Raw genomic sequence first — 131,694 nt, forward strand, 5'->3', positions numbered from 1 at the left:
ATAAAAAGTAAATCTACAACCAATTAATATAACTTGCCAAATAATTTACATAATAATACAAATGATGATTTATGGTAACTAATTGCTGAAATTATAGAAAGTGAAATAAATTGATCATTTTATATTTAAAAATACATAAAATAATAAACGACAAACCGTTTATATAAATCAATATAATGATTTTATATTTTTATTTAAAAGCATTATATTTTATATAAATTATCATATAACTATTAACATCTTTTAAAGTTCATATTATATGCTTTATAACATCTATAAAAACATTTATCAAATTATTTATCTTGGCTTATTGTATATTTTAAATTATTATAAGAGTTTGTAAGTCATCTATAAGAGATTAAAATCAAAGCTATATATCCTACTACGTATTAATTAAGAAGTCATTTAAGATATTTTTGGTTATGTGTTGATCATTTATGAAATCTTAAAAAACTGTTATAAATTGATTGTCGATAATTTTTAATTTCGATTTATTTTTATTTATTTTAATTTGATTTAAAAGAAAAAAATAAGTCTATAAACAGTTAATATCACTTGCCAAACAATCTACATAATATTACAAATAATTATTTATGGTAACTAATTGTTGAAACTATACAAAGAGTAATAATGTTTGACCAATTTTTATATATTGATAAACTACATACAATAGTAAACAAAAAGTCTATTAAAATCGATATAAAGATTTTATATTTGTATATGGCCTTATATTTGTATGTAAAGTATTATAATAACTATTAATATCTAATAAAATTCATACATGCTTTATAAATCATTTATAAAAATTATTAATACATTTATAAAATTATTTATCTTGGCTTATCATTTGTTTTAAATTATGATAACAAGTTTTAATTTATTTATACAAGCTTATAAATTAATTTATAAAATATATTTTAAAATTTTATTTTGTATTAAATGATAAATCACTTAGTTGTTTTTTTCTTAGGTGTCGATCATATATAGAGTTCTAGAAATAGTTTTATCAATATCTAAACGACCTAAATATATTGTACAAAATAATATATTGTAATTAAATATGTTATTTATATATAATACATATAATGCTTCATAAAATCATTTTTAGCAATCAAGTATTGCTAAACTATATAAAATATTTCAAAAGTTTCAGTATTATATACCTTCAAAACTTAAGTAATTTTATTAAAACTGAATCATGAATATTATACATAACTAATTTTAGTACAATATCAATACAAAATATCAAAAAATATTTAAAATAGTTATATTTATCTTTTTTTAAACAATTATTCTTAGAATAAATATTTAACAAAAACACATAATGATAAAAACATATTTTAATTTGAAAAATTATAATAAATATATTGTTACAAAATATTCAAACCTGCGAAACCGCGGACATCCACCTAATAAGTAATATAACTACGCGATACATTTTATTATTTTCAGCAAACTCATCTTGAAACTTAAAAACCCGAATATTCTTCTTGTCACTGAAAACATTTATTATAACAAGATAAAATTATAGTGATAACCCTAAAAAATGGACGAGTCTTCTTCAACAGTACCCCTAAATCTGCAACTTAATTTAATTTATTTTTTAACCCCACAAACCTAATAATAAGTATAATCGTCTACAATAATGATTTCATCATCCACAATAAACATACCAATTTAAAAATAAAATACACATGACCATCATATATAGCTGCTTTCATATTAGTTTTTGTTTAGAAATCTCCTAAGAACTTGAAATTTTCATCTACAATATATAGAACTGTTAGCAAAAAATAAAGATACTATACCACTCATATATCCAAACTATTAATAGATTCACTTTAGATTCGGGAGTTGCCACCTCCGATACTCCAATATTCATTTCACGAAAAACCTGATTACCAAAAAAGCATACTTGTACATTGTACAATATGATTTTGTTAAGTCCATAGCCGACATTTCATAAGGGCATATTAATTTTCGAAGTTGAACTCCAGATATCAATATTGTACCATCTGTTTCCGGTGGATATACGCTGCTGTGATTAATTAGTGCTTCGAGTCGAATAATTTAGCCGTTCATGTCCTAAACACCATCCATACACGTTGCAGTTAACACAGAAGCTCCTTGTAAACCCTGGGCCTTATTTTTTTGGTAAACTTAAACCCTGGGCCTTACTTGTTCGAAATATCTTATCAGCATCAGCATCAGCATCAGCATCAGCATCAGCATCATCGAAACTTTGACTCACAGTTTCCAAGTCTCTGGCTATCTTCTATCTCTACGCCACGCGTTTGCTATATGTTACACTCATCGCATGTCCATTAATTTGTTTTGTGTCTTTTCACATTTTCACATGCCATAATAGATTTTCAAGAAAATGTTAGGGTCATAATTAATAACTGGTCATGCCATCATCTTACATTAATGTACTTACATGTCCTCTGACATATTAAACCTTATTTGGTTCGTTTGTTGTTATAGCATATCTATCTAGTTCTTGTGGTCAACAACAATAAAATTTATACACAAAAAAAATCCCTTACTGGTGGTCGGCAGAAGCTATGCTCCAAAGTTTAATAAATTGTTCTTTTTACAAAATGAGCACATAGAAGATAAGCAAATCGAATACCGAATTATTTACTTTCTATTATATATCCTTGACTAACAAATATCTTTTATCTTATCCAAAGACATCATCAGCGACATATCCACCTCCACCGAGGAACAATACCATCAATTACGTAGAGATACAATAGATCACATGTGATAGATTATTTACCATCGGATCTTACACGTGTCATAATTGTGCAACGAAAGGGTATAGATGTAATATAAGTTTTATGTTTGGCTTTTTACTTGCCAAAGATTTCCTCCGGCGTCATAAAATCTTTCAACTTTTTATTAATCAATCAGTGCCTCCACAAAACTCGTTTTACTGATACGTATCGAGTGAGTGCAATATATTGGTCTAAAGATAGCTATTTAAATACTTTTATACTATATTTTATTTGCTTATGATATTATCCCATACTGGCTAATCCTTAGATCACGGTATTCTTTTTTTTGGGATAAATAAGAATGTCACCGTTAATGATTCACAGTAGGTGGTGATACTGTTTAATCGCTAGGTTTCTAACTTTTCATTCTATATAGGTTTTTAGTTTTTGAGTTTCAAGAGATTAATAGTCGCCAAAATAAACCGAATATAATATAACCTGGTCTAGCACATTTCTGATTGACTATACTTCATTTCTAGTTTTCCATCCAGCTTATTTTTCAATTTCAAACAAATGACTCCTATTTTTAATCGTTTCTTCTATTTTTTATTTCTATTTTAACATTATACTGAAAAGACAATTTAGCTTAATTAAATTTTGGTTTCTGATTTTACGTCTGGCTTACACCATACCGCCCAGCTAGGTATATCCAAATTAAACAGCCAAAATAAGGTAACTTTTGGGAGGCGTATATAATGTTCAGTCTCAGCCGAACGATTCGGACATAAATCTTAGTTTTTGCATACCGTATGAAACTCATATAAAACAAGTAAAACTACTAATATTAAACAAACCAAAATTAGTTTATATATATTGGAGAAAATAGCGAGCTAGATAGTCGTCGTTAAATAACACATATAGCAGTCGACTATGAGTTTTAACCAAAAAACAAGTAGTTTACTATAAGTTGCTTTGCTTCTTATTATATAGAACACCAAGAAGATTACAATACAAACTTTATAAAAATAGAAAAAACGTTGCTAATTATAATTATGTAAAGCACTAAACTCATTCACATGACGATGCAGGCGTTAGGGTTCTCGTCGCTGAAAAGGGACATGAGCTTATCGTCTGTACCTCCCGGCTGCGCCTGAGCCTGCTCCGACTTCCTCACAAAACCCGCTGGTGCCCTCTTGTCGTAAGCTCCAGCTGCGTACGGATAAGCCACCATCGTGTAAGGAACGTACGGCCATAACTCAGCTTTCTTCTTCCCAGTGCTTTGCACTCTCTTCAATACTTTCTTGGGATCCACGTAGCCACTCACTGTCACTTTGTGCATCTTTCTATTCACTTCCACCGATTTGGCCCCTTCAGAAAAAAAAACGAGTGGTCTATATATTAGTTAGGCTAGCTGCGTTTGGCTGATATAATTTGGAAAGTAATTACGTTTTTGAAATATGAAATGTCAAATTACGTAATCTTAGCTATTAGTACGGTAGAGTCAATGTTTTAGAGCTTTATTATACGTGTAGATATCTTATGTGATTTAAGGGTCGTATTTTTACTAGGGGAGCTTTGAGGAATGAACCTTTCATGGAGGAAACAGCGTTCTTGATTTTGCGTTCGCATCCGTCACAGTCTATCTTCACCTTTATGTTCACTGTCTGCTCACATCAAATTGAAAAAGGTTAAGACAATCAATTATAAAACAAATAAACCAAAGGGTTTATGGATATTAATTACCTGCCACACTTTATGCTTCTTCCGTTTTCTTATCGAAACATCGAAATTATTAGAGAAATAGTCGGAGAGAAAGTCGAGAGCTCCCATGTTTACTGTCACACGCGAAGAGAGTAATGCTTTGAATGAGAGTGGTCTCTCTAGCTATATATGTATATAGGGAAGTTTGGTATGGTTAATATTATGTTCCAAAACAAACAGACATTAGTTTATTTGTTGATGGAATTGAACATTAATTCTATGTCATTAGGTGTAACGATATAATTGTTTAAAGTTGGAGGTGTGTCCCTCTAGTGTATAGATAAATTGATGTGCTCATCCAAGATATTTCCTGGCGGACAATGAGGCAGTTTCTGATGTTCCTTTCATTCATCGGGTCGCTTTCTTGTTTTCTTAATTGCTAGTTAATTCTTTGTGTTGTATAAAATTATATAGTTTATAGAAGAAAATGACTCCTAGGTTTATTATCACGTCAAGTGTTACCTTTGTAAACATGTAATGCAATGAGCTAAATCTACTAAGATTTTTTTTAAAAAAAATTAAAGTACCTAATAATTACTTAATTAGTGCACTTTGACTTTATTTTTTTCTTAGGATCGATATTATTTTGGTGTACCACGCAAGATGCATTTGCGACCAACACGAATACAAAATAATTGAAACATTACATATTTATAATAAAATGGAGCCCACCTCCAGAGATTGGATGTTAAAATACATATCAATGAAACTTATCAACCGATGCAGGAGATGCATGCATCTTACATTTTTTTCCCTATTGTATCACGATTGCTTTCGTCACATAGTAATTCATCCAAACATCTTTGCATTTAAATATATATTTTTGTAACACGGTGTAATTTTATGTTTTTCATTTTGACTTGTCATTTCATGGTTTCAGTTTATGCATACGAGCGAAAACCTTTTTCTTTGTTTTCCAAATAAGTTTATTGGACTCTCCAAAACAAAATACATAGGCCCTCAAAAGATCGTCGAATAAGTGAACATGTACGAGTCTCTATACACATTTACTCACGTACAACGCTGTTGGCTTTAAGTAGAACTCCTTGCCCAATACAGCCTTTGATGTATAGCAAAACTACTCGTGTTGCTACCTCTCAATGTGCATATACGCATATACTTAACTTGAGACAACATGTACGTCTTAAGACTCTTAACACATTTCAGGCAGTGTAATTAATTGTCAAATATTAGTCGGCATACCTTTTCTCGTATTTATATTTCTGACTATCATCCATAGTATACTACCTTGTAATTAGGCTCCATATGAAGTGAAAGCGGTGCTTTTGATTTATTCATGTCCACATAGTTGATTAGTGTTTATACCAACAAAAATAATCAGTGGTCACATAATATTTTAATATGATAGAGTTGATTGCGCTTAATAATAAACTTCTTTGGAAAAGTTGGTTTGGGGCAGATTAGGTTGAAATTGTGTTAAACGTCCCTTTTATCTGTTTGGTAATATCTTCTCTATATATTTTAGTGGTGCGAGGCAAGGCTTGTGGATTCAATCATACAAAATATTATTGGTCCAGTAACTTGTGGAGACGAATAATTAATAATTCAATCTTATCGTATCAGGCATATAATATATTCAAAATACTTACTAAAATAATATGATATCAGTGCAGGTAATTAATTTGAGATATATTAATGCACGATCACTAGATGACAAAGGTCTTATTGAGACTTGTCACAAAACCACTCTTCCACATCTTATAAACATGAGTACATGACCTCATGAAGGCCTAACCTCATGTGTTTTGCGTTAATTGGTTAATGATTTAACGTTCTTAGAACATGATTAATGGTGGGTTTTTAGGGTGGGATTATTAGCTGAAAATAAAAAACCGTTTCTTAATTTTTAAGAACCGGTTCTTAATTTTTTTAATTAAAAATTAAGAGACGATTTCTTATTTTTCGCTAATAATCCCACCATAAGAACTCCCGTTAATCATGCTCTTATACTCAGTTTATCAAGAAATCACTTTGTCAAAAACTCAAGGTTTAGTGTTTGCAAAACGTGTACGTGTTACGTTTTCTTGTTGGCCATATTCATAAAATACGTACACAAATAGGTTTTGAATCTTTTAATTCAGTCCATGAAAAGGTCACTAGAGCTCTATGCATAAAAGTTTGATCAATAAGAGCATGATCAGAGCATCAACAAATTAACAGGGAGTATGTTGCCAAGGGTTTCTAACCACTTTAATAATAATAACTTTTATGTATTTTAGTTAAAAGTTAAATTTTAAATCACAAAATTTAATGTAATCCAATAAAAAAGTAACATGTGTGAAGAGGATATCATACTTTTTTGTTGAAGTTCTCTACACCCAATCGCTTGTTTATTTGACACAACATTTTCTAATATTTTCTATTTTTAATAGGTAGAATATGTTCTACATACCTCCAATGGGATTGTCCTCTGCATCTTTTAGTTTCTCTATCACAATTTTATGATTTTATATTACTCTCTCCGTTTCAATATAGATATGTTTTAGAATGAATATTTTGTTTCAGTTTAGACGAAGTTTTGAGATTTTAAAGTTAACTTTGACTTTATTGAAAAATGTTCAACCAATTAAATTTTATTGTTTTTTTTTTATAATTGGTTAACTGATTTTAAAATTATATCATTAAAATAATTTTTTAGAAAAATATAATTTTTTTAATCTTTGTGCACTATTACAAAATATCAAATATTATGAAACAGAGAGAGAAAAATATTTTAAATAGTATCTTTATTTGATCAACTTTTAATAACTAAAAAATAGTTACATGAAGAGAAAAATGACACCTATAGGTTAGATCTCTTTGGTTGTGTGCAATGTTCTCTTACAAAGATCGTTTCTCAACTTTTCCTTATTCTCTTTCCTACTTTTTGATATTTTGTTATTATTTTGTTAAGAGATATTGTCACTAAAGATTAACGCTAAAACCATCTCCTATTTCTATTTCTATATTTTCCCTTAAAATAGAGAAAACTCTATTATAGAAGTGAAAATGCTCCAATGTATGCCTCTATAATAGAATTCTTCTATTTATAGGGAAAAATATAGAGATATGATATTTCTACCTCTAAATATAGAGGCAAAAAGTAACTTTCCTCTATATTTTCTTCTAAAATAGAGGAACTCTATTATAGAGGCATACATTGGAGCATTTTCAGCTCTATAATAGAGATCTCTATTTTAGAGGAAAATATAGAGGTGTACATTGAAGATGCTCTAAGGGCATCTCCAACCCCACTCTATTTTCCCTTCTAAAATAGAGTTTAGAGTAAAAATACTCCAATGGTACTCTATTTTCTACTCTATAATAGTGTAAACCTATTTTTTACTCTATATATAGAGTAATTTTTTTATTTTTTGTTTATCACTCTATTTTTCACTCTAAAATAGAGTACCATTGGAGCAACATCCAACTCTATTATAGAGTTACTCTATTTTAGAGGAAAAAATAGAGTAAACCATTGGAGATAGTCTAAGGGCATCTCCAACCCCACTCTATTTTCGACTCTAAAATAGAGTTTAGAGTAAAAATACTCCAATGGTACTCTATTTTCTATTCTATAATAGTGTAAACCTATTTTTTACTCCATATATAGAGTAACTTGTTTATTTTTTGTTCATCACTCTAATTTTCACTCTAAAATAGAATACCATTGAATTAACATCCAACTCTATTATAGAGTTACTTTATTTTAGAGAAAAAAATAGAGTAAACCATCGAAAATGGTCTAATGGTGCTCTGATATCCTGTTTCTTATCAGGGGTTCAGAAGAATTAGCGGTCCATGTGCATCTTTTTTATTTGGCATTATCAGAGAAAACATTACGAACTTATATACTAATATCGAGTTTTGGAACAATATAGCTTGTAGTCTTGTAGAAAAATTTGGACAACAAGTGATCAAATCATACACGCTCTAGTTTTGTGGATGACTGGAGCCTATAAAGTTGTAACTTGTAAGCCCACAAGGCCAATAAAACTCCACAAGGATGAGGTTTTTATATTGAGCCAAACCCAATTCAAAAATCCAATTTGGATATAGTAAATCGAATCAAACCAAAATTTTATTTTTTTAAACGACAATCAAGCCAAAAATTTAATGATCAAATAAAATCTAAAACTGAACTGCAAATGTTTTTAGATTTACAGACAAAAGCCTACAAAAGAAAAAGATATATAGACAAAAAGTTTACCGTTACAATTTGAAAAAAAAAAAAAAAATTCAAGTCAATAAATAAAAATATTTTCATATCAACAAAAATCAATCATGCAATAAATTTCAATAACCGACTTAATAAAACTTGTTCAGAAAGCGAGTGAAGTATCGCGCCCAAGCCACATGATGATGAGGTTCTGACGTAATAATAAGAACAAATCATTTGTTTTAAAATTTTCAACGACCGAAAACCCCATAGCTCCGTCACATCCCCAATTTTCCGATGAAGCGAATTGTGAGGATATCATTCACCGACGTGGAGGCCACCGATTCTTCCAGCAGCGAAGACGATCAGACGAATACCGAATCACCGTCGCGAAGAAAAGGGAAGAGGTTCGTCAAGGAGATCGTCATCGACCCATCCGATTCCGCCGAGGTGAGAAAGACGCGGTTTAAGATCAGGATTCCGGCGAGGCTTAAGAAGAAGTTCAGAGGAGTGAGGCAGAGGCCGTGGGGGAAATGGGCGGCTGAGATCAGGTGCGGTAAAGCTCACGGTGGAATTCGCAACGGAGGACCTGTTAGTCTTTGGCTTGGGACATTCGAAACCGCCGAGGAAGCTGCTTTGGCTTACGACAAGGCCGCGATTCAGCTTATTGGGCCTCACGCGCCGACCAATTTCGGCCCTGAATCTCCGGCTGTGAAGCAAGATTCCGATGCTGGCGCCTCCGCCTCTTTCTTTTGTAAAAAGTGATCATTTTTTTACCTTTTAACAGCAAGTTCTCTCTTTGTACATGCAATATTTGAAGTTACTAATTTCTCATTCCAGATTCTTGGTTTAATTATCATATAATTGTACATTTGTGATCTTATTTTTGTGTTCCGACTGTATTGACTTATGTGAGACCCTTTAGCTGCTGTTTCACCTTTTCCAAGTTTACCATCTCTGGTACTGACTTCATTTTGATGTTTATGAGCGTTTTCTCTGCTCGGTCTTACTGGATACTCTCACCAACTATAGTAAGGATTGATGCGTTTTAGACATGGAAAACGCATAAGAACATTTTTCTCTTCTGTTTCTTCCCAACTTGAATAACTAGAACTTCATTTTGGAAACTAGATATTGAGGATAGATTTCGAACATTCTGTTTACAGGCAATTTAGACACATGATCATGTGTTCTAGCTAATTGCGCGAGACTTTGATGGTAAACACAAGTAGGTAAATATCACATGGTAATGTTCTTCAAAACCGGTCGTGATTAAACCGTTCGGAACCTTGGTTTTCTAATTGCAACTACTCTATAATAAATGGGAAAAATACTGTTTCAATATAAAATAATACTAGATCAGTAGATCATGATCTGTGCGTCAACAAATTTTTTTTATTTAAATTAATTAAGCAAATTTCATAAATTAATTGCATGTTGTTTAGAGTTAAAGAGAGATTTTAGCTGTATAGTATTTATTTTATGTGACTTAATTAATATTACTCTAATTTATTGTGCAATTTATCTTGCTAATAATTTGGTTCATCTTATAATCAGTTTACTTTTTTTATTTATAATTAGTGTTAAGCATTTATTTTTAAATAATATATATTTTGAACATTTTCATATTTTTTGTTATTATATTTATTTTACATTGTAGTTATTGTCATTTAATAATGTTTATACATATATATATATATATTCTTATGTAATGGATATTATTGAATTACTATGTTAGTTAAACAAATTATATAATTTTTTATTAGTATTTTTTGATTTTTCGTAAATTGTTCAAATTTTTAGTCAAATATAATGGTTTATATTGTTTGAACGCAAGATTAATATTGTTTTTTTTGGAAGCATAGATAATAGTATAATGTTGTTTCCATAACTACCTTATAGTAGTATAATAAAAGGATATATTTATTTTAAAAACTTTGAAAAATGCAAGGTCCAAAGTAGGATTCTCTTTTAATAAGAGAGATTTTTTTTTACAAATTTTCTTTTAAAACAACATATTTTTAAAAAGTTAATAACTACAAAGATAATAATTTAGTGAATAAAAATATTATAAAACTTACATAAAGATATAAATATTATAATATATAATTTTATATATATAAATATTATAAAACTATTTGTGTTTCGCTCTGTCTTTGAGGAGTATTGAATATTAGTAGTTTGTTCTGATTTGTAATGTTTCTAATATCCGATTTTTTTTTGTCGAATCGAAACGAATAACGATCAAGTTTACGGATATTTTATCCATCCCTAGATATTATGTAACTAAAGTTGTAAATAATATTTTTTTATTCAACATATTAGCTTCTAATGTCAGAGTGATGAAATGATCAAATCAACATTTAATTAAATGTATTATGGGAAAATTTTATGTTTACTACTTTTATCGTATTAATTTTCATCTCTACCACCACTAAAAAAGGACTTTTTCAAAAATACATTCTTTATTATGTAGCAAAAGACTCTTATACCTTTGTTCTATATATAAACTAGGAGTTAAGCCGCGCTACGCGCGGAGCTATTTTGATTTTTAAATGTTAACTATATAGCTATTCATTTGGACGTTGTATTCTGAATAACAACAAAATTCTAAATTGTATGTTTGTGTAAATACTTATTTCTTTAGAAAAAAACAGAAAACTATATATTTTTCATATAGATGTTTCATATAGTTTTCCATTTTATATTATATATTTATTTATTATTTAATTTTACTTAATTTGTAGGGCAATTCTTTTAAATAGTTGTTTTTAACTTTTTCTCACAAAATAGTCATCAATAAGGAAATGAAAAAGTAACCCATTTTATTTTGAAAATTTTAACATTTCTTTTTTATTTTTCAAAATTTGAAATCATATCCACAAAATTCCACCCCGTAACTCTAAACCCTAAGTCTAGTTTATTTAACATTATAGCATAGATATAATTTTACTCTTTAATAAATGTTTAATTCAGATAAATGTTTAATTTAGTTTTTTTATTTTTTATATCGTATATTTACTTACTATTTATCTTCTTTTATTTTGTATATTTATTTATTCTAAATTTCTTGCTTTTATATCTATCATAATATTACGATATATATTTAATATACTATTTTATTTCTTATATACTATATTTACTTATTATTTATTTTTTCTTATATTTTATATTTACTTATTATAATATATAACCTTTCTATATGATTAATATTACTAACAATGATATTAAAATATTACATAATATTAAATTATAAATGTATTATAATATTAGAATAAGAATAAAATATCATAATAATATTACTTATTATTTATTTTTATACTAATATTTTTATGTCTTTTTTTTTACATCAATCATCTACAGACTCATGCTGACTCTATAAACCAAACCGGTAACTCTGTCCATGTGAACGACGAAAGACGGTTGTTTCCTAGCACTGCTTGCTAAATTATCTGCCTTTTGATTTTCCGTCTGAGGTATATGAACGATCTCTGAGTTTAGAAAGCTTCTTTTTAGCAGCTTAATGTCTTCCTGATAATTTTCAAACGCTAGCGATTCTTCTGGTTCCGAAACCATCTTTACCAGTTGAGAACAATCTGTCGCAAATGTGACATAAAATTGCCGTAAATTTCTCATGTATTCCATTGCCCATATTAGCGCTTCTACCTCCGAATGAAGAGGTGAAAGACTTGCCCGGACATTCCGTGCCCCTAGAAATCCATCAAAACCCGCTAAAGTGATGTACCAACCTTGTCCTGAGAACTGTTCCTTATCTTTTCATGAACAATCTATGAAACACCATCTTTCTGGTATTATTGGTACAATTATTTCATGTAATTGATTTGCAACCCTCTAATTATTTGTTACATGTGCCTCCACCCAAAATGTTGATTCTAATTCTGCTAGTTTAAGCGTATATCTTGGATCAACATCCAAATTGATAAAAACTTTGTTGTTTCGACATTTCCAAATATACCATAATATCTACGCAAATTGGTTATCCTCCATTTTTGGATTAACTCTCCAAAAAAAGATGATCCATATTTTTATGTCTTATAGTCTATATTTACTAATTATTTATTTTACTATACATTTTTTCAGATAGATATTTAATTTAGTTTTTCCAGTTTTGATATTGCATATTTATTTATTGTGTATTTTTTTATACTGTGTATTTACTTATTCTAATATTACGGTAGATGTTTAATATATTACTTGTATTTCTTATATTGTATATTTACTTATTATATATTTTACTATACATTTTTCAGCGATATGTTTAATTTAGTATTTTCATTTCTTAATTGTATTTTACCTTCTTTTTTTTTTATACTATAGATTTACTTATTCTAATTTTCTTGTTTTTATATCAAATAATAATATTATGATAGATGTTTAATGTGATTAAAAATATTATCTTATATTATATGCTTATTTTTCTTATATTGTATATTTACTTACAAAAATATTTGAAAATAATAAAATGTTAAACTATACATATTCAGATAGAAGTTTAATGTAGCTTTTTATTTCTTATATTGTATATTTATTTATCTAGTTGTTTTGTTTTATATCAAATTATAATATTACGATAGATGTTTAATGTAATATTTCTAGTTCTTATATTATATATTTACTTATTATTTACATTATTATATATTTTAAGATAGAGGTTTAATGTATTTTTTTGTATTTTTTATATTATATATTTACTTATAATTTATTTTTCTTATATTTTATATCTACTTATTCTAATATTATAATTGATGTTTAGTGTAATATTTTTATAACGTAAATTTACTTTTATTTATTTATTTAACTATACATTTTTCAGATATATTTTTAATTTAGTTTTTCCATTTTTTATATTGTGTATTTACTTACTATTTATCTTTTCTTATTTTTATATTTATTTATTCTCTTTTTTTTTGTTTTTATATCAATGATAATATTACGATATATATTTAATGTAATATTTTTGTTTTTTATATACTATATTTACTTATTATTTATTTTTCTTATATTTTATATTTACTTATTCTAATAGTAAGATAATGTTTAGTATAATATTCATATTTCTTATATTTTGTATTTAGTTATTATTTTATAGATGTTAAAATTATTTTTTTCAATTCTTAATTGTATATTTACTTATTCTAATTTTTTTCTTTTTATATCATATAACAATATTATGATAGATGTTTGATGTAATATTTATATTTCTTATATTGTATATTTACTTAATATTTATTTTTTCTTATATTATATATTTACATATTATTGTTTAATGTAATATTTTTATTTCTTATATTGTATATTTATTTATTATTATTTTTTATATTGTATATTTACTTATTGTTTATTTTTTATTTTTTAATAACCGAAATATTTTTTGTTTTGCTTATTTATTTATTTTATTATACTTTTTCACATAAATGTTTAATGTAAATTTTCTATTTCTTATAATATGTATTTACTTATTATTTATTTTTCTTTATATCTATATTTACTTATTAGTTATTTTTTATTTTTTGCTAATAATACCACGTGTCATCTTCGGAGAGAAGTTTTTTTTGATGACGTGGACGCTTATGGAACCTCAAAAGGCTTATGTTATGTATTTACTTATTGTTTATCTTTTCTTATTTTTATATTTATTTATTCTAATTTTTTTGTTTTTATATAAATGAGAATTTTACGATATATATTTAATGTAATATTTTTATTTCTTATATACAATATTTACTTATTATTTATTTTTCTTATATTTTATATATAGTTATTCTAATAATAAGATAATGTTTAGTATAATATTTATATTTCTTATATTTTGTATTTAGTTATTGTTTTATAGATGTTTAATTTAGTTTTTTCAATTCTTAATTGTATATTTATTTATTCTAATTTTCTTCTTTTTATATCAAATAACAATATTATGATAGATGTTTAATGTAATATTTATATTTCTTATATTTTATATTTAGTTATTATTTATTTTTTTATATTGTATATTTACATATTATTGTTTAATGTAATGTTACTATTTCTTACATTGTATATTTACTTAATATTATTTTTTTATATTGTATATTCACTTATTTATTTATTTTTTATTTTTTAATAATTGAAATATTTTCTGTTTTACTTATTTATTTATTTATTTTATTATACTTTTTCACATAAATGTTTAATGTAAATTTTCTATTTCTTATAATGTGTATTTACTTATTATTTATTTTTCTTTATATGTATATTTACTTATTAGGTATTTTTTATTTTTTGGTAATATTGCCACGTGTCATCTTTGGAGATAATTTTTTCGCTGATGTGGACGCTCTATGGAGCCTCAAAAGAACCCTTTTATTAGTATAGATTAAAAAAAATTATGTTTTCGAATTATACTTTTTCAAATTCGAACTTTTTTATAAAAAAAAATTTTGAAATTTTTTGTTTCGAATTTTTTTTTTCAAAATATCTTTTTGAAAATCGGAAATTATGTTTAAAACAATTTTTACTTTTTTTTTAATTTGTTTTTAAGTATTTGTTTTTATATTTTTTAGAATCTTAAATTTCACATTCCAAAAACCCTACTCCACCCTTCAACTCTAAACCATAAGTCTAGATTAGTTAATCCGTATAAGTGTCTTTTATCCTAAAAGTAGGACTAAAAGTGGTTAGTGTAAACATGAAAAGTGGTATTATGAATATGGTATTTATCGCAATTTTTCATGTATTATTAGGTTAATATCAAAGCTTTAAAATGAAATACGGATAAAAAGTCTATGCGGGATAAAAAATCGTGGGTTGGTTTCACAGTGTTGGTGTGTGGTCATCGTGAACGGGTGGTTCAGATGAGGGTTCCTGCTCTTCACAAAGTGCTTCTATGGTTCATGCTCTTTTGCTGTGTGGTAAAATTTCCGGCTTATCGTAAGACAATTAAGTTTAGTTTCTATCAACTTTTGATAGGTTATGGTTTAGATGAAGGAATTTAGTTTGTATCTTGCTGTTCCAGTTGGTCTTTAGTTGCCTGTTTTTTGGGTTATCGTCTCCCTCATTTGGGCTTGGTTTCCGGGAAAGTTCATATGTTCCTCCGGCTCTAGTATTTCACCCATGTATTTTAACAAGTTATCAATGAAAAATCAGTTGAGAAAAAAAAAAATCGTGGGTTGATTGATGTCATTTTCTTAAGGGGAAATTATTGTCGGTTACACGAAAAATACATCACTATATGACTAAACATCTAGACGAACTATATGATTCACATGATAATATTCTTAAACTATTTGTATATGTTCTTAACATTTTACCAAAAAAAAAAAACTATTTATATATGTGTTATATTGTTAATACCATAAACATAATTTCAATTGCTAAAAAGTGTGTCAGAACTGGAAGCCAACGACTTTTAACTTTTGACATATTTTAACATGTTCTCAGTTGTAAATATTGCGTTTGAATACTCGATCCATATATTTATTTTATTTACTGATCTTTTGTACGTGTATTATGGTTCGGCTGTAAGAGTTTGGTTGTTGATGAATTTCAAATCCGACAACACATTTCAGCTATCAGAATTATGTTGATGGTAACATAACACATAATAATTCAAAATACTAATTTTAAAAATAACAAACTTTTTATAATGAATAATAAAGTATATAATGTTTTGGATATATATAAAATTTACTATTTATAAAAGATTACATGTATCTAGTCAAACATTTAACTTGACTAGGTAATATAATTTCTTAATTACCTTAAAAACTAGTCAAGGTTCTCGAAAATGTAAGTGACTCCCTATTTGCTTCTTTGGGGAATGTTCTATATAAATGCGAAGCCCTAACTCTCCAAACAATCATCATCTCTTTCATGCATCAAACATAAACCTTAAAAGACCATCGCTTTTCTAACCTAAACCTACATTCGTACATTAAACCTAAGTCGGCTTAGATCCTATGTCTCTTGATCAACAGCAACCGCAAGCCTCGCTTGACACTGATGATCAAATCCGGGTAACACTTTCCTTCCGGTTTAGATCTTCCTGTTAGCTCGAGCTTTCGTTTCTTGAAACTGAGTTTGAGTTTGTACCTCATTTCTTCGTGGGAACAGATTCAGATGCATAGAGAGTACAAGCAGAGAATCTTGTCTTCTTACCAGGTGAGGTTTTGTTTCTTTCTACTGTATATATAATTAGGCAAACGCGTCTTATCTCGGTTGTTTCGTTGAATCTTTATTGGTTTTTGTTCATCTGATTTTTCAGCGTCTGCATGGAGAGATCTATTCTCTTGACCCAGCTAGTGTCTTCGTGCCTTCGTTTCTTAAAGCTGTCACTCCGAAGTCGGAGGAGAACTTTAAAAGCATAATGGTTCAAGCCGCTCCTGGGATTTACACTTTTGAAATGCTCCAGCCAAAGTTTTGTGAAATGTTACTAGAAGAGGTATGAATTGAGTTAAAGTTATTTGGTTTTGTGTGTTTTGGGTATATATAGGCTATTCTTGTCTGTCGGATTCTAACGCTTGCTCAGGTTTTACATATGGAGAAATGGGCCCACGATTCAAATTTTGTTTATAAGGAGACCCAGTACGTTGAACATTTTTGGTGTTGCTCTTGATGATTTTGGCTTTGAAAGCATGCTCCAGAAGTTGCTTGAGGACTTCATAAGTCCTATATCTTAAGGTTTATCATTCTACTTGTGATTGTACATTTTGGGTATTGTTGTGAAATATGCATGTGTGCTCAAGGGTTTTGTTTATATCTTCTGTCAGTTCTGTTCCCGGAAGTCTGTGGATCCGGTTTAGATTCTCACCATGGCTATGTTGTTGAGTATGGAGAATATATAGAAACTGATGCTGGTAAGTACTGGGAAGCTCCTCACTAGCCTCTTCATTAGTTATTTAGGTCTGGACTGGTGAGTACATCTAATATATGCTTTGTGAATTTTCTGGTGGAGAGCTGTACTTTAGAGGTGTGAGATGTGCTAACCATATGAAGTCACCTGGTGAAGAGGTAATATATAGTGAAACCTACCATCAAAGCAATCATTGTGTCATTTATTACAATAGTCCGTTTAGTGATGTCGTCTCAACCACAAGGATATTTTCACCATGATTATAGTGAGTTTAGAACTGATCAGCGGAGTACTCACATAATTCTTCATTTCCATGTGGATGACTCAGAGGTTACTTTGAATGTTTGCTTGGGTAAACAATTTTCTGGTGGAGAGCTGTACTTTAGAGGTGTGAGATGTGCTAACTATATGAAGTCACCTGGTGAAGAGGTAATATATAATGAAACCTACCATCAAAGCAATCATTGTGTCATTTATTACAATAGTCCGTTTAGTGATGTCGTCTCAACCATAAGGATATTTTTCACCATGATTATAGTGAGTTTAAAACTGATCAGCGGAGTACTCACATAATTCTTCATTAATTCTTTCGTAGTTAGTTCGCTGTTATTTTACTACTTATCAGAAAAAAATCTTCCGTAGGAACATTATGATTACCCTCACGTACTTGGTCAAGCCGTTCTTCATCGTGGAAGTCACCGCCATGGTGCTAAGGCTATAACTAATGGAATACGAGCCAACTTGCTTATGTGGTGTAGAAGGTAAAGCCTTTCACACTGATGTTCATGGTCTAACTAAGCTACATCAGTGTTTAGATATTTTCATCAGCAAATGCATATATATTTCATGAACCGTCTCATTAGTTGTAAGTTTTGTTTGTGTGGATTTCATTTATTCGTTGTCTTTCTCATGTAGCTCAACTTTTCGAGCAACTAATAGTTCTCGAAAAGATTTCCCAACTTTTGTTGAACTTTCATGAAAAGTTTGATTGGTAAAATTTAAACTTTAAAGACTTTAAAAACTTTTCACAACAATGGTCCTTAGTCACTTTAGGTTTTTCTCTCATCTTTCATGTTGTATTCTCTAAAGCCAACTAAGATGCCGAATGGTGAAAACAGTTCAAGCGGTGCAGATCAAGCATAACAAATGTAGATCAAGCGGATCATGCATGAGAGATGCAGATCAAGCGGATCATGTAGGGAGAGATGCTAATCAAGCGGATTATGCAGGTAGATCAAACAAATCAAACAATTATTATAATTTTGAAAGATAAAAACAATTCAAATAAAATAAATTATATGTTTCAATAATAAAAATTACAATAAAATATATCAAAACATATAATATAGAAATATAATACATAAACAACATAAAATGTTGCACTAAAACGATGTTACGACAATTATAAAATCAAAATATAAAAACATTAAAAATTTAATGAAATATATATATATATATATATCTTTCACTAGTATACATATTTAAATTATATTACGATATTTTGCATAATAAATATTATAATTTAACACACATTATAAATATATAATAACTTAAATAAATGTAAAATTATATGACAAAAATAGAAAGAGAAATATATAGTCAATGATAGTTTTATATTGTCAAAATTGTAAGCAAAATAGAATGAAAATATTGTACTTGTAAAAAATAATTAAATATATTTCAAAATTAAATATTTGCAGATCTCCCGCAAACAAAACCAAATGTATAGCAGGTGAGATCTGCATGCAGATCTCCTGCTTTTTCCACAAAAAGACAAAAAAAATTGAACTGCATGCAGATCTCCCGCTATCTACAATGCAAAACCATAAATTATTGAATGGTGAATGCGTGCAAGAGAGCTGCTTGTGCGGAACAACTGCATTTGTCTCACCCTTCCATTCAAACACTAAATCGTGATTTTTACAACAAAAATTTATTTTTCTTTTTCTTTGATAAACTTTTAATTATTTTTATCCTTTGATAAGTATATAACTTTTATACAAATATATATTAATTTTATCATAAATATTTTAAGTGAGTAAATTTTATTTTTTTATTCTTGTTCTTTTAAGATCCATATTGCATTATCTTCGATGTCATATATATTTCTTTCATTACTAATATAATTTAACATCATTAAAAGAAATACTAAAGTAATATCCACATATTCTATATTTCAAACAATTAATATTCTTTATATATATACACATTTAATCTAACAGCCAAAATTTGTAAAGCCAAAATCTCTACATCCATAATTCTAAGGGAGAATTGCTAAAACCAATCCAAAAATTCAAGTCAAACCTAAAAGTGTACCCCACTTTCAGTCAAATGCAAAATCAACCTAACAATGTGGTAAAAATACTATTTAACCCTTATGACCAAACAAAAAAAAGAATTATATTTTACGTTTATGTCCTTCGTAAGTCTACACATAACAGAAAGAAGTCTACATATATGTAGACCTCATACGAAGTCTACCATGTAAACTTATTATATAGTCTACATTTTAATTTGATCTAATAATTTAATTTCAAAAATGTATAAAAATATTTTTTGTGAAATTTTTAGTTAATCTTCAATAAAAGGGTTAATATGAGGTTTATAAATTAAAAATTTATATAATTTAACAATTTAAAAGAATATATATTGATTTGGTAACCATGTGTTAGAACCTTGGTCATGGTATAACAACAAAATGTTCTACTATGTTATGTCTATAAAGATAAGATTTTAGATTGATTTTTTTTTATTAATTTAAATTTGTATATTAGTGTGGAGTAGTTTATATTTTGTAAATTTCAGATATTTGATACAATTGTTAGGATTTTTTTGATTATCAAGCAAATGTTTAGAGTTTGAGATTTGTGATTTAGGGTTTAGTAGACTTAATTGTAAGTCTACTTCACTTTAGACGATTTTTTCAGTCTGCTTTAATTGGTTTTTACAAAAAAAAAACATTATTTTTAAATTAAATGTAGTTCTATTAAAAAGAAATTTAGTAAATCATTTATTAAAATTATTAAAAAAATAAATTATTAAAAGAATTAAGAACAAAAGAAATTTAATTTATATATTATATTAAAAAAAGAAGAAGATAAAGAACAAAAAGATCATAGAAAGACTTATTTATAAGTCTACCAAACCGAAAAATAATTAAGCTAACCAGATTTTAACCAAAATAGTTTAACTTAACCAAACTTAAACCAGAAATTTTTTAACCTAATCGGATCAAGTACCCCACATATAAATACACTTTCTTTTGTGAAATTAGGTAAAAAGCACAAAACCTAGCGTCGTCGCTCTTTCTCTCCGACAAGGCGATTTCCAGCACGATTTCCGGCGGTCTTCAAGTAGTTTCCATCACCGTCCCGTCATCGCTGCAACATCTTCCCTCCGATAAGGTCTGTTTCATGTCTATTTTCAGAACTTCGTCGGAGTCATGTCGTTGGAGTCGTTTCGTTGTTATCGATTTCGTCGTTGTTAGTTTGTTAAGTAACCTTTTAATTTTCTTTTGTTTCAGATCTTGTTGGAGAGGAACTTAACATTCCCCGCAAGGCCCATAAAACAATGATATTTGGCATGTTAATGTCGACAATCCGGTCAAGACCGGTTTAGCTGACGGATCGATCGGCCAGAACATTCGATCGATCGGTTCGATCCATTAATCGATTAAGTCATTCATTCGACGTCAGCCCGACGAGCCTTCGCTTTATTCGAAAGCCCACTTCGCTTAGACTTGGGCCATGCTTCTAGGGCGAACCACTACAAGAAAACAGCGGTATTCTGACGGACATTCCGACGAAAAATGAATTCCTCAGAATATCCCGAGGAATTTCCGAGGATATTCCGAGGAAACACGAAATTTGGTCTCCTCGGAATTTCCTCGGAATATACCGATGTAATTCCGAGGAAATATTAATCCGTCGGAATATTCTTATGGAATACCGAGGAAAAACGTATTCCTCGGAAAAAACCGATGAATTCCGAGGATATATTATAGCCGTTAGAGAGCCGTTGGGGGATTTTAAAAATTTCGAGGAAATTCCGACGAACTAGCCGAGGAAATTCCGACGAAGTAGGGTTTTTAAACCGAAAACAACGTTTTGCGGTTTGAATAACACTTATATAACCCTTATTAAGTGTCTTAGACTGATTATGAAATCAAAAATTTGTTCCTTACCCTATAATAAACACTTTTCCGATTGTATGAACGAAATCCCCACAACATAAGAGAAACACTTATACACTTTATAAAAGGTAAAGGGAATACTTACAATTCGTTTTGAAATTTTGTTATTTCATGGTTTATGATCCTCTATACAAAGAATCCTCAATGGTATGCATTACAATTGTATAAGAAATGAAATACGGCAAAAAAAATCGATGTTTTGAAACCCCAAACACTAGTTCCTTGGTATTTACTCTGAAAATCGATGTGAAGATTAATATTTTCATAACAAACTTTACTCTCGATCTTCATCTCTCTCAACTTCACATTCAAGATTCTTGATATGGTATCAGAGCTCAACGATTCATTGGCATGAGTATCTCATCTTCTGATCATTTTCTCATTCAGCTGGTGGTGACGATTCTTCAATTTGTTCATCTCGTCACCATCACCGTCTTCCGCGTTCTACTTTCGTACTTTCTTTGACCTAACTGCTACTGATTTCTTTGATTTCGTCGGCACAATCTTTCTTTTCTTTTGGATTCTTCATCTGATTGTTGTGAATTTTTTCGCAATCGATGGATCCTCGTTCGAATCAATCGATTCCCGGTCGGTTGTGTCTTCACCCTTGGATCATTACGATAATCCATATTATCTTCTTCATAATGATCATGCGGGATTGCAGTCGGTGACTGATAACCTTTCTTCTGGAGCTGAGTTTCATTCTTGAAGACGTTTAGTTCGTATGGCGCTTAATGTGCGTAACAAGCTTGGCTTCATCGATGGTACGATTCGCAAACCCCCTTCTACTGATCGTAACTCAGGATCTTGGTCTAGGTGCAATAATCTTGTTGCGACTTGGTTGATGAATTCAGTATCGAAACAAATAGCCAGAGCTTATTGTATATGTCTACGACTGAGAGCATATGGAACAATCTCATGTCTAGGTTTATGCAGGATGATGCGCCAAGGGTATATGAGATTGAACTACGGATAGTACAATAAAACAGGGTTCTAAAGATGTTAGTGCGTACTATACCGAGTTGATTACTTTGTGGGAGGAGTACAAGAACTACATTGAACTTCCTGTTTGTACTTGTGGCAAGTGTGAGTGTAATGCTGCTATGCTCTGGGAGAAGTTGCAACAATGTAGCTGTGTGACTAAATTCCTCATGCGATTGAATGAAGTCTATGACCAGACGAGAAGACACATCTTGATGCTCAAGCCTATTCCGTGTATTGAAGAAGTTTACAACATGGTTGCTCAGGATGAAAGGCAGCGTCTTGTTCGTCCTGTTATCAAGACTGATAATGTAGTTTTTCAAGCATCAGAAGCGTCTTAACAATCTCAGTTCATGGAATGTTTTGAGTATGCAGCTGCGTATAATGCCTATAAACCCAAGTCAGCTCGTCCTATCTGTACTCACTGTGGCAAGTCGGGTCATGTTGTTCAGAAGTGCTATCGTCTTATTGGCTTTCCTCCTGGATACAAGAACACTGGATCTTCTGGTTTTCAGAACAAACCATCTTATCGTGGTACTTCTGGTCTGTCTACTGAACAACAAAAGGCTAGTACGAATGCAGTTTCTAGATGTTATGGGGGGTGTAATCTCTCAATCTTCCTCGGCGAATACGCTGGAGTTGCCACAGTTTACTTTAGGACAGTTGCAGGCTCTTTTACAGCAGTTGCAGACTCACTTTCAGCCTTCAGAAACGATAGCTTCATGTTCTAAAGCCTCTATCTCGGACAAATGTGTCATGGCTAGTCAGTTATCATCTAGTAACTCTGTCTCTCTTTCCATAAACCTTCGTTTTGAGAATCACACTCACTTTTAACCATCAATGTCTTTCTACTCTTTCATCATCTTTATCTTCTTCATCTTGGATCATTGATAGAGGTGGTTCTAGTCATGTATGTAATGACCTTAGTATGTTCCGAGAAACCTTTTCAACATCTGACATAATAATCTCTTTGCCTAATGGGATAAAGGCTCCTATTCAGTTCACTGGTACAGTTTGTTTGCCTGATTTACTGATTCTGAAAGATGTCTTACATGTACCTTCTTTTCATTTTAACTTGATCAGTGTTAGTACTTTGTTACGTGATAATGATTGTTCCGCTCATTTCTTTTCTGATAATTGTTTTCTTCAGGCATGTTCTCGGGACTTGATGATTGGGAAGAGTGATTTACATTGTAATCTCTACATTCTTGATATGCATTCTCTTGTTTCTTCACCATTGGAGTCTTTGTGTGGATTCTTGTCGGTAGATGGCACTCTCTGGCATCAATGCCTTGGACACCCGTCTGCTGTCAAGTTACAGCAATTATCAGATTCTCTTTGTATACCTCGTTCTGTTGTCCATTTGGTTTCTCATTGCCAGGTATGTCCATTAGCTAAGCAGAAAAAAGTTGTCGTTTCCTTTTAAAAACGAATTATCATATCATGCATTTGATTTACTTCATTTGGATGTTTGGGGACCGTTTTCAACTGAATCAATGGAAGGTTTCAAATATTTTCTGACTATTGTTGATGATTGCACGCGTGTTACTTGGGTTAAAATGCTTAGAAATAAACATGAGGTTGTTGATGTGTTTCATGTATTCTTGAAGTATATCTCTACTCAGTACAATGCGGTTGTTAAGGCTATTCGTAGTGACAATGCTCTTGAATTGAAGTTTGCTTAACTGATTAAAGATTTAGGAATGAAACATTATTTCTCTTGTCATTATAAACCACAACAAAACTCCGTTGTTGAACGAAAACATCAACACTTACTCAATGTTGCTCGTGCATTGCTTTTTCAATCTAATGTTCCTTTAATATACTGGCCATATTGTGTTTTGACTGATGCTTTTCTCATAAATCACATTCCTTCTCATTTACTAAGAAATAAAAGTCCATTTGAGAAAATGCTTCATAAATCTCCTGATTACTCTATGTTGTGTTCCTTTGGATCTCTATGTTATGTGTCTACTTTTCCTGTTCATAGAGATAAATTTTCAGGTAGAGCTCGCCCTTGTGCTTTTCTAGGCTATCCTAGTGGCTACCAAGGTTACAAAGTCTTAGACTTAGAAACACAATCTATCTCCATCTATAGGAATGTTGTTTTTCATGAGACTGTGTTTCCTTATAAAATGTCTAATTCTTTGATTCCTGATTTCTTTTCGCAAACAATTCTTCATGTGCATGTTCCGTATGCATTAGATCATTCTGATTCTGAATGACAACATCCCCCTGCATTCATTCCACCTACACCAACTGATAATGATCTTGCATCCTCACCTTTGCAAAATGAGTCTGTTGTGTCTGATGATGCTCTGGGGTTTCTCGCAACATAGGAAGACCAAAACGTCAAACTAAAGCAACATCTTATCTTTATGAATATCATTGTGCTCTTTTGACTACACATTCTTCTCTTTTACCTCCTATTCATACTACTATCTATCCTATCTCCTATGTTCTCTCCTATCATCGATCTCCTTCATATTATATGTGCCAATTGGCTTATTCTATATAGACAGAGCCACGTAATTTCACGGAGGCCATGGCATCTGACGTTTGGAAAGGGGCGGTGAATGTGGAGTTAGACGCTATGGAGTTGAATCGTACTTGGGATATTGTCTCTCTACCTCCAGGGAAGTATCTGGTGGGTTGTCGATGAGCTTTTACCATAAAATACAATTCTGATGGTACCATTGAGAGGTTTGAGGGACGTTTGGTGGCGAAGGGTTACACTCAGCAAGAAGGTGTTGATTTTACTGAGACATTTTCACCTGTTGCCAAGCTGAATAGTGTCAAGTTGATGTTGGCTCTTGCTGCGGTCAAAGGATGGGAGCACACTCAGATAGACGTCTCGAATGCCTTTTTGCACATCAAATTAGATGAAGAAATATATATGAGTTTACTTCAGGGATATACACCAGCTCCAGGTACTATCCTTCCTCATAATGCTGTCTGCAAACTCCGTAAATGTATCTATGGGGTGAAACATGCTTCTCGGAAGTGGAATGAGATGTTCACCAATGTTCTTTTGGCAGATGGATTTACTCAATCTCAGTCTGATACGACTCTATTCACCAAGAAGACTGCTACTAGCTTCATTGTTTTGCTAGTCTATGTAGATGATATTGATATTGCAAGTAATAACTCTGAAGATCTTGTTGCTTTCAAGACACTTCTCTCTAAGGAATTCAAGATCAAAGATTTGGGGCCGATGGGCTTCTTCCTTGGGTTATAAATTTCTCGTTCTACCAAAGGAATATCTGTTTGTCAGCGCAAATATGCTCTGAATCTTCTCAAGGATGCATGTCGTCTTGCGTGCAAGCCAAAGTTCTGTCCCGATGGATCCGTATGTGAAGTTGAGTAAAGAGACTGGTTTTCTTTTGCCTTCTGCTACTCCCTATCAAGAGCTTATAGGGCGTCTTCTTTACTTAACTATCACACGTCTGGACATAACATTTACTGTGCACAAGCTTAGTCAATTATTACAAGCTCCGACGGATGTACACCTTCAAGTTGCTCATCGTATTCTTCGATATCTCAAAGGCAACCCGGGTCTTGGATTGTTTTACTCCGTCGACGCTGATCTTTCCTTAAACGCCTTTGCTGATTATGACTGGGCTTCCTGTCCAGATTCTCGTCGTTCTGTTTCAGGCTTCAGTGTGTACTTAGGTACGTCTTTGGTGGCTTGGAAGTCTTGGAAACAGAACGTAGTTAGTTGTAGCAGCACGGAGGCAGAATATAGAAGCATGGCTGATGTTACTCGAGAGATTATTTGGTTTCGTCAGCTTCTTCTTGACTTTCGAATAGAGGTCACTGCTACAGCTAAGCTCTTCTGTGATATCAAGTCCGCCATCTACATCGCTTCTAATCCAGTTTTTCACGAACACACCAAACACAACGAGATCGATTGTCGCATTGTTTGTGATCAACTAAAGCTTGGTACTCTGTGTGCTCTTCATGTTGCGTGTGGTAATCAGCTGGCTGATATCCTAACCAAACCACTTCATCCGGGTCCATTCCATTCTCTTCTTGTTAGGATGTCAATGTCAAGCATCTACACTCCTTCTCCAATTCCGGATTGACGGCTTGTGGGGGTGTATCACGTGTTAATAACTCACCGTGTATGTTAGCATACTAAGTTGTTAGTTAAGCTTATGTTAGCTGAGGTTAACACTTGTATATAAACAACTATAATGTACATAAACAGATTAATGTGAAGATTAATATTTTCATAACAAACTTTAATCTCGATCTTCATCTCTCTCAACTTCACATTCAAGATTCTTGATAAACATGCTATTTTTACATTATGTGTAATCAGATATATACAAAAGCTATAAGGTTATTCACTGGTGGTTAATGTTGCATGATATGAGCAACCACGGACCATGAAGTCCGAACGAGACACAAGCCACAACCCTAAGAACTCGAGCTATCTCTAAAATATCCACACAAAAATAAACTAATATTAGTCACTCATTCAATTCATACATATTTATATTATAGTAATTTACAAAATCTATATAATATAAAAACATAACAACAAAACAAAAACAAAATTAATGAATTTAAAAATTGGCTCTCAACTTCTCTAAAATAGAATACCAAAACTTTTATAAAACTGAATATAAAAATATACAATGTATTTGGATATATGGAGAAACTTACTATTTAGAAAAAAAAACATTAATGTGTAGTCAATTCTTTGAATTGACCACAAGAAAAATAGAATACCAAAAGAACATTCATGTAGTCAATTCTTTGAATTGACCATAATAATTTTGCTTAGATACCAAAAAAGTAGTCAATATTTCTGAAAATGTATATGACCATATAATAATTTTGCTTAGTTACCAGAAAAATAGTCAATATTTCTGAAAATGTATGTGGTCCCTTTGTCCTTTGAATATGTTCTATATAAATGTTAAAGCCTTAACTCTCTAAACCATCGTCATTCTTTTATGCATCAAACGTAAACCCCTGAATACAATCGGTTCTCTAACCAGAAACCAGGGGTAATTAGTTCGGTGTTCTTGGGCGGGAGGAAAGATGGCACATAAGTTAGTGGGAATGGCTCAAGAGATTTTTCTGCTTTCTGTCAAAGAAGAAAAACATTTGAAATCTCTTGACTTATTCAACCTTTTGTGGCTTGCGTTAGGGATTTTTCCTCCTACCCATAAATATGTGAATTATCATCAATGATGATGTCTGATTAAACGTAATGTAATAATAAGATGCCTGCTTTATGATTTGTTGATGATGGTGGTGATATAACGTAATAATGATGATGATGAATTATTCATCATCATTACAGTATATCATCATCATCATCATCATATCATAAAGCTATTAGAGCATCCAAGACTCAAGCCCATTAGTGTTCCAAAGGTCAATAGAAAGCCCAAAATATTTAGGGTTTCCAAGCAAGTAGATTTGTATAAGTATAGCTCTTATGTGAACAAGAATGTAACTTTGGGAGTTGCCTCTTATGCAACTTTCTTCTTAATATCATTTATGAAAACTATCGATCTTTACTCTTCTTGGTGACAATCTAATCTTATCTCCTCTCTTTAAATTCTGCTGCATAATAAAACTATAAGAGCTATCTATTTTATCAATCTAAGTTTCATTTCAATAAGTTCTTTTGAGCTCAAATCCACTTGCTTTGGATTATCTCACAAAAGCTGGCATATTATTATTACATTACGTTTAATCAGATATATACAAAAGCTATACAAGTTTTGCATTTGTTTCATGAATTGTTTTTTTTTTTGAAAAATTGGGCTATATAGCCATCAAAAAAATTATAATTCAATCTATAGCTGAAAACCCTATCTTTTAACTGTTTTCTATGTCTTTTATATAATATTTCCATAATACCCTTTATTATAACCAGCAAACCTGCAAGAAAAAAAAATAAATTAATAACTATTAGATTACAAAAATAATTGTGTCCATTGCAGAGTTACACACCCTCTCCTAATAATTTGTTTTTCTTCTTCTTCTTCTCTGTTTCTTCATCTTCCTCTTAATATCTGTTTTTTTAATACGACGAACACATCGCTGCCACCATTTCCTCTCCACCACCATCTCCATTCTTGTCTCCTCACTTCCTCTCACTGTCTCTTCTTCTCCTCCATCTTCCGTGGTCGTTTCTTCTCCTCCTTCATCAACTCGAGCACCAGCTTTTCTACTATTCATATCATCTCCTTCGTCTCGTCATTCTTCTCTTTCATTACTCCATTAACTCCACATCCGGACATTCAGTTGCAATATACTATTTGCATTGTTTTATTCTATTTGGTAAAAGTGGTGTTGATGTACAATAAATAAATATTTGTTATGTTTGTAAGCTTATGTACTATTTGTATGTGCGCTTTATTTCATTTAATGATGTACGTTCATTGTATTCTAAATTTGATAATTCTCTTCTCTAAAATTTTGAATGATTACTTTTGCTATTAAATTCATTTTATTCGAATGTTGGACAAAGTAAGAAGTTTAGTTCCATGGATGTTTCTTCATCAACCATGACTCTAATTTTCACATACTATTTAACAGAGTTGCTTAAATAATGTAAATGGAATAGTCTACCCCTTCTATACTATTTATACAGGTTTCCAACTATGTCGTGTACATTAAAAAAATTGGCAGCTTATTATATAGATCATGTTTGGTTTATAATTCAGTGTCTAGGGTTTAGATTTAGTAATGAGGGTTTTGTCTTGGGTTTTAGTATTTAAGCGGGTGGATTGAGTTTAATATTTCATTCCATACAATGGTTAATAAATTAAAAAAATAAAGTAAAAACATTTATAGATTATATCTGGGTTTATAGTTTACCGATTATGGTTTAGATTCACTAATTAGGGGTTTGGTATAGCATTTAGCGGTTGTAGGAAGGTTTAACATGTAGAGGTTAGAGTTCAGGTTGGGGTTCTATACTACTTCGACGATATGAAATAGAACACACGTAAACTTTCTCTAAAATATATAGTAAAAAAATTTGTAGATTATATTTGGGTTTATAGTTTACTGATTAGGGTTTAGATTTACTAATTAGGAGTTTGGGTATAGTATTTAGCGGTTGTGAATGGGTTTAATATGTAGGGATTAGAGGTCAGGTTGGGATCCTATACTACTTCGGCGATATGAAATCAAGGTTAGAGGTCAGGTTGAGTTTATATTTGGGTTTAGGGTTCAAAAATTAGGATTTAGGGTTTAATATTTAGAGGGAAGGGTAGTATAATGATATGTTTGTGGTTATATTTGGGTTTAGGGTTTATATTTGAGTTTAGGGTTCAGGGTTCAGTAATTAGGATTTAGGGTTTAATTTTTAGAGGAAAGGGTAGTATAATAAATATGTATGTGGTTATATTTAAGTTTATGGTTTATATTTGGGTTTAGAGTTCAGTAATTATGATCTAGGGTTTAGTATATAGGGGTTGGGTTGGGATATGTTTAGTATTTAGGGGTTGTAGATGGAGTTAGAATCCTATACTACTTCGCCATATGGAATAGAACAACCAATGCATATATATGTGGTCAGTAAACTTATACGTGGATGTTTTTTTTATTTTTTATGTGCAATAGTTTTCAAATGCTTTTGACCTTATGTTTTATCAACCATGTTACTCACTCTCTTTCATTTACTTGCTACCTATAAAGAGAAATGATAGAACAGGATATTTTGTGGCACAAATGTTAGAAATTACATTATGTCAAAATCAATGACATCCACCTAATTTTCACTCCAAATTTGGTTATTCGGCAAATTTTCCCTTTTTTTTTGAACTGAATGTTTCATGAATTGTTTCAAAAGTGGTTAAGTTTTATTTGTGTGGATTTCACATTTCTTTCTCATGTAGCTCGACTTTTCGAGTGATGGAAAGTTATCAAAGAGATTTCTCAAGTTGGTGAGGAAAATGCAAGCGAAATGGACATAAAAGGCAACAAGCGACTATTTTCTTTGTTATTGAAGATTTTTGTAATCATGGCTGAGGACGTAATACCCTTTATATGAGGATGGATATAGGTGCTGACTACTAGCCATAGTTGGCACATTCTTAAACCACTTGCAGTTGTAAGCAGAAAACCAGATGGATCTAGTTCTGTATTCTTGGGCTCGATCACTGATGGAGAAGGCATGTAAGTCAGCCTTACATGCCTTCTGCATTTGGGATTTTCCCTCCTCCCCAAAAATACCGAGCTAACTTCATCATGTTTCTGGTCACAACTGTCAGTGGCTGGGAATAAACCAACTACGACTAACCCACCCATCTCGATCCTTACATTGAAGACTTCATAAGTCCTATAAATTAAGATTGAGTATTTCAATATTTATGTTACATTTCACCGTGTAAAATTTGTTTATAAAAAAAAAAAAAAAATTTGTTTATATATATTCGTTAAATATACAGTCAAATTTGAAAGCAGTCTTTACGTAATTGATATTCTATTTGAATTTCATTATAAAATGAGGGTACTTGTAAGTTGTAAATCTACACAAAAGAAACGCATGTGGCCTTTACGCTTGATTATTGCATCACATCATCATCATCATCATCATCATCATCATCATCATCTATACAATTACACACTGTAGAGTAAAAACAACAAGAAGACCAATGCCGTTGTTATTGACGGATCTCAAAATCCATTCAGAAATTAGAGTTAAAGTTTATACTAATGTATTGAAAAGTAATTTGTAAAAAGATTGTTTTTGATGATTTTCGTACGAAAATGTGTATGTTATTGATTTTATAAAAATGTCAGAAGACTTGGATGTCCTTCTCCCTCTCCTTTACAGTTTCTTTATATCTCTTAGGGGAATCATAACGGTGGTACGATATTTGGCGGGTATTGTGTGCCTTCAAAATCGTCTTTATTGCTCTGATCTCTTTTACGTTTTGGTTGCCGAGTTAGATCAGCTTTGATCTTTATCTGAGTTTGGGATAGATTTCTATTCTTTCTGGGCCTATCGTCTTCTTGTGGAACCTTTGAGTTTCTGGATAAGATCTTTGGACCAGGTTTAGAACAAGGTGAAATCCACCTTCAACAATAATCCCACTAAGTTCAGCTTGTCTCAGATTGGCAGCTAGATCGGGTATTAGTTCTGATATATTTGTGATCGGTAGTTTACGAGTTTCGAATATTTTTTTAAGAAGATAGCGATCTCTATTCTTACGTGTCGCATCAGATTAACTAACACGAAATTTATTCACAACAAATATTTTTTATAAAAAATATAATTAAATAACAAACCAAAAATGTCAATTAATCTATATACTTTTGGAATAAATTCCCATAATATACTTTATAAGAAACAAATCTAAATGATATAATATATTTACTATATTTTAAAATAGAAAATTAGTGTCTAAAAAAAGGAAAGAATGTTATTGGATTGAGCCGAAGCATATAAGCTTTGCTGATACAACAAAGCCTCAGAAAAGCCTTTCTTCATAGAATCTCTTTAATCTTCTTCTGCCTCTTGATTTCTCTAAACAATGGAGTCTTCGTCTACCATCGCAAGGAAGACATGGGAACTCGAGAACAACATCCTCACCGTGAAACTACCTGCGGATTCATCCTCCGACAACATATTCCACTACGACGGAGCTGCTCACGCCAAGGTCCTGAAGGAGAAGACATGGGCCACCAATCCTAACTACTTCAAGCGCGTCCAAATCTCAGCGCTCGCTCTTCTCAAGATGGTTGTACACGCTCGCTCTGGTGGCACTATCGAGATATGGGTCTTATGCAGGGGAAAACAGATGGCGATACGATCATTGTTATGGACGCTTTTGCTTTGCCTGTTGAAGGAACTGAGACTAGGGTTAATGCTCAGACCGATGCGTATGAGTACATGGTTGAATATTCACCAGACAAATAAGCTGGTATCTTTTCTCTCTTAATTATATTGAGCTGCTTGTTTGCTTGGTGCTTAAGTTAGGTTTATGGTATTCTAGGGTTTTAGAGATGCCCACATAATTATTCTCGTTTAGTTATCCTTGAAGCTTCTTTATTTTATCCTTTTCTATTCTCAGGGCCGGAGATTATTTATGTTATATAGAAGTAGTAAGAATTTTAATATGATTTTGTTTTTAACAATTTAGGGACCTATGTATATTAACTCTTTAAATATTTGGTAGTCCTATGTCAATGTTTTCACTTGCGTATGTCAGGACAGGCTCAGTCTACAATTCATCTTGTTTTGTTGATTATTGTTGTAACTTGAATCATAGGCTGGGAGATTGGAGAATGTTGTTGGGTGGTATCACTTGCATCCTGGGTATGGATGCTGGCTCTCGGGTATTGATGTTTCAACACAGATGCTTAACCAACAGTATCAGGAGCCTTTTTTGGCTGTTGTTATTGATCCCACAAGGACTGTTTCGGCTGGTAAGGTTGAGATTGGGGCGTTCAGAACGTATCCAGAGGGTCATAAGATCTCAGATGATCATGTTTCTGAGTATCAGACTATCCCTTTAAACAAGATCGAGGACTTTGGTGTTCATTGCAAACAGGTACTTGTCATATCCTCATTTAATCTTGGAGGTTTTCATCATCCCTCTGAATCTTATATGTGATTCTTATTGTAATGTGGCAGTACTATTCATTGGACATCACTTATTTCAAGTCATCTCTTGATAGCCACCTTCTTGAACTCCTTTGGAACAAGTACTGGGTGAACACACTATCTTCCTCCCCACTGCTGGGCAATGGAGACTATATTGCTGGACAAATATCAGACTTGGGTAAATAATTCTTGGATATGCAATAGAAAGTTTATTATTTACTTTTTCTTCAAAACATTTAGTTTAATAATTACTCTTTTCTTATCATTTTAATACTTTACCTATGAAGCTGGGAAGCTTGACCAAGCTGAGAGTCAGCTGGTTCAATCCTGGTTTGGAGGAAAAAAGGCCAGTCTTCACAAGAAAAAAAAGGTTTGTCTAAATGGTTACTTTAAGTTCTCAATGTTTCTCGACTGTCTGAGATTTTGGACCATGAACTTGAACTCTTCCACATGCCATTTGTTAAACTTTTTTCTTATCTACGAATTTTGTTGGAATGGAAAACTTTATAAAGATGGAGAAAGTGTTTAGTATTTAAAGAGAAAGAAGCTTGGTGAAGAAGAAAGCTTTTATAACTTAGAAGAAGATTCTTATTACTTAGATGATTCTTACAAACTTGGATACTTCTTGATGATTCAAAATGAGAAGAGATGGGAGGTATTTATAGCCTCCAAAGTACAAAATATCTTACATATTTTAATCCTAAATCTAGATAATTCTACTTAAATATCTAAGATTATTTTTCCTTAATTATCTAGAATTTTCTATGAAAATATCTAGATTTTTAACTTAAGGAGGTGGAAGATTATTCTAGAATTTGGGTTAAGGTTGGGCTAAACAAGATTAGTGGTTGTTAGCCCAATAATGTGACCCAAAATCAAGTTTACTTTTCAACACCCTATCTTAAACTTGATTTGGTTATTCCAAGCAAGCTCCTCATCTTGATAAAATCTTTCCGCTTGAGTGGCTTGGTGAAGATATCAGCTACTTGATCATTTGTCTTCACATACTCCAATTGCACATCCATCTTGCTAACACATTCTCTAATGTAGTGATAACGAGTATCGATGTGCTTACTCCGATCATGGAAGACTGGATTCTTCGCCAATGCTATTGCCGACTTGTTATCCACAAGAGGAGCCAACGAAGATCTTCGTTGGCTCCTTTAGCAAGTTTCTTAACCAAATAGCATGGCAAACACATGAAGTAGCTGCCACATACTCCGCTTCACAAGTAGAAAGGGTGACAATCGGTTGCTTCTTTGACATCCATGTGAAGGCGGTTTCTCCAATGAAAAACACGAAGCCACATGTGCTTTTCCGGTCATCTACGTCTCCACCCCAATCGCTATCGCTATATCCGACAAGCCTGTAATCTTCAGAGATAGAGTAGTACAAGCCAAAGTTGATAGTACCTTTGATATAGCGTAGGATCCTCTTAGCTGCCTTGAAATGAGTTGTTGTTGGATGCTCCATGTATCGACTAACAACTCCAACTGCGTGTAGGATGTCGGTCCTTGTCACTACAAGAAAACAGCGATATTCTGACGGACATTCCGACGGAAAATAAAATCCTCGGAATATACCGAGGAATTTCCGAGGAAATTCCGAGGAAACACAAAATTGGGTTTCCTCGGAATTTCCTCGGAATATACCGACGGAATTCCGAGGAAACTACAGTCCGTCGGAATATTCCGAGGAAATTCCGAGGAAAACTCTGTTCCTCGGAAAAAACCGATGAATTCCGAGGAAATATTATAGCCGTTGGAGAGCTGTTGGGGGATTTTACAAAATTCCGAGGAAATTCCGACGAACTAGTTTTGTCCGTCGGAATTCCGTCGGAATTTCCTCGGTATGTCGGCAGGATTTAAACTATAAATACAAGCACTCCTCTTCCTCTTCATTCACTTCATATCTTCATCCTCCCTCTTACTCTATTTACACACGAATTTGATTCATAAAAAATATGTCTTCTTCAAATTATTTTCGTTCTTGGATCGATCGACCTCATTTGGATCCGAACACGAGATTGCTTACGGAAGAATACCAACGAGGTATAACTGAATTCATGGGGTTAGTTCACCGACAACCGGAAGCAAAAACAGGTATGTTAAGATGTCCTTGCTCTAATTGTAAAAATAGAAAGGTTATTAAAGAGTGGGATGTTTGGACTCATCTATATTTGAGTGGGTTTACACGAAGTTACAAAATTTGGTATCATCATGGGGAAACTGATTATGAACATGGTAGTACTAGTGAACCTCAGCCAGCGGTTAGATTAGAAGAACCAATTAGAACGGATGTAGATTATGGTGTAGGTACTGAGCAGATGGTAAATGATCATTTTAGAGGGGAAGATTTACCCAATGCAGAAGCTAGGAGATTTTATGATATGTTGGATGCTGGAAAGCAACCATTGTACGAAGGTTGCAGAGATGGTCATTCAGCTTTATCATCTGCTACAAGATTGATGGGCATTAAAACAGATTATAATTTGGCTGAAGACTGTGTGGATGCGATTGCTGATTTTGTAAAAGGTATTCTACCCGAGGATAATGTAGCTCCTGGTTCATACTACGAGGTTCAGAAACTCGTAGCTGGTCTTGGTTTATCGTATCAGGTAATAGATGTATGCAGCGACAACTGCATGATTTATTGGAGGGTGGATGAACAGCGGGTTACATGCAAATTTTGTGGAAAGCCTCGTTATAAAGATACAATTGGAAGAGTTCCAGTGCCATATAAAAGGATGTGGTATTTACCTTTGACGGAAAGGTTGCAGAGGTTGTATCTGTCTGAACGCACAGCGCAACCAATGAGATGGCATGCGGAGCACTCAACAGATGGTGAGATCAGACATCCTTCAGATGCAAAAGCGTGGAAGCATTTCCAATCAAAGTATCCCGACTTTGCGTATGAGAGAAGAAATGTCTACCTTGGATTATGTACTGATGGTTTCAGTCCGTTTGGCAAGAGTGGAAGACAGTATTCTCTATGGCCCGTCATTCTTACACCATACAACCTCCCCCCAAACTTGTGCTTGCGACGAGAGTTTTTGTTTCTCTCGATTCTCGTTCCCGGACCAGAGCATCCTAAGAGATCACTTGATGTGTTTCTTCAGCCACTAATATATGAGTTGCAACAACTATGGGCTCAAGGTGCTGAAACATACGATGTTTCGTGTAAAGAAAACTTTCAAATGCGGGCAGTACTAATGTGGACAATAAGTGATTTTCCAGCATATGGTATGTTGTCTGGATGGACAACGCATGGAAGGCTATCATGTCCATATTGTCAAGATAACACTGATGCTTTCCAACTAAAGCACGGAAGGAAAACGTGTTGGTTTGACTGTCACAGGAGATTCCTACCACCTGATCATCCATATCGTAGGAGTAGGAATTTGTTTACGAAGAACAAGAGGGTGTTTGACAGTCCACCTCCGGAAATTTGTGGGAAAGATTTGAAGATACAACTAAGAGATTTTGGTGCAGAAAGGACGCCAGAAGTCGGTGGACATGAGCGTTTTCCGGTAGATGCTGTTGGAGAACTACATAACTGGCACAAAAAAAGTATTTTCTGGGATCTGCCATACTGGGAGGATCATCTGCTAAGGCATAATTTAGATGTCATGCATATTGAGAAGAACTTTTTTGACAATCTCATGAACACGATCCTTAATGTTCAAGGTAAAACAAAGGATAATTTGAAGTCAAGACTGGATTTAGTCGATATATGTGCTCGTTCAGAACTTCATGTTGATGAGAATGGTAGGGCTCCTTTTCCCATATACCGACTTGATGCAGCGGGAAAAGATGCGTTCTTTGATTGGATTTCAAACGATGTGGAATTTCCAGACGGTTACGCATCAAATTTGCGTAACTGTATCGACAGAAAGGAAGGAAAGTTTACTGGCTTGAAAAGCCACGATTGCCATGTAATGATGCAGCGCCTCCTTCCGTTCGCCTTCAAGGAAATATTACCACGAAATGTTCATGAAGCAATTGCAGGGATAAGTGGTTTCTTCCGCGATTTATGCACGAGATCAGTGACTCTTGAAGGTATTGAAAATTTGAAGACTAACATAGCCGTGATTCAGTGCAACCTTGAGAAGATATTTCCTCCCTCATTTTTTGATGTTATGGAGCATCTTGTTATTCACCTGGCAAGAGAATTGGAACTTGGTGGTCCTGTGCAGTATAGATGGATGTATCTGTATGAGCGGTATATGTTCCATTTGAAGAAGATGGTGAAAAATTTAAGTAGGGTGGAAGGTTCTATAGTCGCACAGATGATCAATGAAGAAACTTCAAACTTTGCCGAGTACTACTTTCCAGCAGAAGTTCAGACCAAAAACAGAAGACCTGCTCGGCATGATGATAGAGGCGAACGGGCAACATATCATGTTACGGTTCCAGACATTTTCACAGACGTTGGACGACTTAGCGGAAAACCAAAGGACCGTCGACTTACTGAGCAGGAGCGCAGTCATTTGCAAACATATTTGCTCACCAACTGCGAAGACGTTCTTCAATATGAGAGGTAAATAAATGAGCTTACAAATTTTTATTTTAACAAGTTGAAATTTAAATCTTAATTAATTACATTATTGTCATCATATACAGGATTTTCATGGCAGAAAAGCGGTTCGAGTATAGATACGCCACAGAGGACGAACTAGAAGAAATGAAGCAGAGAGAATTTACTGGATGGATGTTTACTTATGTGAGTGCTTTAAACAAATTAAAATATATTTTATCACATATTTATACTAATTCACATTTATTGATATAATATATATATATGTGCTATTAATAGGTGTCTGCTGGTTTGGCCAGAGGTGAAACATTTGACGATTGGATACGTGAGATGGTCGTTGGACCAAACTTTGTTGTGAAGTCATATCCGAGATTTTGTACTCGAGGATATGCATTCACAACTCAGAAGAGGAGACGTTCGAGTACGACTTATGATGCTGGCGTTTGTTCTGCATCAGGAGATGATGTATACTACGGACACATACATGAGATTTTGGAAATCAAGTATTTGGGCATGGTTGGATTGCGCTGTACTGTTTTCTATTGTGATTGGCACGACAACACCCCAGATCGAGGTGTGAGAACAGATGCATTTGGTGTTATATCAGTAAATTCGAGGCGAAAGCTGCAATATTATGATCCTTTCATTCTTGCTTCCCAGGCCGATCAGGTAATTAAATGTTAATTATTCAGAATGATTCATCATCATGTGTATTAATTTATAATTTTTCTAAATGTTACAGGTTTGTTATATCAAGTACCCCCGGGTAAGGAACAGAGATGATCCATGGGTTACTGTTACAAGACTCAACCCGAGAGGCCGAGTTCAGGGAAGTTCTGAGCTGGAAGACCCACTACAACCAAGCACATCCGGCAACTGTAGTGCAGCAGAAGATTTAGCTGGAGTTGGCCTTGTAGTCGATTTAACCGACTTTGGAGAGGAAGCCGTCGTTCACGTAGAGGATGAACCAGTAATTGGAGAGTTTCACCAAGATCCAGATTCAGATTCATCTGGTGATGATGACTCGGAAACAGACTACCATTGAACTTATTTTTTTTTTTTTAAGAAATACCGAGGAAATTCCGAGGAACACTTGATATAACCTCTTTCCTTGGATAATAGTTATTTGGTTTATCTAGCAAGGCAAAGCTGAATACGAATTAAAAGCTACACAAAACACAACCAAATAAAACAAAGAAACCATGTAAAAGAAATACGAACTCATAATTAAGAAACCTAAAAAAAAACTCAGTTCAAAATTAACAGAAAATAAGACCATAAAACGTTAGAATAGAAAAGAAAATAAAATAGCCGGTGATAGCTCCTACTCCTCGTCTCCTGCTCCAGATGTTCCTGCATCGTTGGGTCTCTTGGACCTCTTTCTTACCCTGTGTGTACCACTCGAACCCGAACCAGAGCTGGATGGAGAGTTGTCCCGATGAACTACATCATCCTTTTGGCAACGACACGGCCTGATACGTGAAATGGCAGCCCAGATCTTGTGTAGCATGTCGTTGTTTGTCTTTATGCTCTGATCTCTCCAATGTTGTTGCTGGCGCGAAGTGGCGTTCGGTGGAAGCTCTTGCAGCTTGTACTGGCTGGAGTCTGATGGGAGTAGCTGATGGGGTTGTGAATCATCTGGAATGGCTTGTGCAGCCTCATCTTGTCCTTCTTCATCAACCACGCCCTTGCCTTTGGTCTGATATTTTGGCGTGAAGAAGGATGGCTTGTCTACTAGTGCGGTAGCAGGGGGTAGAAACTCAACTGCAGCCTCTGAAAGTAGAGCAGTCAGGCCGATCTGAGGCAGGTGGCAGTAGAGTGTTTTCTTCGCTCGGTCCTGGAATACGTAGACGTAAGGACCATCCCGATCGATCCTCGAGTGGGGACCAGCTATGAACTCCTTACTTACTAGAGAAATGACATCCAGGTAGTTCCAAGCAATGTTGTTCGATCTGTCCAGTGCTACCTGGTGGTTCTCACAGTCTACACCCACATGTCTAAGGATCCGAGTAATCACTGCACCAAATCCACATGCATTGCTCTTGGATTTGGTTACTTTCCCCTTGTATCCTGCTAAGTTTGCGGCCAGCACCGCTCCCATGTTGAAGGCAGTAGCAGGTGGGAATGTAGAGTTTCCAAATGCCGGTAGCAAATGCCTCACACCTTGGTACAGGAGGCACAACTCCCATTGCGTGACTGATGCGGCTGTGGTTGTCCCGTATAGCAATGAGCCAATGAGGCGTGTCGCATATCTCAGTACTGGGCTCCGGATAAGTGACTCCTTTGCCTGAGAAGATCTATAAACCCCTGTGCCAATCGTTTCCCAGAAGTTCAACAGCTCTGAAGTCCAATAAAGACCATATGTCCTCTCCCCCGCACTCAATCCAAATAGTCCGCAGAGGTCTGTGAAAGATACCTCATAGTATACTTTCTGCACTACGAATGCCAGAAAACCTTCCTGATGGCTATCATCGGGACGGGTGACGTATGCGGATGCTATGAACTGGCGTACCAACTCCGGATAAGTGGGTTCCTTGAGGTTGCATAGTTGGCCTAGACCCATGTTCTGGAACAGTCCTTCAATGTCTGCTTTGATTCCCAATATTGTCATCGTCTCAGGACATGCTAGTTGTGTAGCCGGAACGGCTACCTTCTTCATGTTGTTGTAGTGGGTGGTATCAGACTTATCCCACTTCTTTGGCCTTTGCTTCTCCAGCTGTGACGAACCCGCTTCTTGTGTGTTTTTCTTTGCTGATGTTTTCGTGCGCTTCATTCTCTACAAAATAGAATCATTGCTCTCAACATGGTTATAATCAATTAAGAAGGCAAAGCTGAACATGAAAATGAAAAGCAAAATCGAGTTGTGATAAAAAAAAACGAAATTGAAAAAAATTCTCTATCCCTAAATCATCTCAAATCATGTTCCAAACTCGTTGATCACAGACAATTGTGTTCTATTCCATGTTTAAACATCTGTTTCATGCATATTTGATCAAGGAATCAACACGGAAATAAGAAATTCACAAAACCCAAAAAATTGCTCAAGAACACGATTTCAGAATGTGGAGATTCGCGGAGTATACCTGTCTTAGGGTGAAGACGAGTGTAGGAATCAGGTAGAGCTCGAAAAATCAAGTGGAATAGAGCCCAAAATTGTTCAAATCGGATGATTATAGAGAGAGAAAGGGGGGGGCGAATTATAGGGGAAATCGGAGGGGATGAGAGTTCTAAGGTTTAGATCCAAAAAAGGTCGGGTTTTGCCTTATAATTCTGTTTTCCGAACACGCATCGATCGATGCGTTTTGTTTCTATAACGCATCGATCGATCACATTCTTACGGCCCGGGCCATCTTGGTAATCGATCGATGCGTTTTTGTTCTATAACGCATCGATCGATGCGTTTTTAAAAAAACATACAAGATTTTCCGAGGAAATTCCGAGGAACAATTCAGATTGTCGATCGATCGATGGGATACTCTCATCGATCGATCACAATCTTACGGCCCGGTCCATCCTAGTAATCGATCGATGCGTTTGTGTTCTATAACGCATCGATCGATGCATTTTTAAAAAAACATACAAGATTTTCCGACGAAATTCCGAGGAACAATTCAGATTGTCGATAGATCGATGGGTTACTCTCATCGATCGATCACAATCTTACGGCCCCGTAAATCCTAGTAATCGATCGATGCGTTTTTGTTCTATAACGCATCGATCGATGCATTTTTAAAAAAACATACAAGATTTTCCGATGAAATTCCGAGGAACAATTCAGATTGTCGATAGATCGATGGGTTAATCTCATCGATCGATCACAATCTTACGGCCCGGTCCATCCTAGTAATCGATCGATGCGTTTTTGTTCTATAACGCATCGATCGATGCATTTTAAAAAAAACATACAAGATTTTCCGAGGAAATTCCGAGGAACAATTCAGATTGTCGATAGATCGATGGGATACTCTCATCGATCGATCACAATCTTACGGCCCGGGCCATCTTAGTAATCGATCGATTTGTTTTTGTTCAAAAACGCATCGATCGATGCGTTTTTTAAAAAAAATTACGTTTTGAAACCCCAAACACTAGTTCGTCGGAATTTCCTCGGAATATTCCGAGGAAATTTCGAGGAAGAAGAGGGTTTCGTCGGAGTTCCCTCGGAATAATCCGAGGAAATTCCGAGGAAATAGGGTTTTTAAACCGAAAACAACGTTTTGCCGTTTGAATAACACCTATATAACCCTTATTAAGTGTCTTACGTTCATTATGAAGTCAAAAATTTGTTCCTTACCGTATAATTAACACTTTTCCGATTGTATGAACGAAATCTCGCAACATAAGAGAAACACTTATACCTTTTAACGAACGGTAAAGGGAATACTTTCAATTAGTTTTGAAATTTGTTATTTCATGGTTTATGCTCATGTATACAAAGAATCCTCAATGGTATGCATTACAATTGTATAAGAAATGAAATACGGCAAAAAAAATTGATGTTTTGAAACCCCAAACACTAGTTCCTCGGTATTTCCTCGGAATATTCCGAGGAAATTCCGACGGATATTTTACTATCTGTCGGAATTTCCTCGGAATATTTTCATTTTACCGGGCAAATATTTCGCGAAAATTGAAATTAGAATTCCGACGGAATTCCGACGGATAATGTCCGTCGGACCCTAGGTTTTATAACCACGAGCCCCTTCTTCTTCCCCATTTCTCTCTTCTTCCTCTGCGCGACTCCTCTCTTTCTCTCCGGCGATTTCCCCCTGAAATCCGACGATATCTCCGGCGATCTCCCTCTTCTCTTACACAAATCATGTAAGGACCCTATCCCACTCTCTTAGGTTCTATTTGTTAGGTTTTTGTGTAGTTTTGATAGATTTTTGTTAGGGTGATTGGTTAGGATTGTGATTTGGTTGTATAATAGGTTTAGAATTGTGATTTGGTTGAATAATTTGTTTTGTTGAATTGATTTAGAATTTTTTTATAATTTTTTTATTTTTTGTATTTATAAAATCGATTTTTGTATATAAAATCGATTTTTGTATTTTACAAAACGATTTTTCTATATAAATTCGATTTTTTGGATTTTACAAAAAAAAATTTCTATATAAATTCGATTTTTTGGATTTTACAAAACATTTTAATTATTAAACAATTTTTATTTATTAAAACTATTTTTGTTTATTAGAACTATTTTTATATATTTATTAAAAAAATTTAATATATATAAATCTTTTTCTGTGATTAAATTATTTGGGATTTTTTTTTAATAAAAAAAATTAATTTATATATTTCTGTATTTATTAAATATATTTTTTTAATTTACAGGTCTCATGATGATCAGACCCGGCCTCGACAGCGTCGTGGTCGTGGTGGTACGGGGAGCCAGTCTCGGGATTCCAGCCATTTTCAGGATTCCCCTTCGCCCCACAGCTCCAACCATACATCTCCCTCTGCTGCACCCGCTCATGCTCCTCTCGCTCCCGCTGCTGCATCCGCTCCTGTTCCTCCGGGTCCTCCGGGAGTGATGAGGGTTGCGGAGTTGGTTCAACAGCCCGGTCGTGACCATCTTCCGTATCTCACTCCGTATCCACATGGACGGGGTCAAACATGGTAATTAAACATTTTTTTTTCTTTAAATTTGGATTCATTATTAACCGTTTGTTCTTTTAATAAGGTTCAACCGATCCGGGAACGGGATCAGCGCATGGATCAACCGTATGATGTACTCGGCCCTCGACAGTGGACATCCGACTTTCACTCACTTCCCAACCGACAAGCAGGTTCTGTGGTTTCGTCAGTTTGCGGTAAGTATTCTAATTTTTTACTTATATTTTTAATCTTTAATATAAATTTTCTACTAATTGTGTTTTTTTTTCAGCAAGAGTTCAACTGGAATTCCGATGAGACGCTCTTTATCTATCACCACTTCGTCCATAAAGTAATGGACAACTATGGGAAGCAGATCCACGAGTGGAAGAAGAAGTGGGAAATCAATAAGGTTCGATTTAATTTATTAAACAATTTTTTAATTTATTAAACTATTTTTTAATTTATTAAACTTTTTCTTTTTTTTTAATTAAAAGGTCCCAAAGTCGATGAACGATACGGTCTGGAAGGAGTTGTGTGCGCATTGGGATAAGGAGGAGACGAAAGAAACTTCTTCCACCAACTCCACCAACCGCAGGAGCGACCGTAAAGGGAAGGGCATCTACAAGCATAACTTGGGTGCTCAATCTATTGCCACTCTCGGAGATCGCATGGTAAGTTCAACCGCTTTTTCTTCAATTATTTGAGTTTCAGAATTTAAATTTATTGTGCATTTCTTCTAATTTCTAATGTTTCTTTAATTTTATGTTTTTTTTCAAGGCGGAAGAAAATGATGGCGAGCCGGTCGATGATCTCGCCCTAATGAGGAGGGCGTATACCAACAAGAAGACCGGCCAGATTGATGACGGTCTTGTGAGGGACGTGGTCGACCTGGTCCAAACTCAGGTGGTAGACGAAGTGTCTCAGCTTCAAACCGAGGATGACGCTTCGACGGCTTCGACCAACTTGTCCCGGTTTCGAATCAACGAAATCGTTGAATCCGTAAGTTCTTTTTTTTTAAGTTCAATTCATTTATTTCTTGGTTTAAATTTCTAAATTTGGCTTTTTTCTATTCAGTCGGTTCCAAAGAAGAAGGGACGTTTGTTCGGTTTGGGTCGTCGCACCCGGTCGGTTCCTCCTTCTTCTGCACCACCGCCCTTTGTTGATCCAGAAGTACTTACGGCTCAGTTGAAGGACAAAGATGATCGAATATCTTTGTTGGAGACCCAGATGGCGGCTCAACAGGCGGGCTATGAGGCACAGAGGAGGCTGAACCAGCAAATGATGGAGATGATGCAGAGGATGTACCCGAACGAGGTGTTCCCGGACGTGCCAGACCCGTAGTTTTTTTTTCCCCAATCTCGGAATGTTTTATTTTTATTTGTGAAACTTTGAATATTAATTAGTATGATTTCAATTTTACTTTTAATTTCATATTTTCGAATTTAAATTTCAGAAATTTTATTTTTTCAAAAAAATTAATATTTTTTACATTTCGAGGAAATTAATTATATTTTTCACTACATCGATCGATGCGTTTTTGAACAAAAACGCATCGATCGATCCGTTTTTTTTTTAAAATATAGCGAGGGACATTTCCCTCGGAATTTTCCGAGGGACAACTCCCTCGGAAAATTCCGAGGAACGGATCCCTCGGAATATACCGAGGGAACAGTTCCTCGGAATAAACCGAGGAAAAAGTCCGTCGGTATACTCCTATCGATCGATGTATATATGTCCAAACACGCATCGATCGATGAACTTCCGAGGAATTATCCCGACGAAGTTCTACCTCGGTATATTCCGAGGACTTTTCCGACAAACAAGGGATCCTCGGAATTTCCTCGGAATTCCGTCGGAAAATTCCGAGGGATTTCAGAGGAAAAAAGAAATTCCGAGGAATTATTTCCGACGACGTATTTCGTCGGAATTGCGTCGGAATAACGATATTCCGACGAAATTCCGACGATTTTTTCCCTCAGAATCCTTGATGTTTTCTTGTAGTGTGTGCACGTTAGATAGCGTAAGCTTCCAACTAGACTCTTAAAGAGTGTTGAATCCACACTCTCTCCTTTTTCTTCCTTTGATAACTTGAGTCCACATTCCATTGGCGTGCAAACTGGATTTGAGTCATCCATCTTGAACTTCTTAAGCACATCTTTAGCATAGCCTTCTTGAGTAATGAAGATTCCATTTTCTTCTTGTTTTACTTCAATGCCAAGGTAGTATGACATCAATCCAATGTCGGTCATCTCGAACTCCTTTGTCATCTTCATCTTGAAATCTTCAAACATAATCGGATTGTTTCCAGTGAATATCAAGTCATCAACATATAAGCATGCAATCAATATATCATTGTTTTGAGATTTGATATAAAGTGCATACTCATATGGACACTTGATGAAGCCTTTCTCCTTGAAGTATTTATCAATCCGAGTGTTCCATGCTCTTGGTGCTTGCTTTAATCCATAAAGCGCCTTCTTCAGCCTTAAGACTTTGTCTTCTTTTCTTTTGACTATGTAGCCTTGTGGTTTCTCAATGTAGACTTCTTCCTCAAGGTCTCCATTTAAGAAGGCTGATTTTACATCCTTTTGATGTATCATCCAACTCTTTTGGGCTGCCAATGAAATGATTAGTCTAACCGTTTCTAAGCGAGCAACTGGAGCAAATACCTCATCATAGTCGATCCCGGCTCTTTGACTATAGCCTTTGGCCACCAATCTTTCCTTGTACCTTTCAACTTCTCCTTTATAATTCTTCTTTGCCTTGTACACCCACTTCACACCAATTGCCTTGTGTCCATTTGGAAGTGAAGCTAACTCCCATTTATCATTCTTTTGAATCTACTTGATTTCTTCATCCATTGCACTTCTCCATGACTTCTTTTCTTTAGCTTCTTCAAAGTTCATAGGCTCGCAATCCGTAAATAGACAAAATAGAGTAAGATTGTCTTGATTTTCAGTTACCTCGTAGATGTCTTGTAGACTTCTAAAACGTGGAGTCCTTTCACTTGAGCTTTCATCTCCTTGAGAACTTGTTGTTGGTGAAGCTGGTGGTGTAGCTGGCTCTTCTCTCGGTTGCTCCACATTCTCTTCTTCAAAGGATGGAAAGAAGTTGTAGTCTTCATTTTTTTATCTCCAATCTCATTCTCCTTCTTCATCAAAGATGACATTCCTACTAATGATTGTCTTCTTTGTTTCAGGATTGTAGAGCTTGTAGCCTTTGGAGTTAGCATCATACCCAATGAAGATATACTTCTCACTTTTATCATCTAGTTTGCTCCGCTTCTCGTCTGGAACATGAGCATGAGCAATGCTTCCAAATACTCTTAGGTGTGAGACTTCGGGCTTCCTTGCGCTCCAAGCTTCTTGTGGTGTATTATCTAAAACACTCTTTGTTGGAGAACGGTTTGATATATAAACCGCACAAGCAACTGCTTCTGCCCAAAACTTCTTTGGTAGCTTCTTACTTTTGAGCATCCTTCTCGCCATCTCAAGTATTGTCCTATTCTTTCTTTCCGCTACTCCATTTTGTTGAGGGGTTCTTGGCACCGTCAACTGTGTTCGGATGCCATTATCTTCACAATACTTCAGAAACTCCTTGGACATGAATTCTCCTCCTCGATCCGATCTCACAGACTTGATCTTAAGACCACTTTCCTTCTCAACATGGGCTTTGAACTTTTTGAAATTTTCAAACACTTCTGATTTTTGTTTCAAAAAGTAAACCCATGTTTTTCTTGAAAAGTCATCAATAAAGAGAATGAAGTAGTTACTCTTACCAACTGAACTTGGTTTGATCGGACCACATACATCTGTATGTATGAGTTCTAGTGGCTTTCTTGCTCTTGTCTCTGACTCCTTTGGAAAACTCATATTGAATTGCTTTCTAAGTAAGCAACCTTCACACACTTGATTTGGATGATTGATGCAAGGTAATCCTTTCACCATTTCTTTCTTGGAAAGTGTCTCTAAGCTTCCAAAGTTGAGATGTCTGAATCGAAGATGCCAAAGCCAAGACTCTTCCTTGTAGCACATCTTGAGACATCGTGCAATGTCATTTTGAATGTTTAGGACAAACATTCTATTGCTTGACATTGGCACCTTTGTGATGAAATTATTTGCATTATCTCTTAAAGAAAGACTATTATCTTTTAGTCGAATGTCATAACCTTTCTCTAAGAGTTGTCCTAGGCTCAAGATGTTGGTCTTCATGCTTGGAATGTAGTAAACGTTGGAAATGAATTGATGATCTCCATTTTTCAAGCGGATGAAAATATTTCCTTTACCTTTCACATCCATCTTCGATTCATCTCCCAAAGCCACATTGGTTTTCACTGATTCATCGAGCTCCACGAACATGCTTTTATTCCCACACATGTGGTTGCTTGCACCACTATCAAGGTACCACTTGTGAACCTCATTTGGTTCATCCTTCTTGTAAGCCATCAATAAAATATCTTCTTCTTTACTCATTTCTTCAACATAGTTGGACTTCTCTTCAACTCTATTGTTGTTTGGAGTTTTGCACTCAGAAGCATAATGTCCTAATTTCCCGCAACTATAGCATTTGATGTATGATTTATTGTACCTTGATTTTGAATTTCTTCTTCCACGACCTCTTGATGAGTTCTCTCCTCTTTGGTTGAAGTTTACTTCATATGGTCTCCAACCTCGTCCATTTACACCACGACCTCGTCCTCGGAAATGACCACCACCACGTCTCGGATGATTTCGGCCAGCTTCTTCCTTTTGATCAATTCTCATCTTCAGAACTTGCTCCACAATATATTCTTTCTTCTTCTTCTTTTCTTCATAAGCTTGTAGTGATCCAAGAAGTTGCTCCATCATCATAGTCTCCAAGTCCTGTGTCTCTTAAATCACGGTGACAATATGCTCGAATTTTGAATCCAATGATCTAAGAACTTTCTCCATGATTCTCACATCATCTAACTTCTCACCATTTCTTTTTAGGTTATTAGTAACCGCCAAGACTCTTGAGAAGTAATCTGAGATGAGTTCTCCTTCCTTCATTTGTAATGCTTCAAATTCTCCTCTTAGAGTTTGAAGTCGTACCTTCTTCACTTGTTCCGCTCCCTTGTAAGATGTCTAAAGCTTCTCCCATGCTTCTTTGGACGTCCTTGCATCAGCAACCTTCTCAAATGCATCTTCATCTAACCCTTGATAGATAAGACAGAGAGCCTTCTTGTCTCTCTTCCTTGAATCTCTCAAACCATCCTTTTGTGTTTGCGATAAACCACCATCATTCTCCGGTTCAACGAAGCCTTTCTCGACTATCTCCCACACATCATGTGCTCCTAGGATAGCCATCATCCTAAGACTCCAATTGTCATAGTTGCTCTTTGTGAGCAATGGAACTTGGAAGGGAACACCACTATTTGCCATCTTCAAAAAGAACTTTTAGCTCTGATACCACATTGTTGGAATGGAAAACTTTATAAAGATGGAGAAAGTGTTTAGTGTTTAAAGAGAAAGAAGCTTGGTGAAGAAGAAAGTTTTTTATAACTTAGAAGAGGATTCTTATTACTTAGATGATTCTTACAAACTTGGATACTTCTTGATGATTCAAAATGAGAAGAGATAGGAGATATTTATAGCCTCCAAAGTACAAAATATCTTACATATTTTAATCCTAAATCTAGATAATTCTACTTGAATATCTAAGATTATTTTTCCTTAATTATCTAGAATTTTCTATGAAAATATCTAGATTTTTAACTTAAGGAGGTGGAAGATTATTCTAGAATTTGGGTTAAGGTTGGGCTAAACATGATTAGTGTTTGTTAGCCCAATAATGTGACCCAAAATCAAGTTTACTTTTCAACAAATTTGACATTTAGCTAAATCAAGTGCTACTGCTTTATGTATCAACATCTAACTACTTGGATTGATAGTATGTAGAAAAATCTTATCAGCCTATCAAGATTTGACTGTATATATGTTGCGTAGATATAACCAGCACATCATTAGAGTTCACCGTCTCTGGTTGTATGGTTCCACAATTGCGTGTTTATTTAGTCAAAATATGCAGACTTGGAAGTTTGAACAAGTATACAATCTGGTAGAATTTTGATGTCTCAATTCGTCAACTACTTGTCGCCAATAGTCTGCGTTTGCTTCCTAGAGTTTTGTGGTCGTTTTTAATCTTGTTTACACCATCTGTTTGTGGAGATTTCAAAGCCCAATTATGTATGTGTGTTATGGATCACTTTCAGGACGAGCTTCCACTCGCTAAGATAACTCGGGATAGTGCAAAGATAACTGTTGAGCAGGTTCATGGATTAATGTCACAGGTGAGTAAACACAATCTTGACGTACCCTTTTTGGTTCATGAGTCCATGAGATTTACTCAAGACTTTTTATTTATCAATGTGCAGGTTATTAAAGACATATTGTTCAGTTCCGCACGTCAGTCTGACAAAACTCCCAGCGACCAGACTGATCCAGAGCCGATGATTACATCGTGAAGTTGGTGTTCTTTTGTTTTTTCTTCCGCAAAAGACTTTGCTTCAAACCCGGTTTTTGAGAGAATGCACATTGTTTTCTGTATTATGTCTCAGAGCTTCAGTTATTAATTTTTTTTCTTTTTTCCTTGAGAACTATCTTGAAATTGGTATGAAAGGATTTGACCATGTGAAAAGTTGCTGGAATATGCTAATTCTAGAAACATAGCATATATATCATGGAAAATGTGTTATCCCTGGACAAGGATCTCATCTCCATCCCATCTAGCATGCTTGAGAGGTGGAACATGGATGGGCTACAATACTTTTTCTCAAGATGGCACACAACCATAGATGAGAAAACATCTACTCTTAAAAATTGTTCAGCCCTCTATTATCTTTGACGTTCATCCAGACAACACTAGAAGTTATGAAACTGATCGAACAAGAATAATTGTGAGCTAGTGCGGTGGTCACTGGAGAATGAATCTTTTGTTGATTTCATGTTCAAACCGAAATGTGGATACGAGAACAGACATGAAAACAAGGTGATACAACCGAATTAGATAAGAATGTGTTGTCGAGATAAATAGGTATTGTTTAGGTTTAAGCAAATTACATCCTTGGACTTATATTTCCAGTGTTATTTATGAACAGAGACTAGAAAGCATGACACTGTCATTTGAGGTTGTAGAAACTAACGAATACTTTAAATAATGCATTTTATATAAGAATGATATCTTAAGATATTTCTCCCCTCCAAGGGGAAGAAGATCACTTGATGACCTAAATACTAAAAAGACTAACATGTTCATTATATAACAAAAAGGGTAGCTGATGTTTTCCTTAAACATGGGATCATTGATTCAGTTTTTCAAACAGCACATGGTTGTAGTGCTTGATTTTTATACATTAATCCTAACAGACATTTTTCTTTGCCTTGTTGATTAGCCATCCCTAGGCTAAACAACATGGCAAACAAGCCGATACATGCATCAGCTTTGAGTTTGGCACATGATGAGCGATTGACGATTCTGCTCCATTAGCATTATCACTGTATCGAGAGAGAACCCTTTTCCTCTCAAGAAGATGCAATGCAAGAAAGTGAGAGATGTCAATACGACATGATCACCATCTGAAACTGGAGATCCCATTGGGGATCTGCTCATAATAGCCACCTCAAATTCCATAAAATGGGTGGCTTTTAGGGCAGAGGGAGAGAGAAAAAGTTGTGATAGCCAGAGAGCACCTATTAAAACATAGATGACTCTTGACTTGAGAAGAAGAAGATGAAGATTATGATGACGATGTGAAGCTTGATGGCTACCAAAGACTCTAAGCTTCTTTCAACGGTAAGGAATGAGAGGTGGCTGAAGTGGAAATCCGGTTACACCTGTGGCACAGCAAAACACACTGTCAACAATATTAGTGTACAATGTATCTCTTTTTTGGCTTTGGTGTGTATATATAATCATACACGAGGTAAGACCTCAGCATGACAAAGTTGTTAATAACACATCAAAATAAGGTTACTCCTTAAAAATGCTTTGGGGATGTGTACCTTGTTGAACAGAAATGGTGGCAGGAGAGTATTGGTGCGGGTTGTTATAAGAAGAGAAGTGGTGATAAAACGGTTGCGGTTGAGTGAACTGAACCCCACCGCTACCACAAGGATAAAATGGAGCAGCTGATGCGGCTGCTGCGGTTAGTCCACCGCTTCCACCGTTTCCATTGCTATATAGTCCATATTGTCCCCTTGAATAGCAGTCGTACACGCCGTATAAGCTCTGTATGTAACACATTAGATTAATGTTAGATATTATGTGAGCATGAATAACTAAGTTAACTGATAGACTCGTTGACAGAAAAGATTCTTCGATTCGTTATACAACTACTCTCAATGTCAGAGAGATAAAAAGTTACGGACCGTAGGGAATGGAGAGTAATCTGACGAGTATGGAGAGTACCTGCGAGTATCAAATCAATGTTTTTTCTTACATAACAGAATTACACTTTAAGAGTGATAACATGTATGAATGCACGTGGCACGTGGTCATGGCACAAGGAAAGTGGAGATAGAGAGAGAGAGTAAAAATGATTGGTGAAAGAGGGAATCAATCAGTTAGTTTTACAAGCTGTCGTTGACCACTTTGTCAGTCATTTTAGTCTATAGACACTATTATTAAGCCAGTTAAAATTAGAAAGAGATATAATTACAAAAAATAATAATAATAGTGTCGGTCCACAATCAAAGTGGGAAACAGTGAAAGACAGCCAGCTATGTTATGCAAACTGTTTTGTTCGATTTAATTGAGATATATGAGCTGTATGGTATCATGTTATGTCTATGCATGCATGTACTATCTCATCATCATGATCATTACATGTAAGAAAGAGAGAAAAAGAAGAAGAGTATACCCAAAGAGATTGAGAGGGAGCTGGGGATAGTGAGGGAAAGTGGGTGGTGGATGAGGTGGTCCAAAACCAGTTTGCATTGTGTTCATCATCACTCTCATATTGTTAATTCTACCTCCCCCTAACACATTCATTAAACATCAACATCACTTTTAAAATCAACACAAAAGCTATATCTATGGTCAATTAACATCAGTTACCAGCTATATATATAATGTAATTCCAATACTTAATTAGCCACACAAATTTCTAACCAATTTAAATAACTTTTTATAGACAGTTAGACACTCTAACCATATATTAACTTATAGTTATCATTTTTCTTGATCTAACTTGCGTAACATATTATAAGGGTTACGCAAGGTTAGGAGAGAGAGAAATGATTTATATATGTATTAACCATGGTTAGGAGTGGAGGGTTTGGATCTTTGAAGACCAAGAGAGGCAAGGTTGCAATTTGCTCTTCTTCCGTCGATCACAGGAGTAGCGTCCACACAAGCCTTGCTCGCCGCATCTGCCTCCTTGAACGTCACCTGATCACAGCACTTTACTAATTAGTTCCCCTTTGAGGTATATATGTATAACCCTAAATATACCACTCTATATATATCTAGAAACAATGAGTTATTGTATATACGAATCCGTAGCCCTTAGATCTGCCTGAAGCCTTGTCGGTGATGACTACAGCTTCCAAAATCTCCCCAAACTGCTCGAAGTGCTTCTTCAACGTATCCTTGTGCGTCTCCCAAGCTAATCCTCCGACAAACACCTTTGTGTACGTCGTGTCTCCCAACCCTATTCCTCCCGTCATATCTTTTCTCCGATCAGATATCTATCTTTACGTTTCACTTGTGAGATTGTGAGGGACACAAATATTCATAGAAGTAAGGCTATATAGATAGTTGGAAAGAGATTAGAGATCTACTTAATAGATTCAGGAGATAAGTTTTCTTTAGGGTTGTTTGATATGTAATGAGGATGAGAAGAAAAGCGAAAATAAAAATTATGATAAAGTGCCACTGGGAAAAAGATATCGGACTTGAATTATGTATAGATACAGTCTCTATTGTTGAAAAAAAAAAAAGTATAGATACAGTCTCTATCCTTTTATCCACGACTCTATTGATCGTGTCTCTCACGCAGCCTCTACTCAAAGGTTATGTGGTGTTGACGCGCGTAGATGGGCGTGATGATATAGGCATGGATTGTTCTTACTTATTGCATTTTATGAAGTACGTTCAATTATTTAAAGAGAGAGAGAGTAAAGGAACGAAAACAGAATTTAAATTTTAAAATGTTTTAGTTCCTTATTTTCTCATTGTATATCTGATAATCTGAACAACACATATTATATAGTTGGTCAAATTTAAGCTACGGTTGTAGTTGAATCTGCACTGTGATTCACACTCAATCACTTGCAAGGGCTGACCAAAGACAAGAAAAGGTGTGTCATATGCCCACCCTAATTTGTTATGCTAATTTTCATTAATAATTAGTGTTAAAACTTGTTGATGTATCTCTAGGTTGAAAATTAGTTATAAGAATGCCCCATACTAGAAACAATTAAAGATCGCATAGTCGTGTCTAGATTTCTAGAGGTTTTGGGTAAATATGTGTGGCTCCTTTTAGATTTGAGGATTTTGCAGGTTAATTCTTTCTTTTTTTTTGCTCTTTCTTTTATTTATGCAAACATATATTTTTCTTCTTCTATTTTTGACAATCAGATAAAACTACAGTTGTCTTTTTGGATGCATTATTCATTTTTACATTATATGACTTAAAAACATAAGAAGATATTTTTTTCACAAAATTTAAACTTCATAGCATCCTTTGAGTGAATCAATAGTGATAAAAGTTGATTTCTATGCTGCGTGCATGTTAATTCAGTTTATATATTTTACCTTTAGTTTAATGTTTTAAGAAATACTTTTTAATTTAAGAAAATGAAGAAACTGAAAAAGCCAACCATTCAATCTCAATATAGTTGTTAGATTAAAGTAAAACACTAAATATTTAACTAACCAGACCAAACTATCTAATATAAATATGGTGTTTCTTATTATACAATTTAATTTTGGTAGCCTAGAGCGAATACCTATAATCAATTAATTTAGAGTCATATATTTTATATACTGTTGACAAGTTATAGTAGAACCATTTAATTAACTACTTAATGCGAAATATTTTATTATATACGTTAAATTTTAATAATAAATACATAAATCAATAATATATCAATTTTAATTATAAATTTTATTTTTATTTTTAGTTACAACAAAATCTGTTGAGAAAAATCTAACAAAATCCTACCAAAAAAATTAATACTTTTTTTATAAAATAATACATTATAATTTCTTAATTAGTAACGTAATCTTGTTGTAAATTAATGATTATTAGAATTTTATCATAAAACAAAACAAAATAAAAATTCTATGTTATTTTATAAATTTTATAATTATATTATATGTTATATTAAAATAGACGTTCTCTATAAATTAAATATAAAAAAACTTATATTAAATTGCTAGATTAACAGATTTTTTTTAATAAATTAGTTCATTTAAATAAATAATCATTAATCGTCAAAACGGGTTAAAATTTGTAAACTTTTTAATACAAAAACAAAATTATTAACATATGTTAAACTGTTATATCTACAACTATATATTATCATTTATTTATTTTGAAACACCCAGTATTATATTTATAAAAAAATTTATATAAAAATATAACAGTATATAACTAACCTTTTAGTTCATGTATTATTATAAAAACTATGTTACTAGAAAATTTTGAATTTTTCATAATTAGTTAAAAATATTAATGACAAATCAGCTTTACTTATAAATTTAATGCTTATTTTAATTATAACAAAATCTGTTAAGAAAATATAAAAAACCTTACCAAAAACTCAAACATATTTTTTAAAAATATTGAAATAATTTTGTAACAAAAAAATCAAAAAATATAACTTTCCTATCTAAAAATAATAATTGTGTAATTTTTCAAATTTATTTTAACCAAGTATAAAAATTTTAAAATAAATATTAAGAACTCAAAATGGTAATATTCCAAATGCTAAAATATAAATTTTTGAAATGTAACACAAAAATAAATTATGTTGTAAAAATAAAAAATAATATAATATTTTGAATTCTTAATTTAAAAATACAAATTCAGAAAAACTAATACCATAACATCCACAAATATATTAATAAGTAATAACAATCAACAAGAATATAAAATGCATAAAACAAAGCATTATATATTAATAATGACAAATAAAAAGCTTAAACAATAAGATTATAGAGTTATAAAATATATAACACTGAACGTAAATCATATATTTAAGACTTTTATGATAATATCAAAGCTATATAATTATAAAATGATAAATATCCGCACAAACGTGCGGATCGAACTCTGGTTTCAATTATGAAAGGGTGATATTGTGGAGTTTTTCTGCTTACACCGTGTATTCGGCCACCTTAGGATCATTTAATATTAGGTTCATTCATAATTGAGATCCAATTAACATTCTAGATCCAAGAAGAGTTTGTTGCATTTGTGTATCTTTGGAGCTTGAATCAGATAAATGGAGGGCAAAAATATGAACTTGGGGGCTTGGTGTGAAGCTGGTAGGAACTTGGAGAGCACCAAGGAGGAATCAAGAGAAGCCAAAATATGTATAGAGAAAAAGAGACTGGCATTTAGGTCGATGGGAAAATATCGATAAAGAACTCACAAAGAAATAGAAGAATCACTCGGGCATGCATGCAACATATATTTTACATGATAAGATTTTTTGGTGAAATAATATCAACATTAATAATCTTTTGGTCAAAGCACATGATTAAATATATTTTACGTTTAAATTGAATAAATCCCAAAAAATAATTTTCTAATTTGTTAGTATGATCTGGTTTTCGGTTTTATCCCTTAACAGGACATAATCATCCCCCTGCTAACTCATTCTTGATCTTTTGATATGATGATGATCATTATATCAAACGAATATTTAATATGTTTACGCAGTCAACCTAAAATTAGATATTCGGGAATTATTGGAATCTGATGGTAGAATTTTTCAAGGCTCTTAAGACAAATGTTGTAGTACAAACACTACAAGAAAACACAGTTTTAGCAAGGAAATTTAACGAGAAAAACTATTCCTCGTGAAATTACGATGACTTAACGATGAAATTACGAGGAAATAAAGTTTCCTCGTAATGGCCTTGTAAAATACCGAGTAAAGCTTTTCCTCGTAAAATCGTCGTAAGTTGACGTGGTTTTTCCGAGAAAAATGTGTTTCGTCGCAAATTCGTCGTAATTTTAGCATGAGTTTTACGAGGAAATAACTTACGAGGAAAGAACGAGAAATCCACCAACTTAACACGTTTTTTTTGCCACCAACCTAATTTTTCGTCGTAAATTCCTAGCAAAATTCAACTACCAGATTCGAAAATTTTCTATATATATGGAGGTTTGAACATAATTTTAAGCACACCAACAAGAAAAAAAAACGTGAAAAAAATGTCGGGCTTGGGAAATATTTTCGAGTTGCGGAGGTGGATGTATATGCATAGAGATGCTAACGGGAGAGTGACGAAAGAATATCTTGCTGGGTTGGAGCGTTTTATGCATCAAGCAGATTCTACACCGCTCGCCCAAGAAAGCGGTAAAATATTCTGTCCTTGTAGGAAATGTAACAATTCAAAGTTGGCAAATCGTGAAAATGTTTGGAAGCATTTAGTAAATAGAGGTTTCACGCCAAATTATTATATCTGGTTTCAACATGGAGAAGGTTATAGTTATGATCAGAATGAAGCTAGTAGTAGTAATAACAACTTTCAAGAAGAACCGGTTGATCATCAATTGCATAATGCACATAGTTACCATCAGGAGGATCAGCCGATGGTAGATTATGATAGGGTTCATGATATGGTAACTGATGCATTCGTAGCTCATGATGATGAAGATGAAGAACCTAACATAGATTCAAAAAAGTTTTATGAAATGTTAGATGCGGCAAATCAACCACTTTACAGTGGTTGTAGAGAAGGTCTCTCTAAATTGTCATTGGCTGCTAGAATGATGAATATTAAAACTGATCACAATCTACCTGAAAGTTGCATGAACGAATGGGCAGATTTATTTAAAGAGTATTTGCCGGAAGACAATGAGTCTGCTGATTCTTATTATGAGATTCAGAAACTGGTTTATAGTCTTGGGTTGCCTTCGGAGATGATAGATGTTTGCATCGACAACTGCATGATCTACTGGGGAGATGATGAGAAGTTGGAAGAATGTCGATTCTGCAAGAAACCACGATTCAAGCCGCAAGGAAGGGGACGTAATAGGGTACCGTACCAAAGGATGTGGTACCTACCAATTACAGATAGATTGAAAAGATTGTACCAATCGGAGCAGACTGCTGGAAAGATGAGGTGGCATGCCGAGCATACTCAGACGGATGGTGAGATGACTCATCCATCAGATGCAAGAGCCTGGAAACATTTTAACAAAGTACATCCGAATTTCGCTAGCAATAGCCGGAATGTGTACCTCGGATTATGCACAGATGGATTTAGTCCATTTGGAATGTCAGGGAGACAATATTCATTGTGGCCTGTCTTTCTTACGCCATACAACCTGCCACCGGAGATGTGCATGCAACGGGAGTTTTTATTCTTGACCATATTAATACCCGGTCCGAAGCATCCAAAAAGGTCACTTGATGTTTTCCTACAACCACTGATAAAAGAGTTGAAGGATTTGTGGTCAACAGGGATGAGGACGTATGACTGCTCAACGAAGAAGAATTTTACGATGCGAGCTATGCTTTTGTGGACCATAAGTGACTTTCCTGCCTATGGGATGTTGTCTGGATGGACTACACATGGGAGATTAGCTTGTCCATATTGTAATGGAACGACAGATGCATTTCAACTGAAGAATGGTAGAAAGACAAGTTGGTTCGATTGTCACCGTCGATTTCTTCCAGTTGGCCATCCGTACCGAAGAAACAAGAATTTGTTTAGGCACAAAAAGGTTGTGAGAGACACTCCTCCTCCATATCTAACTGGAGAACAAATTGAAGCGCAAATCGACTACTACGGAGCTAACGAAACAGTTCGCTGGGGTGGTAATTGGCATGTCCCTCGTAATATGCCTGATTCTTACGGTGTTCATCACAACTGGCACAAGAAGAGTATATTTTGGGAGTTACCATATTGGAAGGATCTTCTTCTGCGCCACAACCTTGATGTGATGCATATAGAGAAGAATTTCTTTGAGAACATCATGAATACAATATTGAATGTCCCAGGGAAGACAAAAGACAACATAAAATCGAGGTTGGACTTGCCGGATATTTGCTCAAGAAGTGAGTTACATATAAAAAGCAATGGCCAAGTTCCCGTTCCAATTTTTAGATTGTCTTCAGAAAAAAAGTCGGTTTTGTTCAATTGGGTGGCATCAGAAGTGAAGTTCCCTGATGGGTATGTTTCAAATCTTTCAAGATGTGTTGAAAAGGGTCAAAAGTTCTCCGGGATGAAGAGTCATGATTGTCATGTCTTTATGCAACGACTTCTGCCATTTGCATTTGCGGAGCTACTTCCAACAAACGTACATGAAGCACTTGCAGGTAGTTTACAATAGGACAATAATATTAAATTGGTTTAGTTTACAATAATAGTATTTGACTAACAATGTGTTTAATTGTTTTTGGAATAGGCATTGGAGCATTTTTCAGGGATTTGAGCACACGCACTCTTAAAGAAGAAGTCGTAGAACAGCTTCAGGAGAACATTCCTATCTTATTGTGCAACTTGGAGAAGATATTTCCTCCAGGCTTTTTTGACGTGATGGAGCATCTAGCTATCCACCTCCCATATGAGGCATTGCTTCGTGGACCGGTACATTACGGATGGATGTATCAGTACGAGCGAGCCATGAAATATTTGAAGGGAAAAGCAAAGAACCTCGCCAAAGTTGAAGGTTCTATAATTGCTGGAAGTTTGACAGAAGAAGTTTCTCACTTCACATCGTACTACTTTGCGTCAAAAGTACGTACCCGAAGAAGAGCTCCAAGAAGATATGATGATGGTGGCGTTGCGCCCACATATGCAGTTGTTGGTGTTCCAGAAATCTTTAGCCAGATTGGACGACTTGGTGGGAAATCAAAACAGGTTTGGTGGTCGAGTGAAGAAGACGCTCATAGTGCACACACCTATATTCTACTCAATTGCGAGGATCCATTGATGCGTTATTTTGAAAGGTAACTTAAATTGAGTATACATTATATAATTGAGAGAGATTAATTCATGTAAAATGTGAATTTACAGCATGTTTGTTTCACAAGTCGAAGAAACATTTCCTGGTATATCCACAAGTGACGTAGACAAAAGAAAAGATCAACACTTTGTTAAGTGGTTGAAGAATCAGGTATTAATCAAATACTTTTAAAATTTTCATACATGAATGATTTGTATTTCAACGTTCTTTTTATTTTTAAATAGGTTGATTATGACGACGATGCAGATTATCCTAAGTGGTTACACGAAGTAATTCAATCTCCACTTGTAAAGGTCACCACATCACAGATGTATTTCACACGAGGCTATACTTTTCACACATATGAGTATGGTAAACAGCGGGCTACCAGTAACTATGGAATTTGTGTGAAAGGAGAAACAGATTTCTACGGAATCTTGACGGAGATTATTGAAGTCGAATTCCCAGGGATATTGAAGCTAAAATGCGTCCTCTTCAAGTGTGAATGGTTCGACCCCGTCGTCAATAGAGGTGTTCGGTTGAACAAATTCGGTGTAGTAGATGTCAACGGTGGCCGGAGGTACAACAAATTCGAGCCCTTCATCTTAGCTTCACAAGCAGACCAAGTTAGCTTCCTTCCATACCCACGGATGAGAGAGTCGGGTATAAATTGGTTGGCCGTGATCAAAGTTACACCTCGAGGACGAATCATCGTAGGAGAAGAACCACCATTGCAAGAAGAACAAATAAATGAAGTTCATGAACCTGAACAAGAAATTGATGACATCCTTCTCATTGATCCGCATAATCACGAGTATGAAGATCTTACCGAAGATCCCACGGAGGAAGCTGTTGAAGACGAGTTTCATGTAAATGATGATGTTTCAAGTGATGACGAGAATGTCGATGAATCCGATTAATGTATTTCATATTTGTATGAGTTTGAATTATTATATATAATTAAAGATAATGGGAGTTTATTTATAAATAAGATATCGATATTAATTATAAGTAAAGGAATTGTGTTTTTATAGTTTTCGGTTTGGATTAGAATGAATTGCTTGAGGTTAAAGGATAGAAGTGTTTGATATATGAAGTATAAGATAAAGAAGATGTGGTTTGGGATTTGGGGTTTCGTTTTAGGGGTTTAGAGACATTCGTCGTACTTTCCACGTTACCTCACGGGAACGACTTATAATTCAGTCGTCTCTGGGAAAGTTAAAATTTCACGGTAACAGTAAACGTCGTAAGAGCCTCGTTAACTTACGTGGAATTAGAGACGATTTATAATTAAAAAAGCGGACATCACTTTTTCCACGTAAGACCAAAACGTCGTAAGAGCCTCGTTAAATTACGTGGAAAGAGCGAGGTTCGCTCCAGAAGACTTAATTTAAAGTCGTCCGGGGAAAGCAAAGTCGTCCAGAAGACTTAATTTAAAGTCGTCTCTGGGAAAGTTAAAATTTCACGGTAACAGTAAACGTCGTAAGAGCCTCGTTAACTTACGTGGAATTAGAGACGATTTATAATTAAAAAAGCGGAATTAGAAGTCGTCCAGAAGACTTAATTTAAAGTCGTCCGGGGAAAGCAAAGTCGTCCGGGGAAAGCAAACGCCGTAAGAGCCTCGTTAACTTACGTGGAATTAGAGATGATTTATAAGTCGTCTGAAGTTTTTTTTTTAACAAACAAAGCCGGACGACTTATAATTAAGTCGTCCCTTTTAATTTTCAATTGCAAAAGTGACCTCTTTAGACGACTTACCTCTTCTGGACGACTTAATGCTAAGTCGTCTGCGGCAATGTTTATTGAACTTCTTCATTTTCTCTATGTTTATTGAACTTCTTCAGTTGGGAAACCTTCCAGACGACTTATAATAAGTCGTCCAAACCTTCTAGACGACTTATTTGTAAGTCGTCCAGTTGGAAAACCTTCCAGACGACTTATTTCTTCCAGACAACTTATATATTTACAAATCTATACAAAGACAAGTTGAAATACAAATACTTCGCTCGTTATCCCTCATTTTCTTCGCGTTGCACCTAGCAAAGTCTTTAGGGTCAAAGGAGACCCCAAGAGCATGACATTCAATGTACTTTACAGCGTACACGGGTTTGAGGTTTGGAGATAAGAAAGATAGGGTTTGAGGTTTGGGGTTTAAGATTTTAGGGGTTAGCAAAAAAAGCCTCGCTATTCACACGTAAAATCGATGATAAAAACAAGAATCGTCGCAAGAACGACGTTAAATAAAAGACGGGCCTCTGTATATCCTCGTTAATTTACGTGGCCCTTACGACGAAACGAAAGACGGGCCTCTGTCTTTCCTCGTGATTTTGCGACGAATTTTCGACGAACACTAATTCTATATATAGGCGAAACCGCAGCCCTCTTCATTTCCTCTCTAATTCCACTCTACAGCCTCTCCATTTCCTCTGAAAATGGTAAGTCTCTCATTCCTCTCTAAGTAGTTTAGGGAATTTAGATTAGGTGGTTAGTTTAGGGAATTTAGTTTACGAAATTAGTTTACAAAATTTAGGTTTCCTCATTTTATTAATTACGTAGTTAATACTATTCATAATTTTTTTTACTCTTGACTTTAATTTATAAATTTAAATTTTGCAGACTATTCGTAGGCACCAGCGTAGTGCTCACTACTCGCAGATGTTCGGTCCACCGGGTAGTCGGTTAGACCTGCCTTCACTTCCCGGTTCTTCTTCAGCTCCCGGTTCTTCGGGTCAGCAGGAGACCGTCCCCGAGACTCAATCTTCTCAGAGAGTCTCGCCTACTTCTACGGCATCGCCATCAGTTCCTCATGTGCCTCCTCCGGTACCTCCTCCTCCGATGCCAGCTCCTCATGTGCCTCCTCAGATGCCCGCCCATCAGGTTCATGCTGATTTGATGGTGCCAGCGAGTTGTCCTTACTCTCAGTACACTGTTGAGGACATTCTCGGTTTCCCAGGCAGAGAAGGCTTACCGATCATAGACCCCGACCGACCTGAAGGAACTCTTTGGTATGTATGTTACATTTATTTTTTAAAATTCATTTGTGATTTTAATAAATATTTAAAACTTTGAATTTGTTTTTTTTTTCCAGGTTTGGGGTTGATAACTGCCTTGCAACAGAAGTAACCGAGACGATTAAAGGTTACTTCTCCATGGCACATCCCAACTGGAAATCCACTCCGATCTACATCAGAAGGACGTGGTTCAAGATTTACGCTGTAAGTTTTTACAATTTATTCCTGATTTATATTTTTTTAAATTTTATTTTTCTAAACTAATTATTAATAATTTTTTTTTTTGCAGCAAAAATTTAATTGGTCCATCGGGGTCACTGAGAAGGTGCGGAAAGAGTTTATCGACAAGGCGAAGAAACGTTTGTTGGACACGGTCTCCAACTGGAAGGGTGACTGGATCGTGAAGGGCTATGAGCGGGGCAAACCTTCAACCATCACCACGGACGTGTGGGATGGCCTCATCCGTTACTGGAGGGATCCTGATGCCATGAGAGTCGCCCAGTCTTGCTCCGCCTCCCGTAACTCGGTAGATGAGCACGGCCACAGGGCGATGCAACATAGTACGGGCCAAAAACCACACGCCCGCGTCCGTTTGGAAATGGTACGTAATTTAAATATTTAACTTTTTGATTTTTAATATATATATATATATATATATATATATAATAAAAACTTTCTTAACTGTTTTTAGGCCAAGGAGTTGGGACGTTTACCGACTCTTATGGAACTTTTCGATCGGACCCACAAGAACAAGGCGGGCGCATTTGTAGATGAGAGGTCTGAGAAGATCTACAATGATGTGGCAGCTCGTATTGACGAGCGTGAGACCTAGCTGGCGCAGGAGTCCGCCGACGGATCACCCGTCGTCTTATCCACAATAGAAGTGGATAGAATTTACGAGGAGGTAAATTTTATATAAATTTTTTATTAATTCATTTTACTTTAAAATTTAAATTTTAATATATATTTTATTGTTTTTTAAGGTCGCTCCTAAGAAAAAAGGACGTGTGTTGGGGATTGGTTCCGTCAACGATGTTCCGAGAGCGACTTCCTCTTATGGCCAGAGACGGGATGATGAAGTCTCTCAGCTGCGCGACGTGTTGGAGACGACACAACATCAGCTGTCGTCGACACAAAACGAGTTGGCCTCGACAAAATCATCGTTCACAGCTCGTATGACTGGTCTCGAGAACTTCTTGGACGTCATAGCGGCCACAAATCCGGAATGGGAGGCCATGTTCAGGACCATGAGACAACAAAACCCCATTCCAGGCGAGACATCCGTGCAAGTCAACGAGGAAGATCTCTCGAGAAGGAGCGAGGAATTCTACGACGCGGCAATGCAGCATTAGTTTTTTTTTTTGTTATTGTATTTTAAAATTCAAAACTTATTTATATATTATATAATTTCATTTTGATTCGGCCAAAAAAAAATTTTCTATTCGATTTAATTTCAATTAAAATTTTATTAATAAATTAAATAAATATAATTTTTATTTATAAATTCAGTAAATAGAAAACAAAGTAATTTTGTCGCTAATTCCCGATGTATTAACGAGGAAAATTAACGACGAAATATCGAGGATTAGTTAACGAGGATTTTACGTGGATTCCGTTACGATTCTATTACGACGAATTCTTTTCGTGTTCCTTACGTTTTTATTACGACGAATTTGTTTAGAGGTTTTTTCGAGTCTTTTACGACGAATCCTTTACGAGTTTTTTACGAGGAAAAACAACGACCACGTTACGTGGAAACCCAACGTGGTCTTTACGACGAAATCTTAATTCTTCTTTACGAGGAAAATTTAACCTCGCTAATTAACGACGAAATGGCGACGAATCTTCTCTTACGACAATCATATAACGACGAAACGCCTTTCATCGCCATTTCCTCGTAACTCTTCTTTTCCGAGGAAATAACGACGATTTTGGCCGTCGTTAAATTTGTGTTTTCTTGTAGTGAAATGATTGTCGAACCAATTCTAAGGGATTTCAAGCACTAAGAATGCAAGTACTTACTTAATCTAAGTGCAACCGATGATTTAAAGGGTTTTCTAAACTAATGATTAATACCAATGTAGTTTCAGAATAATAAAAACGGTAAATGAGTTGATTTTCTTAACTAAGGAAAATGAGAACTCATGGGCATAGGAATTAGACCTTGGGTGATCAAGTTTCGAACTAAAGATGGCAGACGAACAATCAAACCATCAATCTTAAGCTTAGACACGATCCTAAACAAACTCTATGTCTAGATGAATGTTCATTTACTAACACATTTCAAACAACAAATGTCTTTGGTTGAATAATATGGAAGCAATCATTACTAACGGGTCTAAGGCTATCTTAGCACTTCTAACAACAAATGTCTTTGGCAAAATATGCTAAAAGCTTAGAAGAGTTGTTTCCGGCATTTCATCGAACACCTTTTGGGTGGGAAATGCCTAAAGATCAACTTTTGAGAAGCTAACTCAGAAGATGCATTATGATTACTTTACTAGCAAGGTTTTGGAATGATCTACTCTAAAACATCATAGCTCTAACCTAATCACCCTTAATCTTCCTAACCCATGAATTCAAATGTTGATTACTCACTACTCTTCATGTTCCTCTTAAACCCATTTTGGATTTCAGATTAATCATACAGAGGGATACAACAACGAATTGGAAACACAGAATTGCAATAACTAGATGAACAAAGATGATTCAAGAGATGAACTTTCCAAAAGTTTTTCTTTAGAACAAAAGATAATCTGTCTGGTGGCTGCTAAAGGTACTTAAAACATAGGTTTTCAAAAATAAAAACGTGCATAATGAAATGACCAAAAGGCCCTTAGAAAACATAAATTTGGCCAAACAAATAGACGCGGAGCGACCTCGGCACGTCGCTCCGACAAGTTGCTCCGGGCTTCGGGAGCGACCTCAGTGGGTCGCTCTGAGAGGTCGCTCCGGCTCCATTGTGTTGTCGTCACGCGATAGACATGCGAGCGACCTCGGGGTGTCACTCTGTCCAAGTCGCTCTGGGTCGGGAGCGACCTGGAGTGGTCGCTCTGATAGGTCGCTCCGGGTCAGTTCTCGGCTTCCACCGGGTTGAGATGGCGAGCGACTTCTCGGGGTCGCTCCAGCGAGGTCGCTCTGAGAGGTAGTTTGGAGCGACCTCATGGCGTCGCTCCGTGATGTCGCTCTCATGCTCTGCTCGTCCAATGATCACCTAGAACACTTCTTTTGAGCTCAAAATGCACCCAAATGCCTCCAAGAACTCCATGTGGTACTCCAACACCTGATAAAGACTCATGTATGCAAAATGCAACCTAAACGTGGCTAAATCCTAGTCTATATGATCAAAATACACATGGGTGAATGGATAAGACAATGAAAATATGCAAGATATCAGAATCCTGAAGAAGATTAATTTACCACATAAATAAAACTCGTTTACTTCTGAGTAGAGATGTCAAAATGAGTTATAGCTCATGACCTGGCTCAGCTCAGCTCAGCTCGATTTTTTATAAGCATGAGCTCTGTTTTTAGGCTCATTTAATGAGTTTATTGATCGAGTTTAAATTAGATCATGAGTTATATGAACAATATTTAATGAACATGAGCTAATTCATGATCTTTGTCGTTTTTATACTTTATATATATGTGCGTATGTGTGTAAATGACTTCTATTTTTCTTATGTAAGAAAAGATAGTTTTTATACTAATCATATTTATCTTCTAAAATTAAAATGTAAAATCAAAAAGTTTTAAATATATATAAGAATGTGAAAGAATATTAATATCAATCCTCATACCATATATCTTTAGAAATAAAATGTAAAGCAAGGTATTCCTAAGACTCTCATGCGGAATATATATATATATATGATTTGAATAGCTGAAGACTTTGAAGATGAATCATCTTAAGACTTGTATGTTGAATAGACTTTTGGATCACTAATTTAATTTTTATTTAATTTATTATTAGGTTTTGATTTTATTGAATATTTAATATTATTTTTTATTTTAAATATTTAAATTTTAAATTATGTTATAAAATTTATTTTATTTTATAATTTATTTTATTTTATAATTTATTTTATAGTTTTTTATTTTTTATATTTAATCGCGAATTACCTCATTTAACTCTTGATCAGATAATCTGAGTTCGAGTTTACATATGGAACTCCTAAAATAATTTGAAGTCACCCTGAACTAAACTAACTTGAGTGAGCGCTTAGCTCATTTTGACACTTAAGTTATAATCTGACCAATTTAGCGAAGAGCCAAAGATGGGCTTTCTAAATAGTCCGATTAGCCATGGAACTAAAAGCCCATTACAGTTTACATTCGAATAGCCAAACCCGTTTACTTCTTTTCGCGCGTGGGATTTAAACTAACCGATCTCTAACGACCTTTCAAATTGTAAAAAAGAAATGAAAAAGGCAATGAACTAAGAGTGAGTGGCTATTCAAACCAAAGAGACCAGACACCGTCTATTCAATGAGACTTTCCGACAAAATATGCCAAGGGTCCGACAAATGCCGCATTTATGTAAGTGGCTGGTTCAGACCGGCTGTAATCATCTCTCTGGTCTGGATACTGGTCATTTCGATCCGGTCCTCCCACGATAGCTCCGGTTAATATGTTAGGGTTAGGGTTTGGGGTGCGGAAAGACTGGAATCCGCCACTGCATCCCAGAGAAATCGAACGAACTGCTCGGCTCGGGAGAGAGGATCCTCTATGGTGGATTCGCTTGGGGAAACTCGACCCGAACCCAACCATGTAAGACATTTTCATCGGATTCACACCGAGGATGTAATCCACCTGACGCTTCGAAAGGTTTATCAGAACGTTGGGAGCAATGAGAGAGTTTCCGCAGTTGAATGTGTGTTTCGAGGACTTCATGTATTTAGCGTAGGTCGTTAGCAAGAACGTTATTGATGTCACGTATTGTAGATTGCTCTGAGGTAACTTGTACATCAAGCCACCTGAAAATCAGTTTTAGGGTTAAAATATTTTAGTAATAAAGAGTTATTGATTCTCATGTATGTTTAAGTTACCTTGAGTGTACTTTGTGGACGAGGAAGGAGAGTTTGGAAGGATCTTGCACATGAAATTCTCAGCTGCTTGCTTGTAGACCTCAAAGTTGTTGTCATTGTTTAGTACTGCTCGCTGCGAAAGAAGATATGTTTGTGAATCACTGAACCAAGTTATGTAAAATATTTCTAAGCATTGAGAGACATACTCGTGAGAGAAGAACATAAGCACCAGCATACTTATTGTCCCAACTGAATATGTCATGCTGGTCTCCACCTCCCAAGGATTTAATAAAGTTTAAGTAATACTGATTGTTGGTTGCTCTATGCAGCCATGCCGCTCCCCACAGAAGCTCGTCCTTATAGCCAGAGTAGGAGCAGTAGAAAGGACAAACAGCAGAGGAAAGGGAATCACTGTAAGCACCACGGTACTGAATAGCAAACTGCATTACCTTCTTGGCTGTGGCCAGGAGCAAGCGAGAGTACTTGGGATCAACTTTCCTGAAAACCATTGAGCTAGCCGCAAGGGCAGCAGCGGTTTCAGCTGCTACATCAGAGCCAGGGTTTGAAGCTGAGACAGAGTAGACTGTGCGAGGAGTGTCCATATCTTCTGGACGTTCCCAGCACTTGTGATCGCCGTTTGGGTCTCCTACTCCAACGTAGAGCTTCCCGGGTGTAGCCCTGGCACATTTAAGCAGATAGTCCGTGGCCCAACGGATGGCCACACGGGCGTTCTGAAGTTCTGGTCCCATCTTCTTACCGTATTCCAAAGAGCTCCAGGAGAGCATGGTGGTGGTGAAGGCCATAGGGAAATTGAACTTCACGTTGTCACCAGCATCATAGTACCCTCCACTCAAATCCACCTGTAACTCATGGCTATTAATGTTATGCCCTTTTACTTCTAGTGACTATGGAAATATATATATATAGTTTTTGAGGGTCTTACATGAGCAGAGGAGCCATCAGAGAGGCCAGAGTTGAACCTCCATGAGAGTTTTTGGTCATCAGGGAGGCGACCAGACCGCTGACCTTGGAAAAAGAGCAATGACTTTGAGAGTGCTTCTCTGTAATTGGGACCAGCATAGGTGTTTCCTAGTAAAAGACCAGAGAGAAGGAAAACAAAGAAGAAAGGGGAAGCCATTTCTTGTAAAAGAGTGGCTTTGGCTAAAGCAAAGCTCTCAGAGCACTTTTGAGGTATGGTTTGATGCTTCATATGAATATAAGCATGCATGTATATATAGCCAAAGAATGCAAATGGCGTTGATGAGATTGAGAGCGAGGATTATGGCTTTTTGGAAGTCAGCTTAACTGCTAGAGAAACTACTCTTAAGTTCCTTCCCTTTTTTCTAATTTTTATATTATTTTATAGAACTGACGTTTGGAATTAATTACATTTATAGTATCTAACTCATGACTTGATAATGTGTTATATTTTTGTCATTGTAAGATTTAGTCCTTGTTCATATGAGTTTTGATGTCTCTTTTTTGTCTATATGATCTTTGATGTTTGCCTTGAGAACATACAAGTTTTGATGTTATATACCCAGAACCGTTCTTTAAAGTAAACATAACCCGATAAAAAAAAGTAAACATAACCCGATAAAACATTGTTATTGGTATCAATATTTTTTTAAAAATAAGTATATATAAATTTTATACTTTTTAAATTATATTTTTAAAATTTTAAATTTTGCACTAAATAATTTAATTTTTAAAATTTCAGGATCGGTTATATAGATACTTATCTTTTACCACAGTAAAGGATTATATATATGTGCGTGTGTGTATGTTAGATTTTGGCGTTACATGTACGGTTAGAGATGGATAAATGTCTTGAATCTTGGATCTTGATTTGGGTGGTTAGTTAGGTAATTTTTAGTTTAGTTAGGTTAGGGTTTTGAGGATTACGATTTAGAAGGAAAAAAAACGAGATAAAAGAAGAGGGGGTGACGCAGATGGTGCCAAGATAACGGCGCCGAGTCTACGGGACTTGCATCTTAGAATATTGTCTCATGTGTAACTAATACGTAAATGTCTAAGTGTAATCTCTTGGTTATTGTCTTGCTAGTTTTTATATTATTATTATTATACGTGAAATAAAAATATTCGTCTCTCTTGCGTAAAAGACGGCTTAAAATCTTGATAGAGCTGAGGAGATTGGAGGTTAAGCAAACAAAACCACCTTTTTTTCTTAACCGACGACGAATCCCTACATAATATTTCTTGATAATGGTAGCAAAATCTCAATCAGGGAGATTCGCGGCTGAATCTATTGCACGTGTAACATAGTGATCCATATGAGAGATCCCCATAACATTGATGATTGTTTTTTTTTTGATAATCCAGGGGTTCCCCACTTACGTGGGTCATTCCCCTGGGCCCGGTTAGGCAGCGGTCCACTTCACCCGGGAGGGCTTTACCTGGGCTGGGGACAAGGCCCAACACCCAGTACCGCATTTGATGACAGAATGGGTAGTTCGCCTCCGCTTGGCGTCGAACCCGTGAGCATGACAATTGGCCCACAAGGTCCTTACCAAGTGAGCTACCACATCCCGTCAACATTGATGATTGTTTATCGATAACAAATGAAGAAAATGCTCAAAGAGCTTTATTTAAACAGAAATGGAGATAGCTTATTAAGGCTTTATTGAACAAGAAGGTAAAGAAAGGAGAAGAGATTTAAGTTGTCACCAATATCAAAATGATTCTGAAATGATATTCATAAAGATAAGGTTTTGGCTGCACAAACCGCAGCCTTAGTTCCCAAGATAGAAAGATAGCATTCATATATATATATGCACTAGAAAGAACCCTAAACATTTGGGCTATGACATATTATTGGACTACTTAACATTGGGTTGGGCTTGTCTTTAATAGTATCAACCTACATGTAATTTCTCCACCTCGTACGAAAAAAAAGTTTAACGACGTTGGAAGAGAAACACAGTATGTTTGCATTAATCGGTTAGTCATTAAGGACATAACCTTTTGAAGACTTATGTTGTCCAGGACCACCATATATAGTACATTAATTGAATTGATTTGTAACATAATAAGAAGATTACAATCATATAAATCTCTTGCAAAGAAATGTGATAAAAAAAACTTAATAAAGTTAGGAGACTTTTTTTGTTTGACGAAAGTTAGGAGATATTATTATTACATAGAAGTATTAACAAATTATATATATCAAGTTGAAGAGAAAATATTATTAGAATCTCTCTCCACAAGCCTAAAGATGAACTTCATGACGCTATGCTAACCGAATTCACACTCCTTGTGTTCTTTAATATACACTGTACAGGCTTCTCTGTGTTTAAATGTGAGAGGTTAGATTTGTTGCCACAACAAGAGTGCTTCTGCTACCCTATTTACTAACCAACCGGGTTTGATCAGGGCATCTCCCTTGAAGTCATGGCCCATTACTGACTTTGATTCACCCAAGCGTCGGTAACACTGTAACAAGAAGAAAGAACAGTAGCCTCAGAGGAATAGTCGGGCCCAGGAGGATAAACCAACCACCCAAACCGTTGATTGTGGCATCCGATTTAAGAAGACATATATTAACTTCATTTTCTTATTAATAGTTATACATAAATAAAATTAATAAAAAATTTTAGTTAAAATAATATTTGATCTATATCTTTAGTTATGACACTTTAAAAGCATCATGTTTGAATATGAATTTTTTTTTAAAATATGATATGCATTCAGACATAATATTAATCACTACAAGAAAACATTGGCTTTACAACGAAGTTTTACAACGAACATAATTCCTCGTAAATTTACAAGTAGATTACGTCGACGTTATGACGAAAAGCAGTTTCGTCGTAAAGCGGATGTAATATTACAACGAAACTGTTTCGTCGTAAAGTCGTTGTAAAGTTACAACGCTTTTACGTGGAAAGTTAAATTCCACGTAAACGCTTTGTAATGTAACAAGGACTTTACGACGAATCCTGTTTCCTTATCTTTCCTCGTAAAGACGTTGTAATGTTACAAGGACTTTACGAGGAATCTTATTTCCTTATGTTTCCTCATAATGGCATTGTAATTTAACAAGTATTTTACAACGAATCGGGTTACCGTTATACTTGGTCGAAACGTGTATTAAGTGTGCTTTATACCTAACTAAATTCCTTCTAAAGTGGATGTAAAATCCTTGTAAAAAAGTTGTAAATCCGTAGTAATACATTGCGTTGTAAAATACTTGTTAAACCTTTACCTACCAATGCTAAAAACACACCAACAAATCTAAGAAAAAAGAAAAACTGAAAAACACAACTAAAAAAAATGGCTGATGGATGCAATATCTACGAGATACGGAGTTGGATGTATTCACATAAAGATTCCGCCGGTAGAGTGATGTATACCTTTCTGAGCGGACTAGAGACATTCATGCAGCAGGCAGGCTCTACACCGCTCACACAGGAAAGCGGTAAGATGTTTTGCCCTTGTCGGAAATGCAAGAATTCAAAATTTGCACTTAGTGAAACTGTTTGTAAGCATTTAGTAAATAGAGGATTCACACCGCATTACTATATTTGGTATCAACATGGAGAGAATTATGGTGGAAATGAAGCTAGTAGTAGTAATAATCATTTTGAGAATCCTGGTAATAATGAAGAACCGAATCAGAATGAGCAGATGGTAGATCATGATAGGATTCAAGACATGATTACTGATGCATTTTTAGAAACAACTACAACAATAGCTCATGAAACTGGGAATGTAGAAGAACCTAATTTGGATGCAAAAAAGTTTTATGAAATGCTAGATGCTGCAAATCAACCAATCTACACTGGTTGTAGAGAAGGTATCTCTAAATTGTCTCTAGCAGCTAGGATGATGAATATTAAAACGGATCATAATCTATCTGAGAATTGCATGGATGCTTGGGCGGAGTTGTTGAAAGAGTACTTGCCAGAAGACAATTTGTCGGCTGAATCTTATTATGAGATTCAAAAATTGGTTTATAATATATTACATATGTTTATAAAATGTTATTAATTGGGTTATATTCGCAACATACAACAATTGAAGCATTCTTCAGAGAATACTCGTATGTGGGATACCTTTCACACATACGAGTATGGAAGACATCGGGCAACAAGTAACTACGGAATATGTGTGAAAAGCGAAACATAATTCTACGGGATCTTGCAGAAAATTATTGAAGTGGAATTTCCAGGGTTATTGAAGCTAAAATGTGTCCTCTTCAAATGTGAATGGTTCGATCCCGTTGAGAATCGAGGTGTTCGATTTAACAAATTTGGTGTTGTGGATGTCAACTCTGGGAGAAGATACAACAAATTCGAGTCTTTCATCCTAGCTTCCCAGGCTGAACAAGTTAGCTTTCTTCCATACCCTCGCCTTCGAAGTTCTGGGATTAATTGGTTGGCTACTATCAAAATTACACCTCGTGGACGAATTGTTGCTGGAGAAGAACCACCATTGCAAGAAGAAGATGCTATTAATGAAGTTGAGGTTCCTGATCAACAACTTGATGAAAATCTTCTGATCGACCCAAATAACCATCAATATGAAGATCTTCCCGAAGATGCGACAGATGAAGCACGTGAAGACGAGTTCGATTGTAGTGACGACGATGACTATTCAGATGTTGATGAGAACTCAAACGATTCAGAATGATGTAATATATGTAACAAATGTTGTTTTTATCTTTACAAAATATTGTACCCAATGTTGTTTTTTATTGCTTAAGTGAGATACTTAATGTATGTGTACTATAAGTTGTCTTGTATAATATCTATTTCTTAAGGTAAAAAATTTTATTTTGTTGAAGTTAAGGGTTTTAGTTGGATAAAGAGGATGAAAGTATGAATGAGTGATAATGGTTAAGATGATAACTTTGGGGTTTAGGGATTTGATTTTCGGGGTTTCATACTTTCCTCGTAAATTCGTTGTAAATAAAAACACGGGCCTGGTAACTTCGTCGTAACATAAAATATTATTTCCATGTAAATTCGTCGTAACATAAAATACTATTTCCTAATTCCTTGAAGTTAAGGGTTTTAGTTGGATAAAGAGGATGAAAGTATGAATGAGTGATAGTGGTTAAGATGATAACTTTGGGGTTTAGGGATTTGATTTTCGGGGTTTCATACTTTCCTCGTAAATTCGTTGTAAATAAAAACACGGGCCTGGTAACTTCGTCGTAACATAAAATATTATTTCCATGTAAATTCGTGGTAACATAAAATACTATTTCCTAGTAACTTCGTCGTAAATGAAAAAACACGGGCCTGGTAACTTTGTCGTAAATGAAAAAACACGGGCCTGGTAACTTCGTCGTAAACCAAAACACGGGCCTGGTAACTTCGTCGTAAACGAAAACACGGGTCTGGTAACTTCCTCGTAACATTACGACGAAATTACGAGGAAACCGTTTTTATATATATGGGAGAAGTCTTTCAGACGAGCACTGCTCGTATCTTCCTCCCTAACTCCTCTCCCCCTCTAAGGTAACTTTCTCTCTCTATCTTTTTTTTTTTTTTATAGTTTAGGTGGTTAGTTTAGGTGATTAGTTTAGGGAATTAGTTTAGGTGATTAGTTAACGGAATTAGTTTAGATGATTAGTTTAGAAAATTATTTTAAACAATTCGTTTAGGATATATATTAATTTAATTTTTTTAAATTTTCTAGATGGCTCCTAGACCGAGACCAGCAGCTCCTGCACCTACGTATGCGGATTTGTTTGGCGATGGATCTTCCTCTAGCGGTCCATCGTCTTCTTCCGGGACAGTTCCGGACTCTCACACATCTCAGAGAGTTTCTTCGACCCCTCCTCCTCTTCCATCTCAGATGCCTCCCCCACCAGCTCCACCTGTCGCCCCGGATCAGCCTGCCCCACCGGCTGCAGTTCATCCCGATTTGCGGGTGCCAGCTCATGCACCATTTGCAAGATACACTGTCGAGGATTTGCTTGCCCAGCCCGGACGAGAGGGTTTACACGTTCTGGACCCCGATAGACCCCCGGGTACTTATTGGTAAGTACATAAAATTATTAATTTTAAATTTAAAATCTTTGATCAATTTTTTTAACAAATTTGTTATATTTGCAGGTTTGGGGCTAACAACCGTGTTAGCCGGAGCGTTTTAGAGACGATGAAGGGATATTATGACGGCCCTTATCCCAACTGGACCATGACTCCCGATCACGTCAAGACGACGTGGTTTAAATGTTTTGCGGTAATTATATTTACCTATTATTAATATTTATATTGTTAATTAAATAATTATTTTTTTTTTCTAATCTTTTAAAATGTTTGTTTTTTCAGCAAAGGTGGAACTGGTCCGTAGGAATCACCGAGAGGGTGAAGAGCGAATTTATTGCAAAGGTGAAAACTCGTCTTTGCAACACCGTCTCCGATTGGAAGGACAAGTGGGAGATTTACGGCTATGAGGGGAAGCCGAGCGGGGTCACAAAGGAAGCATGGGATGGCCTCATCACCTATTGGAACGAACCCAGCTCCATCCGCAAAGCCAACTCCTGCTCCGCTTCCCGAAGAACGAGGGATAAAGATGACCATTTGCCCATGGTTCATAGAACCGGCCAAAAACCCCATGCCGGAATTCGTCTCGAAGCTGTAAGTTTCATTTAAATTTATAATTTTCATTATTTTAAACTTGTATTTATTAATTATATTTAATTTATTTATTATTGTTGTTTATTAGTTGGAGAAGACGAGAGTTTTGCCATCTCTCTCGGACTTATTCAAGATGACTCACGCCTCACCAGATGGGGTTTTTGTGGATCCTGCATCCGAGAAACTCTTCAACGCTGTGGCGTCTCGGGTTGAAGAGCAAGAGACGCAACTTACCCAACAGTCTGCAGATGGATTACCCGTCAAGTTGTCAACCGAAGAGGTCGACCGGATCTTCGAGGAGCTAAAATTTAATAATTTTAATTTTTTTTCTTTATTTTATTATTAACTCTAAATACGTTTTTATATATATACATATAGGTGGCTCCTAGAAAGAAGGAAAGGACGGTCGGAATAGGTTCCGTTAACGAAGTTGCAAGGGCGACTTCGTCATACTATTCGAGACGGGACCAGGACAACGACCGGATGCAGGCTCGCATGGATACCCAGCAGCAGCGTTTGGACTCTCTCGAGGGTTTGCTGGATGTGATGGCGGTGGGAAATCCAACTTTGCAGAGAGCTTTGGCGGAGAGACGAGCAGCTCTCGGGATGAGCCAGCCGGATCCCGAAGCAGGAACGTCTACAGACCCGAACCCCTCAGCCAACTACTTCGTTGACGATGATGTTGGCCTTTAGTTTCCTTTTTTAATTTCTTTTGTTTTGTATAAAAAATTTAAATTCTATTTAATTAATGAATTTATAGTTTTTATAAAAAAAATATTTGGTTTCATATTTAATTTTATTTCAAATATTTTAAATTTTAAAATTATTGTTTTATAAAATTTATATAATTATTATAATTAATTAATATTTTAAATATGGAGATGTAAATTCGTTGTAAAATTCCACGTTAAGTCCTCGTAACGTTTACGAGGAATTTACATGGAGTCGTTGTAAAGTCCTCGTAAAGTTTACATCGACTTTACGTGGAAGCCTTACGTGGCTTTTACAACGAACTATTACGAGGTATTTACATCGTCATTTACGAGGGCATTACGACGAATAGTTTCCTTCCGCTTTACGAGGAATTGACTTCCTCGTAAACGTAACTAGGACTTTACGACGAAACCTCCATTACGACGAGCGTTTAACAACGAAACGCGTATCGATGTTAATTCGTCGTAAAGCCTCTATTACGACGAATTTACAACGAATACCGCCCTCGTAAAAAATATGTTTTCTTGTAGTGAATTGATGATGATCTATATATACAATTATAGATTTTACGAAAACTAATACCAGAAAAAGTTATAAATATCTATTAAAATACTTTTTGAAAGGTGGAGAACTATTATCAAAACACATTAACCGTGTATCGCATATTATTGACTACTAGTGTTTGCCCTGTGCGGAAATACTTTTTTTCTTACTAAAATAAAGGTTTAGTTATATATAGACATACTTTTCATGTGTAAAACTTAGTTGAAAATAAACACACTAAATATCTACACATTTATCATTAATTAACAGTAAACACAAAAATTAAAATATTAGTTTAAAGGTTTCTTAATTATTTTGTTTGTGTTTTGAACATTTTATATATGTGCTTTTCCAGTAATTCATCCATCATGTAATTAATCTAGTGATTCATTGAGATTTTAAAATAAAATTTTGTGCTAATTTTGAATTAGGGTTTTAAATGGAGGGAGTAGAGTACACTCATACCCAGTTTTCGATTTAGAATTTCTTGTTTTTTTTTTCTTTTTTTTCTGACATCAGATTATGAGTTTCTTTGTTATTTGTTGTCAAAATTATAAAATATAGGATAAGAGTAAGAGAAGAAAAGATCGTGGATGAATAAAAAATAGTGGGTAGTTATATTTTTTCCTTTTTCTAATCATTATTTTGCCTTTAAGAACTATTTTGTTTTAATTATTTTTAAAAAAATAAAAATTTAATCGAAACTCTTTTAAATAATAATGTATACACCAAAATATAAAATATAGATAAACTTTATCTCATCCACTAACTTTATTCAATGATTTCATACAGAATAAAAATTACTTATTTTAACATAATATAAATTTGGATGTAATGAATCTAGTTACAATTTTATTGACTGTTTTAATTTTATCTATAGTTTTAAATAACAATTTTGTTGACATCTTGTTTAATTACCTTCTTTATTTTAAAAGTTCACACTAAAACAAAATAAACCTACATTAGTTCTTTCGATAGTTTGTTGAATTTTCAAGATTTTGCAAATTTAGTTTGCTTTATTTAATGTTTTAGATAATTGTTAATATTATAAAAATAATAATTTAAAAGTAATTTTTTTTTTGAAATAACACATGATTTTGACTAACCAACATTCACCACTTAAATTGTCGAAATTAATTTTCAGCATCAAAGATCAAGGTTCTAATTTTATGGTGTAGATGTTAAATGGCTTCGTTGTCAAAAATATGTTAAATGGCCTAAATTTTTTAAGGACTATAAAGTAAATAATTATTTTACTTTCTAGTTGTCAAACGTTTTGAATCACCTTTGTAATCCAGCGTCTTCAACCTTCTCAAAGTTTACTGTAGAGCAGATCTGTCCAATTTTTTTTCTTATCCCTCATATATGGTTTTCTTGAATCAGCTTTTATTTCTTATACCAGTCTGCACTGCAGTAAGCAAAAATAATTTCTAAACTGAACAATTTTTTTTTTTTGTAACTGAAATTTTTGGTATGTTGTTACCTGCAAATTCTAGAAGCCTGCAACAAAACTAATCTCTCCCTGTCGTGATTTAAACTCAACCACCAACCAACTGTTGCTTTAAGAAAGGTTCAAAGACGAATGTTTTCCACTGTCTGATCTGAAAAATGTGATGATCATGAACTTTTAAGTAGTAATCCAGGTGATGAATAAAAAAATTGAATTGGTATAGACATAAGAAAAGATATGAAAAAGCAGGTCGAGAACTTGAGATCAAAATTGAAAATTTAGAAGAGTTGAAAGGATCTTCGATTTTGCATGTTTGATAATAGAGACAATAGAAAAGGCGGAAAAAATAAATAGAAAGTAAATTTGTTGATAAGAATTTATATAGGGGAAGAAAACAGTTTTTAATCGTGGTCAGTTAACTTTGAACGTGAATGCAATATTATGATAGAAATTATAAATGAATTGCTGAAAATTAAGGATCGAAATGTTGATTTTTTAGTTGATTATTTTTTATTATTTGTAAAGCATTTTCCACTTGTCAAAATTTGATTTGCCAAGTGACTTCTGCTTTAGTATATAAAAGATTATATTATCTGACGCCACAACTGAAAGAAGTTAATTAAGGTTGAAACAGATAAATAATAATTTATGGTCTAACATGTCAAAATATATTAAATAGGCTAATTTTGTTTTCAGATGATACAACTATGATTAAAATATTTGAATGTATAAATTTAGTGAATGTTTCCAACAAGAAAATCTATATTTTAAATTTTAAATTTACTATTTTATGATGTGCACGATTCTATTGTTTAATGAAAAATTTAGTCATTTTTATATTATTGCTTTGTAATTTTAGATAAAAATTATTTAAAATATAATTTTAAATTGGCTTCGAGAAAATATAAAATGTTAAACCAGCACATGAAACGAAGAATGCAAACAAATAATATAACAGATTTTTTTTGGTAAAATTAATATAACAGATTTACGGCATGCATGATTGCTTTGTTGCAAAAGATATACGGACTAACCTTGTACAAACAATGGTTTACCAGGTTCATGGCAAATAACTTTGAGGATCATTATTGGGGTTTTTAGAGTAGAGTTCTTAGCTGAATATAAGAACCCGTCTCTTAACTTTTAACTAAAAAGGTTAAGAAATGACTCTTAAAACTCTTATTTAAGAATCGGTTCTTAGCTTTTTTAGTTAAAAGCTAAGAGACGGGTTCTTATATTCCGCTAAGAATCCCATCTTAAGAACCCCCAATAGTCATGCTCTAATTAGGCTCCAAACGATAAGGAATATTTTTTCCCAGATATTCCTTCTCATTCTTTTTTATTTAAGGAATTATAAAGCAAAACTATTTTTTATCAAATCCGACAAGAAACAATATAAGGAATAAGTATTTCTATTATTTTGTTTATTTTTTTTATTTCTTCTTTGTTCTCATTATTTTTTTTTGGGGTCACTAATTAGAGTCTTAGTGACGTGATCTTTCATTTTTTTGTAAGGAATAAGTATTTCTATTATTTTGTTCTTTCTCTTTTTTTTTTAATTCCTTATCATATCGGTAAGGAGCAATAAAGAACATGTATTCCAATTATTTTGTTCCTCTTCATTTATTTCATCTTTGTTCCTATTATTACTTTTGGGATTTTTAACATTAAAACCGCTCAGGTAAGTTTTATTTGGGTAAAAACCCTTCGATTATGTATTTAATGTAAAAACCCCTCAAGTTAAGTATGTTAGTGTATAAGCCCATCCGTCTACAGTAACATTTAATTAATTTTTTAAGAAAAACAACAAGCATGCTGAAAAACGACACTACAATGGCACAATGTGTCTTTTCATGTTCTTCAATCATCATTTCGAGAAAATAAAAATCCCCAATTCATCTAACCCTAATTTTGGAGATGAAGAACACTACCTTCGCGAGGGAGAGGACTGAAGATTACTAGTCCGCCATTAGAGTCCTTGACAAGGTCTGATATGATCTGTTGATGAAGCTTCAGCGCTATTGAAGAAGAAAAATGGCGTAAATTGGAGATAACGAGTCTTGACAATGATAGAAATATTTCTACAGACCTCAAAACTTTGTGGTTTCTGAGATACAGGCTGGGGTTTGTGAGATTTTGAGTGTCGGACAGATTGGTGAAGAAAGAGACGAGTCAGAAACACGAGATAGATTTACTGTGAAAGGAGCTGGTAACATGACAAGGTAAATGTCTGCTTTTCTTACTTTCTATTTATGTAGGTTCAACTGAGAGATTTGGTTTCATCATATGTTAGCAAAAATTGTTTCTTCATTCTTCTCAGGACACTTTATGTCCGGTTGATGTTGGAGGGTATTGGGCAGCTGATGGATCATATAATGGTGGTGAGACAAGATGCTGCAGAGTTGATTTTGAAAACCAATGTTTTAAGATGCTCTTAGTATGCTGAGCAATTTACAAGGATGTATGCACATTATAAGACAATGGATGGACTAGGCTAGACAATAGATGCACTCGGCTATATCTTATTTTGTTGCTAACTCTGTTTCTTATTTGATTTTTCATTTTAACTCGGTTAAGGTTTTACTAGAGCCATATTATTTAGAAAATTTTCAGGTCTTCGTAAAACCATCACTATTGTGGAATTTCATGTAAACTGGTTTCAAGTCTTAGTAAAACAATCTTTATTTTGATGTTATCATGTTTTTGTGTTTTCTATCTTTAAATCACCAACAATATGTATCTCTTCAAATGACAATGTAAAAAATTAAGCAACAAATAACGTGAGCACTGAGCACCAACATAAACAGATGGTCTTCACCTGAAATCGCTCCACATCATAATATAAAACCAAAAATTCCTTGTGGCGTAGTGGTATAAAAGTTTTCTTAGCAAAAACAATCATAATATAAAATCAGAAATAGAAAATCCCCTCGAAATTCAAAACAAAAGATCAGAAATCATAATATAGAGCTATCCTAACTTACCTAAACGAAGAATAAATAAAGAAGATTGGAGATCCAAAGGAACTCAGATGAAGAAGAAGAAGATTGGGGATATTTGGTCTGAGAAGAAAAAGAATAATGGAAACACCGTGACGTTTTTAAAATCTCCGAAACGCAGCGTTGGAACTTAACGACCAATACTCAACAGTTAACGTCACTGTAGAGGGAGGAGCTAATAAATTAAAAAACACGACTTGAGGGGTTTTTACGTTGCATACATAATTGAGGGGGTTTTATCCTAATGAAACTTACTTGAGGGGTTTTAGTGTTAAAAATCCTTACTTTTGTGATCACCGGTTAAGTCTTTAGATTTTTTATAAAAATACATAGAAAGTGCAATAAACAGCTAAACATATCATTTAGACAACATATAAACTTAAAGCAACATGTTCACAAAAGGATCAGACGTTAGCTGAGCAGTGAAAATCTAAAAAGAAATATGAATAAATTGAACACCCAACTGTAGCAAGTGGTAAAGAGAAGGGTTTGGGATGTCCCTACATTTCAGGTTCGATCCACCTGCCATGCGAAACTAAGTCACATTTTCCTGGTCACCCTACACGGATATGGACTACTGTATTTCGGCCCATTTGGATACCCGAGAGATGATCTATCCGTGGACTGCACCTCCCACCCGGAGCTTAGGTCTGTGTCTTTAATAGATCCGGATTTAACTCTTTTTCAATAAAAAAAAAACGGTCACAAGCTACCAGAAAAAAAGGATGTCCTCGAACCTTGAAGCAGCAGTTCAGTTCATATAGCCTTTCAAGAAATCCACTCATCAACACATACGCAAAGAACCACAACTCGGATCCGCAAGCCCATCTAACATCGTCTCACTGGCATCATGAAGAGTCCACAATCAGCGATGTTGTCGTTCGGAGAAAGAAGCTAAAAGTTGCTGTATCCAACTCACCAAACTCGAGACCATATATACCTATTTAATTCAAGCCCATATAGAATAATGGAGCAGATTGGATGCACTTCTTCGGAAAAAACGACTGTCAAACTACCAAAAAAAAAAAAAAAATTAAAAACCCAACTTACAGTTTTTCACTCTCAGTGGACTCAATCTACTTCCAGAAAAGCCAAACAGCCGTAAAGATAACGAAAGGGCAGAGAGATGGTGACGAGGAATACCACACCATCAAAACCCACACCATTTTTGAGGAGAAGCCAAAAACCCTACACACCAAAAAGTATCTCGACGCAAAAGGAGAAGACAACACCACTCCGCCCGCCACTTGACACTACCACAGGAGCAAAACAATGGCCAACCTTTAGAATTTCACTATGCGTTACCATCGGAGACCACTGAAAGATCTGAAGAAAAAAAAGAGAAACTTGAGATCTACAAAACTACAAGCTCAAAATTCACTCATAAATCACTACTCTATACCCATACGCCACACTACACCGGAGATGAACCCAAGGGAAATTGTTCAACGACTCAGGCGCCACAGAACTTAAAAAGATTCAGCTTAAGAAAAAAATCCAAAAAGTACAATCGATTTTTTTTTTTTTTTTAGTTCAACATCAAACTTTCATTAACCAAATTGTGAACACGGGATTACAACACACAAGTTTTCAACCCGATGTACAAACGACGCAATCTAGTATCGCCTAGAATCACTGAGTTGGATCCTAAACTACCTCATCAAATTATCGCTGTAATTTTCACTACAAAGAACCGAATTCATCTCACGACTCGAGATAAACCGGCTCTTAAACCCTAAGATTAGACAACAAAAACGAACATAGTAATAGCACAAGAAACCCATGATGCTAACCGACTATCCTTTAAAATCCAACTATTGAGCCCTAATGATTTGCATTCAATCTGTGTCCCAATAGTGTCAACACCACAGGTGCATCCCGATCGAACCTGACACCTTCCGGCTATCACTATCCCGCTTCTAAGACTGAAACCGAACAAGGAAGTCCGGACTGAAAGCGGACCTTGGTGACTGCAACCGGAACGCGACCTACCAAATCGTAGCTAGCAGAGGTGCAGAGTCAGACCACCGGCTCGACCTCGAGACCGTCGCCGCGCTGGGAAGTCGATCTCCGCCGCACTACACCCGCAAGAGCTCTTCTTCGGTTAACTACTACGTTGTCAAAGCACCTTGCAGAACGTCGTCTCTCCGAGAACCGAAGAGCCAAGCCTTTGTTCACCACCCGTTGAGCCACTCCTCCACCGTTTCACCGCCATAGGGGAGTGTAGATCCGGTCTTGAGGAGTCGTCTGGTCGCGTCACGCGCCGTCGCCGTGGTGGTAGAATAGTAGATCTCGAAAGGGAGAAAACTGGATCTGACGGGACCGTCGGTCCTAAAAGCCGACTTCCACCTCTGCCGTTCTTCCTTGGGCCTCGTCGTTTCTCCATAAGAAGTCGGGACTGTTTCCGTAGACTAAAAGTAGTCTCTGGAAGTCAACGACAACACAGAGATCCAAACATATCGGCTTAGATTGAACAGCGAAAAAGGAAGCAAAAAGAAAACGAGATTAAGGGAGGAAGAGGTGTGCCTCCGACGCCAACGACGGATCGACGTCGGAGCTAGGGTTTATGCTGTCGGCGTCTGCAAGATTCGCGAGAGAGAAGTTTTTTCCTTTGGTTTTGTCCCAAAAAAAAAAGTACAATCGAATTAGAGGTTACTTAGTCCAAGAAACTGTTTTATTACCGTTAGAGTACGGAAAAACAGTGTTTGAATGGAGAGTATAAATAAAAGCAGTTCATATATGTGTAGCAGAATCCACTTTTTCTTCCCTTCACAACAAATTAATTGTTCTCCGTCAACGTACCGCTTTAAAAAAGCAAAGCAAAATATATATTTTTTGTTGCAATTAATTACTAGTTTAACTCTAATTTTATTTTAATTACTAGCTTGTTTTTCACACCTAATTTACCCCTATTTTATTTGTTAACAAAAAGATAATTACGAAAATGTCATTACTAAATTTTTGAAATGTTTACAATTTTGCCATCCACGAACTTATTTTATCTACGTTTTATGTAGCCACAGATCTAAATATATTCTTATTTAGCAACAAATTTACTTAAAATCTATAGACTTAATAAGATTTCTACAGACTTGTTATAACAAATCTGTCACGTTTGGCCATAAATTTATTAAATATTGACAGATTTAATTTATTTGGCCGCATATTTACTTTATGTTAACAGATTTAGAAGGATTTGATAGAGTTGTTTTTCTTTAACCAAAGATTTACTTGTTTTTGACAGATTTAATTTCGATTTGACAGATTTATTATTCTTTAGCCACAAATTTATTTAATTTTGACAGACTTAGTTAAGATTTGGTAGATTTATTTATTCTTTGACCACCGATTTATTAGAATTTGACAGATTTAGATAGAATTTGACAGATTTAGTTATTATTTGACCACAGATTTGTTACAGTTCCACAGATTTGTTTAAACTTAAGCCACAAATTTATTTATGATTTGCCCACAGATTTTTATTAATTCCTCCTAACCGAGTTATTACAAACCAGATTAAACCATTTAATTCTGAAATTATTTCATATACTAGTAATTTAACTTGATTTAAACCGAAATGTTTCAAACCAACCATAATTTGAATCAAAAGCATGTAAACCAAAATTATTTAATTAAACTAAACCAAAATTATTTAATTAAACTAAACTAAACCAAACTTAATTTAAACAAAACAAAGAGAAAAGCCCTTATCTACAAATCACTCTTATACGTGATTACCTTATTCGACCTTAATGGCGTTTTCAGACGTTTATTTTCTTCCTTCTTTTTTCATGGCACAAATAAAAATTGTTCGTGGTCATTGGATGAGCATGATGTGCGTATGTTCTTATGGTGTTATTAATAAGTCTCTATTTAAATTTGCAGGTGATGTGTTGTTCTTACCATTCTTCCTTAGTAGACAAGAAAATAGCAACGATTAATCCAAAGAAGTGTTCAAAGCTTCAGCCTGTTTAAGTGAGGAAGTAATAGACCAAGATGAAGAATGGAGTAATCATTGAAAATACATTTCTAGCTCTTTGGAGAAAAAACTCAGATCTCTTAGAAACACAAAGAGTTATAAGAACAACTTTTCTTATTAGCTTTAGAAACTACTCAAAACTAAAGCTCTCAATATATTTCTCTCAGATCATATGGAACACCTCTCCATTAGACCTATATTTATATGAAAGACAATTCCCTTTAACATGTGGGATATGGAAAACACAAATCTAACCTAAATAGAAACTTCATTTTCCTATTTATAGGTTTCTTTATTGTGTTTATCTTAACATATTAAACATCTAATAATATGTTAAGTTTCCACAAGCTTGGAATTATCCAACATTCACCCCCTTAATTCCAACTTGAATTAGGGAGATCAATTTCTTGAACTCCGATTAAGCTCTTCATTTGCTTGAACATAATCCTTGCTAATGGCTTGGTAAGGATGTCAGCCTTCTGCTCAACACCCGACACATGCTCCACTTCGACATGCCCGTTCTCCACACATTCACGAATGAAGTGATACTTCTTGAGTACATGCTTACTCCTTCCATGGAAAACTGGATTCTTGGTTAGAGCAATGGCTGATTTGTTGTCGATCCTAAGCTTGACTCTCTCGCCTTCTTTGCTTAGTATCTCACTCAACAATTCCTTGATCCATATAGCTTGCTTCGCTGCTTCTGTTGCTGCCATGAATTCTGCTTCGCATGATGACAATGCAACCGTCTGCTGCTTCTGCGACGTCCAAGTAATCAGTGATGAACCGTAGTAGAATGCATGTCCTGACGTGCTCCTCCCGTCATCGAGATCAATGTTGTGACTGCAGTCACTATAACCAACGACACTCCTTGACCCATCTCTCTTGAAGAACAGACCGTAGTTTGTTGTTCCTTTCACATATCGCAATATGTGTTTGATGGCTTGTCCGTGAGAGTCTCTCGGATTGTGCATGTATCGGCTAAGAACACCTACTGCGTAACACAGGTCGGGTCTTGTGTGAAGCAGATACCTCAAACATCCTATGATTCTTCTGAACTCGGTAGCATCTATCTTTTGCTCATCTTCAGCTTTTGAGATCTTCAAATTCGCCTCCATTGGAATTTGAGTTGCGTTACACGCTTCCATCTTTGTGTCACGCAGGATTCCTTGAGCATACCTCTCTTGTTTTATTCTGATTCCGTCTGCTCCTTGAATCACCTCTATGCCAAGGTAGTACGTTAGCTTACCTGGATCTGACATCTCGAACTTCTTAGACATCTCCTCCTTGAATTGCCTAATCACCTTAAGTGAAGTTCCTGTCACAAATAGATCATCAACGTAGATGGCAATGATCAAGACGTCTCCTCCTTCAGTCTTGCAGTACACTGATGGTTCCTTCGTGCACTTCTCAAATCTCATCTCCTTGAGAACCTGATCAAGTTTCACACTCCATGCTCTGGGTGCCTGGCGTAACACATGCAACGTCTTGTGTAACACACAAACTCGATCCTCTTCTCCTTTCTTCTCAGAACCAGTTGGTCTATCTACAAGCTCCCATATCTTGTTTCTTGTGATAGACTCCAACTCGTCTTCCATAGCTTCAACCCAATCTTCTTCACAAGATAAGTTGAACTCATCTGAGGCAATCTCTCCTCCTCTATCGGTGCATCCTAGATTGAACACATCTGAGGCAACCTCTCCTCCTCTATCGGTGCAACCTAGATTGAACATAGTTGAGGCAAGCTCTCCTCCTCTATCGGTGTGAGATCTTTTGAACCGATAGAATGCCTCATGATTATCTGCTGTCGTTGGTGGTGCGGTTTGTCCACTCAAATCTCCAAGCAATAATCTTAATGGCTTTGATGTACGAACCATGGCCTTAGTCAGGAGTGAGTCTCTGGTTTGCTTCCCTACGAGACATGTGTCACACACGCCTTCTTCGTGTGTTACACTCGGGAATGAGTGTCTCGTTTGCTTCCCTGCGAGACATGTGTCACACATGCCTTCTTCGTGTGTTACACTCTGCATTCCTACGACCATCTCCTTCCTTACCATGTTGTTCATCACTCCATAGCATATATGTCCTTGTCGAGCATGCCACCTCAATGTAGCATCTACGTCCCTGACATGTAAACACTCCGGGTAGCTTATCTCTATAGGGGTCTTGTAGAGACGGTTTGGAGATCTTGTCACACAAACTAGCAACCTTCCATGCTAATCTGTGAGCGTTAAGTAGACATCTTTCATGTTAACCTCACATCCGTTTTCTGTTGCTTGCCCAAGACTCAATATATTGTGCTTCAGATCGGGTATGTAGTATATGTCCTTGAGTGCCTTCTTCTCTCCAGTCTTGCACAAAAAGGTAACCACACCCTTTCCTATAATGTCAACACATGATCCATCACCAAACTTCACCTTCCCTTTGGTGTTGAGATTCAAACTCGAAAAGAACTCCTTGTTCCCTGTCATGTGATTGCTCGCTCCATTATCCAAATACCAGACACTTGCACTGCCTTTGTCGATATCAAGATTCTTTGGAACCACCTTATTTTCGTTCAAAAACACCACCTCGTGTATATAGAGTGCATCAGCCTCTTCTGTCTCATTTAGGTTGGTTTCTTGATTCTTCTCTGTCTTTTCGGGACAGACAGTTGCGTAGTGACCAGGCTTGTCACATCTCCAACATATCAGCTTTGAACGATTCTTCTTCGGGTTGTTATCTTCGGTGTGTGACGCACGGTTTTGGTTGTGTGACCTACCTCGACCTCTGCCTCTACCGTTCCGTCCTCTTCCTCTACCACGGGAATTCTCATAGCCCCTCTGACTATGCTCTTCATTGTTCGAAAACATCAGTTTCCCTTGGTCTTCTTTCTGAGTTTCCTCTCCTACACGCTCCTCGTACGCCTTAAGCCTTCCAACTATGTCTTCAAACCCCGTCGAGTTGAGATCTAGGACTTGCTCAAGTGATGCTACGATCTGGATATACTTGTGTCTTGGAAGACCCTTCAAGAACTTCTTGACCATCTTGGATTCTTCTATGTTTTCTCCCAACGAGGTTGCTTTGGATGATAGGCCCGATATCTTCCCCGCGAAGTCATCGACCGTATCTCCATCATCCATCTTCAACCTATCAAACTCCGTCATCAACGTCTGTAGTCTCGCCTCCCTTACACGATCAGCTCCTAGGTGTCGCGACTTGATGGCATTCCAGATCTCTTTTGATGCGGTTTGTTCTCCCACCTGGAGAATCAAAGTCTCTGGAACAGATTGAAACAAAAGAGCTATCGCAACATCGTTCTTCTTTTGATCATCTGAACCGGGTTCGATTGTGTCCCACACTTCATGAACACGTAGTAGAACCTTCATCCTCATCGACCAAACTGTGTAGTTTGTCGGTGACAACATCGGACATTGGATGGATGTAGATCCAAAGTCCTTCGTGCGTGGAGCCCTAGTCACGTCAGCCATCTTGCCGTCGCGATCTCTTATTCACAAGCACCAGGATCTTAAGCTACAACTTAAGCTTAGATCGAGTCTCCAACCTGAGGCTCTGATACCAATTCAGATCTCTTAGAAACACAAAGAGTTATAAGAACAACTTTTCTTATTAGCTTTAGAAACTACTCAAAACTAAAGCTCTCAATATGTTTCACTTAGATCATATGGAACACCTCTCCATTAGACCTATATTTATATGAAAGACAATTCTCTTTAACATGTGGGATATGGAAAACACAAATCTAACCTAAATAGAAACTTCCTTTTCCTATTTATAGGTTTTCTTATTGTGTTTATCTTAACATATTAAACATCTAATAATATGTTAAGTTTCCACAAGCTTGGAATTATCCAACAAAAACAACCAAAACCCGAAACACATCGATTAAAAGCAAGGTTGTGTTATCATTCAACACATCTTTTCAAGTTCCCGATTGTATAAGAACACAAAAACCACACCCGGCGGTTATAAGAACACAACAAACGATAACCACACCCAGCGGCTACATAACTCGTCATCTGCATTTTTATGGTAAAACAGAGTTGAAAATGCATCAAAGTACATACAAACCGGAATGTCGGTAGATACGCCTTTCTTTACTACCTCCATAGACTGAACTTTTAAAAAGTAGACTCCTTGTCAACTTTACTCTCAAACTGCAAGAGAGTCTTCTGCATTTCCTTGTTTGGTCCTGGTCCTGGTCCTGTTTCCATTTTATATGGAATTTCCGCTTTCTAACTAGGATTCTCCCAATTCGTCGAGAATCGCCGGTGAATCCCATGAACCCTAATTTCTTTTTTTTTTTTTTTGTAAAAACTGTGTTTTTATCGTGATTTTAATAGGTATTTTTAATTGTATACCAAAATTAATATAATGGCATTGTAGTAATAATTATCAACTATTATGGTTATTTCGTCTTTATGCTACCCTTCTAACATGAATCGATGAAAGGAAGTTAATCTAGTAATTACGTAATAAATAAGAGTTAGTCTGAGTAATTTTCTCTTTTTTGTTTGGTCATTAGTTTAAATGAAAAAGCAAAGCAAAATAAACACTCCTCATATAAGGTAACTAGTACAAAACGGCAGTTCTTGTTGTTAACAAATGGAATAGATAATATTTTCACTTAAGATATTTCAAAACAATTTATTATATTTCAATGCAGCTTTGTATGAAAATAAAAAATAACTAATAAAAATATATATAAGGATCACCAATAATAATTTTTTTTTGACTCTTTGTTAGATAGCTGCTAGTGTTGCTTTTCTGATTGATAGATAGTTTGCTAGAGAGCGTATCCTTAAGTTAGTTGAAGGCAACAAGAAGTTCCTCTGTGTTACAGACCAGGTGATGGAAAAAGCTGGAAAGTATGTGGATACTTCCTCATTGAAGTAAGAATGTTGTTTTTTTTCATTTCCATATCTTTGTATGGCTAAATTAGTTTAATTCTTCTGTGATTTAACCACATGTTTTTTTGCTTATTTAGGATATATTTCACAATGATTTAAGGAATCCCTCGGCGACATATTACAGCAAACCTGTATTAAATTGGCTATGGAACTCAGAAGATGAAGCACTTAAAAAATGGGAAGGCATTATAACCGGAGAACTACATCAAAAGCAGATAACGGTTCTAGGAGTAAGGAAAGCCATGGATTTACCAATGTACTAAATACCACTCATGTTGCTGCTTTTTTTTCTTCTGCAGCTGGTGCGTATAAGAACCATGACTACAGCAGTAACACGTTATGTGATCTCGAACTGACTATACTGAGATGATGCTAATGCATGATTTTTTCTAGGATTCCCTCACAGAATTATATAGTCATATGTGACAGGTTAAAAATATTCCGTTTCCATTCCGTCAAAGAATTTAAAACATTGTGGTTTCAGAGGTGAGATTAACTCTGGTGAGATTAACTCTGGTGAATTCCAGTGTTTTGATACTATGATGGTTTTATGATTTCATATGTATCGAGGCTGGAAGCTAATCTTTTGTCCGTGTTCAACTTTTTCCCAGACCGAAACTAATTCCACTCCCTATTGCACGTTCTCGATCGAAACTAAATAAGATAACTGAACCTGCTTCATAGATAATTTAATAGCCACCCAAAAATAAAACATCTACATAATTAATCAGAGGTGAGAGAACGAAAATGATATGTTCTCTGGTCTGGAATAATCACAAATCTTATATATTAAAACATAAATCACAATCTTGATTCATGTATGATTTTTTTAAAAATGGATCTAATGGACTTATTCCTATAAAGTCATGTTATATTTAATCTCTAATCTTATCATTTAAATTTTGGGTCTACCAGAAATTTTTATTGGGCTATAGATAGTATAAATTAAATAGATATATCTTATATATTAAAACAGAAGTCACAACCTTGATTCATGTATGATTTTTTTAAAAATGGACCTAATGGACTTATTCCTATATAGCCATGTTACATTTAATCTCTAATCTTATCATTTAAATTTTGAGCATACCAGAAATTTTTATTAGGCTATAGATAGTATAAATTAAATAGATATAATTTAATGTTGTAATACTATACCTCCATATGTTAAATATTTGTTGATGTTAACTTTTAAAATTACAAATATTTTTTTTTGAATAACAAAAATCACATTATCTAACAATGATTAATATTTACTACCTTAAACCAATGAAAACAAATTTTAAACTATATAGTTTATTTTAAAAATTAAACAAAAACTAAATGATTAATTATTTACTCGATCATATAAATCTATGAAGCAAAAAGTTTAATTTTTTAAAAAATTTCTAAATTTGTGAAATGTTACAATATCTTTGAATATGACAATAAAACAATATTTTACTAATCTTTATATATATAGTTACGATTTTAATAATGAAATAAAATCGAAAAATTAATATATAGAAGAAGATACAAATACATGTAAAAGTTTGAAACAATCTATTTAATGAAAAATATACCGTAAACTTATTATGTTTTAAAAATTGATAGACACATATATATTATAATATATACCAATTTAGAATTGAAAACAAAATATTTATATAAAAATAAATGAAAACAAAAATCTGCGCGGTTGCGCGGGTCGAGATGTAGTGGTTCTTAAATAAGAAAACAATAAAAACAAAGTCTTTCTACGATATAAGTTTTCATAATATTAAAAATCGATCACAAACTACTTAATTGAGCAGATTAGGACAAGAGAGGGTAATTTACTAAGCAAGGGTTCATTCATACACAAACAACGTTGAGACTTGAGAGAGAACAACTACTGAAAATTTCTCAAACAAGACAAAGCATACACGTTCTAAAAACATGTCAATTTAGTTAGCTCTGAAGCATAAAGCGCAAACAGTGTAGTAAATGTCTAAATTACTCACCACATAAATAATCTCATTAAAAGAACACATGAGACTATCCTAGGAGCAGTACCTATACACATGGCAGACCCTGTGAGAGGACTATATAGCTACTGCAAACAGATCAAAATAACATCCTCATAAACATAGAAATAAGATCATGAGTGAGCATACCAAACCATATACCATCCCACCACATAGATAAACATTGAACCAGATAAAACATGTACGTTACGAGAAAACAATACACAACAATAACATAAATTAGAAATCAAACAACACCCTGAGTGAATACCACTAATTAATAATGACATTAATGATAGAAAAGTTAAATGTGATTGATTTCTAGTAGATAGTCTAAGACGAAATATCACACGTGAACGAAATCATGAATTTCTATTTAATAGTATAAAACTAGATTATATTTTTTTTGTGATTATACCAGGGAACTGCAAGGGGTAAGTTTATGTTGTTCTTATTCAACATCTTTCTGCTCAAAACATTTTCTTAACGTTCAACATATCTAGAGTGGGGCCTTTGTTTCATTGCATCATATACTTGCTTTGTCGTCTAAACGCAAATCTGCTGTGGTTGAAAAAACCCTTGCTCTACTTTCTGCAGGCGTTGCAGTAGAGCATTTACAAGTTAGAAAGTTTATTAATTAAAATTAAACGATACATGTGCTTGCTGTTAAGAGCTGATATTCTCAAGTGCAGTGTAGTCGGTACCCGCTCTAGACTACAGTAGTAGACTCAGTAGAATGACAGAGTGATAACTTCACGCGCGCGTGTCACCTCAAAACCACACTTGACACAACTACACAAGGAACACAAAGTTGTTATCACATACTGTCGATTCCACATTCCTTCATGTTGCACAACCGTCAAATATGTCATAAGTTTAAAAAAGAGCACGTGGCATCAATCCATCGCCTCACTGAATATGCCAATATTTACTCTTCCTTGTAAACGAGCACCAGACAAATAAATCGCAGCGGTTTGAGGATAAATATGTCAATTACGGTAAACTTGCAGCGGAGGGAAAACACTCACGTGACATGCACAGGCATATCAGGCTCACACGTCCACACACTCCCTCTCTATCCTATAAATAAACCTCTTTTTTCTTTTCTTCTTTTGTCCTTCTTCCTCTTCCCGCAAAACCTCTCTGCAGAGAAAAAGTGAGAAAAACAAAATTGTTCATATGTTTCTCTCTTCCAACGAGTTCATTTTCACTGTATCAGATTTACATTTTTCGTTACTGATTTTTGATTTTACAGGGAGATCGAAGTGAAGAGGAAGTTCATCGTGGTTGTAAGCTTTTTCTCTGTGTATTTAAATTTAATGAACCCAAACAAATGAAAATTAGAAGTCGATTGTTTGTGGTTTTTTATTTAGCTTTTGGTTTTTGTTTCTACAAACAATCAACCTCAGAGTTTTTACGACAAAAACGAATTTTGATTTTTTTTTTGTAGAATGTACAACATTTTAATTAATTAATAATTAATAAATATTATTTTCATAAAGATAAATTATTAGAAATTTTTTGTACATTAGCTATCATTTAAGAAATAATGTGAAATAATTTACTTGTGTTTAATATCTATAAAATAAATTTATATATAAATACTATTAATTAATTTTATAACTTATTTCTTAATTTCTATAAATAAAATAATTGAATAATTTTAATAATTATTATTCACTTTAAAAATATCATTTGTTTTATTAATATAATATATTTTATTAATCATGAAAAAATAAAAATAGCCATTAAACTTTAAGAAAATAAAAAATAATTTATATAAGAAAATTTATAATTAGTTTCAAAATTTCAAGTGGCGCCTAATTTCAAAATCCAAAAAAATTAATCCCGAAAGAAACAACTTGTACCTCAATGAGTATCCGAATGTCCATACTTAACTGATTCTGCAAATAAATTAAAAAGAAAACTCTTTCTATATATTTGGCAAAAATAAGAAAAATAGAAAGAAATTTTTATTTAGTAAAATAGTTATATGAAGTGAAACATTAAGTGACAATAAATGTAATTATTTTTAATTGTTTCGATTTAAATTATTATTTTGTTCACATAAACTATGTCTTTGAATTATGTGTTTGGCTATGTAATTTTTCACCAATTGGAAATAAGACAAAAGAAAGTTTTAGTAAAACAGATTAAACCAAACTATTAACCATATGCAAAACTCGGCTATCTTATTTTTTTTTATAATTGCAGAAAGTTAATATTGATTAAATAATAAATAAAAAATTTGCATTATTACTTTTATGGTATATTATAATTAATGATTTGATGTATTGATACGGTAAATATAATTAATGATGTGATGTATTGTTAAATTAATATAATTAATGAAATTACTAAAATAACACTATACTTATATTTTTAAACATTAATATTTGTGTTTTATATTTTAGACTAGGATCGGTCCGCCCTGCGGACGGGATACATATTCGATAATAACTGAAATAGTTTGAGTAAATAATTATTTTAATTTTTATTAGTTAAAAATATGAATAGTAGTTAATTTCTGTACTTGTTTTTCTTTTCTTTTTGAAGTCTAAATAAACTATGTTATTTTGATAATTAGTTTTTTTTTTCTTGGGGTGGCATTACATCAGTTCTTGTTGGGATTTCATCCTATTGTACTGTAATAAATTACATAATAACTTGTGTAGTGCATTTTATATTTATTGTAACTGATTATTTTTATATATAAGTCAAATATACACAACGGGTCCTTATAAACAAATAAACTACTGCTTTGAAATGTTAAATGATAGGTAGTTATTTGATGACAACTAATTAGAATAGATCGTTGAAACAAATGTAACACTAACTTGTATAAAAAGTGTTCTTCTCAACATGTTTAAACTATTAGGCCACAGACATTCGGATGAACCTAGACAGAAATCACGAAATCATATAATAAAAATCCTTTAAGTACGGAAATGGACTGACGGACAAAAACACATAATACAAAAATTGTAAACATCGAAATACTTCAAACTAAGAACGATGTCTGAAACCAACTCAGAACATCCACAAAGGTGAAATAAAAAGTAAATGGCCAAAACATAGATTAGCAGTATCATTGATACTTTAACTCAACCAACACGCGCCTTCTTGACCACATTAGAAGACGTGTCAGCCATCTTATGCGCATTCACAACCGGCTTCTTTCCAGCACTCTTCGATCCCCCATAACCGCCATGGATGCAAGATTTCCAGGATCTGGATTGCCATCAGGCGTGTCGTCATCATCATCGTATGCTAAGCTACTATATACCGCAGCGCTCCGACAACATGAGAATTACTGCACGACACACATTCGAATGCAGAGGTGGAACGATGCAACTAATTACTACTGCACTTAGAGCATGCAACATAACACCATCCCTTGTAAGTGTCAACGCGTGGGTCTCGCCAAGTGCATAAAAAGTCAATTTCCTACATTATATACAACATCACCACATGCAGTTACACCAAAATGAAGTCTATTATTCTAAGTAAAGTTATATAAGGTTGTTTGTTCAGCAAGTTACCTGTGACGAAGCTATAATGATAAAATTGTTGAGCCCAGCCATTGTCACATTCTCAACCTTTGCATATGTCCTTAGTAGTGGTGCAACAAATGGTAGGCTAGTGTCCCTAGCCACCAACCTGTACGATAATTTAAGATGGCCATCATCATAATTTCGTCAACGTACGCGTACACAATCAATTACGGTTAATCTTACTTGTAGAAGCAAGGTTCCCCTGCACTTGTTTCCTTATCAAAATATATATGCGTCCCAGACGTTGCGTTGAGGAACAAACGGCCTACACATTAAAGTAAATAGCTACATAATGTGATCTCCATAGTACCAGATAACATCATACGGGATAGATCAAGATAGTACCTCTGACCATCTTCGGGTTTATGTTTGTGGCAACAATCACCTTTGGATCAACATGCATGTCTTCAAGGTTTTTGTGCAACGCAACAGCCTGAGAGTCAAACAAAGTTAGAGTAACTGACACATCACTGCAAGTTTATAGAATAAAAAACAGTTTTAATCACCGATCAACACTCAAAATCTAAGGTAAAAAAAAAAAAATAGTTACTTTTCCATCTTGATAGTTGCCATGACACAATTCTTATCCTCTGGAAGTTCACTCACTGTACTCTTAACAGCAGTGATCTCACCTACAATGTCTACGGAAATGGAGAGCAATATCAGTACGTTGCATGAATAAATCGCTACAAACTATAAAACCCAAAGCCCATAATAAGACCGTCTGTGTATACATAAATAATGTCCGTACCTGGAAGCTGTGTGTTGGTGTTAGCTAATCCAACCAGCTTGGCTTGGTTATGGAACCGGAAGCCTTCTTTAGACAACGGTGAGACCGGTTCGGTTATCTCATCAAATTCTGTATTATCATTTAACCGAATCAACAGAGGTGAGTCGGTAAGCCTGAAGTTCTGAGCATATCGGGCCACGTCAAAACTGGAGAGGGAATATATTTATCCATCGGCGAGCCTCTCCCAGAATTTTGAAAGCCGATGAGCATTGATGGTGGCTTGCATCATAAGGGCTGTTCGTTTGGTTGCCGCAGGTACCGGCTGCAGCGGCAGCGTCAACATTCTGCGTCAACTCTTGTTCGTTTCGTTGACGCAGAAAACTGCGTCTGACGCCGCGTCCGAACGCCGCGTCCTGCGGCTGACGCCGATAAAATCTGCGGTCGCGATATAGTATGCGTCAGCGTCAGCGTCTGCGAAACGAACAACAACTGTCCTCATTGACGCTGCCGCTGCCGCTGACGCTGACGCTGCCGCTGCCGCTGACGCCGAAACCTGCGGCAACCAAACGAACAGGACTATAGTTGACTGAAAACAGATTAGATATTTCTCAGAATCGATAAACAATGAGAAACCACCAGAATGATCTACCACAGATCTTAAAAAAAAAATTTATAATAACAAAACAATCGATCTTACATTCACGTCAATCAGAAGCACATCGACCCACATGATCTCACCACTACGCTTGACATTTCTCGCCTCCCAGAAACGCAGCAGTCTAGCCTCGACGACGGATGAGCAACCACCGGTCTTCAAGTCCGAGAAGAAAATTCTTGAATTAGCCATAACAACACAATTTCAGTAAGTCGACAGAGATAGAAATAGATGATGAGTTCGATATGAGAAGCACTCACATATTTATACGGATCTGACACCGTCTCAGAGTGAAGAACGCCTCATTCAAGATTGCGGAGTGGGCGATTGAATGAAGAGAAATTAAGACGAACTATAACTTCGCCAGTTTCATACATGGTTAAGCAGATCAATCGTCACTCGTCGCCGGCGCAGAAGAAGGGACAGACATGCATATTCGACGATCGCCATTTTACGGTTAGAGCAAGCCGCGTCATATCGGCCCAGTGCAAGGGTTGCAAACGTAAAGCCCAACGGACAGAGAAATAAGAAAGCCTATATAAACTAACGTTTTAAATGAAACGATGTGTTCAAGCAGAAGGGACACGTGGTGTGCTGAGATTGATTGAATTATCTAGGTGGACGCCTACGTGTACCATCTGGGAGTGAAACAAAGCCTATTTTATATAATTAGATATATGTCGTAATATAACTAATTGTATTCAAAACCTGGATCGAATCGGATAATATGGTTATTTTTGGTACAAATATCCAAACCCGTTTCAAATACATTGGTTATTTAGATACTTTTAGGGTCATATACATCAGAACCGAACTCATTCAGACTCAAAACGATCCAACTCAAAATTTACACATAAATTTATAATATTCAAGGAGAGAGTAATTTTAAAACAAAAAAAAATACCCAAAAGGAACAATTCGTACCTAAGTGGATATCTAGTGTTCATGCCTAACTGATTTTATAAACTAATAAAAATGATCATTTCTATGTGTTTTGCTAAATTAAGTGAAATAAAAAAAGTTTTTTTATTTAGTAAGACAATTATATTGAGTGAAAAATTAAGTGACAATAAATATAATTTATTTTTATTATTTTGATTTAAGTTATGATTTTATTGACAAAAAACATGTATTTGAATTATGTTTTTGGCTACTTAATTTTCCAGCGATTGACCCTCAGGAGAGACACACGTGGCGGTCTAGATCTCCAGAAGCCACATCCGAACTGCATCTCTCTCTTCACCGCGCCAACAACAGAGAGATGAAACTCAGAAACATTTAGATGGAACACAGAAGAAGCTTCAATTCAATCTTCATCAAAGCTGCTTGAAGATGCGCAGCCTCACTTCCGGTCTCATCATCAGATCCTCTTCTCTCCCATTCACCTGCAACTCTTCCTTCACACTCTACAAACGGTTCCATTTCCTAAAGCCATGTTCTTCCCTCAAACAGACCAACAAGAAGCAGAAGCAGAAACAGTCTCTCCCTCCCTCCACCGCCCCTCCTCCCCAGACTCTCCGGTGGCTCTTCAGTCCCAAATCAAGTGACGACGAAGACGCTAAATCCTCCGCAGATGGGGATGCTGTTCTTAAGGGCACGATTCTTGCCGGAGTTTTGTTGATTGGTAGTGTTGGTGGATTCGCCGGAGTTGGCTACGTCTACAAGGACCAGATCAGTACCTTTCTCACTCAGTTCTCTACTCTTATCGAAGGTTCTTATTAATTCTATTACCGAACTGATTCTATGTTTTATGTTGATCTCAGTGACAATAGACCTTTTACATTTAGGACAAGTTTCAGATGTTGTCCAAAGTTTTCTGTTGTGGAACCAATAAACACAGGTTATGGTCCTGCTGGGTACGCACTGTTTATTACCGTGTATGCTGGGCTTGAGGCAAGCTTCTTGACACTCTCTTCAATGTCATTATTGTCACTTTTTATCTTGACAAGTCTCAGTTTCAAAGCTCTTTTTGTGTTTGACTTCTGGTTGTTAGATACTAGCCATTCCGGCTCTCCCGTTGACAATGTCGGCTGGTCTTCTCTTCGGCTCTCTTATCGGCACTATCATAGTTTCTATCAGTGGAACTGTAAGTTATTCTCCCACGCGACTGTTTCACCAAGTAACATTCCTATGTTTTTAATTGTCTAAATTTTTCTTTTGTTTTTTTTTTTACTACTTTGTTTAGATGGCTGCTAGTGTTGCTTTTCTGATTGCTAGATATTTTGCTAGAGAGCGTATCCTTAAGTTAGTTGAAGGCAACAAGAAGTTCCTCGCCATTGATAAAGCCATTGGTGAAAATGGGTTTAGGGTTGTTACTCTCCTTCGGCTAAGCCCTCTCCTTCCTTTCTCTCTTGGCAATTACCTCTACGGCTTGACTTCTGTCAAGTTTGTGCCTTATGTATTTGGAAGGTCTGTGTCAGTCCTACTTTTTTTATTCAAGATTTCATTTTGAGAAAACTTGATAAAGGTGAATTCTGAGTTTACATACTCAATTACTGTTTTTTGCAGCTGGTTGGGTATGCTTCCAGGGTCTTGGGCTTATGTTAGTGCTGGGGCTTTTGGACGAGCTATCATTGTAAGTTGTTTTTGTTGAAAGGTAAACTTGATTTGGATCAAGTTAAGTATTGGGCTAATCATGTGTTGATCCAAAACTTAGTCCACATTCTAGAAAAATCATTCACCTCCTTAGAATAAAAATCTAGATATTCTCATAGAATTATCTAGATAATTATGATAAAAAAAATCTTAGATATTATGGTAGAATTCTCTAGATTTAGGATTAAAATATGTAAGATATTTTGTATTTTGGAGGCTATAAATACCTCCACTCCTCTTTCATTTTGTATCACAAAGAAATAAACAAAGCTTGTAACGAGTAATAAAAATCTTCTTCTAAGTTATAAAATCTTTCTTCTTCACAAAATTTCTTTCTCTTCAAACACTTAAAACACTTTCTCCATCTTTACAAAGTTTGTCATTCCAACAAAGTGGTATCAGAGCTACAAGTTCCTTTTGAAGATGACAAACAATGGTGTTCCCTTCCAAGTTCCATTGCTCACTAAGAGCAACTATGACAATTGGAGTCTTAGGCTGATGGCTATCCTAGGAGCACATGATGTGTGGGAGATAGTCGAGAAAGGCTTCAATGAACCGGAGAATGGTGGTGGTCTATCTCAAACTCAAAAGGATGGTTTGAGAGATTCAAGGAAGAGAGACAAGAAGGCTCTCTGTCTAATCTATCAAGGATTAGATGAAGATACATTTGAGAAGGTTGCTGGAACAAAGACATCCAAAGAAGCATGGGAGAAGCTTCAGACATGTTACAAGGGAGCGGAACAAGTTAAGAAGGTACGTCTTCAAACTCTAAGAGGAGAATTTGAAGCATTACAAATGAAGGAAGGAGAACTCATCTCAGATTACTTCTCAAGAGTCTTGACGGTTACTAATAACCTAAAAAGAAATGGTGAGAAGTTAGATGAGGTGAGAATCATGGAGAAAGTTCTTAGATCATTGGATTCAAAATTCGAGCATATCGTCACCGTGATTGAAGAGACAAAAGACTTGGAGACTATGACAATGGAGCAACTTCTTGGATCACTACAAGCTTATGAAGAAAAGAAGAAGAAGAAAGAAGATATTGTGGAGCAAGTTCTCAAGATGAGAATTGATCACAAGGAAGAAAGTGGCCGAAATCATCCGAGACGTGGTGATGGTCATTTTCGAGGACGAGGTCGTGGTGTAAATGGACGAGGTTGGAGACCATATGAAGACAACTTCAACCAAAGAGGAGAGAATTCATCAAGAGGTCGTGGAAGAGGAAACCCAAAATCAAGGTACGATAAATCAAGCATCAAATGCTATAGTTGCGGAAAGTTTGGACATTATGCTTCTGAATGCAAAACTCCAAAAAACAATAGAGTTGAAGAGAAGTCCAACTATGTTGAAGAACGGCGTAAGGAAGAAGATATGCTGTTGATGGCTTACAAGAAGGATGAACCAAATGAGGTTCACAAGTGGTACCTTGATAGTGGTGCAAGCAACCACATGTGTGGAAATAAAAGCATGTTCGTGGAGCTTGATGAATCGGTGAAAACTGATGTGGCTTTAGGAGATGAATCGAAGATGGAAGTGAAAGGTAAAGGAAATATTCTCATCCGCTTGAAGAATGGAGATCATCAATTCATTTCCAACGTTTACTACATTCCAAGCATGAAGACCAACATCTTGAGCCTAGGACAACTCTTAGAGAAAGGTTATGACATTCGACTAAAAGATAATAGCCTTTCTTTAAGAGATAATGCAAATAATCTCATCACAAAGGTGCCAATGTCAAGCAATAGAATGTTTGTCCTAAACATTCAAAATGACATTGCACGATGTCTCAAGATGTGCTACAAGGAGGAATCTTGGCTTTGGCATCTTCGATTTGGGCATCTCAACTTTGGAGGCTTAGAGCTACTTTCCAAGAAAGAAATGGTGAAAGGATTACCTTGCATCAATCATCCAAATCAAGTGTGTGAAGGTTGCTTACTTGGAAAGCAATTCAAGATGAGTTTTCCAAAGGAGTCGGAGACAAGAGCAAGAAAGCCACTAGAACTCATACATACAGATGTATGTGGCCCAATCAAACCAAGTTCACTTGGTAAGAGTAACTACTTCCTTCTCTTTATTGATGACTTTTCAAGAAAAACATGGGTTTACTTTTTGAAACAAAAATCAGAAGTGTTTGAAAATTTCAAAAAGTTCAAAGCCCATGTTGAGAAGGAAAGTGGTCTTAAGATCAAGTCCATGAGATCAGATCGAGGAGGAGAATTCATGTCCAAGGAGTTTCTGAAGTATTGTGAAGATAATGGCATTCGAAGACAGTTGACGGTGCCAAGAACCCCTCAACAAAATGGAGTAGCGGAAAGAAAGAATAGGACAATACTTGAGATGGCAAGAAGCATGCTCAAGAGTAAGAAGCTACCAAAGGAGTTGTGGGCAGAAGCAGTTGCTTGTGCGGTTTATATATCAAACCGTTCTCCAACAAAGAGTGTTTTAGAAAAGACACCACAAGAAGCTTGGAGCGGAAGGAAGCCTGGAGTCTCACACCTAAGAGTCTTTGGAAGCATTGCTCACGCTCATGTTCCAGACGAGAAGCGGAGCAAACTAGATGATAAAAGTGAGAAGTACATCTTCATTGGGTATGACGCTAACTCCAAAGGCTACAAGCTCTACAATCCTGAAACAAAGAAGACAATCATTAGTCGGAATGTCATCTTTGATGAAGAAGGAGAATGGGATTGGAGATCAAATAATGAAGACTACAACTTCTTTCCATCCTTTGAAGAAGAGAATGTGGAGCAACCGAGAGAAGAGCCAGCTACACCACCAACTTCACCAACAACAAGTTCTCAAGGAGATGAAAGCTCAAGTGAAAGGACTCCACGTTTTAGAAGTCTACAAGACATCTACGAGGTAACCGAAAATCAAGACAATCTTACTCTATTTTGTCTATTTGCGGATTGCGAGCCTATGAACTATGAAGAAGCCCAAGAAAAGAAGTCATGGAGAAGTGCAATGGATGAGGAAATCAAGTCGATTCAAAAGAATGATACATGGGAGTTAGCTTCACTTCCAAATGGGCACAAGGCAATTGGTGTGAAGTGGGTGTACAAGGCAAAGAAGAACTCTAAAGGAGAAGTTGAAAGGTACAAGGCAAGATTGGTGGCAAAAGGTTATAGTCAAAGAGTCGGGATCGACTATGATGAGGTATTTGCTCCAGTTGCTCGCTTAGAAATAGTTAGACTAATCATTTCATTGGCAGCCCAAAAGAGTTGGAGGATACATCAAATGGATGTCAAATCAGCCTTCTTAAATGGAGACCTTGAGGAAGAAGTCTACATTGAGCAACCACAAGGCTACATAGTTAAAGGAGAAGAAGACAAAGTCTTAAGGCTGAAGAAGGCGCTTTATGGATTAAAGCAAGCACCAAGAGCATGGAACACTCGGATTGATAAGTACTTCAAGGAGAAATGCTTCATCAAGTGTCCATATGAGCATGCACTTTATATCAAAACTCAAAACAATGATATATTGATTGCATGCTTATATGTTGATGACTTGATATTCACTGGCAACAATCCGATTATGTTTGAAGATTTCAAGATGGAGATGACAAAGGAGTTCGAGATGACCGACATTGGATTGATTTCATACTACCTTGGCATTGAAGTAAAGCAAGAAGAAAATGGAATCTTCATTACTCAAGAATGATATGCTAAAGAGGTGCTTAAGAAGTTCAAGATGGATGACTCAAATCCAGTTTGCACGCCAATGGAATGTGGAGTCAAGTTATCAAAGGAAGAAGAAGGAGAGAGTGTGGATCCACCACTCTTTAAGAGTCTAGTTGGAAGCTTACGCTATCTAACGTGCACAAGGCCCGACATCCTACACGCAGTTGGAGTTGTGAGTCGATACATGGAGCATCCAACAACAATTCATTTCAAGGCAGCTAAGAGGATCCTACGCTATATCAAAGGTACTATCAACTTTGGCTTGTACTACTCTATCTCTGAAGATTACAGGCTTGTTGGATATAGCGATAGCGATTGGGGTGGAGATGTAGATGACCGGAAAAGCACAAGTGGCTTCGTGTTTTTCATTGGAGAAACCGCTTTCACATGGATGTCAAAGAAGCAACCAATTGTCACTCTTTCTACTTGTGAAGCGGAGTATGTGGCAGCTACTTCATGTGTTTGCCATGCTATTTGGTTACGAAACTTGCTAAAGGAGTTGAACCTACCACAAGAAGAGCCAACGAAGATCTTTGTGGATAACAAGTCGGCAATAGCATTGGCGAAGAATCCAGTCTTCCATGATCGGAGTAAGCACATCGATACTCGTTATCACTACATAAGAGAATGTGTTACCAAGATGGATGTGCAATTGGAGTATGTGAAGACAAATGATCAAGTAGCTGATATCTTCACTAAGCCACTCAAACGAGAAGACTTTATCAAGATGAGGAGCTTACTCGGAGTAACAAATCAAGTTTAAGAGGGGGTGTTGAAAGGTAAACTTGATTTGGATCAAGTTAAGTATTGGGCTAATCATGTGTTGATCTAAAACTTAGTCCACATTCTAGAAAAATCATTCACCTCCTTAGAATAAAAATCTAGATATTCTCATAGAATTATCTAGATAATTATGATAAAAAAAATCTTAGATATTATGGTAGAATTCTCTAGATTTATGATTAAAATATGTAAGATATTTTGTATTTTGGAGGCTATAAATACTTCCACTCCCCTTTCATTTTGTATCACCAAGAAATAAACAAAGCTTGTAACGAGTAATAAAAATCTTCTTCTAAGTTATAAAATCTTTTTTCTTCACAAAATTTTTTTCTCTTCAAACACTTAAAACACTTTCTCCATCTCTACAAAGTTTGTCATTCCAACAGTTTTAGTCCGTTAATATAAAACATGACCTTTTCTCAGTAGGGTCCACCGAGCTTTTACGTTCATGGGTGTATTGTAAAATAGGTTCATGTTGGCCAGCTTGTGTTCTATGGTAGAACCAAATTGAAAGCTAGGTTAGTAAGGGATTGAGTTAAAAGCGCTTATAGTATAGATCATCAAGCTGTCTTTCGTAACGTCCATGAATGTGTTGAAACTGTTAATACGTTGTCATTCTCATAATCTTCAAATGGGCAAATCTAGTAACTATGTTGTCTTCAGCAAGAAGAATCTAATGTTGGCTTGCCTGGAGGAAACGGCCAGCTTTTAACGCTCGGGTTGGGTTTATTGGTAACTGCATTGGCTGCAACATATGTGACACGTCTTGCAAAGGTAACCAAGTGCTTTGCTCTTTCTCTATTCTACCTTATCTTTTTCTCAAACTCTTGTAATGTCAGACCAATTGGTTCTAAGCTTGTGTAGCATAAGCACAGAAAACTCCCAGCATCTGATCCCATATTTTGCTTACACACTTGGATCTAATTGTTGGGTGTTGCAGGATGCTATCAAGGATATTGATGATGAGTAGAGAGATGCAAACCAAAGAGGACGGAACAGCACATCGACGCATCTGGATCCATTAGATAAACTCGAGGATTGGTAAAACCTTAGCAGAGAAGTACGAACCAAAAAGTTGATATTGCTCTATTCTTGTTCATAGTTGAGTTATATTTTGATTTTTTGTTCTCTACACAGCAATATGTGAGAAAAGAAAATGCTTATAGATAGATGCATTTATATAAATGAGCCTCAGAAAATGAAAGTACTCATGAGTACATTTGGTACTCACCAAAACATATTTGAAGAAGACACAATATCCAAAAGTAAAAAAAAAGTTTCAAAAGTTTTGGAGATTTTATTTGTCAAAAGAATAATAATTAATGATGACCCAGAACACCATTGGTTGATAGATTGACTAAGCAGTAGCTTCCTTCAAGTAGGCGATGAGATCAGCGCGATCTTGTGGCTTCTTGAGCCCAGGGAAGACCATCTTTGTTCCAGGAATGTACTGCAATGACAACACCGAATCAAAATGCAATCAATCTCAATGTTATACTCACAAATCAGAATGTAGATCGTACTATTATTTAAGTTACCTTCTTGGGGTTGAGCAAGTAATCGTACAAGGTCTTCTCTTCCCATTCAACAGCTTTGTTCTTGTTAGCCGCAGAGTAAGAGTAACCGGCTGTTGTTCCAGACTGCCTTCCAAACAGACCGTTTAGGTTCGGTCCTATAAAGGTTATTCACAAGTCAACGTGAACGTGAGTACCAAATATCAATGGTTGTAGAAAAGAGACAAGACCACAACTTCGTTATTTGAGTTGTTTTCAGGACAAACATAAGACGATATCAAGGTTCTTGGATCAGATCTAATGACGATGATTCGAAAAAAATAAGCTTGTGGATTCGCAAAATAGATCAAACATCAAGGATGATTAATATTTGATTTTAACAACACGGAAGAATCGGTTCAATATTATAAAAGCAAACAGAGAATAAAAATTGCAGAGATGAGAGTAACCTTGTTTGTGACCGGCGCCTTTGTCGACGGTGTGACACTGAGCGCACTTGGTTCTGAAGATCTTCTCACCGGCCTTGGAGTTTCCTGGTGGTGCTTCATCGAACGACGCCATTTTCGCTGGAGAGACAACAAGAGAAAATTAAGACGGAACTCGCTTCTCTTTAGGGTTTGTTTCTGTGAGGACAACGCACGAGACGAGAGAGCTCTCTTAACTATCAAAATAATGGGCCGATAACTAAATGGGCTTTTCAGTGGGCTCCAGTTAATCATCCATGTAAAAGTATGGTATAAATAACTGTAGAAAATAATCAATCAGTCAAAAGAGATTACAGCTAATAGAAGCTTTTTTTTGAGCTAATAGAAGCTGTGATCACTTCTTTTAAACGAGTCGGTGTCTAATACAAGAAAATCTCCAAAATTTGGTAAGGGAGTAAAGACGAGAAACCTAATCTAATCAACTAAGAGAATTGGTTGTGCGTCTCATTCTCAACCGAATGAACCACATTGATTACGTATTAAGTGGGTGATTCGGTGTATAGTTTGTGTGTGTGTGAGAGAACTAAAGTCGACTATCACGTCTTCGTCCATCTTCGATATATTAAAGACACGCACAACAAGACAAAAGACAACTTTTTGCAACTGGTTTAGGGCTGTCTCTGTCTGTGTGTAACCCGTGGAACTGGATATTGTTTTAGTCAAAATTCTCCGAAATGGAAAAACAAGGGATCCTCCATCCCCGTTTAGACGGTGCTAACGTCACTCGTGACGTATTTATAGACAGGGAAAGAAATTTGTTATATTTTTACCCCCCCCCCCCCCCCCCCCCCACGTGGTAGTGAATGGGCAGACGACTTTCACGTTCTTCTTCTGGAGTTTTGACCATCTTTTGTTGGCTTTTCACTTTACATTGCTTTTTTCTCTTAGTCTTAAATTAGATTTCTTAGATGCATGAGTTACTGGGAAAATTAAATACTGTTTTATAATTTCAAGTAAAATTTTCTACTAATTTTTCAAAATGTATTAACCAATTTAACAAAACAATAAATCAGGATAAAAATGAAAATACTTATTTTTAAAATTTGTATGTAAAAAAATTTAAACATATAATTTGAAACGAAAGAATAAATTATCTAACTGAAAAGGTAATAAAGTATAATTTTGGTTTTTATTTACAGAAATTATGAGATATGTCTTATTATGACAGAATAAGAAGTAAATTCTTAAATAAATTTCAAATTTACTATTTAACACCCCCAGTAAAAAGAAGTTACAACTTTGGAACCAGATTTCCACCGCTATGTCAAACCGATACTACCACCAACACAGGTCATACTTTGACCGGTTGAATTATTCTTCGGAATAAAAAAATATTATTAAATTTAAATTATATTGGTCAACCTAGATTATAATATTACTTTATTTCATTTTGACTTTCAGATCTTCAACGTATAAATAGCCACCGTATCTTCAGATTCAAACTCAAACACAAATACAAAATGGACTGCAGAGACTCCAGCGAAAGTCAATCAAAGTACAGAGGAATCCGTCGCCGGAAATGGGGAAAATGGGTATCGGAGATTAGAGTTCCGGGAACTCGAGACCGTCTCTGGCTAGGCTCATTCTCCACCGCAGAAGGCGCAGCCGTAGCGCACGACGTAGCTTTCTACTGTTTACACCAACCAAACTCACTCGAATCTCTCAATTTTCCTCACCTCCTTCCTCCTTATATCGCTTCCAGTAATACTTCGCCGAGGTCTATCCAGCAAGCTGCTTCCAATGCCGGGATGGCAGTTGACGCGGGGATCGTTAACGGTAACGGCGTGACAGGGAACTCTGGGTGTGGACATACGACGGCGTATTGTGGGAATGGAGGTGAAGTAATGGAGCCGTTGAATATTTCGGTGTATGATTATCTGGACGGTGATCACGTTTGGTCTTCTTCTTTTTGATTTAAAAGATAATACAGCTACTAAAACAGTGTTGGAGAATGGAGATGGAGCCACTTGTAAGCAAACCAAAATGGTTGTGGATATACGTGTGCATTTATATTTCAATGTCGAACCAATTCAAGAAACTTTTTTTTTTTTTTTGTAACTAGAAACTTTTTTTTTGTAAATTTAAAAAAGCCTTGAAGAAAATTAAATCGTCACTAGGTTCATTGAACCAGACAAGAACCAGCAAACACAATATTCTAAAATCGGTCTCTAGGCGGCAAATCGGATTTAAAATGAAATGATTTTCCTGAATCAATATATTTAAAATTTGGTCTAAGTGTTCAAAAATTCGATCTAAAAATGGACTAATCAATAATCTCTTATAAAATCGCCTAATTGCTGCCTATTGATTTAATGAACATTAAGCAAACATGTGTCTGGTCTGATATTCCAGTATTATTCGATACAAAAAGTACATTGTAGTAGTCACTGATTCTCGCAGTCTCTTTTGTAAAGTCTCTGTTTTTTTCTTTCTGAACGTCCCTTCAAAAGTAAGCACCAAATTGCTTCTGGATATCTGTGAAGGATACGGTGGCTGAACCTCTCCGCTTAGCCTGCGGGTGAGAAGAGAGTGTTCCCTCCATCCCGTCATGTAAATCACCTACACACGAATACGTATCCAACGATATATACATTTAGGCCTCAGACGTCGTCCATTGCAGGGATTAGGCACTTGTGGTGTCTAGCATTGCGTTGTTTTAATCTACAATCCATAGACTGATCTCTATCAAACAGACCTGAAAAGTAGCAGGTATGGTGCCGTCCTCTGTGGTGAACATGGAGTCATATATAGCTGCCGTTGCAAGAGCAGTTTCACGATTCAAGATCTGTTTTGGTAATAATCAAGAAGATGAATTTTTGTTTAAGAAAATGTCACATTTACGAAAAGTCTGACAGAAGAAAGAAAGAAAGAAAAACATGCCTTGTTTCGGTGGAGAAGAGCGTTGGTTTCACCCATGGCACGAAGATGGTCTATAAGATCCAGCGCTGAGTACAGAGAGATCAAAGAAGAGGAAAAAATTAGAAGAGAGAAAAAGCTTTGGCCAATGATGAAGAAGAAGAACAAAAAGTGGAATAGTTTTTTTTTTACCACTCTTGTATTTAACCACATAGTCGTCAACGTCAACACCGGGAAGACTAAAACCCGCCCTGGTCAATAGATTCCCTGCGTCCCTAACCTGAAAGCAATAACTAACCACGACCACCACGTAGTAAACGCTGAACTGCACCAAGAGATCCTCCCAAACACAATGCAGAGGGGAAACTCTTCTTACAGTCCTTATAAAAATAGCAAAAGCAAAGATCAGAATGTACCCTCTAAGCGGTCCTCTGCAACAGCGTCGACAAAGGTGTCGTTTTTATTGCGAGACAGCCACGCCGCTCGGCCACGCTGAGTTAAAAGTCATTAATGAGGAAACAAAAGAATCGAAATCAAACGAGAAGATGAGTTCGAACACTACACATGTACGCGCTTGTAGCCACCGACCGTGGAGAAGGATAGAGAGGCGATGAATGTGTGAGATTGCTTCGTTGGTCTCTTAAGAAGACTAATTCGTCCGTACAGGGAAGTGATCCTCCGCATCTCTTTCTCTCTTTGCCCCTGGAAACGACCGCCAGGTGTCTGGTGGGGTTTGGTCTGGAGTCAGATTGAGCAGCAACCCGCTTTGATTGAATCCTACGATTAAAACTCAAACCGGAGCCGTATCAATTGATATCCGGTTTACATTCACGTGAGAATTGTCCGGTATGCTCAAACCGTTGGAGGTTGTGTAATCGCATAGGCTCGAAACCATACTGGCCTGAAAATATTATGAATTTTTTACGCTGTAAGACACATTTCCACTTTCAATTTACACAATCAAACACATGTTGGTAGAGGCACACTTTATCTCTGTTGATTGTCTCTTATACCCCCAATTTCGTTCCTTCTTAACATTCCTTCTTTCGTAACTAAATTTTTTTGAGTTGATTACACTAAGGGACACTTTTTGACTTTCCCTTAGACCTAGAGACACTTGTTACATGTGACATACTTTATTGTGGGTCAGCGACAGACTTTGGACAATTTTGTCCTTAGTGAAAAAGACAATTGTGGACACTAAAGTGATGCGTGGACGGGTGATGCGTGGACGGGTGATTTGTGGATGGAATATACGTGGATGGGTGATGTGTGGATAAATGATGAGTAATGTGTGGACATGCGATGTTAATGTGTTTATAGTAAATAACGTGGACAAACTCTCTGTTTTGATTCTACAAAACTATAGGACAATACGTGGATATGGACTCATGTTACTAAAGTTATACCACAAAACGTGGACACAGACTGTTATCAAAACTCCCACCAAAAGTTAAAAAAAAAAAAAATTTGTCCATACCTAAATGATCTATTTTGATACACAGGTTGTGGACTGAATCAAAGTCAATAAATATGTTTTTGATACAATTGCTTGATACTGCCAAAACAGTAATATGTGGATAGAAAACAAAAGTTGTGGACAAGGTTTTGTGTCCACATCCACAAATAAGTGTAATCAAATTTGTCGTCTTCCTCCAACAGAGAGAGAGCTTGAGATCGTCATCACCATGACTTCTGAATTAACTCAGGAAGACGACTCGAGTTGATGGAATCAATCGTTGAGTTAAGCTTCTCCTCTCCAACAAACACAACACATCCTCTCCATCGACCTGACTCGTTCCTCACTCACCACAACCAGAGCCAAGTTCGAACCCAAAATCCATCTTGTTTCTCCTAAATTCATCCTCACTATCTCTACAGGTTCACTCCCGAAACAATCTCGTCGTATCACAACACAAAGACTAAAAAATTCTAATACTGAGTCGACTCGAACAAGACTCATCTCGAGTCGCCGGAATCACCGTGAAACCAGAGTCTCCATCAAAAATATCGACAGATCCTATTTCAATTTCGTTCTAGATTTGTACCCTTGAGGGTCTGAGAAATTAAGATGCTTTTTTAATGGGGAGCTATGGTTCTTGTGGAGAAGAGAGATTCCACCATTGCAGTATAGATGAGATGTGTGAGGATCTGGGAAAATTAGAAAAGATTCTCCACAAACTGACCTTGTAAGTCGGGATTTTTCCAATCTACGGGATCTCCGCTTTGTTATGCATGTCGAACTGGGAAACAATCTCGTCAAGAACCCTCGACTGTTATTTTTTCAATTTTTCAATCTCTTTCTTCTTCCTTAAATCTCCATTACAGAAAGCTTTCTTCTAGTCAGAAGCTCTTATGGGGTTTTGTCTCCTTCTTCGATCGTTAGGTGATATGCAAATAAAATGGAAAAAAATGTTTTCGAGAAAAGCGTGAGAATGATGAAGACAGAATGAAGAGGAGAGAAGAAGGTTTTGTTTAGGTCGATGCTATTGACAATGGATTGTTTCGTTTGATGTTAATTGGAATGTGTATTTGATTCAATTTAGATAACGATAGAGGGTTGCCAAAAAAAAAAAAAAAAAGAGATAACGATAGAGGAATAGGATGTTTACGTAGAGAAAATAATGTTTGAGTTGAAAGAAGGGTAAGATGGACAAAGAACACTCATAATGTGTCTGTCAAGTGAAATGTGGCCTGAGATGAAATTGCAAAGTGATAAAGTGGTTCAGAAAGTAAAAAATTCAATTTTTTTTAACTAAAACAACAATCCGTCCAATTGGACACACATCTCAATTAAAGAAATATAGTAAAATACAATTCATCAATTATCTCTCATATTCTGAGACAAAAAATTGAAATCAGTTTCATAGTTTCTCAAACCCTAATTGCAACGATCCCCTTTCATCATCTATCCCCGAACCTCGTTCAGCTTCGAGAAACCATGGCTAAATCGAAGTCGAAGAAGAAAGGGAACCTCAATAGTCAACCTTCTTCACCGCAGATCGGCAACAGAGGTTTATATTTTGAATTCTTTAATCTTTTTGACTTCAAAGAGTTCTCGAAATCCCTAACTTTTTATGTTTTTCTTGTTTGTGTTGTAATTTTCCAATTGGATCGAATCTCTGAGATTTTGTGGATGGGAGAGATAATGAACAGATCCGAGAGCTCCAGTGTAGAGAGGGCAACGTGACGACGAGCATGTCCAAGCTCCGTTGTGAAGAGGATGACAGGACGGCCAGCAGATCTGAGCTCCGGTGCGGAGATGACGCGGCGACGAACAGGTCATGCCTCTATTGTGGAAAAGAAGACGACAAGCTCTCGTGGTGTGAAGGTTAGCTTCATTTCTTTTTATACAAAGAGCTCAATTTTGACATTTACAGATTCCAATATCACTTCCTTTCTTTATCAGAATCTTTATGAGATTTAAATGTTGAACACTTCTTCTTTGTATCAGAGAACTGAGAAGTAAAAGCTCTTGACTTTAATTAAAACAATTTTTTATTTATCTTTTTTTGGTCTTCTACAACTAGTGCTCTGAATCGATACTTTGATTATATGACTAGATGGATTTTTGGGCCAAACTTGACATGACCACAGCAAGAATCCATGGATGATGCAGCAAGATATTTTGACTACATGACCACATCAAGAGTCTATGACGTAGTCCACAACAACAACGTTCTAAACATCAATCTTGTTCCCACCCATTAAGAGTCTATGGATGTTGCAGCTCAACACCGATCCAGACTCCAAAACGTGGTTTATCTACTTTCACTTGGTCTTGTATTTCATAACTATGTCAACATATGTAATTACTATAGACCAAACTTGGGGAAAGTATGGATGTTAACGTTTTAGTGTCTGTGTCCAGTTTTGATGTCCATGTCCACATATAGTTTATAACTCTATTATCCAAGTGTCCATATCCACATTTTTATAGATGATTGAGAATATAAGAACGTTGTCAACGAAAACACATCCATGAAACTTCTTAAAAGATTTTTTGTATTTTTGTATCTATCCATGTCCACATCTTTTTTTCATGTATTTTTCTTACTTGTCCACAAATTTCCGTCCATAGTTTTTATGTCCATACATTTTTTTTATATAATTGTTAATATATATAAAACATATATATGAATATGGATGTTAAAATATAGAGAAAAAAACAAATTACAATTTACTGTCATGATTATATTTTCTTCAAATATCTTAAACTTTGAGAAAAAAACAAACAATAAGAACTTTGCAAAAAAATAAAACAAAGAAAAAATTGAAAAAAAACAAATAAAATATTAATGTCGGAAGGTAAATCCTAACTAAAAAAAGAAACTAACTATTATGCCTACTAACTAAACTGAATAAAAACAAATATATTTTTCTTTGTACTTTCGTTGGACAAAAGGGGCATATCTGTCCAACATCTCCCTTGGATTCCTTGAAAGTGTGCCTCCAGCGGATTGTGCTCTAAAGTGTCAAAAAAGATAAAAAAGTGTCCTAAAGAGTAATGCATTCAAATATTATTGTAATTTAAGTCAACACAACACACAAATTATTATGCACTAAAGTATATGTTCAATTTTATTAGTGCACTGATGTTGACTTTTTGTAAAGCAGACAATTTTCATTCATGCATCCAACTCGCATCTTTTAGTTATAGAACAATAATCTAATATGAAGTCTCAGCTAATCAATCTCCTGTATATTAATTGAGAATATTTTAAAAAATTAAACTTCATGTTACGTGGCAGTTGTGTATGCCTTCAAAATCCTATTTAAAAGAATTTTAGAACACCTTATATAAACCATAGTTTAAAAATATAACGTTGGTCGCATATTTCCATTACTAAATATTATAGCAACAGTTGCTTTAAAATATACTTTGCAAGGCTGAGAATTCATTACTTCCTGGTTGTATCTTGCAATTCGCTTAACATACCATATTCAACATCTTGTTCTCTATTCTCTGTTTTTTCTATTAACGTGTTGCTGTTTGACCCGTGGGGAACCTAAACTCTTACCTTCGCGGGTAGGGTTGAGCTGATTCGTACTGTTATTGCGGGCATGGTTATTTTCTGGATGTCAACCTTTATCTTGCCAAAGGGATGTATCAGCAAAATAGAATCTCTATGCAGTCGGTTCCTATGGACTGGCGACATTGAATCAGGGTATGGGGCAAAGGTCTCTTAGAAAATTTGATGCTTACCAAAAAGCGAAGGGGGGCTGGGTCTTAGAAGGTTCTCCACGTGGAACACTGCCCTGACTCTCACATACTACTGGCTTCTCTTGTCTAATAGTCAATCTCTTTGGGCGAGGTGGCATAAGCACCACCACCTAAGGGAGAGTAGCATCTGGGCGCTGGAGTAAAAGCCTACTCAATCTTGGACCTGGAACGCTCTTCTTGGTTTGAAACTCCTCGCTGCAAGTTTCATAAAGTTCACGATTCATAATGGAAAGAACACCAGATTCTGGTTTGACATGTGGACCCCCTTTGGAAGCTTGATCTCGTTTATTGGTGAAGGTGGCCCTAGGCTTCTTCGGGTCCCTCTGAATGCTTGTGTCTCTGAGGTGTGTGAGGAGAATAGGTGGAGCCTCCCCTCTCCCCGATCAGACAACTCGCTGGCCCTTCACATTTACCTCACAACCATTCCAGTTCCAAATCCCCTTGATGACGATGATGTTGTCAGCTAGACTACCGACGGTATCGACGCACAAGAATTCTCAGCTGCGAAAACATGGGAAAGCTTAAGACCCTCTGAACGTATCAAGTCATGGGCTTCTTCTATTTGGTTTAAAGGAGCAATCCCAAAGTTTGCTTTCAATATGTGGGTAGCGCATCTCAACCGCCTCCCCACTAGATCAAGAATAGCGAGATGGTCTCCACAAGCCTCTTCACTTTGCTGCCTCTGTAACTCCTTTGAAAAAACGCGAGATCATCTCCTCATCTCTTGTGACTACAGTTCAGTTATCTGGTCTCTTGTTCTCGCGCGGCTTGGATACTATCACAACCTCCTCTCGTGGGCGGAGCTTATGTCTTGGATCAGGGTCTCTTCTTCCCGCTGCCCTTAAACTCTCAGGCAGCTAGTCGCGCAGGCCACCGTCTATCACCTCTGGAAGCAACGCAACAACGTCCTCCACAACACCACCTCCATCTCAGTTCAGTCCGTGTTCACGCTCATCGACAAGGAGATCCGCAACGCCATCTCAGCTAGATGCCTAAGAAAGAACTTCAGGGGACTCATGTCCCTCTGGTTATAGTGACTTCATGCTCCTCCGTATGTTTGTCATGGATCCTTTCTGCTACTTTGTTTTTAAATTTTTTGCCTTGGTAGCTTAAGCCTCAGATGTACTGATGTATAACTGAAACTTTCATTTTAAAATGAAAATTAACATTTTTAGCAAAAAAAAAAAAACAAACAAACGTGTTGCTGTTATTCATATTCAATATATATCCTACTATATAAAAGATACTAAATTACATGCTTTTGGGACTATCCACCTCAGCCAAAATATTCTCATACAAAAAGAATTAGAAATAAATATCATTTAGAAGATAATTAACTAATATACGACTTTTGATATTTCTAGAAATTTCAAATTTGTAACTGCTAATTTATTAATAGAATCATATATCTATATTGAATTATGTTCTATTTTTAATCGTTAGACTTCAAGGGTAAATAAATTATTAATTTATAATATATATAGCTTATAACTTTATATTGTAGTTATAAATAAAAAGAAAATAACCGGGGAGGGTGAAGAAGCTCATGTAAAATTATGTAATTAAAATGGTAAAATGGTGAGTATAATGAGGTGAATCTAAGAAAAATTGTTGTACAAATTATGGTGCTTTATTTGTCCATTATAATGATTTAAAATAAAATATATATTCACATAAATAAGTCAATATTTGTTGTTTTTTTTTGGTAAGATGTTAAGATTATCATTTTCCGAAAGGTTACACTGTTGTTTTTAAACAACTTATTACATCAAGAAAACAAAAACAACCAACGACAACTCAAAGTAAAAAAAGCCTTAAGGAGGTCTTATACAAGAAAGATAAAAAGAAGTAGAGAAGAAGAGAAAGAAGAACTTGCCGGGTAAGAGAGGAGACGGTCACGCATTATACGGTCGAGAGAGGTAAGGATGACTGATGAAGGTGAGGAGACAGCTGTGAACACACGAGCATTACGCTCTTTCCACAGCAGGTAGATGGCTGACTGAAAGTAGAGCTTGATGACTGGAGTAGCATGCACATCTGCGTTGACGCGAGGTTGATTGATCCAGGCTGCAACAGAGTGTAGATCAGTCTGAGGAGAAATCCAAACTTCAGCAGCAAAAGGCTCCTATATCAAGCGAGAGAAAGAGCACTCAAAGAAGAGATGATGGTGAGTCTCTATTTCCAGATTACAAAGGACGCACGTTCCGAAGACATTTAACCCCCAACGCCTCAAGCGATCCTTGGTTGGCAGTCTTCTCCGCAAAGCCAGCCATGATATAAACGCATTACGTGGAATATGTTCCTTGAACCAAATAGTCTTGTGCCAATATTTATTGTTGATAGTGTTTATATTCTTTTCTGACATTAGTATCCATATTTTTTTAGTAAACTGATCCAAAGAGATTAGTTTGTGGAGCTAACCAAACGAGGATTATAGTGTTTATTTTGGAAAAAGTAATAGGTTGAATGATAGATGGCGTGCATGCTTTTTCACATGGAAATCTGCACATATATTAAAATTGTAAGATTTGAATCATAGAGAAATATATAGTGTATATGACTGAAGTTGGTCCATTCCTAAACTAAAGATGGCTAAAATTCTTCTTTGTCAAAATGCATAGATGTGAATCTTATATGAATAGAGTTCTCCATTGCTTATAGCAGTGTAATAAACTCCGTGTGTAAAGGAGAAAAAATGTTATATAAGTGAAAACAAAAATTATGATTTTTTTTCTTGTGCCTATAGGCTCTTCGCAATTTGAAGAAGAAAGAACATATTGTGTAAAAATCTTTGGCTCGGTCAAATTTTATCCAGTTGTTTATAAAACTGTTGTTATGTGATTCATGTAATTTTTCAGTGTTGATTTAAAAGCTCAAAAAACCCATCTATACTGACTTTTTGATATTTTTTTCTGTGATTTGAATTTAAAAAGAGATAAAACTTTCGATAAGTTATGTCAACTCAGAACAAGTATTTAGCTTTAGAAAGCATTTACATATTTCAAACTTATAATATATACATATATAATGTTTAAAATTATGCATATAAAACCTGTGTAAAATGTGCATGAATATGTTTCTCTTCTTTAATGTGTTAATCGTACTATATATAATATTATTTTAAAATTTCAAAAAGTTTATGTCACATACAAAAAACCATCAATAAAAAATATAATTCTCCATCTACAACAAGAAAAATGAAAAATTATAAACATATAAATTTAAATTAAGAAAAACTACGTTGGAAAAAACAAGAAGTTAATGTAAAAGAAAAAAACCGAAAAATAATATTATAAATTTATAAGACACAATCCGCGCGAAGCGCTGAAAAATCTCTAGTTTCAATAATATTTTGTTCAACGATGATATGCATTGTCTTTGATGGTCTAATCTTGCATCTCCGTTTATGCAACTGTTATCCATTTGATATTCAAGTACATAAAATTGGACTTTTCATTCTCATAACGCAGTTTATAGGTAACACGGTTTTGTTAAACTCATATACCAAAGATTTTACTTTGATGTCATCGGTGTCTGTTGACCGATGCGAATGAAGACAAACCGGTTCCATTATACTCAAACGAGATTTACAAGTTTAGGAATTAATATAAAAAGAGTACACATAATTTATGACACTTTGAAATAGGAAATAATTATTAAATAATGAATATATTACGTTTTAGGTTAGTATATATAAGTGACTAACCTGATTTGAACATTTCCTATTTAAAAAGTATTCTCAGTTCATACGAAGTCAATGCCAAATAATTTATATTAATTGTTGAATTCCCTATAAATATGACTTTCCTAAACTATCACAATAAACTTATTCCCAATTTAAAAGTTGATGCAAATAATTATATTACTCATTGAATCCCTTATTGTCTACAACTTACCAAACATATTACAATGGAATATTAAGGGTGTAATTGCAGACTCGATCTACACAATATTTTCAATCCCCTATATATTATTTGAGAAGCATTACAACTTCTTTTTGTAGCCACATGTCATCACTAGAATGATTCTTAGAATCATTAGAGAAATATGTTGGTCCATCTAATTATATAATAAGCTTTTTATTAAACTAACAATAAATTCATCATTAATGTACTTTATTATTTCCTTAAATAAAATTTACGGAATTGCCTAATGTGGCTAAAATATATATGGCAATTAATGATTTTGAATAATAGAAATTTGATAAAAAATAGTGTATCTTCTATCATATTTGTTTAATTTTAAGCTATTAAATAAATTAAACAACCACAATAACCATATAATAAAAATTTAGATTTTTATGTATATGTTATATTTTGAATTTTTACAAACGACCATAAATTACTAAAACTGTTAAAAGTCTCACATTCAAATTTTATGATCCATGGTTTAAAATTTTTGTTATAACAAAATACAAATGATTACAAAAATTATATAAGTAAAAAGTCTAATTTAATTAATTAATAAGATTAATATATATATCGTTTTAAATTAAACTATAAACCATACAAAATACAATATTTTAGTTTCAAAATTTACTTTGAACAATTTTTTTGATAAAAGTTTTGAACGATCATTGACAACTTATTTTTTTTTAAATTATAAATTACTAAAACTATTAATCCCACAATGAAAATTTTGTTATCAGTAATTTAAATTTTTTTTTATAAAAGATACAAATGATCAAAAAACTATATGAGTAGAAATCATCATTTAATAGACATTAATATTAAAAATATACTAAAATATATTATCTATGTTAGTATCATTTAAATTTAATAACATATCCTATCAAATAAAAAAAAAATTGGATTAATACAATTGATTTATATGTTCGCACCAATTTAATTATATTTTTAATAGTTACTGACTTTTAATTATTTAATATATATTTATTATTTTATAATATGTAAAAATATTTAATACATATAATAATTTATAGGGAGAATTGCCAAGTGTGACTCAAAACTTGGAGTCAAACCCAAAACAATTCCCCAACTTGGGTCAGAGACAAAAGTAACCTAAAAGGCTATTGAAATTACAACTATCCCCTTGTGACCAAACAAAAAAACGGAATTTTTTTTACGTTTCTACCCCTCGCAAGTCGTCTGTTTAGACGACTTGAAAATAAGTCGTCCAGACGACTTAACTGAAAGTCGTCTGGACAGTTAGTCTTAAACATAATTTAAAAATTTTGTAAAAAATATTTTGATAAGTGAAAAATGGGAATTATGTAATTAACATATGTCTTAGGAGGTATAAATTAAGATATAACAAATTTCAATTGTTTTCAGCATAGATGAGTGAAAGTAGTGAGTCATGATATTCTTTAGTTTATGTTTCATCAACATATGTTGTAGTATTGTATGTGTTCTTAGGGTTAGATTTTGGAAAGCATTAAAACCGTTTTTGAAAATTTTTAAAATTACTTATGCGTGTTCATTTCTGTGTATAGTAAACACTATTTAAGTATAATTTGATTTTATAACGTGGTTAGTTAGTTAATCTAGTCATTTTAGTTTAGGGGTTCATTTTAGGGTCTAGGACGACTTAATATTTTGTCGTCTGAAAACAGACGACTAAATATTAAGTCGTCTGTTGTACATTATCAGCCAGAATAAGTCGTCTAAACCGGACCAAACCTTAAAGTTTACCAATGTACTTTTAAAGCTAACCGGATTATTTACCCAATATATAAGGTGATTTTTATTTTTTTGTTTCATTTTTCGCGAAATTCAAACCCTAACAGTTCTCTCTCAAAGGCGATTTCGAATTCCCACGATTTCCGAACAAACCATCGTTCTCAACGTCAGCTATCTATCTCACTTCATTCTCACCGTTGTCGCCGCAGCTTCTTCTAACCCTAGCGCCGCCGATTCCTCTAAACCCTAGCGCCGCCGATTCCTCTAAACCCTAGCGCCGCCGCTTCCACTATTTCCGAACAAACCGTCGCCCTCGCCACCGTGGTCACCAACGTTCTCACCGCCGCTTCCTCTAAACACTAGCGCCGCCGCTTCTTCTAAACCCTAGCGCCGCCGCTTCTTCTCTGTAAACCTTAGCGCCGTTTCTCTGTAAACCCTAACGCCGCTAAGTCATCAATCTCGAGGAAAAGATGAACATAAAACGTTGTCTCTATCAATTTACTCATTCTCACCGTTTCACGTTTATTTTTTCAGATCTATAACCGCAATGACGAGTACTCCAACTCCTTCTGCGACTGGAAGACTTGTAAGTAATTTAAGTCGTCTGGAAAGTCTTCCAACTGGACGACTTAGTAGATGACTTAAATATAATTCGTCCATTTGGAAGACTTTCCAGACGACTTAAATTTAAGTCGTCTAGAAAGTCGTCCAGTTGGACGACTTTCCAGACGACTTAAATTTAAGTCGTCTACTAAGTCGTCTGGGCTTATATTGTTGTCTTTGATTATTTTGCAGACAAAAAGGATGGATATTCCAGAACTCCCCCGTAGGTTATACACATCAGGGGAAGAGCCAGAAGCCCACAATAGCATTTCGTATCATACGGATAACAGCAAGTTGCATACTGCTCTTAGGAAAGCTCTTACTGATGACGAATTTGAAGAGCTCAAGGAGTCGAGTTTGGGAGTTTTCATCAAGTTCAAGGAGCAGGGATTTGGTTGGGCTTCAAGGCTGGTTCACTACATGCTCAGTTTCAAGCTGGACATTAAGAAGAAGTATGAGATGTGGTCTCTCGTTGGTCCAGAACCTTTGAGGTTTTCACTGTTAGAGTTTGAAAACCTCACTGGTCTAAACTGCGAGTACATCGAGGACCTTGAGACACCAAAATGTGACGTTACCCCAGAGATGGTTTCTTTCTGGGGGATGCTGGGAGTTCATCTGGAAGCTGGGCCAACTACTGATCAGATAATAGCAGCACTGAAGAGATGCGGGGATTGGTCCAGGGAAGATCGCAAGCGGCTCGCGTACCTCTCCATCTTCACTGGATTCATTGAAGGGAGAAAGTTTTCAACCGCTACACGATCTACTCTGGCAAGGCTAGTGATGGATTTAGAACGGTTTGAGAATTATCCATGGGGGAGAGTCGCGTTTAAGGTGCTGATGGACTCTTTGTGGAACAAAGAAATTGCTGGCTGTTACACCGTGGATGGGTTTATACAAGTTCTTCAGGTCTGGACGTACACAGCTATGCCGGAATTGGGTGCTAGTATTGGTGGTCCCAGAGCAGACAGTCCGTCTCCACCGATACTGGCTTACGAGGGCAGCAGAGGCCGCAGATCAATGAAAGCTGCTATCTTGAGTCAGGTATTTACTTCAATCCAAAAGACTGCGCAGACGACTTATTATAAGTCGTCTGGAAGGTCGTCCAGCTGGACGACTTATCGGACGACTTATAATAAGTCGTCTGGAAAGTCTTCCCAGCTGGACGACTTATCGGACGACTTAATTAAGTCGTCTGGAAAGTCTTCCATCTGGACGACTTATTAGACGACTTATTATAAGTCGTCTGGAAGGTCTTCCAGCTGGACGACTTAGTAGACGACTTATAATTAAGTCGTCTATTTAGTATTTTTTTTCAAATATCTAACTCGATTCTTCTATTTACTGCAGACCCGCGTGATCAACTTTGTTGAGAAGGACATTAGTGAAATGTGGCCAAAATGGGACTCTGAGGTTGAGGACCTGCCCGCGGAGAACATCATTAAAGTCATGTATGAGCGGAGACCGTGGAAGTGGACCATGGATTGCTGGGAAGTCACTGGTACTAAGGTCAATACAAAACCTAAGGTTGTGACTCCATCGAAGAAGGCCAAAGAGATGGTTGTGTTGGAGGAGGAGGAGGAGGAGGAGGAGGAGGAGGACAATCCAAGACCTCGGAAGAAAGCTCGTAAAGAGGCTCCTAAAGTGGCTAGTGAAGAGGCTAGAGAAGAGGCTAGAGGGGTGACCAGAGAGGAGTTGGAAATTATGTTCAAGGGCGTAGCTGACTGCATGAAAAAAGGGTTTAATAAGTGCATGAGGGAGTTTAGGAAGTTGTCCGATAGATTGGAAGCTGTGGAGAAGAAGGTTGGTGTCACCAATCAGGCTACCCCTCCACCTCTAACCAATCAGGCTACCCCTCAAGATAAACAGCCTACCCCTCTTGCCAAAGAAACCGGGGGTAGAAACAAACAGGCTACCCCTCATGCCAATGAAACCGTGGTTAGTAACCAGCCTCCTCCTCCTCAAAAGAAACAGCAGCAGCCTCCTCCTCCTCATCAAACCAAACAGCAGTCTCCTCCTCCTCAAAAGAAACAGCAGCAGCCTCCTCCTCCTCAAAAGAAACAGCCTCCTCCTCAAAAGAAACAGCCTCCTCAAATCAAAGAGGTTAGTATCAAATCCAGGGTTAACTAGTTGTCCAGACGACTGTAAAAGTTGTCTGGACGACTAGTTGACCCTGGACGACTTAAACGTAAGTTGTCTGGACGACTAGTTGACCACGGAAGACTTAATTTTAAGTCGTCCAGGGTCAACTAGTCGTCCAGACAACTTTTATTTAAGTCGTCCAGGGTTAACTTGTGTGCAACTTTTATTGCAGAGATGGTTGCCGGAGGATACAGCAACCGAGGCGAACTCGGTAAATAAGATCTTGCCGGAGGATAAAGCAGATGGTGTCACCTCCAAAGAGATTGTTGCTGTCACTTCCACCGATCACCAACCGAGCCTCGCTTCCACCGATCAACAACCGAGCCTCGCTTCCACCGAGCCAAGCGATCCAGTTTCAGAACCGAGCCTGGTTGTATTGGACAAGCGTGCAAAGAGTAAACGAGCGAAGAAACCTGCTCCCACTGTGAGATCTCCTTATACGGCAGAGAAAAAAAAAGATAAAGTGGCAGCCTATAATCCATTTCCGCCAGTAAACAAAGATAAGTTGAAGGAACTCGCTGATTGGTTGAAAACTGATCCGTAAGTGATTGCTTTACCCATAATAGCTTGATTTAGTCGTCCAAAACTGATTGCTTTTTTGTTTGCAGTCATTATTTAACTAAGACCGAGGACAAACCACGTACATCACCAACAAGGTGGTACCACTTCCTCCGGACAGCCAGAGGATGGCTGGAAGACTGCGTAAGTCTTCTGCACACGACTTATATTTAAGTCGTCTGGTAACTTCTAACTTGTTATATTTAATATGCAGCATATAGATGCTTGGATTAATGTGCTAAGGCAGAGGTATCAGGAGAACCCACAAGCTTTCAGGAGCGAGCGAATGTGCTTCCTGGATCACAACTTTTCCCAGTCTTGGAGAGAGCAGTATCAGCTCTTCAAAACATCGGAACCTGATCACAAAGGTTTAGGAAGAGTTCTACCTGGTGGGGCGTCGAATTTTTATGACGGATCAATACCTTCATTTTGCCAATCAAACAAGAAGTGGGGGGAGGACATTGATGATATCTATGCGCCAGTGAACTTGGACGACAAGCATTGGGTTGCTATTTGGATATCGATCCCTAAGAGGCACATAGTCGTCTGGGACAGCATACCTTCATCTAGTGTACCAGACGCATGGGATGCGATAATGGAGCCTTTTCTCCAGATGGTCCCTTATCTGCTTGTTGAGTGCGCAGCCACCGACGAAATACGGGTCAAATACGGGTTGGAGCCATACACATATGAGAGACCGCTGAAAGGTGTACCCACGGCCAACAATGGTGATTGTGGCGTGTACGCTGTAAAGTACATTGAATGTCATGCTCTTGGGGTCTCCTTTGACCCTAAAGACTTTGCTAGGTGCAACGCGAAGAAAATGAGGGATAATATGGCGGTGGATATATGGAAGGAGCTTGTTGATCAGCATCTGAAAGAAAATGTGGATGGTGATAAGTTCGTGGGCATGTATGATTAGATGTATTTGAACATGATTTTTGAACTTGTCTTTGTATTTGAACATGATTTTTGAACTTGTCTTAACGAGCGAAGTATTTGTATTTCAGCTTGTCTTTGTATAGATTTGTAAATATATAAGTTGTCTGGAAGAAATAAGTCGTCTGGAAGGTTTTCCAACTGGACGACTTACAAATAAGTCGTCTAGAAGGTTTGGACGACTTATTATAAGTCGTCTGGAAGGTTTTCCAACTGGACGACTTACAAATAAGTCGTCTAGAAGGTTTGGACGACTTGAAGGGATAGTAGAAGGTAGTCTAAAAATAAAATACACTTGAAGGGATAGTAGAAGGTCGTCTAAAAATAAAATACACTGGACGACTTAGTAGAAGGTCGTCTAAAAATAAAATACACTGGACGACTAAAAATTTAGTCGTCTGGACGGGTAATCAAGACTGGACGACTTAAATTTAGGTCGTCTGGACAACTAGTCAACTGGTTGTGTACATTGTGGTTTCGTATGGCCAGTTTCCTTGCAGTTTGAGCATCTCCGTGCCCTGTTTTCTTCCTGGGTTTGTGTCCTCTCATCCTAGATAGCTCCAACCAAGATTGCCATCTTGATTTCTTCGGTCTCCCCCGACCACGCTTTAGTTCTGGAGGAAAGCATTCTCGTTCCTCAATATGTTGTGACACGATAGGATATATATTCTCTGAGTATCCTGCATACAGATAATTCTTTGAGTACAGTGGACATACAAGTGTGGAGATATGCAAACCAGCATGTATTCCAGCAGCTATAGCATGAGAGCAAGGTATTTTCTCCACTCCATAGACACCACAATCACACTTTGCATGTTCCAAATCAACCACACAGTCCATTTTGCCACCTTTGACAAAGAAATGCCATCCATCAATTGGTTCGACCGTCATCGTACCCGCTATCTCTTCTCGAACAGCAAGCAAGTATTCAACACCCCCGCTATGTTCAGTTGTGAGACTCAAAGCATCTTGTCTCCTTTTCCAATACCATTTTCCTAACTTCTGCCTTATGAACTCCAGCAGGAACGTAATCGGAAATCCTCTTGCTCGCTTCAGTGCGGAATTAATAGATTCAGCAATGTTGCTTGTTTTTATGTTGAACCTGTTCCCCTTACAATAAACCCTTGACCATAGCCTGACGTCGGCTTTCTCCAAATACGTTGCAAGTTCCGGGTTTGCACTCCGTATCTCAGCCATGTACCGGTCAAAATCGTAAACCGTGTGAGCATAAGCAGCCCCTTTCACCAAGTACATGAGATGTTTCCCTTTAAACTTTTTGACAATGTTATCTTGAAGGTGATAATAACATATTCCTCGGGTTGCCCAAGGAAACACCTTATCACACGCACTTTTAATGGCCTTGTGCCGGTCGGAGACTATCACCAGAGGCTTGTCATGAGATATACAACTAGCCAATTTTGTGAAAAACCATTCCCAAGAAGGTATATCTTCCTCATCCACGATCCCAAAAGCCAATGGGAATATCTGAAAATTGCCATCTTGTGCGGCTGCAACTAACATAGTTCCTCCATACTTTCCACTTAGGTGAGTTCCATCCACCACAATGACCCTTCTCTGATACTTAAAACCTTTGATAGAAGCTCCAAAAGAGAGAAATAGATACTTAAATCTTTTCATAGAATCAAGTTCTATCGCCGTGATAGAATCAGGATTTGCAATGGAGATTTGCTCGAGATATGATGCCAGACGCGAATACCCTTCTTCTGCTGATCCTCTCACCAATCTTTGTGCATATAACAGTGCTCTGTATGAAGTGGTGTAATCAAGCGCCATGCCAAACATGTTCCTCATTGCATCAGTGATATGCTGCGGAGTTATCCCATCAATGATTCCAACACGATCAATGAAAAGACTACCTACATACTTCGGAGTACAGTGTCTCCGCTGAGCGATTCGGTCTCCCGCTGAGCATAAATGTTTTTCCACATACTTTGTTACCCAAAACGTGTTTGTCCCATGTTTGACACTCGCTCTGACCTTCCATCCACAATAGCTAACCGGACATGTTGCCACAACGAGAGTTTTCGTTGATTTGTATAATCTGAAAGAAAACTTACCCCTCATTGCTGCCAACCGCAGCTCTGAAAGCAGTGCACCCTTGCTAACAAAACTCTGGTTGACATAGATACTGGTACCATTCGATTTTCCTCCTTCAATAGCATTTGTCTTAGCATATGTCTTTTGGATTTCTTCAAAACAAATATTATCATCATCTTCCTCGTCCTCATCTGAAACCTTTCCATAAAGACTGTAATCCCCACCATTCTGATCCGTTTCACCAACAATAGAATTATCAGCATCCTCCTCCCCATTTTCCTCCTCCCCATCTTGATTTTCATCTTCAACAAACTCATTATCACCAACATCTTCAAAACATTCATCAGCTTCATCATCACCAACATCTTCTTCCCATTCACCAGCTTCATCATCATCACCAACATCTTCTTCCCATTCACCAGCTTCATCATTATCACCAACATCTTTTTCCCATTCACCAGCTTCATCAATATCCCTTTTCTCTGAAACCGTTTCGACCTTGCTGCGGCTTGATACACAAAGACATACTCTATGGGTTTTGAGTATCTCCAGCAAGTTTCGAACTTGTCTATCACTTGTAACATGAATGGGAAGACTGCCTGGAGCCATCATCATTTCTGCTGGTAATGAGTAGCTAATCTCCACACTCACTGTTCTCATGTCCAGGTTATAATCTTCTTGAGCCATTGCAACAAGTTCAGCATGTGTTGAATCTTCATTCAATAAAAACAATCTTGCTCCTTTGAGATCATCAACCACAAAATCCCAACGGAAATCTCTCAACAACCATTCTCCATACACTGCATGTAACTGAAAAATCATCTGCAAATATTCAAAATAAAACACATTAGTAAACATAGAGAAAATGAAGAAGTTCAATAAACATTGCCGCAGACGACTTAGCATTAAGTCGTCCAGAAGACTTAAAGGTAAGTCGTCTAAAGAGGTCACTTTTGCAATTGAAAATTAAAAGGGACGACTTAATTCTAAGTCGTCCGGCTTTGTTTGTTAAAAAAAAAACTTCAGACGACTTATATATAAGTCGTCTACGAGAAACGGGCTAGTTTTGCATTTGACCGAATCGTGTCAGATCTTTGACTATTTCTGGACGACTTATAATTCAGTCGTCTCTGGGAAAGTTAAAATTTCAATATTTTATGAAAACTTGACGACTTACGTGTAAGTCGTCCTAGGTTAGTTTTGTAATTGAAAAATAAAACTTGAAATTTAACTTTCTCCAGACGACTTAGATGAAAGTCGTCCAGCTAAACGACTTAATTTAAGGTCGTCCGGGATAAGCAAGGTTTGACCAGAAAATTGGGAAAAATTCTGGACGACTTTGCTTTCCCCGGACGACTTTAAATTAAGTCTTCTGGAGGGACGACTTTATATTAAGTCGTCTGGTTAAAGTTAAATTATGAAGTTTTATTTTTCAATTACAAAACTAACCTAGGACGACTTACACGTAAGTCGTCAAGTTTTCATAAAATATTGAAATTTTAACTTTCCCAGAGACGACTGAATTATAAGTCGTCCAGAAATAGTCAAAGATCTGACACGATTCGGTCAAATGCAAAACTAGCCCGTTTCTCGTAGACGACGTATATATAAGTCGTCTGGAGTGTTTTTTTTTAACAAACAAAGCTGGACGACTTAATTTAAGTCGTCCGTTTGACCAGAAGACTCATCAGTAAGTCTTCTACATACAGATGACTTACTAGTAAGTCTTCTACGCGAACAGATCTTGAAAAAAAATTCAAATTCGTACCTTAAACTAGGTGAGATGACTTCGTTTGCACACAGGGTCTTCTCCAACCACCCAGAACCTCAAACGAAAGCAACCGTAAGTTAAAACGAAAGAAATATGGCTCTGTCAACCATAGCCCATATTTTGAATCAAAAGCTTGAGTTTTTGGATGAATATAGAGAGAAAGTGAAAGAAATGTTGTTTTTAGTTCATAACAATTGAAACAGAGAGAGTATAAAGAGATTTACGTGCATTAAAGGGCATTAAAAGCTCCAAACAGTTCGTACAAGGTTGTTGCCACTATTCATTGCAGTGGCAATATTGTAAATACTTGAAGAAGATGAGGTTGAGACAGTAAAGAAGCCATTTTCGAAAAAAAAAAAAAATGTTAATGGCATTTTCGTAGATAAAATGCAGGTGTGGGGTTAAAATCTCAAAAAAAAGGAGTCAAAAGAAAAGGTTAGTTTTCTGTTTGACTTCAAGTTTTGAGTCACTTTTGCAAAAAGCCCTAATTTATATATATAATGTTGATCCCGCTCAAGGCGCGGGTCTTAACCTAGTAATTATTATTTGTCAAAAACTTTCATTGATTGACCATATAAAACCTAAATGATTGGTAGTCGTTGTAGGTGCTGTCCACAACCATATTTATTTCTACAGCACCAAATTCAGAGCAATCAAGCTTTAAATTTTTTTTTGAAACCACAACTCTTGAAATAACCCACAGCTATACAAGTGCTCTGCAGAGCCAAATATCCAAAGTATTTTTTAGTGCTTTTCATAAAATTCTACAACAATAAAATTTAAAGCCACAGCAAAAAATCTACAGATTTTTTTCTACAGTAAAAATTTTAAAGCTACAGCCATTACCAATCGGATATATAACGACTTCCACGTTACTTCCAAATTAATTCAATGCATTCCTATGCAAATCATCGAACAATGACTTCAATGAATTCAATCTCTAATAATAATCTCTAACTAGATTAAGACCCGCGCCTTGCGCGGAATAAATATTATATATATAAATTATTGTATGTATTTTATGTTCTTACATATTATGAAATAATAAATATATATTGAATAATTAAAAGTCAATAACTATTACATATATAGTTAAATTGGTGCGAACGTATAAATCAATTTTATTAATCCAAACAATTTTTTTTTAAAATTTGATAGGATATATAATTAAATTTAAATGATATTAACATACATAGTATATTTTTAATATTAATGTCTATTAAATAATACTTTCTACTCATATGTTATTTTTATCATGTGTATCTTTAATAGCAAAAACTTTAAATTATTGTTAACAAAATTTTCATTGTGGGATTAATAATTTTAGTAATTTATAATTTTAAAAAAATTATCAATGTTAGTTCAAAACTTTTATCAAAAACAATTATTCAAAGTAAATTTTGAAACTAAAATATTTATTTATTCAATATGGTTTATAGTTTAATTTAGAATGATATATATACATATATATTTTAAATCTTAATGATTAATTAAATTAGACTTTTACTTATATGATTTTGTAATCATTAGTATTTTGTCATAACAAAAATTTTAAACCATGGATCGTAAAATTTGAATGTGAGACTTTTAACAGTTTTAGTAATTTATAGTCGTTTTTTAAAATTCAAAATATAACATATACAGAAAAATCTAAATCTAAATTTTTATAATATGGTTATTGTGATTTTTTAATTTTAATAGTTTAAAATTAAACAAATTTGATAAGATACATTATTTTTTTTAATCAGATCTTTATTATTCAAAATCATTAATTGTCATATATACTTTAGCCACATTAGTCAATTCCGTAATCTTTATTTAAGAAATAATAAATGACATTAATAATGAATTTATTGTTAGTTTAATAAAAAACTTATTATATAATTAGATGGACCAACCTATTTCTCTAATAATTCTAAGAATCATCCTAATGATGACACGTGGCTACAAAAAGAAGTTGTAATGTTTCACAAATAATATATATGGGATATTATTTCATGAATATTTTTGGTCCTCCATGGATGCTAATGTCATTTATGTGTTTTAAATTTATTGCAAATTGAGTAGGGGAAAGGAAACAAACACGTATAGCTTTTAAAATATTTATGAGGAGTTTTAGGGATAATTATGTTTGACCCTAAAATTTCAGAGATATAAGTCTTCAAAAAAAAGTGAGCATAAATGAAAATTCCATTGTATATATGTGCTATAATATTTACTTCTAGGATTCCTGTCAACACCTATTGATAACAGACATGAAGTACTTGCTTGATCTAAGTTTTTTGTTTAAATATAATACGATGCTGCAATTTAGTTTTGATGTCTAACCAGTTTTGCTTCTTCTTTTTTCTTCTAAGTGTTCCATCTGCGTATTCTATTTGAAGAATTATCTAATTTTAAGTTAACTTCGCCGACGTTAAACTATATTAAGCTGCTATTTCACTTTGGTATGATTTATTTTTCAGGAAAAAAAAAAGAAGCTAAACTATACTAATAGATCGGGGAAAAATGATCCGATCGACTTTTAGAATACCACCAAAACCTAACCTATTTTTCATCGTGATCGTTGATGATTCCCTTGAAGCAACAAAATCACCCTTTACAAATAGGTTATAATCCAGAGTCCAAACTGGTTTGTCAAAGGCCTGCCCAATAACTATACTTATTGATTTTGTTATGGGACAATAATATCAAACCATGTACCCAATTGGATAAGAACTACTTTTAATAGTATTTAGTTAGTTCTGAGCTTACTGAAGATCAAAAAGAACGTAATCGTATCCTGAGGTTAAAGCAGAAAGATATGGAGGAACGTGCGACTAGAGAAGCTTTCTCACATCCACAGAGACAGAGCCTGCCTGATCGTGGAAAAAGACCTTACCACCAAGATAGTAGGGAAAGAGAATATAGAAAGGAAACGCAAATCTCGAGCTCCTCACAAAGAGTGTGGAATAATGAGAAAGAAACCTCCCGAGACTTGAGTAATCAGCTTCAAGACAGAAGAGACTATCATTCAAAAAATGTCTGGAATAGATTGGACAACCCCTCAAAACCAGAGTTTCCCCGAAATCGGGAGAGGTATCACCCATACCATCACAACTCGCATGGGGAGTCTAAAGCGAAAACAAGGGATACGGCCTCTTCGTCGGAGTGGAGAGTCAAGGAGACCAGTGCTGAGAGACATGAACATACAAAGGTGGACTCTAGAAACAGAATTGTTCAGGAAAGCGGAAGAAACAGAGCATCACCAGACTCGCAGAGAACCATCTCTGATAATTTTAGACGATCTTGGCAGAAGCCATACTACAGGGGTCGATACTCTGATAGGTCCAGTTATAAGATTATCTATTGTTGATTTAGAAACATGTGATTTGATACCAATCAAGGTCCTTTTTCAAATCAAAGAGAATTTGCCAAAAACAAACTAAGAACATACTTTTCTTTGGGTAGTTAAGACTACTTATTTTTAGGGTTTTCATTGATTTAAATAGAAAAGATATTGGAGTCATTAACTCCTACAAAACAGGAATAATGGAAACATGAAGTCACAACTCCTAACAAAAGATAACCTGAAACAAAGTGGGGAACTATTCCCTAAAGAATAGTTCTATTATTTGAATAAGTAAAACCAAAGAACTGGAGAAGCCACGTGATTGCCTTGTGACATCCTATCAATACTCCGACCGTCGAAAGAACCTTGTCCTTAAGGTTCGGGGTGAAGGCGAATAGAGGAGAACTTGACTTTAATTTCTTCTCTTCCTCCCATGTTGATTCCTTTAGTCGTAGCTTTTGTTCACGAACTATAATCTCCACGACCTACCAACTGATTCCATGGTTCATTACTGGAGACAATTTTTTTTTTTTTGAATAACAAAGAAATATGAGATTAACAAAGAAATATGAGATTTTTATTTTTTTTTAAATTGAAAAACGATGGAAGATTACAGATTTTAATCCATACAAAAGAAAGGATGCTGAACTTGATCAACAAACCAGAAAAGAAGAAAATGGTGAAAAAAAAATCGCTGGATAGATCTCGATGATCGTTGATTCCGAAGAATGACCGCTCGTTGAGGATTCTTGATAACCGTTGATTCACGAAGACTACCGATAACAAGGAAGATGAAAAATATAGAGTTTTTGATACCAC

The 131,694-nt window shown here is 35.5% G+C and overlaps 11 protein-coding genes, 3 long non-coding RNA genes and 1 pseudogene across 22 annotated transcripts; 8 read left to right on the top strand and 7 right to left on the bottom strand.

Annotated features, from left to right (window-relative positions):
• Window positions 1-3,676: 3,676 nt before the first annotated feature.
• On the bottom strand, window positions 3,677-4,687 carry LOC106430999 (heavy metal-associated isoprenylated plant protein 22-like). The gene is made up of 3 exons (XM_013871797.3): window positions 4,464-4,687; window positions 4,309-4,384; window positions 3,677-4,088 (listed from the first exon to the last, which is right to left on the bottom strand). The coding sequence occupies exons 1-3, from the start codon at window positions 4,548-4,550 to the stop codon at window positions 3,793-3,795; spliced, it is 459 nt and encodes a 152-aa protein (XP_013727251.1). The 5' UTR covers window positions 4,551-4,687; the 3' UTR covers window positions 3,677-3,792.
• A 4,079-nt stretch (window positions 4,688-8,766) lies between these two features.
• LOC106430995 (ethylene-responsive transcription factor ERF069) lies at window positions 8,767-9,586 on the top strand. The gene has a single exon (XM_013871794.3). It carries the CDS (start codon window positions 8,938-8,940, stop codon window positions 9,403-9,405), a length of 468 nt encoding a protein of 155 aa, XP_013727248.2. The 5' UTR covers window positions 8,767-8,937; the 3' UTR covers window positions 9,406-9,586.
• Window positions 9,587-16,181: 6,595 nt separating this feature from the next.
• On the top strand, window positions 16,182-18,841 carry LOC106430987 (annotated as a pseudogene).
• Window positions 18,842-26,530: 7,689 nt separating this feature from the next.
• On the top strand, window positions 26,531-34,688 carry LOC125589966 (COP9 signalosome complex subunit 5a-like). The gene is made up of 2 exons (XM_048762704.1): window positions 26,531-33,193; window positions 33,277-34,688. The coding sequence occupies exon 1, from the start codon at window positions 32,174-32,176 to the stop codon at window positions 32,579-32,581; it is 408 nt and encodes a 135-aa protein (XP_048618661.1). The 5' UTR covers window positions 26,531-32,173; the 3' UTR covers window positions 32,582-33,193; window positions 33,277-34,688.
• LOC106430996 (COP9 signalosome complex subunit 5a-like) lies at window positions 32,823-33,432 on the top strand. Its single transcript, XM_048764100.1, has 3 exons — window positions 32,823-32,846; window positions 32,912-33,193; window positions 33,277-33,432. Exons 1-3 carry the CDS (start codon window positions 32,823-32,825, stop codon window positions 33,430-33,432), a joined length of 462 nt encoding a protein of 153 aa, XP_048620057.1.
• Window positions 34,689-50,631: 15,943 nt separating the features above from the next.
• LOC106431008 (probable RNA-binding protein ARP1) lies at window positions 50,632-53,334 on the bottom strand. Of its 2 annotated transcripts, none has more exons than XM_013871805.3 (6): window positions 52,893-53,334; window positions 52,656-52,788; window positions 52,259-52,376; window positions 51,768-51,807; window positions 51,402-51,627; window positions 50,632-51,233 (listed from the first exon to the last, which is right to left on the bottom strand). In XM_013871805.3, the coding sequence occupies exons 1-6, from the start codon at window positions 53,064-53,066 to the stop codon at window positions 51,187-51,189; spliced, it is 738 nt and encodes a 245-aa protein (XP_013727259.1). In that variant the 5' UTR covers window positions 53,067-53,334; the 3' UTR covers window positions 50,632-51,186. The 2 variants fall into 2 exon arrangements, with proteins under 2 accessions (XP_013727259.1, XP_013727260.1); XM_013871806.3 differs by having other exon boundaries at window positions 50,632-51,253.
• Window positions 53,335-65,372: 12,038 nt separating this feature from the next.
• Window positions 65,373-69,888, bottom strand: LOC106431007 (endoglucanase 3). Its single transcript, XM_013871804.3, has 4 exons — window positions 68,512-69,888; window positions 67,775-68,428; window positions 67,590-67,701; window positions 65,373-67,517 (listed from the first exon to the last, which is right to left on the bottom strand). Exons 1-4 carry the CDS (start codon window positions 68,794-68,796, stop codon window positions 67,027-67,029), a joined length of 1,542 nt encoding a protein of 513 aa, XP_013727258.2. The 5' UTR covers window positions 68,797-69,888; the 3' UTR covers window positions 65,373-67,026.
• A 306-nt stretch (window positions 69,889-70,194) lies between these two features.
• On the bottom strand, window positions 70,195-78,204 carry LOC125589967. The gene is made up of 3 exons (XR_007326149.1): window positions 77,919-78,204; window positions 77,721-77,843; window positions 70,195-71,021 (listed from the first exon to the last, which is right to left on the bottom strand). It is a non-coding gene; the product is annotated as an uncharacterized LOC125589967 (long non-coding RNA).
• Window positions 78,205-78,936: 732 nt separating this feature from the next.
• On the top strand, window positions 78,937-80,580 carry LOC106409582. Its single transcript, XR_001282115.3, has 2 exons — window positions 78,937-80,107; window positions 80,206-80,580. It is a non-coding gene; the product is annotated as an uncharacterized LOC106409582 (long non-coding RNA).
• A 14,096-nt stretch (window positions 80,581-94,676) lies between these two features.
• On the bottom strand, window positions 94,677-97,675 carry LOC106407079. 3 transcript variants are annotated; one of them, XM_048762709.1, is made up of 8 exons: window positions 96,958-97,225; window positions 96,740-96,853; window positions 96,064-96,595; window positions 95,863-95,953; window positions 95,658-95,782; window positions 95,496-95,577; window positions 95,301-95,418; window positions 94,677-95,205 (listed from the first exon to the last, which is right to left on the bottom strand). In XM_048762709.1, exons 4-8 carry the CDS (start codon window positions 95,883-95,885, stop codon window positions 95,113-95,115), a joined length of 441 nt encoding a protein of 146 aa, XP_048618666.1. In that variant the 5' UTR covers window positions 95,886-95,953; window positions 96,064-96,595; window positions 96,740-96,853; window positions 96,958-97,225; the 3' UTR covers window positions 94,677-95,112. The 3 variants fall into 3 exon arrangements, 2 of the variants coding, with proteins under 2 accessions (XP_048618666.1, XP_048618665.1); XM_048762708.1 differs by having other exon boundaries at window positions 96,740-96,875; XR_007326153.1 differs by having other exon boundaries at window positions 95,099-95,205; window positions 95,301-95,577; window positions 95,658-95,745; window positions 96,740-96,875; window positions 96,958-97,675.
• A 189-nt stretch (window positions 97,676-97,864) lies between these two features.
• LOC106411019 (TVP38/TMEM64 family membrane protein slr0305) lies at window positions 97,865-104,940 on the top strand. 6 transcript variants are annotated; one of them, XR_007326150.1, is made up of 8 exons: window positions 97,865-98,367; window positions 98,461-98,590; window positions 98,691-98,783; window positions 98,883-99,106; window positions 99,206-99,272; window positions 104,224-104,273; window positions 104,401-104,529; window positions 104,696-104,940. XR_007326150.1 is itself a non-coding variant. In XM_013851692.3 (7 exons), exons 1-7 carry the CDS (start codon window positions 98,030-98,032, stop codon window positions 104,723-104,725), a joined length of 957 nt encoding a protein of 318 aa, XP_013707146.3. In that variant the 5' UTR covers window positions 97,875-98,029; the 3' UTR covers window positions 104,726-104,940. The 6 variants fall into 6 exon arrangements, 3 of the variants coding, with proteins under 3 accessions (XP_048618664.1, XP_013707146.3, XP_048618662.1); XR_007326151.1 differs by having other exon boundaries at window positions 97,866-98,367; window positions 104,419-104,529; XR_007326152.1 differs by lacking the exon at window positions 104,224-104,273 and having other exon boundaries at window positions 97,868-98,367.
• Window positions 104,898-106,280, bottom strand: LOC106411021 (cytochrome c). The gene is made up of 3 exons (XM_013851695.3): window positions 105,719-106,280; window positions 105,294-105,427; window positions 104,898-105,205 (listed from the first exon to the last, which is right to left on the bottom strand). Exons 1-3 carry the CDS (start codon window positions 105,828-105,830, stop codon window positions 105,113-105,115), a joined length of 339 nt encoding a protein of 112 aa, XP_013707149.1. The 5' UTR covers window positions 105,831-106,280; the 3' UTR covers window positions 104,898-105,112.
• Window positions 106,281-106,958: 678 nt separating this feature from the next.
• LOC106409592 (ethylene-responsive transcription factor ERF019) lies at window positions 106,959-107,903 on the top strand. Its single transcript, XM_013850196.3, has one exon. The coding sequence runs from the start codon at window positions 107,215-107,217 to the stop codon at window positions 107,665-107,667; it is 453 nt and encodes a 150-aa protein (XP_013705650.2). The 5' UTR covers window positions 106,959-107,214; the 3' UTR covers window positions 107,668-107,903.
• Window positions 107,904-108,040: 137 nt separating this feature from the next.
• On the bottom strand, window positions 108,041-109,070 carry LOC106407892 (putative methyltransferase At1g22800, mitochondrial; the record flags this gene model as incomplete). Its single annotated transcript, XM_013848740.3, is given in 5 exon segments — window positions 108,041-108,281; window positions 108,284-108,313; window positions 108,450-108,539; window positions 108,635-108,699; window positions 108,803-109,070. Coding segments are annotated over 5 exon segments (537 nt in total), but the record flags the coding sequence as incomplete, so codon positions are not given.
• Window positions 109,071-109,090: 20 nt separating this feature from the next.
• LOC125589969 lies at window positions 109,091-112,628 on the top strand. Its single transcript, XR_007326154.1, has 2 exons — window positions 109,091-111,941; window positions 112,174-112,628. It is a non-coding gene; the product is annotated as an uncharacterized LOC125589969 (long non-coding RNA).
• Window positions 112,629-131,694: the final 19,066 nt, after the last annotated feature.

The sequence above is a fragment of the Brassica napus genome, chromosome C7, assembly GCF_020379485.1.
Source record: "Brassica napus cultivar Da-Ae chromosome C7, Da-Ae, whole genome shotgun sequence".
Lineage (NCBI taxonomy): Eukaryota > Viridiplantae > Streptophyta > Magnoliopsida > Brassicales > Brassicaceae > Brassica > Brassica napus.

Excerpts from the sequence above, each read along its gene's own strand:
- LOC106411019 (XM_048762705.1), top strand. The coding sequence starts at position 98,030 with ATGCGCAGCCTCACTTCCGGTCTCATCATCAGATCCTCTTCTCTCCCA. Across the intron at positions 98,368-98,460 it reads GGCTACGTCTACAAGGACCA|TGACAATAGACCTTTTACAT; the intron begins GATCAGTACCTT and ends TGTTGATCTCAG. Across the intron at positions 98,591-98,690 it reads CCGTGTATGCTGGGCTTGAG|ATACTAGCCATTCCGGCTCT; the intron begins GCAAGCTTCTTG and ends TCTGGTTGTTAG.
- LOC106431007 (XM_013871804.3), bottom strand. The coding sequence starts at position 68,796 with ATGCATGCTTATATTCATATGAAGCATCAAACCATACCTCAAAAGTGC. Across the intron at positions 67,702-67,774 it reads CTTATGTTCTTCTCTCACGA|CGAGCAGTACTAAACAATGA; the intron begins GTATGTCTCTCA and ends CTTCTTTCGCAG. Across the intron at positions 67,518-67,589 it reads GTCCACAAAGTACACTCAAG|GTGGCTTGATGTACAAGTTA; the intron begins GTAACTTAAACA and ends ACTGATTTTCAG.
- LOC106430995 (XM_013871794.3), top strand. The coding sequence starts at position 8,938 with ATGAAGCGAATTGTGAGGATATCATTCACCGACGTGGAGGCCACCGAT.
- LOC106431008 (XM_013871805.3), bottom strand. The coding sequence starts at position 53,066 with ATGACGGGAGGAATAGGGTTGGGAGACACGACGTACACAAAGGTGTTT. Across the intron at positions 51,628-51,767 it reads ATTACTCTCCATTCCCTACG|AGCTTATACGGCGTGTACGA; the intron begins GTCCGTAACTTT and ends TGTTACATACAG. Across the intron at positions 51,234-51,401 it reads CACCATTTCTGTTCAACAAG|GTGTAACCGGATTTCCACTT; the intron begins GTACACATCCCC and ends GCTGTGCCACAG.
- LOC125589966 (XM_048762704.1), top strand. The coding sequence starts at position 32,174 with ATGGAGTCTTCGTCTACCATCGCAAGGAAGACATGGGAACTCGAGAAC.
- LOC106430999 (XM_013871797.3), bottom strand. The coding sequence starts at position 4,550 with ATGGGAGCTCTCGACTTTCTCTCCGACTATTTCTCTAATAATTTCGAT. Across the intron at positions 4,385-4,463 it reads AGAAGCATAAAGTGTGGCAG|ACAGTGAACATAAAGGTGAA; the intron begins GTAATTAATATC and ends TGATGTGAGCAG. Across the intron at positions 4,089-4,308 it reads CGCTGTTTCCTCCATGAAAG|GGGCCAAATCGGTGGAAGTG; the intron begins GTTCATTCCTCA and ends TTTTTTCTGAAG.
- LOC106407079 (XM_048762709.1), bottom strand. The coding sequence starts at position 95,885 with ATGGCAACTATCAAGATGGAAAA. Across the intron at positions 95,783-95,862 it reads GCAACTATCAAGATGGAAAA|TGATGTGTCAGTTACTCTAA; the intron begins GTAACTATTTTT and ends ATAAACTTGCAG. Across the intron at positions 95,206-95,300 it reads TCATTATAGCTTCGTCACAG|GAAATTGACTTTTTATGCAC; the intron begins GTAACTTGCTGA and ends TATATAATGTAG.
- LOC106430996 (XM_048764100.1), top strand. The coding sequence starts at position 32,823 with ATGTCAATGTTTTCACTTGCGTAT. Across the intron at positions 32,847-32,911 it reads CAATGTTTTCACTTGCGTAT|GCTGGGAGATTGGAGAATGT; the intron begins GTCAGGACAGGC and ends CTTGAATCATAG. Across the intron at positions 33,194-33,276 it reads TTGGTGTTCATTGCAAACAG|TACTATTCATTGGACATCAC; the intron begins GTACTTGTCATA and ends GTAATGTGGCAG.
- LOC106409592 (XM_013850196.3), top strand. The coding sequence starts at position 107,215 with ATGGACTGCAGAGACTCCAGCGAAAGTCAATCAAAGTACAGAGGAATC.
- LOC106411021 (XM_013851695.3), bottom strand. The coding sequence starts at position 105,830 with ATGGCGTCGTTCGATGAAGCACCACCAGGAAACTCCAAGGCCGGTGAG. Across the intron at positions 105,428-105,718 it reads AGGCGCCGGTCACAAACAAG|GACCGAACCTAAACGGTCTG; the intron begins GTTACTCTCATC and ends TAACCTTTATAG. Across the intron at positions 105,206-105,293 it reads ACTTGCTCAACCCCAAGAAG|TACATTCCTGGAACAAAGAT; the intron begins GTAACTTAAATA and ends TTGTCATTGCAG.